Source organism: Cryptomeria japonica, chromosome 5 (genome assembly GCF_030272615.1).
Source record: "Cryptomeria japonica chromosome 5, Sugi_1.0, whole genome shotgun sequence".
In the NCBI taxonomy this organism is placed as follows: domain Eukaryota; kingdom Viridiplantae; phylum Streptophyta; class Pinopsida; order Cupressales; family Cupressaceae; genus Cryptomeria; species Cryptomeria japonica.
In genome coordinates, this window is record NC_081409.1 from 779,848,745 (window position 1) to 779,992,923 (window position 144,179).

Genomic DNA, 144,179 nt, shown 5'->3' on the forward strand with positions numbered 1-144,179 from the left:
ATGAGCAACAATGATACCTTCTACAATGGATCTTCCAGGGGAAAACTCGCTTTGTTCCTCTGATATGATGTGCATCAGGAGGGGCTTCAATCTATTAGCTATGATCTTTGTTACAATCTTATATACAGTATTGCATAGAGCAATAGGCCTGAAGTCACTCATATGTTGTGGGTTCTGCTTCTTTGGGATTAGAGTCAAGAAGGTGTGATTGATGGCCCCTAACATAGTCATCTTCTTTCTTGATTCTTCTACAACAAGGTGTAAATCTCGAGCAATGATATCCCAGTAATGATGGAAGAACGCAATAGGGAAGCCATCAGGGCTAGGAGTCTTATCTGGTTTCAACTGGAAGGTGTTTTTTCTTACTTCATCAATAGAAATGGGCATACAGAGAGCTATAATTTGATTAGCAAAAATGATGGATGGGATTGAGTTCAGAATTATGGCTCTTGCTTCATGATCGACCTGACGGTCACCATTCAGCAGAGAGTCAAAGAAACTTACAGCTTCTTGTGCAATGTCCTCGTAATTCCTGACAGTGACACCATCTGATCTCATAATCTCTGATATTTTGTTTCTATTACGATTGGCAATGGCCGACCAATGGAAGAATTTGGTGTTTTTATCTCCTTCCTTTAACCATAACTCCCTAGATTTTTGCCACCAGTGGATTTCTTCACATCTAAGGATTTCGTTTAAGTCAGATTTGAGAGGATTTTCTTTGATGAATAGCTCCTCAGTCATTTCTGAAGACATAACAGAGTTGGTTAAGTCTGCCAATTCCGCCATAGTTCTTAATTTCTCCATATGAATATTATTGAAGTGGTTATTATTCCATTCCTTGATCTTAACCTTAATATACTTGAGTTTTTTATTGAGAATGAGAAGTCTCGAATGATTCCTAAATACCGGCTCATTCCACCAAGCCGCTATTAGATCATGTAGTTCAGCCACTCTAAGCCACATTTTCTCAAACTAGAATGGAGTACCTCCCTCCGCTTGAGCCAAGGCGACCTCCAGATAGATCAGGTAGTGATCTGATCCAGTGAGTGATAAAATTGATTATTCTAAGGCTAGATTTTGGCCTAGCCAATCACCAGAAATAAAGAACTGGTCAAGCCGTTCAACAATATTAGAGAAGCCCAATCTCTGGTTCATCCATGTGAAAATTCCGTTTTTTAGAACAATGTCTGAGAGGTGATTCTTCTCAACAAAGTCTAAGAATTTTTTTGGGGGCGTACCAGTCCTCTGAATACCCCCACGTTTCTCAATGTCAGAAAGGATCATATTAAAATCCCCAACTACCACACAACTACCATCGATAATATTGTTTAGCTTAAAGGATAGGAGATCCCAGAGAGCCTGCTTATCACCAGCAGAAGAAGGTCCGTACACATTGAAGAGATTGAAGTTCTCATTTTGTCCAAGAATAGTGACCAAGCAATGTTGCCAATACTTATCTTCTCCTACAAGTGAGATCTTAACATTCAAGGGGTTCCAAATAATTCCCAAGCCACCGGAAGCTCCATCCGATTGCCTAAAAAACCCATTCCACTATTTCCAAACTCTCATTTTGGCCTCAATCTCAACCTTGCTCCATTTAGTTTCCTGTAATAGCCAAATATCTCATTTGGTGTCATCAATCTGGCACTTAATCAAGCACCATTTGTTAGGGGCATTGATGCCCCTGACGTTCCAAGAAAAGAGTCTCATGACTCCTGGGGAAGGGCAATTCCCTTCCCTAAATTCAGTTTAGTTTGACCACAGGCAGCACCAGCTACTGCTAGCATGACTTTTTTAGACTTGCTCCCCCACACACCTTTTGGTTTAAAATTTGGTTTATCAATAGTTGAATCTGATTTTCCAAAACCTTTTAAGGAACCCTCCATTATAAGCTCTAAGTCAGGTTCAAAGTCCCCCTCCCCCTCTGAGGAGGAGGTTTCAATTTCACCATCTTCAAGATCAATACCTATCTGAGAGCCAGTCTGCCCTCCTAGCACCCCTATAGTGTTATTCTCCATATCCTGAAAAGGTGCATTTCTATCTTCAATTGCCAATTGAATCCTAAGCACAAAGGGGGAGGGTGGAAGAGAGTCTGCAATCTTGGATTCAATGTCTACCTATAGGGATTTGATCTTCTCCAGCAATGTGAGAAGATCTTGTTGGGTCTTGATCTGACTAGAGGAGGGGAGGACTATGATCAAAGGGGTTGCCTCCATTAGCGTGACATTCTCCTTCTCAAGAGTATTGTTGCAAAGGGCTTCCCCGAAGTCATCGGTAATGAGAGGTTCCAATTGCAGTTTAACCTCAATAGGAGATTACATACAAGAATAATTTCGCTGTATCGAAGCCAAGACATCATAGCTAATACCAGAGTGATCCAAGGAGAAGCATTTAGGACAAATGTGAAGATGATCTTCCCTTTCAATCTTTTGAATCCAGATCTTTCTAGCCCCAATAATTTTGACTTCGTTAGGGATCTTGTTGACTTGATTTGTGCTAATACAAATTCTGAGAAAGTTTCCCCATAGTTTATCTTTCAAGATATCATCAGCTGATACAAATGTACCAAGGTTTTTGCATATGTCCTTAATGACATCAATGTGCCAATAATCTGAGGGACAATTATATAATCTTATCCATACCTTGCTATCCAGCAAGACATATGTTTGGGGATTGAAATTGGGCTGCCAATCGATGATGTGAACTTTAATGCCATCTAGGATATATGGACCTTTGTTTTTAGCTTGCCATTGCTCTTTATTATTCATAAATTCAATCATATAGAAATCATCTGGGAGAATATTAATATTAATATCATTTCCCCACTACGCTCTACACCAGGATTCAAAGCTGTCCTTAACCCGCTTTCCACCACCCCACTTGATAAAAAGGCAAGACTCAAGCAAATTTGACCGAGCAAAATTAATTTTATTCTCATCTAGGAAGATAGTGGGTCTTAGGGATTTACTTACCAGTTTATGAAAATGGGGCTGCTAAGAGAGGGAGCCTGCTCTCCAAAAATCTGGGCGTCTTTCTTGATTCGGTCGAGGGTTCCGATTAATCGGACGGTAGTTAGATCTCCAAAACCTTGCTTGTTCCACCTTAGAATTTCCTTGCCTGAAGCATCCATACCATTTTTGGAAATTACCGTGATCAGTCCGGGGAGCCAAAAAAGAGTCGGTAAAAGGGATGTTTCTCTCGAGCGGTGCATCGGAAGTGTTAGGTTTAGACGGTGGATGCCAGTTTTTGGGGCCCTCGGATATAGGATGGTTAGCCTTGCAGAACCAGCCTTTGTTGTTCCAATTGAAACCATTCGCCTTCCACTTGTGCGGGTCAATAGGGCACATATTACCACTTGAGGAGGAATTTCCATGGTTTAACTATGGATTGGAGTGTTTGGAGTCCTGAAACCAATCTGTTACCCCTGCTTTGTCCAGTTCCCAGACTGCTTGCATTCGACCAGTCTTAATGGAGAAAGCAATGTCTGCTTCATCACTCCAGGAGCCAACTTTTGTGGACTGGGAGCCAGAATACCTTGGATTGGTGACCCTGTTCTGTTCGCTAATGCCGCTCCTGCTATCGTCCAGTGCCGCCATTTTGCTCCTCCCATTTATTAAAATTATTTATCTATATTATGATTGGTTTAAAAATTTTGGTGTTATAGGTGCAAATTTTTTGGGAGTGATTGATTTTTAAGGTTTTTTTGGATTTCTCTATATTTTAAAAACAGAAATGTCTATTTTAATATTTTTTTTCCATTTTTTATTATTTATAATATTTAAATAAAATATTTTTCCTAAATAGACATATAAATTTCAATAATTCTTTTTTATCTTAAAATATAGGTCCAATAAAACCAATTATAATGACTCGGTTCATTTTAAATTAAATTAAATACAAATATTTCTATTAAAAAATAAACCTTATCATTATATGTATTCTTTAAAATTATATTTTAAATATCTTTTCAAATCATTATTTTTTAATACTTTTTGAAAATCATAAGAATTTTAATTATTTTAATATATAAAAAATAATTTAATAACTTTTAATCATAAATTTAAATATTTTTCATTAAGTTATTAAAAAAATGTTTATTTTCATTTTTATAATATTATTTGTTATTTTCTTAAAGTCAATTTTAATTAATATTACATAAATATTTTTAAAAAATATTACTTTACAAATTAATAATTAAATTTGAGATTAATTGTATTATTAGTACTTGTCGTAGGCAATACTATTGCATTCACTAAAGTGCTTTAATCAATTTGTTTGCACTAATCGAAAGTCATTATTTTTTTTGCTTTAAAAAAAAAACTTGTTACGATTATATATATATATATATATATATATATATATATATATATATATATATATATATATATATATATATATATATATATATAAACTCAAGATTATACTTTAAAAAAAACTATATATTCTAATTATAAAATTTGTATTATATTATAATCATTATGCCAAATCAATTCCCTATATGAAGTGAACCACCTACTTATTAAAATCAATGGTTCAAAATTAATGAGAAGAATTCAAGACTATAGAAATAAAAATAAGTAGGTGGTTCACTTCATATAGAAATGCCTTCGGCATAAAATATGCATTTTAATATTCTTTATTAGAAAAAGAATATGCATAAAAAAAAATTATATTTATTATTATCTACTTTTAATTAAAATATCTTTTAATATTATTTCCTTTACTAGAATATTCTATCCTTTTTAAGTTTCTTGAAAAATAAAAGAAAGAACTACCTTTATTTAATTCTAATTTTTTATTCTTCCTCTCTTTTCTTTTTTCATTAAGTTTAAAATTATTTTAATTATTTATATCTTTTAATAATAATTAAAAATTATAATTATTATAATTATTGGTCTTATTAAAATTTTTATTATGATAGAATAATTATAGTTTAAATTAAAATCTTTCTTTTATTTGTAATGACCCACTTAACTTAATCCAAAAAAAACTCAACTCTTTTTTTTTTTTGATGATTACTTATTCCCACTTATTCTTAATTGTGTTTGATTCAATTGCATACTCTAGGCATCTATCCAAATGGGATAGGCATCCATCCAGTCGGGATGGGCATCTAACCATACGGGTTAGGCATCTGTCCATATGGGATAGGGATTTTCATCCATCCAATTCGGGATAGGCATCAACCCAAATGAAGTAGGCATCTACCCAAATGAAGTAGGCATCTATTCAAAGAATAGGTAATTATCTGGCCAGAGACTTTAGACTCACCGGGACCATTCGGGCCCTGAGTCACTCTCTAAAGACTACACTCCCCTACTAGGAATGCACCGAGGTCACTATCTTTAGGATTATATAAAAAAATTTAAAATAAACAAGCTTGAGTTCCACCTCAGAATTTGGCCTAAAGCCTCGAGAAGTCAAGCGAATCCATATGGGATCCCTTCCGAGTATGCATTGAATTACTTATAATCTTCCAATTAGTGTTACTATACCCTTTCATTGAAAGACCAAGGAACTTCAATAAAAAATGATCAACTCATCCTTAACCAAATCCTAATCCCCATCCCCGAACGCCTGAGTACAAGGGACAACTCCATCCCTAGACTGCCTACATACCCGTTTTGGCATGGGATCAAGGCATAAAGTATGTAGTTCTGGTTTCTAACTATGGTTTAATGTAAATTGTTTGGTGGGTACGCAACCCTTTCTAGGGTCAATGTCCCAGATAGTTTATCTACGGTTGCTACCCACGATGGTAGCTCTATAGAAAAAAGGCTCAAGGTGGCCTTCCGCTTGTGGCCTAAGATAACTAAGTCTTATTTCCTATTAAATACATCACCCTTAATCCGCTATCATCCGCTAAAATCATTAGGATAAAATAAATTTCTAAGATCATAACACAGAACCAAACCCTAATGGGGTTTTCTAAGGTTTAACTGAGCAGATGCAAAATTCATTTAACATTTTATCTTTTTAGATTATTGATCCAAGAGGGATTACCCACCCCTTGGATTTTAACTTTCAAATGGCCCTTATTTCTCCCCGGCGATTTAGAGGGACAATGCCACATACACCGTTGTTGCAGCTTTATTAGACGTTAAGTGCAGTAGTTCAACATGACGACATTACCCGTAAGTGTGACCCAGAGGCACCATACACCGCTAATTTTTGGTTTCAAATCCTCTTGTTTAGTTATCTAAATAGGGATTTAACTTTGAATTCATGAATCTTAAATGAAGCAATATACCAATACAATTATGAAAAAGAAACTATTATATACAAGGAATTATCACTTGAATTTAAAAACTAAAGTATAAATTTCACGTAATTGAAGGGAACATAAACAAATTGTCTACTTGGGAATACTATTTTCTCCAAAGAAAAATTATGAAAATAATTAAAAATTTGAAAACTTGAACTAAATACATGAAATTACTAATTGCTTGGAAACCATGATACTTTCAAAGATAACTTATGAAAATGATTTGAATTACTTGCAAGATATAATTGTTTTGGAACAAACCATTACACAATAAGGATGAATCCTAGTACTGATTTGCTTGAAAGAAAATTAAATGATTGAATAGCAAGACTTTGGAAATAAATTTTAACACCTACTTGTTTGAAGTGAAAAATATTTAATAATTTAAGCCCAACTAATTCTTCCATATGAAGTAACATAAATTTCATCTACAATGATAATACTACTTTAAATGTGAATCCTAATACTTGAAAGGTACTAAATTGCTTGAAAGAAAATTAAATGATTAAATAGCAAGACTTTGGGAAAGAGTTTAACATTTATCAAACTTAACACACTATACCATAATTTAAATAATTTGAAGGAACATACATTTCATTTAATAATAAGAAAAATGTTTAATTAATAATAATTTATTTCATATGTTATTTGATCTCTTAACTATAATTCATCGCCAACATATTACTTTTAAAAACCCCTTATCCATTTTTATCCCAAATATAAGGATAATATAGCATTTAAATAATTTTAAAACAAGTAAAGTCTTATTTAAATAATTAGAAAGCGCATGATAAGGTCAAAAGTAAACTTTACCTAGCTATCATCCAAATATGAAAAGAAATAAAATCTTTTTTTTTAATAATAAAATTTCCAAACACTTAAATTAAGACTATTCTTTTTAATAAATATAATTTAACAAATGATTTTAAAATTTATAGAAATGCAAATAAGAAAGTTCTAAAGCTTTTTAGACAACTTACTAATTATTTAAAAAACAATCTTCAACACAATTTTATCCCTTAGCATTTTAAATTTTAATCCTCATGTAATTAAATAATAAGTTGATTAAATCATTGGTTCAAAACTATTGGTGCAATTTAAAATTAAGGGTGTTAATATCTATTTATAAAATAAGCAATTAATTTAATATAAATATGATTAATTTTTATACAAGAGAACATAACAACCAACCAATCAAATCAATGATAAATTTACTATAATTGATTTTTATTTATTTTATCTAAATTTATGTTTATCAACAAAAAGATTACTTAATATTTGTCTTAAATAAAATTATCTTCACAAAATAAATACCCTCATGAAATTAAATTTAAATATGAAGGAAAGAATTTCCTTTTTATTATAGTGAATAATGAAATTTAAACTAAACAAATTAAGTAAGCAATCTCAACCCTTAGATTAGATTTAATCTTAGCCCTTAGATGTAAAGTTCACCCACAACCCTAAAATCTTTATACTAATACTAAAATTTAGGTTTTTCTTTCATTTCATTATTGTGGATCTTGCACGGAAGAATGGAAGAAGAAGAATACATTCAGAAGAGTTATACAAAATCTGCCATGGGAAGGATGGAAGAAGAAGAATGCATTCCGAAGAGTTCTATGAAATCTACCCTGAAGAAGAATGCATTCAAAAGAGTTCTACGAAATCTACCATGCCTCTCTACGAGTTTGCTACCCTTTGCATCAATCAGATTCCTATTTTGTATAAAACCATCTTAATAGGATAATTTTTTCCAATCTTGTTTGCAGATTAATGTATCCAAATTTATGCAGATTTTGAAAACCTTTTTTGCAAGGATTGGATGACTGATTTTGTTGTAGTTTTTTTGAATTTTTTTTCCAAGTTTAGTTATTCTATTTTTATTTTTTTTAGATAAAACTTTAAATCCATTTTATTTTTAATTTATTTCATTTTATTATATTTTCATATTAAACTATTTCTATATGAATAAAATAATTTAATTTACTTACATAATAAAATATACTATTTTTGGAACAATAGATTCAAAATTACCTTCATGGCTATTAAGAGTTTTGACAAATTTAGTTGAGATTAAACTGTTCTACACAATAGTATAGATCTATAATAGTTACTCATATCAATTCTAAATTTAACTAAGCCTAATTTTCCAATTACTTAAGTTCAAACTTTCATGCGAAAATCAAGCATGCCTGGGTCATAGCCTTCATTCTAAGCAACTGGTTAAAGGTCTTTAGAAGAATCAACAACTTACTCTACAGAATCTACAAATCATACTGGATAAGCTACTTGGGTCATATCCTTCATTCTAAGCAACTTGTTAAAGGTCTTTAGAAGAATCAACAACTTACTCTGTAGAATCTACAAATTATACTAGATAAGCTACTGCATCATAATCAATATGGGTCATATCCTTCATTCTAAGCAACTTGTTAAAGGTCTTTAGAAGAATCAACAACTTACTCTGCAGAATCTACAAATTATACTAGATAAGCTACTGCATCATAATCAAATATTGAGACCAATGATGCTTATTGAGACCGATGATGTTGGTGCTGGTGAAGAACTAGATTTAAGGGGATATTTTAAGATAACATTTCTAATTATATTTCCTTTTAAAAGAAAAATTGTTAGAGTTGCATGAAAAGAGTAAAACCATAGTTAATTTGATTTTTATCCCATAGCTTTTATCTCCCAGAACTAATTAAATTATAAGTTTTAGTGAAAGTAATTGACTAAAAAGTCAGAAATAATTAAATTATAAGTTTTAGTGAAAGTAATTGACTAAAAAGTCAGTTCAATTAATACAAATTATTTTGCATGTTCAATTTTAAACAATATGTTTTTCTAACTAAAGTCAATTGCAATAATAATATTTCCTATGCCAAGCTTCAAAATAGGATAACCTAACATTATTTCATTATTCTCATTTAGTATTAAATCTAGACACTTATAATTTAGTAATATTTAATTTAATAATAATGGATTGATATCTTCTTCTTTTTTTATGTATTTGGAAAATTTAATTTATCAGTAAACTATGTTAAATTGGGTATTTCAAGATAGATATGCAATGAATCTATTTCATATATTTTATCGATAAATCTATTTAAAATTTTAATTTGTAATTAAGATAAATGTTGTTTCCAATGAATATAATCGAACTTTTATGTTTCATGTTATGAATAAATTAAAACACATTAGCTTTCTTTGAAATAAAATGAGATTGAAAACTCCAAATTTAAAATATTATTTGGAACCAATAGAAAATATTAATAATAAATAAAAACTATATTTATTTCCTTTCTAAAAGACTAAAACAGTTTTTTATTTTATTTCCTAAGATATTACAAAGAAATAAAAGAAACTTCATATATTTTTTTGAAATACAGCTAAATAAATTTTATAGATCAAACTTCCTTAATCGTTTGGAGGAAAATTCACTTATCTGATAATGCTCTCCTTTGTTGAAGATCTTCAATCCCTTTGATTTCTTCTTGACTTTTCCTCTTTCTCCCTTCGATCCTTGTCCTGCAACCTGGTGTAGATCTCCTCCAAAACCCCTAGAAAATCCTATCTCCTACAATACAATATGTCTACCAAAATCCTCCTACCATTAACACAATTTGCAAGAATTCAAAACTACTTATCAAAGAAAACAATGAACTCTCCCTTTTAAAAACTCTAGTGTGCAATATATAGAAAAGAGAGTCATTTTCCCACTACCATGTAAATTGATTGGTTTTGAGATTCTTTTCTTGAATTTGAGATTCTCTTCTAGAACCTTCTCATTTCCTCCTACAACATGTGCTAAATAACATATTGAGAAAATAAGTAATTTTTAAATTAATTTCATGCAAAATGATTGTTGTCATAGTGGCAGTTACATTTGACCATGCATTAAAAATTTGAATTTGAATTTTCCTCCATTTTATCAAATATGAATTATGTAACTCCTTTGTCATAAAAAGGCCATGAATAGAATTATTCTTGTCATGGAATAATTTTGTAACTCCCATGTCATATATTTGCTAAATATAATATTTATTCCTTAATATTTTAAAATTGAATTTTTTTTCTAGAATCTTCTTATTTCTCCTACACCATGTGCTCAATTAGAATATCGAGTAGATAAATAATTTCCAAGTAAATTATGACCTCACATGTGAGTCACCACTTATTACTTATTTTTATTTAAAATTTTGACCTTATTTAATTTATCATTTCTAACTCATAATAATAATAATAATAATAATAATAATAATAAGGATGATAAGGATAATAATAGTATTATTAACAAGTTTTATCGAAGTCTTAAAAGAGGGTTATGACATTATTACTATTTTTTTTTTATAAGAATGTCATTTATTATTATCTTCTTTTATTAGATATTCTCTTTTTATTATTTATTCTAATTCTTCCACTTTTTTTCAAGGATTAATTGTTTTATTGTTAAAATTATATTTTAATTATTTGTGTTATTTTATGGAATTACAAATAATAATTAAAAGATATTAGAATTTATACATTTCATCTTATTAAAAATTTATTATTATAGAATAATTATATTTGAATTTTATTCTAATTTATATAATAAAATAAATTTCAACTTAACACCTAAATTAAATGTTTAGAGCAAGAGAGCAAGAAAGAGCAACTAATTTTTGATTACTCATTTCATGCCAATAATTCAAGGATAAGATATATTCTTGGAGAGTTATGTTGATGTTAGCATGTCATTTGATTACTATCCACATCTCTCTCTCTCTCTCTCTCTCTCTCTCTCTCTCTCTCTCTCTCTCTCTCTCTCTCTCTCTCATGTTCCTTTTTTATATATCTCTCTACTTCTATATCATCTCTCTTCTCTCCCCCACTTTTTATCTATTTGCATATCTTTATCCCTCTTTATATCTATCTCTATATCTCTTTTACTCACACACACATTCCCTTTTTCTCCCTCCTTATCTTTATATCTATATCTCTCTCACTCACACAAACACACACTCTAGCCTATTTCTCAATCCCTATCTCTATTCCGTCTCACTATCTCTAGATCTTATACACTCCTCTTCCTTCATCTCTCTCACTCTCTATATCCCTCTCTACCTCTCCATACACCACTTCCTATATCTTTATCTATCTATCTCTCTATCTACCCCTCTCTAATTCTCACCCTCTTTCTATCTCTATTTATCTATCTCCTCCTTTTTCTCTCCTTCCATCTCTCCCTCTTTCTCACCCCCTTTATATTTTATGTTATATTTACTCTCTAGATCCTTTCTATCCCTATATCTATCTCTTTCTCTCCCTATATATCCCTTCTCTCCCTCTTTCCATCTTATCTCTCCATATCTCCCCATCACTCCCTCTTCTTTATATCTCTCTATTTCTTCTCTCTGGGTTAGTGTAGGATCATGGGAGGCCAAAAAGTGGCGATGTGAAAAAAATAGCCTTCTCCACTCACCTAAAAACATGAAAATCCATGTTGACTTTTTGCTTGGCCTGGGTGTCAATACACCTTGACATGGTAAACACCGGCTAAGCAAATCAGATATCGGATATCTGATAATATCAAATATCCAATTTTTATTTGTAATTTTAAATTAAAAAATAAATTATATAATATATAATGTAATATAATAATATATTATATATTACATATTATATAATATATAATATATTATTATATTAGATTATATATTATATAATATAATATTAGATTATAAAATATTATATTATACTATATAATATAATAATATAATATATAATATATATAATGTAATAATATATTATTATATTATATAATATTATAGAATACATATAATATAATATGTAATATTATATATGTAATATTATATATATAATATAATATTACATATTATATAATACATATTATATAATATATTATTATATTATATTATATTATATTATATTATATATAATATATTATTATATAATATAATATTATTTTAAAATAATTTAAGTATAAAAATCGAATATCCGATTTTCTGAGACAATATATTTGGACTGTGACAGCCCGTGAGTTATTTTTAACCCACAGGCTGCACGATTTTTGGGAATCCAATATCTAGTTTTTTCGCCCAAAAATTGCTAAAAAATACATTAAAAGGTAAGATTTTTATTGTTTTCAATCATTTTCATTCAATTTTTGTATTTTTTTTAATGTTTATTTGTTTTTTCATTGAAAATATGGTTTTTTTCATGAAAACTAGGTTTTTTAAAATCAAATACAAAATTGTTTAAATTTGTTAACTAAATTCAATTGTTTACATTCAATTAGGTTAAAAATGGGGGATAACAATGAGAACATTGATCAACCACAACCGCAACAACCAAACCCTCATTTGCCAAACCCCTCCTCAATTCAAGATTTAATTGCACAAAAATTTGAATGAATTGAGGGGGATTGCAGATGTATATCGTTGGATCCCTCGCCTAAACCCAATGTTTGATCCTCTCACGTCGATCATAAAGAGTATGGAAACCATGACTAAGGAGCACAATGTCACCCTTTTGTGGAAAGATTCTATGAGGGAACAATATGCAGATGGCTTGTCCTATAAGGAGATCAAGGATCTCGAGATATCCAAAGCTGCTATCGCCTCATTGTTTGTGAATCCCTACATTAGTCAACCCGTAGACCCCCAAAAAACAAAACTTTCTATTAAATGGTGCACAAATGATGGTATTGTGAAAAACTTTTGGGATTGTTGGTGGATGGTTTTCAACAAACCACCCAACAACAATCTTGATGTCCCCTTCTACTTCATAAAAAAATTGTATGCTGAATTTATTTTAGGAAAACATGTGAACTACTTTGACATCCAACCTTTTCAACGTGTGGGTTTAGGTATGCCCCAAAATAGACTTGGGGAAGTCAGAGTAGTCCAGGGGCCATATGTCTCCCTCCTCTTGTTGATCCCCCACCTTCAGTGCAGCATCCAGATATCATTTGTGAGGCGACATCACAGACCATATCGGCTATTCACTCTTTGAGTAGCCTTTTGGTTTCTTAGGCTGGGTCAGTAGCTCAGCCTACTTTTCATGGTAGCAGTGCATCTAGTGGCGCTGACATGTCATCCTCGGATCCACACATTTGCATGCCCCATAGTTGTGTCATGTGTGGGCACGTATGCTTGGGTCTAGTTGGACAACCTGTTGATTCTCCTACAGACAGTGCAAATTATGAGGTGCATGAGATGCACGATGCACTAGATGTTATGACACATATTGGAGGATACCTTGGGGAGTCCTCAGATGCTAGAGGCGAGGAGGCATCATCATCATACATTGATGATGTAGTGGTAAGATTTGTATTTTCACAGTTCATGCTATATTTTAAATGAATATTTATAATTTAGATAATATTAAGTACTAATTTTTATTTACATGGTCTATTTAATAGTTGATGACTGAGGAGGAGTTGACACAGATTAAGGAGGGCACCTTGACGGCCATTTCATTTGGCCTTGATAGCTTGATGGTACATATATTATTGCACCTAGTCGTTTGTATTTTATTGTACATACATGCTCATCATTTATATTGGTATTAATTAGATTATGTAGTAACTTGCATGTATATCTTATTTTACTCTTGTAGGGCACAAGCAACATGAGTACGATTCAGTGTGATTTAGGATCAGGTAGTGCAGTTGGAGACAAGGGAAAGTTGATTGAATGCAAATATGATTGAACGAATAGTTTAAATAACTTATAGTGATTATACACCTCTAGAGATAGATTGATAGTTTCATATACTTGTTGTGTATATGTACATAGAATTCTTGGCTTCACATCCTTGTTGACTACACCCAGTATACCTAAAGATGATGAAGAAGAAGAGATGCCTCGAGTCCATGTGTGTTTATTTTATTTTATGTTTAGTAGATGTAATTTGTTATTATCAGTGACAATTATATGCTAACTTGTATCAATGTCATGTTTGTGAACATATGTAGGTTGTGTATGAAAATATTGAAAACATACCTCCTCTATCGAAGACATACATCAAGAGTCCTACAAAGTCGAAGAGAAAACGTGGAGATGAGGTAAACAAGAATAGTTCAATTATAGTTCATTTTTATGTTAACTTTTCGAATGTGAGTTATATAATATAACTAATCTTAATCATGGTTTGTTTTTTCTTGTGCAGGATCCTTCAGAGCCGAGTAGTGTGGCAAAGAGGATCAATTTTGATGATCCATCACTAGCTTAGGATGTTATAGATAGTTGTGGGATGCTTACATGTCTAGTTGGCATGTATATTTTGTATATGGACACACATTCACGTATATAGACATACACTTGTAATCATTTGACATTTTCATATATACAGAAGTTGATATTTGATCATATAAATTGTTGCTCATTTGTGCATGGTGTTATCATGGAAATATTTAATCTTCATTCCAATAATTAACAATGGTTAATAATGGTTATTTAATGAATAATACAATTCATTTCATTTCATCGTAAGTGTTGTTTGTATAATAAACAATACAATTCATTTAATGAACAATACAATTCATTTAATGAACAATACTTCATATATTTTTCCCCCCCACTCGGTCAAATGCTCGGGGTCATACCCTATCGGCGTCGTCCCTTGAGCACCCTAAGTGCTAAAAATTGTCAAACTTTGATGGGCCCTAACTCAGAATCTGTGGCACCTGCGAATGATTCATTTGAACATACGGGTCCACGAGAGGGGTCCCTACAAAAGTATATCTCGGTTTTTCAAGTTTCCCTATGGTTTTATTAGGGCATCATTTTTTCGATTGGCAAAAACATCGTCAGTCTCATTCAATCGAATGTTGTCATTTGGCCAATTTCTCATTCTGCTCGTCGTGATAACAAACTGTCGGCTTTGACATGTCCAGTTAGGCATTATTACCCTATGCATGCTCCTATTCCCCCCCCCCCCCCACTCGGTCGAACGCTCGGGATCATACCCTACTGACATCGTCCCTTGAGCACCCTAAGTGCTAAAAATTGTCAAACTTTGACGGGCCCTAACTCGAAATCCATGGCACTTGTGAATGATCTATTTGAACCTACAGGTTGACGAGAGGGGTGTTGGAAATATGCCTCGAATTATCCTGACTAGTGTTCGGGTTGATCGGTGTAACTTACCCCGATGGAACCCTCTTCTTGTGATCAGCTATCAGGTGAGCAAGTTGAGTAGATCTGACGGTCGGGCGAAAAGATCCAATGGCTATCGCTAGGTCACGATGGGAACTACTCGTTGGAATATCCCTCATGACATGGCCACTAAGTGATGGGTCCTGGAAAGAGAGCACTCAAGCGAAGTTAACTGGTGGGCAAGTCTAGGATGATTAGACGGTGATCAAGGTTGATCCAACGATGATCGCTAGGTCGCGATGGGAAACTGCTCATTGGAATATTCCTCACGACATGGCAACAAAGTGGTGGGACCAACAAGTGAGTGGGTTAGGCAAGTTAAAGGTCGAGCAGATCGCAGATGATCAGACGATGATCGCAAAAGATCCGACGATGGTCGCTAGGTCGCGATGGGAAATTGCTCATGAGACTTTCCATCATGACCTAGCGACAAAGAAGAATTTTGGGTGGATAGTGAGGTTGTGCTAAGATATCAGAGCAAGGACCCAGAACCAATCAGGGAGTACCACGTGGCAGAGCGTAGAGAGAAAGATCGGACATTCAAGATAGTTGATTGTTTGTCTTCCTGATACCCGATGGAATCGCCTTCGACGATCGGGTTGATGTCTTCTGGACTGAAGACTAGTAGGTGGACACTTGGAATTTTTCTATCGATGTATTTGAATACGAACCGACCTGTCTTCCAGATGAATGTGGGATAATATGTTTTCCACGAATTCAATGAACAACCTGTTACTGGACGGTTATGCTCCAAGGCCGATTGGTTTGGCAGATGGCGGTTGCCAGAGATGTAACCAACGAGTAGATGGGTGCACATAAATACTGTGGTGGTAGCCGAAGAGAAAACAAGGCAAGTTGTAGAAGCTAAGTTGAGATGTCTACATGTTGTGTAAACAGAGTTATGAGAACAGGGTCCATAAAAGAGGATCTGAATACTTTATTGTAACCGTGTTGTTTACTGAATAAAGGGATCTCTTTTTGGTGGTGGGTTTTTTACCCGTAAGGGTTTTCCCACATATATCTGATGTCTTTCTCTGGTGCTATTCTGTCTAGTTAATCTTAATCTTCTGTCTGAGTTTTATCTTAATGTATTGCAAACTGAAATTAAAATACTTCCTTGCTTGCAAATCCCCTTAGAATTGACGTTAAGAGAGCGTTTTCCGTGCACTGCTTTCCTTACAAGTGGTATAAGAGCCATTTAGTTGTATTATCCTTATCGGGTAGGGTTGTTTGGTGTCAATTCTATTTTCAGTGGGAGTCTGGTAGAGTATTTTGTTTGCAGATTGAGATGGCGAACAACTCTAGACGAGTGGAGATTGAGAAGTTCAATGGTTAAAACTTTGATTTGTGGAAACTCAAGATAGAAGATTTTCTAGTTGATCGAGATCTGTGGTTTGTTGTGTCTGGACAAAAACCCTTCAGGCATGAGGCAAGAAGACTGGGATCTTGCAGATAGAAAAGCCAAAGGATGATTTGACTTTGTTTGGTAAACTCTATTCTGTTAAACATTCATGAGGAAAAGACTGCACATTTTTTGTGGAAGAAACTTGGAGATATTTATCAAGGGAAATCTCTGGTAAACAAGTTGTTCCTGAGGAAGAAGTTATATTCCTTGAAGATGGATGAGGGTACATTTGTTGCAGATCATCTGAATGTTTTCAACATGATGGCTGCTCAATTAACCTCCGTAGGAGTCAAGATTGATGACGAGGATCGATGTATGCTTTTGTTGTGTTCTCTGCCTGACACATGGGATCATTTGGTAATGGCCATTGGAAGTACAACAACCACTTTCAAGATGGAAGAAGTGGTTGCTTTGTTGCTGTCAGAAGAAACACGAAGGAAATCTTCTGAGATGGTCAAGGAGGCCCTTGTTGTTCATGGCAAGACAGAGGACAAGAAGTCTAAATCCAAGTCAGAGGAAATTTTTGCTCCTGGAAAGAAGTCCAAAGCGAAGTGCTACAATTATGGACAGGTTGGTCACATTCAGAAGGATTGCAAAGTGAAGAAGAAGAAAGAAAATAAGAGTTCTTCAGATTCTTGGTCCTCATAGAATGAGGATGGAGATGCCTTCTGAACCGCTTTGGCAAGTCAGACATCTATTGATGTCTGGTTCAATCTTCATGAAGAAGATGTTTATCATGATGCGATGTAAGACTTGGTACCATGTTTGGCAGTGATGTATATTCATCACTTGATGGTGGATGATCTTCATGTGACTGAAGATGCTAACATCTTGAGGATTCATAAATCCTTGGTAGAGATGTTGTTTATGTCATATTTTGACATGTTTTCCTTAGTTAGGATGTGTTATATTATGTCTGGGTATACTCTTGAGATGCATTTAGAGTTTTGACATAATATGGTTATGTTCATACAGAGCATGTAATCTCTTTGGAAGAGATGTTTTAGATCATGTTTGTCATGTTTATATTCTTGATTATGCAGTTGGAAGTTTGGCAATGATCTAAGTTTTTTTTCTGTATTTTGAGTACATTGATCATATTGTTCGATACTTCATGATAATGTGATTATGCATTTGGAGGTTGGCATGTGTTGATCAGTTACAGGGTGCTCATAAATACATGGAAACATAGATGGTGCTATCTTTCTCTTGTGGCTAGAGATGTATGTGTTGGAATGATTAATAGGTCCAACTGAGATGCATTCATTTGTTATAACATAGTTGACATTTTAGAGGTGGGTGTAGAAGGGCATGATATAGGGTGCTGTGAAGACTTGCTTGTAGATTCTTTGTTTCCAGTTAGTATTGAGAAAGCTCTTGGTACAAAGATTATTTCACTTCTATGAGATGTTGTAAACGGTTGACATTACCTGTGCAGTGGGAGCTCCTTGGTGTGTATTGCATGTGGAGCTTGAGATTGTGAGTAACAAGTTGTACAGGTTAATGATCTCTTAAGGGTATGTGTAGTTGGATGTGCTAGCACTTGCTGTGGGTGTTATTCTAGCTATGTTTGTAACAAATGTTTGTACATTCGGTTAGTTTTTGGATCATGAGTTTTGTGTGCTCAGGATATAGAGTTATAATTTTCTCAGTGGATAGATTCTATGTATGTCCTGTGGCAGTGTGGCATGGTAGAAGGTGGAAGTATTCATGAAAAACATGAGACTACTTTGCATAGGTGAACATGTTAATTTCTTTTTCCTGATGGTTTCTGATCAACATTGATGGGCTTAGCTTCTACAACTTCCCTTGTTTTCTCTTCGGCTACCACCATAGTATTTATGCACACCCATCTGCTCGTCAGTTACATCTTTGGCAACCACCATCTGCCAAACCAATCGGCCTTGGAACATAATCGTCCAGTAATAACCTGTTCATTCATGAATTCATGGAAAAAATATTATCCCACATTCATGATGTCTTTCTCTAGTGTTATTCAGTCTGATGTCTTTCTCTGGTGCTATTTTGTCTAATGTAACATCAAATATAGGTGCACATGTTAATTTATTTTTCCTAATGTTCAGTTTAGTATGGCCATCTATCAGATCTTGTACGTATATTTGATGTCTTTCTCTGGTGCTATAAGACAACTGCAAAAACATGTCCTGGTTGTACAAGATCTGATAGATGACCATACTCAACTGAACTTTTCATGTCATCATTTGACAAGGATATTGTTTGAGATAAAGGAGTTAGATATTGGGGAACCCACGTATCAACCCACTCACTTGACTCACACTGATCCTAATCACACGAACATAACTCTGACAAAAACAAGCCAACGCTCGTGTCCAAATGGTCCATGTACTTGCATCTGAGCTGAGAAATGAATGCATCTTTGAAGAATCTTTAATTGTTTGACAATTTAATCTATCTCCCACTGTGCCCTCCTCAACCAACCAAAAGAATCTGGTCACTGCTAAATCAAGAGTACCTCCATGTGACAATGCTAAACTAAACCAATCAACAATAGAACGTGAATCAAAGAAATTTGCACTTGAAATCCTCAACAACTCCTTAACTAGAGCTCTCTTCAAACATGCACCTATTCCATCATGCTCCCCCTTCCCATGCCCTACCTCAAAAAAACACCAAATATGAGGTATACACCTCTCTACATGCATTCTACTCAACCAATAAAACATACGGGCATACCATATGATATGTTGATCAATTGCAATATCTTTCTCATGCAAGAACTCAAAACAATTCTCGAAAGAATGTTGCACATACTTTGAGGAGTGTGATCTATCATCACTCATATAAAAATGATACTCCATGATTATCTTTATGTCCTCTTCTGTACTGTCAGGAGCATGTCTATATGTAATGTGAACAAAAATAGCAATCTAGATTGAATTGTAGTACTGAGACTGTACCTCATTATGTGGTTGCAATGTATAGTTCTCTGCAAAACCAACCACCGATACAATAGTGCCTACCAGGAAAGAGTTCTTACACATCCTGAACTGTTGATCCAACCACTGAGACCTATGGTGTGCCTTGCATACTTGTAGAAAATATTTTCCTAAAAATCCAAAATAAAATCAGCAATACTCACTTCTCTTGAGACTAATTCGCATCTAGAACCTTCACCTCCACTCTTCAAAGTATATTTCACTGTCTCATATCTTTTTTTCTCAACATAATTCTTTCCAAACTCGTGTTCGCTGCCCTCATGAAAACATGAAACAAACTTTGACAACCCACCACATTCTGAGCACTTCTCATTCAAACAATCATTTCTATAGAAATAGCATCCATCATCTCTAGGGCATAAAAATAGATCTTGCAAGTCTCTTGATGATCTCGGAAATAGCATTTCACCACACTCCTACAACATCTCATTAGTATGCATCGTAGAATGAATATGACATAAAAGTTTATGGTACATTGAAAACTCCACATGGTACTTGCAACAACAAGTATTACGAATCTTAAGAGGAACACAATAAAATGGCTTCAAAGTTTCAAAGACCCTTTGTGATATTTGCAAAATTGGATGTACTTCACAAAAAAATTGTACAACATTTTTTGGCTTGATTCCAATAAATGTTTGGGATGCAGTGTGTAGTCTCGGTTTCCGATTCTTAATTTCAAAATGTCCTTTACATTGGGTGATACTCTAGAATTAGAGTGCCAAAATTGTTGAATCTCTTCCTTCACATTGTCAGTCAACTTTCTATTAACACGTGGAAGCCTCCCACCAAAATCCCATGTATCTTGTTGAAGTGGATCATCAAGTCTTTGTCTTCGTGCAAGTGCTCTATCCAAAGTTTTATGGTTTATGTTAAAATCAACACAAGTTTGTCTCATTTGATGAGCCTTCCTCAATTGATGGCTTACTAAGGAGGTTGTAATCACTCTTCGAGCGACTCTCTTATCTCTTTCTTTGGTATTCTTTCCAATAGAATTGAAAGCGTCAAATAGCTTTTTGGCAATTATAGAATTTCTCTCCATCTTCTTGTTCATACGAATCTTCAATTTGTTTAGCAATGGTCTCATCTTTATCATCTTTAGCAATTGAACAAAGAGTTGGCATTTCTCGATCAATGTCTTATTGCTAAAATTTTGGTTGAAAAGTTGTGTAGTCCACAACCGAACGGTTCTTGTTGACCTTCTTGCCTTCAAGATTTGCAATGATGTTCTCATCAATTTCAAGTAACCATTTTGGGGTTCTTGAAGGTCTTGGATTTGGAATTTGTCTTTCATCCATGAGAGGGTCTTCATTTCTAAAGTAATTAGGTGTTACATATTGTTCACTTGGTTGAGCAATTCCACCTTCAATGTCAAATTTTTTCACATTTTCACCTCCAATGTCAAAATTTTCCACATGTTGAGCATTTTCATTATCACTTTCAACATTTTCAAAATTTTCACTTTTAAATTCTACGTTTTCATTTTCAATTTAACTTGTGCCACATTTTCAAATTCAATTTCCTCTTCACTTGAAGTAACATTAGCAATATTTAACATACCTTGTCTCCTCCTCCTATGACCTTCTCTATCTCTTTCTCTATACACTTCAATTTGGTCATTTGAAAGTTTTCTTTTGCGTTTAGACTTCCAATGACTACTACCCCCCATTTACCTCCACAAAGATGCTCCTAAATGATTGACAATGTAAGATTTGACTTTAAGAATCTCTTAAAAAAACAAATTTGTCTCAACCTGTTTGAAAACCCATGATCGTCAATAGAAAACAGAATATGCCGACTGTAGGCCGTTGGAATCCACAAAATGGCCCACAAAGCTCTTTTTTATTTACAAAAATTGGATATCCGATTTTAATGTATAAATTTGTCGTCCCAAATTTTTTTCCTATTGTCGCCTATTTTTTTTTACTGTTGCCACATTAATGGCAATGACAGAAATCAGATATCCAATAAAATCCGATATCTAATTTTATTACTCATATTTTAGAGAGAGAGAGAGAGATTAGGGGAGAGATAGAGAGAGAGAGAGAGAGAGAGAGAGAGAGAGAGATTAGGGGAGAGGGGGAGAGAGAGAGAGACACCATAGGACATCATAGGACCCATAACGACCCAATATGGTGTCATAAGAGGTCGTATGTTGTCCTTAGGGGTCATAATGTGTCCTACGACCCCTTAGGACACCATATGACCCCTAACGACATAATTTGGTGTTTTAAGGGGTCGTAGGACACAATATGACCCTTATGGACACCATAGGACCCATAAAAACCTAATATGGTGTTATAAGAGGTTGTATGTTGTCCTTAGGGGTCATATGGTGTCCCTTGACCCCTTAAGACACCATATGACCCATACCAACACAATTTGGTGTCTTAAGGGTTCATATAGTGTCCTAAGGGGTCTTCAGACACAATATGACCCCTGAGGACACCATATGACCCCTTAAGACACCAAATTGTGTCGTTAGGGGTCATATGGTGTCCTAAGGGGTCGCAGGACACAATATGACCCCTTAGGACACTATAGGACCCATAACAACTCAATATGGTGTCATAAGGGGTCGTATGTTGTCCTTAGGGGTCATATTGTGTCCTACGACCCTTTAGGACACCAAAGGACCCATAACGACCCAATATGGTGTCATAAGGGGTCGTATGTTGTTCTTAGGGGTCATATGGTGTCCCATGGGGACACCCCTTAGGACACAATATGACCCATAACGACACAATTTGGTGTCTTAAGGGGTTATATGGTGTCCTAAAGGGTGGTAGGACACTATATGACCCCTTAGGACACCATATGACCCCTAACGACACCATATAGTGTCATAAGGAGTTGTATGTTGTCCTTAGGGGTCATATGGTGTCCCATGATCCCTTAGGACACCAAATAACCTATAAAGACACAATTTGGTGTCTTAAGGGGTCATATGGTGTCCTAAGGGGTCATAGAACACAATATGACCCCTTAGGACACCATATGACCCCTTAAGACACCAAATTGTGTCGTTAGGGGTCATATGGTGTCCTAAGGGGTCGTAGGACACAATATGACCCCTTAGGACATCATATGACCCATAACAACACAATTTGGTGTCTTAAGGGGTCATACGACCCCTTAGGACACCATATGACCCCTAACGACACAATTTGGTGTCTTAAGGGGTCATATGGTGTCTTAAGGGGTCGTAGGACACAATATAACCCCTATGGACACCATAGTACCCATAATGACCCAATATGGTGTCATAAGAGGTCGTATATTGTCCTTAGGGGTCATATTGTGTCCTTTGACCCCTTAGGACACCATATGACCCCTAACGACACAATTTGGTGTCTTAAGGGGTCATATGGTGTCCTAAGGGGTCGTAGGACACAATATGACCCCTTAGGACACCATATGACCCCTAACGACACCATATGGTGTCATAAGGGGTCATACGACCCATAACGACACTGTATAGAGTTGTAAAGGGTCATATTGTGTCCTAAGGGGTCATATGTTGTCTTAAAGGAGTCATATGACACAATATGACCCCTTAAAATACAATATGACCCATAACAACATAATTTGGTGTCTTAAGGGGTTATATGGTGTCCTAAGGGGTTGTAGGACACAATATGACCCATTAGGACACCATAGGACCCATAATTTCCCTCTCCCTCTCGCCTAATCTCTCTATCTCTCTCTCCCTTCCCTCTCCCCATCTCTCTCTTCCTTCACCCTCCCCATCTCTCTCTCTCTCTCTCTATATATATATATATATCCCCCCCTCTCTCTCTCTCTCCCTTCCCTCTCCCCATCTCTCTCTCCCTTCACCCTCCCCATCTCTCTATCTTTCTCTCTCTCTATATATATATCCCCCCCTCTCTCTCTCTCTCTCCCTCTCTCTCTCTCTCTCCCCCCTAATCTCTTTATCTCTCTCTCCCTTCCCCCCTCTCTCTCCCTTCCCCTTCCCCCCTCTCCCTCGCCCCTCTCTCTCTCTCTCTCTCTCTCTCTCTCTCTCTCTCTCTCTCTCTCTCTCTCTCTCTCTCTCTCTCTCTCTCTCTCTCTCTCTCTCTCTCCCCCCCCCCACTTCCCCCTCTCCCTCTTCCTCTCCCTAATATCATATACTAATTTATTTATAAATTAATATATTAAAATATTATATATTAATATATTAATAAATGATAGATTAATTATGTGCAAATTTAGTTAGTGAATTTACTTATTGAAATCGGATATCCGATTTTTCGATTTTTGATGTACAATTTTCAAATTTCAAATTTTGGCTCAGGAATGCTTTGGGATTTGGCTTGGAAGTGACAAGTCTTGAAAGTCAATTGAAAAAACATGTTTTTCAATATTCCTTGATTTTCCAGACTTTACACTGGTGGTTGACGACTTTTTTTGTAGCCAAAATTGATATTTTTAAGGACGTTCTCAGCTTTCCAACAATATAAGGCTTGTCTTATTTTGACTTTAATAAATAATTATTGTTTATCTTCTAATTGAATTTTGACAATAGTCCTAACATAGGAAAAATTAAAAAAAATTAAATTTCATAAGGTTTTGACCAATTTAAGGTGGTCAGACTTAGGAGTTTCTAAATTTTTGAAAAGCTATAGTAAAAAATCCATAATAATTATTTACTTTATAAAAAAATATAAAAAAATATGTGTCACATCCAGACATGAGTCTAATACTTATATTATAAATATTATAAAAAAATATTATGATTTGATTGTGATCAGGGTGGTCAGACATACGTCTACTTCTTATCTTTTTCTTGAAATTTTAGTACCATTGCATTGAAATTTGAAATTTTCATCAAATAGGATTTAAAAAAAACAAAAAAAACTAGTAGCTTAGAAACTACATTCAATTTTCTATAGATTCTCTTCTTACATATTTTAAAAATAACGTTCACAAGTTATTCAAATTTTCATGTCAAGTTGCATAACTCTAATTTTCTAAAATTTCATTGCCACTTAAGGGTCTATTTTGGCACACCATGATCCTGCACATACCCCTCTCTGATGTATATACACACACTCCATGTTTCTCCCCCCTCTCTCTATATCTCTCACACACTCCATGTTTCTCCCCCCTCTCTCTATATCTCTATCTCTCTCCCCCCCTCTCTCTATATCTCTATCTCTCTATCTTTCCCCATATTTATCTCTCTCCCTCTCTCTAAAGTCTAAACCTTTCTCTCTATTACTTGTCTTTGTTAGCTCCTTTCTCTCACTCTTGTTGCCTCCTCTCTCTCTCTCATTCACTCCATATCTCTTGCACAATATATCATTTTTTATATTTCTCTCCATCTCTCTCTAGCTAGTATGTCTATATCTTTCTATACACATATCTCTATCTCTCTCCTTGTCCCTCTCTATCTATCTATATTTTCCTCTATCTATACTAATACCCCCTTGCCATCTCTTTCTAGGTCATCCCTCTCTTTATCTTACCCTCCTCTCTATTTCTCTCCATCTCTCCCTCCCCCATTCCCTCCCTATCCTCCTATCTATCTCTTTATCTCTACCTCTCTCTCCCTTTTTCTTCCTATATATCTCTATATCTCTCTCTTTCTCTTCCAATATATATCTATATCCCCTATTTCTCTCACCCTCTCACCCTCTCTCCATCTCTATTTGTCTATTTATTTATCTCTCTCCCTCTTACCCTCTCTCTATATCTCTAACTCTAGCTCTGTCTCACCATCTATATATCTCTCTCATCTCTCCCTCTTCCTATATATATATATATATATCTTCCTCTTTATCTCCCCCTCTCTATCCCCTCTTCTTCTTTCTTTATCTCTCCCTCTCCCTCACTCCATCTTTTTTTCTGTCCTATTTTTCTCTATCTTCATCTTTACCTCTATCTTCATCCCTCCCCCTAATCTCTAGACATGCCTCCTCCTATCCATCCATCTCTCACTCATTCTCCCCAATTTTAGACCTCTATATCCATATCTCTTTTCCTCCCTCTCTCTCTCTATATATCTCTTCCTATAACTTCTTTCATCTATCCCTCTATCTACATCTCTCTCTACCACTATATGTCTCCCTCTATCTATATATCACTTCCTATCTCTATCTTTATCTCTCTCCAACAATTTATTTTTCTCTTCCATATCTATATATCCCCCCCCTCTCCCTCTCTCTCATATCTCCCTCCTTCTCTCCATTTTCCTCTCCATAAATTCTCCATCTCTATCTTTGACTCCATCAATATCTTCATCTTATTCTCTATCTCTATATCTATCTCTTAACCCATGTCTCTTTCACTCTTACCCCTCTCTATATACCTCTTTCTAGCCCTATCTCAACCTCTTTCTCATGCTCACCCATTGCAAACATAACATGAGCCTGTTGCTAATAAAAATTTATTATCTTCTCAATTCAAAGGTTTCGTTTCACTTATGATTGAGTCCTTGTAAGTGGATGCATAGTTATTTTTAAACTGTCACCTCTCAATTAAGTCCTTTGTTGCACAAACAACATCATGGCCACAAATTGATCTTATTAACTACATGCCAATTGATCTTCCACACCTCTTTAGCATACCCATTGTAGACCAAAGTGCAATTGCTAGTTTATATTATTTTATTAAAATAAGAGTTGTAATTAATATTACATAAATATAATTATTCTAATATAATTTTAAAATAACAATGATTCAAAACTATCATGATTAAAAATTAAAACAAATATTTTTATTACAATTCAAAATTATAATAATTAAAATTTAAAACAAATATTTTTGTTACAATACTATGACGACAAGTACTAGCTAATATATATATATATAGCTTTAAAATAGGTTTTACAATATTACTAATCAAAATATAATATAAAATTAAAAAAAATAATTGAAAAAAATTATAATAATTTTTAAATGGAATATTTATTTAAAAATATAAAAATTAGATTTTATAATTTTAAAATGCAAATAATTTTTTTTTAAAAAAGAACAATTTGTATTATTTAAATTCAAATTTACTTTGAAATTGGTTTTACAATATTATCATATTAAAAAAAAATTACTCAACAAAATATAATATAAAATTAAAAATAATAATTGAAAAAAAAAACATAATAATTATTTTGTTAAAACTATTATTAGCTTGATAATTGAAAGAAAACTTATAATACTTATTTAATTTGATGTCCTCATTAGTGTGAATGAAATTAAATTAATAGAAATTGCCTTTAGAAAACTAATTTTGTTGAACTTCAAAACTATACTATCTAATTTAATTGGAACATGCATAGAGAAATTATCTTTAATTTTTAGATATTTTTAAAATTATATCTTTAATTCATGTTAAATTTTATGTTTCATGGCTTTCTTTATCAAGTGCCACATAGTGGCGAGTACTTGCCATCATTATATTGTAATAAAAATATTTGCTATGTTTTTTATTAATTATTATAATTTTGAATCATTGTTATTTTAAAATTATATAGGCAATAGTATTGCATTCACTTTAATCGATTATTTGACCAATCAAAAGTGATTATTATTTTTGTTTTCAAAATAAAATTCATTTTTATAAAGTTGAGATTTATATTTTTAAAATAGAAATTATTTATCTACACTATGATTGGATGAAAAAAATGGTGTTATAGGAGAAAATCTATAGGAATGATAGATTTTATAGGTTTTTAAAAAGATTTTTTTTAGATTTAAAAATAAATGTCTATTTTAAATAGCTTTTTTCAAAATTTTATTGATAATCTTGTCAATAGAGTGTTTTTTCTATGAAAAAATAAACCCAATTATTGTATATTTTATAATTATAATTTTGTATAATTTTTCTGAAAAACATTCTATTTATCATAATTTTATTTTTAATCATTTTAATATATACAATATATTTTTATAGCATTTAATAAAAAATTTAAATATTTTTCATTTAGTTAAAAAAATACCTATTTTCACTCTATCGTTTATTTATATTATATAATTTTATGATTATTAATAGTTTTTTATAAGATCAATTATAATCAATATTATATAAATATAATTAAAAATAATAATTAGAAATTAAGTTTAAGATTGATTTTGATTGGTTAAATTTGTAACATTTGTATTAATAATAATAAAGGTTACATAAATTATTACAAAATTGGCGTAGTCATTTCATATATCTCCTTACCCAAATAAGATGCTCTAAAGAGCATACATCACATACTAAGAGTTTATATTGTCCTACCAACCAAAACCTTGTCTACCTACCCCCAAAGCCATTCAAAACATATTCTAGTTACTTAAACACATTAAAAAACCATAACATTATCCCTTCCCAAACAAAAACAACCAACATAATGCCTTACTAGTTCAAATTTTCACCCTTTGGATTTCCTCTACTGACACACCGATCTTCCTTTCTAAAGAACAGTTTCTTTTTGTTGTTGTTGTTCTTCTCCTCTACCTCCTGATCCTGCAAAGATACTTCTCTATTTCTGAGGTTTTCTTTTATGAGTCTCGAGCCATCTTGTCCTTCATCTCTACATGCTTCTCTATCATCATCAGCTCCCCACACCAAAAATGGTCTCAGTGGGGGTTCAAATTCAGTAGCGTGAACCCTTTCTCCACCCTTGGTGATGAAGCCTTCCCCAGATCTAGCCATCACTAAGAAGGTATTCAAACCCTCCTTCCGTTCCTCCCTCATACATTCTCTCATGACCCATTTGGCATCTTACTTGGTGTCCAACTCCAAACACCAGGCTAGAAAGATAGAAGACACATCTACATTAGTTCAAAATCTGAAAGTACACTTCATGTAAGCTTCCCCTAAAAAAACATATCCACCATGCATAAGAATTAAGGATCCTTTATTTTAAATATGTTATGCATTCTTTCCTCTGTTACCACTCCCTTGAACACAACATGTTGTTTCACCATTCAAAGGAAAAAATTGACCTCCATCTCACTTTCACTATTCTATATTCTTCAGTCTCCCCTGCTTGATCTCAAATCGACTACAAACATTTAATCAACATCAATGCATTTACAGAGGGGTGTGTGATCAGAAATAAGTCAAAGTATTCAATAAAATGAAATATTTAATATTTAATCAATTTTTGTCTTTATATAAATGTAATAACCTTTCAATACTGGATTGTCTTTTCGACTTCTGATGAGGACATAAATGTAGTGGTTGTTTAGCTTCTTTGAAAGCTTATAAATAAGCTCAATTCAAATCTAATTGCAAGGAGTTGGAGAGTTATAGAGTTACAGAGTTATAGGCATACGCTCCTTCACAAGATTGCCTAAATTGTACAGCTGGGCATACAACTCTCTTTTACAGAGTTTGCCCAAATTGGATAGATTCCAGGCATACAACTCTCTTTTACAAAGTTTGCCCAAATTGGAGATTCCAGGCATACAACTCTCTTTTACAGAGTTTGCCCCAATGGGATGGATTCCGGGCATACAACTCTCTTTCACAGAGTTTGCCAAAAATTGTATGGTTCTTACATGTTTTCAATGAAATAATTTTTTTATATGATTTATTATTTGTTTACAATACCACAAATTTTGCTTTGGGTATTGTCCTCTGAATTGACAAAATAATTCAGATCAATGGTATTAGAGACATTTTCGATTGCTAGAGGTGCATCTACAAGAGATCTATTTTATGTTGATAAATATTATGGTTGGTGTTCCAATATTCTCAAGGAGAGAAAATTATTGCCATGCGTTGTTTCAGTGTGTGGCCTTTGTGATTGGATTATATGCATCATATATTTCTTGGTTGGTTCATAGATGACCCTAAGGAGCCGCTGCCCATACCTCTAAGTCGATTCACCTCCTCTCTTCTCTTTTTGTCCTATCATTTCATGACATTTCAGATTCTTTACAGATTTGAACCATGCAAATGGAAACCGACAAGTTAGCTTTCATAGAGGAGTCAAACGATTAGCCTTCTCTTATGTTGAGTGAAAGATTCGTGGGTGGAGAGACTAAAATGTTGGTTTGCAGCCAAGGCGTTACTTTTGCAGAGCTTTTCATGAAAATGATAGAGATCTGAAGTTCAATCTTCACACTAATGTTCTAGCTGTTAGCCAGGGATCTGGAGACCTTGATTTTCATTAAACCCAACAAAAACTTATTAGTGAAATATGAGAGGCTAGAGGTGATAGTGTGGTTATTTCTTCAAGCGACCTTTTGGTAGAATGGCTAGTGACATGGATCATAGTTGTGAGTAGAGGACTATCTCCACGTCGCATATGTCTCAAGAGGTGCCTTGATAAAAAAATTAAAAAAAAAAAATCACATTTCACAAGTTCGTGATCTTCTGTTCAACTTCCACAGAGAAGGCTTTTGTCACCCACTCTTATATTCGATTTGTACCTGATATACTCTTTTTTTTCACAAAACTGTTATCATGGCTGGGAAATATTCACTGTTGCAATTTATCAGTCTAGTCAACAATGCACTGCACATGCGCAAAGATGAATTTTAGGATATAAATTTGGGTTCAATTGCATTAGAAGACTACAACGTTTCCTATGGCCTTACAATCAGATGCAGGAATTTGCAGTCAAGAAGGTGGGAATTGAGAGTGAAGAGTTTGAGATCAACTTGGACAAGACCCACGAAGTACCAAACAACAATGCAATCAAAATTTTATTTGGAAGATGATCGAGCAATGGGGCCCATTGTCTTTCAAGATGGGACGAATGATCAGAAATAAGTCAGAGTATTCAATAAAATGAAATATTTAATATTTAATCAATTTTTGTCTGTATATAAATGTAATAACCTTTCAATACTGGATTGTCTTTTCGACTTCTGATGAGGACATAAATGTAGTGGTTGTTCAGCTTCTTTGAAAGCTTATAAATAAGCTCGATTCGAATCTAATGGCAAGGAGTTGGAGAGTTATAGAGTTACAGAGTTATAGGCATACGTTCCTTCACAAGATTGCCTAAATTGTACATCTGGGCATACAACTCTCTTTTACAGAGTTTGCCCAAATTGGATAGATTCCAGGCATACAACTCTCTTTTACAGAGTTTGCCCAAATTGGAGATTCCAGGCATACAACTCTCTTTTACAAAGTTTGCCCCAATGGGATAGATTCAAGGGCACACAACTCTCTTTCACAGAGTTTGCCAAAAATTGTATGGTTTACATATTTTCAATGAAATGAAATTTTATATGATTTGTTATGTGTTTACAATACCACAAATTTTGCTTTGGGTATTGTCCTCTGAATTGACAAAATAATTCAGATCAGTGCGACACTTGCCTTGGGAGCTTTGCATCTTAGTGGCAATGAATGTTGCCATTGCTAGCTTCAAGTTGAAAAGCTTCATCGTTATCTATGAGGGTGGTGTACTCACCCTATTGTGGTAGCAACATAGTCATATCAGTAAGCATGCTGGTACATTGACTCCTTTCCTACATTGCTTTGTCGACATCATCTACATCAATTTTAAATGGAACCAATTCCATGTCATCCCACCAAGATATTTGATCGTAGACACTCAAACCACATCCCAATTTGAGGCCTTGTTTGCCATCATATTGCCTTCTTGCTTAATGTGAGAAATTTTGAAGTCTTGAAAACCATGAAGCTGCCTCATAATAAGCTTGATGAATTTATTGATTTTCCAAGTTTGGGCCTTTCCCGAAGCAATTGCATTAACTATTATCCGAGAATCTCCTTCCAAGTGAAGTTTTGAAATTGAAAGTAGACTAGCTAACTTGATTGCTAGAAGTGTTTCTTGTGCTTCAACTTCATTATTCATGCCATCCTTAGCTTTTGCGTACCAATTGCTAAAATGACACCATACTCATTTCTTGCTACACATCCAATCCCCAAGACCCCATGATTACCTTTAATCAAAATTTATTTTGATCCATCGTTGATCCAGTTTTTGCCACTTCACTACTCCTTGAGTCTTTGAATTAGGATAAACTCTAAGAGGTCCATTAACACACCAATTTTATTATTATAATTATAATTATATAGACTTTTTACATAAATTAAGATTGTATTCATATTTTCACTAATGTTTATGTTATATTATAATTATTAATATTATTTTATTGAAGTGATACTTGTAATTAATATTGCAAATATAATTTTAAAATAACAATAATTAAAAATTACAAATAATATTTTTATTACAATACTATGAAAACAAGTACCTACTCACCACCACTTGTTTATGTGATAGCAGCCCTCTAAATTTTGATTATATTTTTTAAAAAGATCTATAATATAGAGTCATGACATGACCAACGACAAAATCAAGGTTCACGTTGAATGCAAAGTGGCACCTCTTATGTCGCCAGTGCTGATCATATCAAGATGGATCCAATCACCGGAAAAAAAAGCCCACCAATTTCCACTGACAAATCAGTTTTTGGCACTTTTTCATTCAAAAATCCGGCAAACTACGTTAGCTATGGGATGTAAATTGCCACGTATGAACATACTTCACTATATACAATCTGAAAACCAACTGCAATGCTGCGTTTTTTGGGTACTTTCTGCGAGAAATTGTAGACCTTTGTACTATGTCAGGCGAGGTGCAAGAACTAGATCTAAACGAAAAGAAATATAACTAGAGATCTTTTGCTTTATAAACTGCAAGAAAAACATTTCAGGAAATGTAAATAAAGCATTAATAGTTGGAAACTTCCGATTCGTCCTATATTCGCTGCATATTGCCAATGATCTGTCGCAGTATGTAAAAGCACACAGAGTTCAATGAAGATCTTAAGGACCCACCTGGCTCTTTCGTTGGATCTGTAAATCCTAGTTGGAAATAAGGCCTTGCTTTCGCCAGATGTACTATATTAAGCTGTAGCTACTGGATCTGTAGAATTTTTGCTTCAAGATGTAAATTATACATAACCGAGAATTTCAATTGTTGTCTTCTTACAAGATTTTTTAATTATTTTTGGAAAGAAAAAAATTGAGAGGGTTTGACTGGGGTTTGAAGGAAGAGGAGAAAATATATTTGTGGATCACTGATGGCTGTCTCTATTGATCCTGAGGCAAGTCCTGTGTTCGGGTGAGTGCAATTTATTGCTGCATTTGAACTATGCTGAAAATATGTTATTCACGGTTTGCATTTTGCTCCCACAAGTTTAAAAGTTAATTCTGAATGATTTTCACAACTCAAAATTGATTGATAAACTTTATTTCATAATTTCTTTTAGTTAATGAATTCCTCGTTTGGGGCAACCCTCAGCTTAGATGCCACGATTGAGGAAGTGTCTCTGGACTTACACCTGGTATGGCCTGTTGCATACGCCACTGATAGATTATATATCATAAGTTTTTTTAGCTCATGAATTCCTCCTATGTGAGGTAACAATGAGCTAAGATGCCACGATTGAGGTTATCTCATGCATTGAAGTGTCTGGACTTGCACATGGTATCGTAGGCTCATTTCATTCGACTCAAGCTTATCACATTTAAATAATCTTTCAATTAATTTCATAGTTTATCTGGACTTGCACCTAGTATTATTTGTTTGGTACGTTGGACCCAGAGCCAGGTGTTGTATTTTAGATTTACCCAATTTCAATACTTAAAAACGTCTCTTATTTATTAGCGCCAATGTTTACCAGTTAAACTCATCCTATTTGACTTAAGCACATCCCATTCAACTGATCTTTCATCTAATTTCATTACCCGAGTATAGTAATTTCTGCTTGTTGCATGAACTGCTTGCACCTTTGAATTTTGCAGAAATAAGTGCCTGAGTAAATGAACTCTTTTACTGTTCAGATTTTTGATATTATTTTCACAGGTTTTCATTTTAAAAAATATGTAACTGGAAACAATCGTGTCCTATGATGCATCAGCTATTTATCGTCAGCATATATATGTCTGAATTTTTTGGCAAACATAGTTTTCTTTTCCCCTTTGGCTGATATTTTACTAAAGCTCAAAAATTAGTTTCTAATAAATGTCAAATTTTCACAACAATTTATCTACCAAAATTTGGTTCTTGAAATCAGTTATTCAGGAGCTTCTCCATTTTGTAAAAATGTAATAGGACTATATTTATTAGCTTACCATATATAATGGAATTAAAAATATTTCTCATTTATTCTTTACTTGCATAAATATTTCCCTTGAACTTTTACTTGTTTGCAATATAACGATTTGATGCCCTCTGTATCATATTGTAGTAATTCAACTAGTGTAAATACTTGTCTGTTGCATAATGGTAAGTACGACAGGATTTGTCCCATTTTTTGAAGGACAGCACCTTAATGGTGTATTTCTGTTATACATGTTGTCACATGATTCCTGCATCTATATATGTTTTGCAATTATAGCTGTGCAAGACAAATACATCTGTTTAGTGTGGGAATAAAAGTTCCTAAATTACAACTGATATTGTTTCTTTCTCTTCTATTATTTACATTGCACTGTAATTTGTTGACCACAAGTGCATGTTGTCTACTGTGGTTTGTGCCATAATAAAGTAGGAGGACGTGTTATTCTCCACATATCTCCTGGGATCCAAATTATTTCTCTCACAACAAAGCAGGTTTCAGGATGCACGAGATTCCTACTTATGACCCTTATTCTACCTTCTTAAATATCTACACTGTATCAGACTGCAGCTGACTGCATTTCTGAATTTACTTGATCCTATTCATTAAATGGTGAGGTTTCATTTGAAAGGTAGAAAGAGAAACTAGCACCATGTTATATTGATTTTGCATCTAATCACTTCTTAGGCAGAAGCTTTAATCTCACGTAGACCAATATTTGGTGGACAGAACCTGCTTAATGTATAAGTTACCCTTGATATTCCCGAGTTTGAAAACAAGATTCATGGTGATATCTGAGAACCTAGATTCAACAACCCATGTCATACTTCTCCATGAACCATTCTAATAGCAAAAATAAAATGATATCTGCAATGCTAAAGCTTTTGTTGACCACAATGGGTGGAAGCTGTAATGCCAAATGAGTCAAGATTGTGAACCAGTTTGTAAAAGCTTTTTGTTTTAAGTTCCTGCTTTGTTTAATATTTTGATAATGACGAATACTAAGAAGTCATGGCCAGCCGTTCTAAGATTATATAAATGAATATGGTGCTATGATGCTAAGCATGATAAAATACTCAACATTTGTAGTGGCCCCTAGCTTTATATTTAAATAGTATTATGATTTTTGACAATTAACGCTTTCAGAGACACCTGTAGATATGGTGTCAAAATTGAGAAGTTCCATGTTAAAGATGACAAACATAACCTTGAAAAGAAACATAATAACTCATCTGACATAAAATCTGACTCTGGGAAGCAATCTTATCATAACAACTTGAACTCACATCGATATGTTTACTCTTTATCTATGATACCATACATGCATTGACCTGACATGGAGTGATAGTGCAAGCCTAGCAAGTTGAGTGACTTTCATAAGTCCTTTAAACATTTGAAAGAAGAATATCAAGCTAGATACACTCTTTTAGTGCAGGTGTAAAGCTCACATACAATGTTAAAGAAGGGTTCAGTTGCCCTTGATGTTGAACCTGAAATGCCAATAAGTTTGCAAACCCAAGCTAGACCTTCATGCCTTACCTTGAAGAGGAGGACCACTGCTTCCATATTTTTAGATAACCTTCCCATTTATGATTTGTAGTATACACCCTTGTTTTTGCTGACTTCAGTTTGTTTTTGAGAAGTAGAGAGATATGCAGAAATAGTTATGGCAATAATCTTATTTGTAGCAATTGAGTAAACAAAATAACTCTTCAAATCACAATATTTAAAAATACCCACAACCAACAATATTTTCAGAACTGGTTTACAATATATCATCAAAATAAGAACTACCCATATCATCAAAATAAGAACTACCCATATCATCAAAATATATTACAATGTCATTTCCAATATACCCATTAATTCTGGAGTTTACAATATTTGATTTGCACTTAGACTGGCAAACTGGAAGCTCCAAACTTGGATGCCACTCACACAAATCTGCTCCACAGTGCATAAAATAATTGTATTCTGATTCTAAGGCCCTAGGCACCCTCTTTCAGCAACAAACAAACACCAAAACCCAAGTGCCTAACTCCATAGAGCACCCATGTCCTCTCCCAATGTGAATGGATAGCCAGAAGTGTTATGGCCAGCTTAAGGAAGAGAAAATATATATAAAATAAACTCTCCAAATCTGTTTCAAATCTCCTCCAAGGGTTTGCCTTCTCAACTGAAGATGCAAACTGAAAATACAAACTGAAATACTCTTCAAATGTAGCCCAAATGTGATTCCTGATGAAACCGCCAGTCAATTCCCCAGATTAGATCTTTCACCAATGAAGAAGATGTTCCTTGCAAGGGTTTTCGTGCTCACAAAGCTACAGGATGAACAAGTTCAATCCAGCCAAGTTCTGTTTTTCATTATCAAATCCAAGCATAATGAAAAATGAGCTCAAACTCTCCATTTATACTTTCTTAAAAGCCTGCACCCCCCTTAAGGGTTGCACTTTTAATTTAATTGAAAATCACTCTACGACTCCCAATATTGGCACTCACTTCCCAAAGTTCATTTTATTTAATATTTTCAAACTACACCTTATAATTTCTTGGGTGTCCACTTAGTTACTTTATTGAATTTAATAACACTGAAGTTAAAACATTTGAAATGAGGAGAAATATATTTAACCAGCTTGTCATTTTCTTTTATTAGTGGTACCCCTTATTATTTATGTATATATGTATATATAACATTTGAAATGAGGAGAAATGACAAACTTGAACAATTAATGCATTAATGTTGTTTACACAAACGTTAAAATCAAAGTCATGATACGTAGGGGTTCACCTGTAGTGCAGCGGTAAGCTGCAGGCCGTGTTGATACAATGTCATGTGTTTGACTCTTGTGCAGGTTGTTTCGGAGGTGTTGAAAAAGGTGACTAGATTGAGAAGAATTAGTTATTTTATTGAATTTAATAACACTGAAGGCAAAACTTTAATTTAACCTTAATATCTGAACGATATTTAAATTAATTGCTTTGGATCACATTAACTGCCAAGATATCAAAATTAAATGGATTTAACGACATTTCCAAAATAGTAGTACTGCCAACTGACCAAATCATTGTCCAGATCATGACTTACTAAAAATAGTTAAAAAAGATAAATTGCCTGAATTCACCCCTGAAAAAGCCCATAATAGAAATCTCAACTGACTGAGTCCAAAACAACACCTGTCATCTCCAAATGATTGGATTGAACAGTCACCTTGAGTCCCCTAATCCAATTCATTAGCCTATGAGAATCCATTGAATAGGTTAACGGTCATCTAGCAGAAAGAGCTTAGGAAGGGAACATTAGATTCCTGATGGTAACTATAAAAATCTCATTTTGATATAATCTAAGTGGTTGAACCTAACCAACACATCTCATCCACAACCATTTGTCATTGGTTAGCTCCAATATGGCAGAGATATGCATGTTATTTCCTGGTGCAGACTCTAGTACAACATTAAGCCATAAAATGATGAAATCATTTTTGACATGGTACCATAGATGGCTGCAGTGCCCTTCTTTGTAACCCATCAACGTGGAAGAGACATAACATATATAATAAGGCTTTAATGAATCATATTTACTTTTGATGACCAATCACATATTTAAAGTCAATTCTGAAGATTAAGGCATCTGTGATTAGTGTGGTAAAGTGGCATGAGTTGATCAGTCATTCTCATAAATTCATACTTCCCATGATCTGACTGTAGGATGAGTTCAAGATTTCATCTTCAGTGCAGGTTTGTTTATTTAGCAGCCAATCTGACAAGAAATAATTGATGCTATTGGAAGACATGCAGACATGTTTAAGTCACTCTTTGGTCCTGCTCAGTAATTAACTGGAAACATTCAATTGATCTTCTGTCTATGGTCCTCTGTATTATCTTGAAAATAATGGGAATCAGGTCAAAAGTTCTGAGGTCATTGAGAAAGGTTATATTTAGCTTAGTACTTAACTGTTTAGAATATTTATTGCTCTCTCATGCCTAATAAGGATAGGATTTGCAGAATTTGTATTGACTATTGTGATCTGAAGATAATTACTATAAAAGTTACTACCCACTTCTGTATATAGATGATCTCCTTGAAATTTTTTGTTGTACTTGATACTTCACCAAGATCTACCTTAATTCAGTTAATTAGTAGGTATTCATTAAACTTACTGACATTTGAAAGACTGCTTTCAAGTCTAAAGATGGTCCTCTAGTGGCTAATAATGCCTTTAATCCTCATCAATACCCTGCTGTATTTAGGAATCTCATCACTCTTTTGGCATTTACCTTGATGACATGCTTATCTACAGTACAATGGTGGAAGATTATCTTGCACATATTAAAGAGGTTCTTTCAGCGTACACTGTAACTCTAAGCCAATTTGAATGTTTTCTTTATCCACAAAGAGAATATGTTGCCTATGGTGTACTGTGGACAACTTTTAAGTGTACAGGTTAATGTAGACAGGATGTTAGCCATTCTAAACTTGCCTATCTAACCCTTAAGGACATTTGTAGTTTCTTGGTGTGTGCCAACTGTTATTGCAGATATATTCTCAGATTCTTAAATATTGTTCATCTGTTTTACCAAATCTTGCATGGTGGTGCCAACACATCTTTTAGTGGATTGTTGTGCAACAAAAAACATTTGATGAATTGTATTGACCCTTAGCCAAAATATTCATATAAAACACTCAGATCTGAAATACCCAATGAAATTTATTGGTAATAGATTGCAGAAACAGTAAAAACATGAAATAGCCACAACACACGTACTAGATCTACTCATTTAATGGCGCCTGGAACTGAATATTTTATTCAAATACATATCTGGTGCAGATGATTATAAAGATTTGCTGCTACAGCAATTACAAATATGCTTTGAAAATAAACACATGCTGAAATCTTCTAAACTTGAAGTCCAGATGCAAGTTCATATGAAGCTGCCTTCAGGAACTCCTTAAGGGTTTTTGTCCTCCAAACTGTAGAAAACTAATGTGGCTTCATCTACTAATGTCCAAAACCCAATCGTTTTCGTCCTTAGATTCAATAGCTAGACACAAGTCGTTCAAGTGTTGATAAAAATGGCCAAAGATGATCTAGAATGATGAAGTTGCCTACCTTATATAGGGGTTGAAGGCCTAGCATGGGCCTCCATGTGTTGAGAGACACTTGAAATTTTCTCGCCATATGATCGTATTCAAATTTGGGTCCATTAATGGTCAGCCATGGTGACAGGTGAAACACTTTGTTTGAACATTGGGGGTCCAGGAAAAGGAATGCTCAAAGGCGAGAGTTTGGGGAAATGCATACTTGAAAGATATAATGCCAAGAGGGATTGGGGAATTTGAGTGTTGGGCTGCTGGTCACAAGTATTTCCTTTTGTTATGTTGGCATTATGTTCTCCAAAGTTTCAAAATTGGTGGTTCAAGGAATAGGATGTAAGGATGCTAGGATGTAAAGGTTTGCAGGCTTAGATAATCAGAGTGACAAGATGGTGGGAACTCGGCTTTAGAGGTACCTCATGAAGAGGGAGCAGGATTGTAGAGATTGGGATATTGATACTAGTGGGGATTAGGGGTACCAATCCCTTCAGATTGAGACCAAGGAGGGAAGGGAACATTTAGAGAGTGCAAGAGACAAGGGATAAGGAAGTGGGGGCATGAGGAATTGAGGATAGGGATGCTTAAAGGAAACATTGAGATTTGGAATGCAGGTGAAACAAAAAAATGGGGGTGATGGTAGTGCCAGACAAGTAAGGAGATCTCCAAAAGGCTAAAGAATGAAGCACAAGGAAATAGATATCAAGGGGAATGAATGAAATGGCACCAGGGTAAAGGAATGCATGAAAAGCTGCATAATGCAAAGGATTAGGAAAGTGAAAAAGTGGGGGAATGAAGGAAAGGTAATCTAGAATGAGAAATTCTCAAATCCCACGAAAGCAAAAAAGTGACCCAAACAATCTGGAACTGAAATAAATTAGAAAGGGGACATTACAAGTCTAGCCTTCCCAAAATTGTTTTCCCTCAAGCAATGACAAATTCAATTGCTCCAATTTTTTTTTGTTCTTCCCAATTGTCATTCTCTATACGCATGTTCTTCCAATGGACTAGATACTTCATGATGGCCCTGTTTCCCAACTTGTTCATCTTTGTAACTCTAATGGCATCAACGAGCACATGATGAATGGCATTGTAGTAGCAATCTTCAAGGTGCAACCATTTGATACATGCTTCCTATTAACATGTGCTATAGTTTCTCAAGTCTCTGTCCATCCACATATTCATTGATTCTGCCTCTTTTCTTGTTTGTGTGCAATGACTAGAATTGGAAGTGAGCTTGGTGTGGGTCAAACAAAACAAATCTTGCTTGAGAGAGCCATGATGTGCTTTGAATTTTTAGTCAAAGAAATATGCATACTCTTTCGACCTATCCACAACAACATAATTGCAATCTTTACCAAAGAAATTTTGAGACAAAGAAATATGCATACTCTTTCAACCTATCCACAACAACATAATTGCAATCTTTACCATGCACTTTGGGGAGTCTCATGATATAGTCCATGAATACACTCTCCCAATTTTTCTTAGGCATAAACAATGGTTGAAGCAAACTTGTAGGAAAGACGTGCTCACCTTTATTTTGTTGGCAAGTGTTGTACCCTTGTGTTTGAGATCATCCTTCTTAGAACTCTTCCATGATAGCCTCTTTCTTACTTGTCGGCAAGTTTTGCAGGATCTTGGCTGTCCCACCATGAGTACAACATGCAAAGCTTTCAGAATCCTTTGTTCCATCTTAGGGTTCAGGCACTAACTAGTTTCTATCCTTACACCAAATGCATCCACCTGCTATCACATATTTTTCATCCTTTACATCTCCATCTAAGTTGTTAGTAGCAATTTTATTCTTGGCACATTTTACCATGATAAAACCCCCCAATAGGCAGAAATAGTAGAAGTGGAGTAGAGTATGGGAACCTAGAATGTGTGTCAACAAATATTATAAAATCATAGACTTGGAGTTTACTCACCCAATTTTTTTGTTGATCATTTAAATCATGTTAGCTAGGGATAAATTCAAGCTGTTATGATGTGTTTCCACCTTGAATTCTCTGCAAACTAAGTACTATTGAAATTTGGCCTTGACATATTTGATTGCAAACATCTCCTTGTCATACAAAGAGAAACCCCTTTTTGAATTTTTCAAGTTCCTACTCTCAATTACTATTGGGTGCCTATTTAACATTATAATAACTTCAACTCTCTCTCTTGAAACTTCATATCTTGCAACAAAAGGTTGTGAGAAGTTTGCAATAGTAAATATAGGGCATGAGTTATGTAGCTCCCAAAGCTTATCATTAGCTTCTTGTATTGTATCTATCCATGCAAAAGCTCCTTCCTTCCATATGTTGGTTATGGTTTCCAGCTAGGAAAATCCCCTAAGAGACCTCTTGTAGTGGATGATAGACCAAGGAGTCCCCTCAATTGTGTTGTTGTAGGGGGTGGCCAATTTGAAGAGGCCTAGGCCATTTGTTGATGTACCTAATTCATTGTAGATTTGGAAGTGGTCAATCCATTAGTCAAACCTAATAGTGTGACCAAGAATTTGCAGTGCTCTAACTGAAAATTGATTGCTATCTTGTGTACATCCTCATCCTGCATATAGGTTTAATGATGGTTTGATCTCAAATCAACCGGTGAGTAGTGAACTACCTGTAACTAGGAAAATGAGATGCATCAAAGCAATAAATATTAGCTAACCACAAAGCTAAATTGCAATGAAATAAAATCCTATTACAATCAATAGAAGAATTGAAAACAAGACATTCAAAATAAATGAAAAATCATCACCAATGTCTCTTTCAATTGACCTCCATTGTCCTTCTTTCTCCTTCAAATTATCTTGTTTGTGGATCTCACCTACAAGTGCAAGAGCAAAGTATGAAAGCAAGCAAGATGACAAGATGAAAATTGCAGCATAAGGATACTAGAAGCGTGGTTGATTGATTGAAAATGTGATTGATTCTGAAAATGTGATTGATTCCTCTTTTCATTGAAGAAAATCATCCAATTTATAGACAAATTGGAGAGAGGACAAGATTAGCATGAAGAGATTTGAAAGGAAATTCAAATCAAGAATGGCAAAATTATGACAAATGACAATTTGCTATGCAAGGAGTATGACAAATTATGACAAGTTGCTATGAAAAATGCATGACAAATTATGGCAAGTGGAAGCATAAACATAGGAGAAAATGAGGGAATGAAATTAGGGGAAATATTAAAAAAATTAAAGAAAATAGGAGAAATAGAAATTAGGAATTAGGAGAAATTAGCAAATTAGAAAATTGAGGAAAAAGATGAAATAGAAATTAGGTGAATTAATTAATAGGTTTTCATCCATTAATTAATTCATGAAAGAGACCTAGGACTAAATAAATAGATTTATTTAACCCACAAGAAGAAGAAAATGATTAAATGAACAAATCATAAAACCCTAGAAATAAGAGGACAAGGAATTAGGTCAAGACAACAAGAAATTAATGTAGGTTCGATCATGATTCTGATTAGCAAAGGACCAATGTTGATAAATGATTGAGATTAGTTGACAAAAATCAATGACAAATTGACCAAGATTGACAAAGAGATCAAATTGATAGGCGCCAATTGACGAGGAACAATGACTAATCGATCCAAATTGACATGATTGAAAAGGACAAGGATCGATGACGAATCGATCGCAAAATGACAAGATTGACAAGAGGACAAAACCCTAATTCTATCATCGATTAGGATTGACGATGTCCAAAATGATGATAAATGAGCACGCACCATGATGCGACAGGATAAGATCGACCAAAATCATGACTGAAGATTGCTATCGACAAGACCTAATTCAAAAACGAGAAAAATGAGGAATGCAGAAGGACTCGATGCTCGCAAATGATAAAGACCAAGTGCGCAACATAGAAGAAATGTTAATGCAACGCAAGAACCCTAAAATAAGGCAATGCGCAAATGTTAAAGTATGACTCCACAAGCGTTGACCATTTTTAGATGTCTACACTACCCTCTGCAGGTCAACAATGAACTCATGGATCCTAGGAATGGGTAAATGTTATCTTGTGTGTTGCTTTGTAGTTGATGGACATCCCCATTGTGTCATCTTAATTCGGTTCAAGGATTACTAATGAAGCAAATGGGCTATAACTAATGTGGTCCATTTTAAACAACTCCCTGATAACCTTTTCCAATTGCTGCTCTTTATACATCCCTAGGTAGTGGTAAGGAATGATCACAATGGGCTTAGAGCATGATTCCAACTTCATGATGTGTTGGAATCCTCTATTGGTTGGCAATCTTGGAGGCATATTATTGAACAACATGCTATATTGATCTAGAGAAGTTTGAACATTAGAATGAAGAATGTTTTTCTTAGTGGAAAATGAAATGGCAAGTATATCCTCCATCATTAGGCAATTTGCTTCCCACTAGCTTGACCCTTGCAAGAATTCCTCTTAACCATGACTACTCTTGGTGATCCATTAGAGATACTCTAAGATCTACATCTTTTTTCCTCAAATTTACACTTTGGGTCCATGGACTTATGATTTTGTGAAAACTCACCAAGAGAATGTAGCCCTTGCACATCCATAACCTTGACAATTTTCACAATAGAGGATTCATCACATACCTCAGGTATACCATGGTTGTATTGGGCATAGTTGGACTACTTGCCGAAACTCGACGAGTAGTTAAAAACTCGCGAGTTTTTACGACTTTTACTCGCCATAAAAACTTGTCAAGTTCTTGGGAAAAACTCGCCGAGTTCTTGGTGAGTTTTTCACAAAAACTCGGCGAGTTTCTATAAAAAACTCGACTGCAGAAAAAAGAGGCCCAAACATGTCAAAAAATTATCTATTCTTTTTTTCAAGGTAGTCTCATTCTCTTCATCAGAATATATACATTAAATATAACATGTAAGTATAAGTTCCTATACTTTAAGTTATATTTCATGTATATATTGGCAGGGTGTTTGAGAGTGGTTTCAGATCTCTAGGAGTTATAATGCAAATTCTAGGTTTTAGAAGATCTTTTAAATTTTCAAACAGTCAAATTTTAGTAATCGGTATGCTCCTATCAACATTCTTTCGCTCTCTCGATCTCACTCACTTTATTTGCCCCAAATTTTAGACCTATCTATCTCCCTATCACTCGTCCTCTATCCCCCTCTCTATCACTCTCCATCTCACTCTCTCCTCTTTCCCCCAAGATCTAGACCTATCTCTCTACCCCTCTCTTTCTCACCCTCAGACCCCCGCGAGGGGTGCTACCCTCAACCTAATTTTATTTTGCAGATGCTTGGTGGCAAAGTTGGGGTGGAAATACCCCAAATCTCAAAAAATTTGCCCTCAAAATCTTATGTTAACCTTGTAGTTCATCCAGTTGTGAGCGCAATTGGAGCTTGTTTGAGGCCTTCCACACGAAGAAGAGGAGCAAGTTAGCTCAAAAACACCTCAATGACCTTGTCTTTGTGCAATATAATCTTCGGTTTTGCATAAGGTAGAGGAAGCACTAGCTAGTCCAATTGATTTGGATGATATAGATCCTTATAGTGATTGGACATCGCAGAAGCAGCTTCCATTGTTTACAGAGGATGACATCGATGATTTGGAGAGGCTGAATACGGAGGAGGAGGGGGATGGATTTGGTTTCACACTAGATGACATTGAGGAGGATGAGGAGTCATTGCCAATGCCAGGTGTAGCTAGAGGCGGAGCTACATCTAGGGTGGAGGATGAGCCATAGCTTGAGCTAGTCATACCGAGCGAGGAGGCACAATCACGCCCACAACAAACTTCTAGGACTAGACCCTCTAGTTCTACCTCCCCCCTAGTTTTTACTAGAGTTGGGAAGAGGAAGATGTAATTGTATTGATTTATTTACTTTTAGTTTTACAAAAACTATTTACTTTTTTGCTTCCAGCCATCAACATTCCTCATGAGGATGCGATTTTGTACCCACTTTGCATTTAAATATATCTAGACTTAGCTTGTTTCTTTTGTGTTCTCATTTATTGACGCATGGGATGCATCTTCTCATTGAATTTTGCAAAAAATATGCATTTCTAATTAAATTTAAGCAATTTTTTAAGTTCCCGAGTTTTTGCCAAGTATTGGCCGAGTTTTTCTTGAGTTTTTTTTTCGGGGCTTGGTGAGTAGTTCAACTATGGTATTGGGTGGTTTTCTTATTTAGGTGCATGGGATGAGGGATCTTTTAGCAAGAATTATATTGAGCTCATTAGAACTTTCAGTCTTCAGTGTCTCTCAATATCTTCTTTTCGGATTTCTTTGGTTATAGTACCAGGATCCTACACAATCTTGCATGAGCAATCTTGGACTTGAGAGAAAGGATCCCTTTTCCATTTTCTACTAGATGTACCTTGTTGGCATAAGACACTAATTCGGTGATGCTCCGGTGAAGATTGGTGATGTCTGATGCATGATATTGCTTAGGAGTTGTCATTGATGCCAACTCAGCCTATTGATCTTATTCGGTATGGAGTTTTGGTAGAAGTCTGTCGGTGATACTCTGTGTACAGTTTTGGTGAACAATTCTCATTTCCGGTGATGTGTTTTTGGTTCCTGTAATCTGAGTTAAGTTGATTGAGTATGAGAATCAAATTATCATGCAATATTATCCTCCGGTGTTGATTCTTAAGCATGTTAGAAGGTCCGGTATCCGGTAGAGCAGTAAAATAGGAATATCTTCATTATTGGTGATGTATCGTGTGGACTGGATTTCTTGAGGTGATTCCGGTGGTTGTTGGTAAGTTCGAGGTATTGAGCTGACTTATGGGAAGCGTGTGATCATATATTTTGGATCCGGAATATAGTTTTGTGAAGATCTGAGCCGACTTGAAGCTACACGTTTCATATTTTGATATTTTGTGAAGCCGACTTGTGAGAGATCATTTTTGTTAGTGCGGATATATAAGATCAACTTGGTTAATGCATTTATATATTGATATGGTGTGTGACATGATTTTGGGAGCGATTGAGTGCAGTTTCACGTGCGCACCTTGGGTTTTGTTGATTCAGTAATCATTAACAAGGCAGAATAGAGAAGTTTATCAGAACAGTGCAGCGGATCACTTTGTGCCTAACCGGAACTGTTATTTGGCATCGTCAGATGCTTTTATTCAGTTCATTACTCATTGTAATCATTTTCTATTAGCTTGTAACGTAGTGAGCCTTCCTTCGGGTTGTAGCCCTTTTGTAATTGAGCAGTGAGCTTTAGGCAGTATGCCTGAATGCATGTGCATTCCAACTCATGTAATATTGTTTTACTATTGGCCATAGTATAACAATTTTATGGGTTCAAATCCCACTGTGGTTTTTCCCTTTCCGGGTTTCCACATAAAAATATTGGTGTTATGGTTATGTGCTTGTTTACTTTGTGTTTCTGCATTTTAGTTTCTTATCTGAAGAATCAGATTAACAAATTTATAAATACCGGAACACTGATTCACCCCCACTCTCAGTGTTCATTGATTCCAATAGTACCCTTCATCTTTTCATCATTGTTAGAATGCATCACATGAAAAGAACTATGTAATGATATGGGATGAGATTGATGCAATAACTCTTTGCTACTGTTATCATCATCTCTAGAGCTGTAATAAAAAGGGCAATCAAGGTTTTTACCTTCTATTGCTGATTTAGACACCTTGAGAGATGTGCAACAATATCACCATTCTCAAAATGAAAATTCTTAATGGAACCGGTTGAAGCATTCTTTACAGGTTCATGATCATCAATATGATTATCTTGTAGATCATTCTCATATGGCAATGGTTCCATCTTTCCAATGCTTGACATCTTAATAGGTGTTTCTTGGATATTGATTGAAACCATTGGAATATCTCTGTCAGCTAAAGAATCCTCACCTTTAACCTGCATTGTTGATTCCTTTTGCTCCTTTGTAGCTTGTTGTACCTTTGGTTCAATCCTTTCTTCCATATCCTAGGGAATTTTCTCTAGTTCATGCTTAATGATCTTCTTTTCCTAGCTTGTTGTGGCTGTAATTTTGTAGGATTTGAATCATCATTATATATCACTTTAATATAGTGGACTTGGCCCTTGCTAAGGCACCTATGACTAGGTTCCCACGGTTTTTTTTAGGAAAAACAGTCCCTTCCTATTGAGTTCATTTTTATGATAGCCTCCTTTGTTGTAGGTGGTTGAGGTGTGATTTTCTTTGGACCTTGTTGTTGCTCTGTTTTAGATCTTTCTTCTTTCGCCAACGACATGGGCTTAATAGGTTTTTTCCTTGACTTTAGAATGCAAAATTCTATGAAAGAGATACCAGCTTGAAACTCTTCAATTTGTGCTTTATACCATTGGAGAGCTGTCAACTTCCCATATTCTTTTTGTTTAAACTCTCATCTGATATCATTTCCTGCACCAAGGCCATTGAAAGTTACATCAGATTTGAAAGCATTAGATTGCATTTGATACTTCTTGAAGGTTCAGTCAACCTCCTCTTCCTATGATGTTTTGGCTGAACTAGATTCTGCTTGCTACTTTGAGGTTGCCCATCTACTACTTTATTGCATTCTTTGGGAACATAGCTGAATTGAAGCTCCTGGAATTTGTCCTGCAAGCTTTGAATCTTCCCCAACTCTCTTGCTATTTCACAATTTTTTCTATGGAATCGCTTAGGATCAAATAACAAGCTGATGATTACCTTTTAGTCTGATTAAATTTTGAGTTTTTGCGTCAATTTTGAATGCTTCTTGCATCCATTTATAAACAGCTTTGATCTCTGCTAAATTATTGCTTATATGCCCCAATTTTTCAGAAAAGGAGGCTACAGGTTTATCTGAATATCGACCAATGCCTCCCATAGTAGCCTTCTTGTGACTATTGAATTATGTCACTGTTTTAGCATTTTCTTGGTTTTCCATGCTAAGAAACTTTTCTTTTTCATTGTTTATCTTTTGGAGAGTGATTTGAGGCTTGTGAAGTACAGATTTGGCATTTGACATTTATTTTCTCAAGTTCATTTAACTCAACCTTGGAGTTGAAGACTAATATCAGGTACAAAATTTTGCATAGAAAAGGGTGCTGCTGGTTTTCATTTTTTTTCAAGGTGTCTGCTATGACAAAATTGAAAATATCCATAAATTTTCCATAACAATATCCTATCCTTAAGAAATGGATCTCATTTCAGTATGAGGAGGTATTCGAGTAGGGATCTACATTAGAGCATTCTATGGCTGTGCAAAACATCAATATATGTTGCTTGTGTGTTTTTGTTATTATATAATTGCCTTCTCATCTGCAAATATCTGGCATTCTCTTTGGCTGGAAGATCATACCAGAAATGTTATATTGAAATATATCTATTGTAATGTTCATTTTTTGAATTAGAGCTTTTATTGGGAACTTTTTATACTAGTTTTTAAATATATATTCATATCATTGTTGGCAAGAAGTGTGGAATATTGTGTTTGTATTGGTTTGTTACATGTATTTTAAATGGGTGCTATATGTTTATTTTTATTCTCAAAATCAATCTTTATCTTTTGCCTAATAGATTGGAAATCCTCAAGATATCAGGGCTTGTTTTGACTAGGGGACAAATATTTAACTACAACATCACTTTGTTCAAATTTATGCATTGAATGATAAAATAAAAGTAACATGAGAAATGAACATCTGAAATCTGATTTGTGTTTCTGCAACTCGTAGTAGTTATGATAACATTTTAACATATGTATATCTAAACACAAATTCACAAGAAATTCTCCAATTTTCATAGTCAAGTAAAATAAAATAAATTTAAAAACAATAATAAAAACATAGAAGTAAAATAAAGGAAATGATTGTGCACATCCATAAAGGCAAAAAATTGGGCATTTCAAGTTTCAACTTTTCATGATTAATCATGATTTTTGTGATTTTTCCCGATTTATGCTTTTAGATTTAGGGTTAGTGTAAAGGGATGCGGGGGTCCTTGTGCCTCACCTTCCTCACCTCCCTTTTTTTGTTTTCAATTTTGTTCTTTTTTGAAAGAAAAAGTAAGTATAAAACTACTTGGGCTGTAGGGGATGGTTTGTTGTCCCCAAGATCATTGAGGGACATTTGAACATTCCTTGGTATTCATGGGGATGGCTAACCGTTCCCTACCATTTCTTGTCAAAAAATTCTGTCCTTACAATGTTTCCTTTTTTTTTTTGAAATTGGGTATGGGGTGGGGACACTTCCTACCTGTCCCCAAAATGTCCCCTATAGGTGAGAAGATCAAATTATGTTGGGGACAGGAGCATAGCCTTAGATATGCCATTCTTGGGCCATGCCAAAATACTATCTTAGTGCAGCAAGACGTTGCCAATATATTAGGTTTGTTTTGAGAAATGGAAATTCTTACAACCTACCAGAAGATTGCCTTAGTGCAGGGAACTGCAAAACATTGTTTTAAGCATGCTTGGATTCACAGTGGACATCCAACAATCACTGTGCAGATTGAAATTCTTGTCTTCTAGGAGACAATTTAGTGCTTCATGGATAGAAAGTTCATCATATCTGCGCTATCCAATTGACAGATCATTGGTTGGGATTAAGTTGTCAGTCAACATTGAAGATCTTTTGCAGATACTGAATGGGTTTCATGGTGAAGACTTGAGTATTCCATGGTGGATTCACATGTTTTATATGGAGGCGGGGTAGGGTGTGTACACCAACTTAAACAATATATAAGGCAAATGGAAAACAATCTCTTTATGCTCTTCTACAAGGCAGGGCTCATACACCAAATTGATGTCTTCCTCGAGGATGACTTTAAAGCTCCCCTTACCTTTTACCTTGTTTACTGCACTATCTGATCAAATAAATACATGAATTAATAATAGAGATGACAATACATACTAGATACCAGATTAAAATATATCTTTATTTGCACATGAGTTATTATAGAAGAGACCAGAGATGGTCAGCCAAGGATTAGAGTCGATCCGACTAGATCATACTACCCAATAGGAACACAACCATTAATTAATCGACGATTATGAGTTTAGAACTACCCAAAGTTGACAAACAATTAATACATAGCTGGATAACCAATATTATCAAAACATAATAATAGGTGTTATACACTGATTACAACCTTTAAAAATACATCAACAAACATTATAGAAGGTGGGATGAAATCCTGCCTCTCACTAAAACATGTTTCAACAAAGCCTTATATAGTTGTACTTGATCCATTCCTCTATGGGTTGTCTAGTTTCAAGTCTCTTGTGCCAATTGGTGTAGCTTATCTACAGTTCCCATTAATTCACCCTGTATGAACACAATGTAAACAGTCTCTAGGTTTGTTAATCAATTCTGGAATATCTAATGCAAATTTCTTGAAATTTTTGAGAAGACCACGAGTACATGCAACTAATATTAATTATTAAACTGTAACCCTTGTAGGAGATTCAGATAATACATTAGATAATAGTTATACAGTTTGATTCCAGAAACCTTAGATAATACAGTACACTGCAGACTAGACAATTTGCAATCAAAAACTAATATCGAACTCTAGTGCTTTTAGGAAATATCATAAAACCTTTGAATTTTATATTCTGCCCTGCCTTGGTCTATATTTAGCTTTCAATGTTGAGTAAGTTTGGCCTTAATGCATCTACGGGAGCAGTCATCTCCATAGGTTGAGTATCCACCAAAGATTTGATTTGAGCTGTATGTCAATCAAGTGTGACCAAATAATAGAATGCAGGTTTAAGCACATTTGTAACAAGGTTCTTCCTCATTTCTGTGTTGGCAAAGCTGGTAATTTTCCAGCAGAGGCCAAATGGTGCATAAGGGGGCAAATTCAAAAGATTATGCCATTTCTGGTGCTAATTTCTCCACAGGTTTGAGCATTAAAAAAAGGCTGATCCAAATTATATGTTTCCAATTGAGTGTGACCAAACAACAGAAAGTAGGTTGAAGCATACCCATCCCCTTATTTGTGTTGCCAAAGTCAATCAATTTCCAGCAGAGACCAAACGGTTCATAAGGAAGCAAATTTAAAAGATTTTGCCTTTACTGGACCAACCTTTCTCCACAGATTGGCTATCCAACCAAGGTTGAGATGATTGAAATGGCTTCAATTGAGTTTGACCAAATAATAGAATGTAGATTTAAGCATGCTTGCAACAATGCCCTTTCCCTTTTTTTGTTGCAGAGTTGGGTCAATTTCTAGTTCAGGGCAAATGGCTCATAAGAGATCAAATTCAAAAGATTTTGCCTTGCTTGCAGAATCTGATTCAAGGGAGTCCATTGCTAGTCAATGGGGCAAGTGATCTAGATTCTGAGTCTCAAGTTGTACCATCTTTCTCTTTTGTGACAAGTCTTTCCTTTGCATCAAACTCTACTAGTGGTTCCAACTTTTTCTTTACCATTCTCTTCTCTTTGAAAATCAAATTTGGTACCAATTTCAACTCTTGCACAGTTCTGATCCTGGCAGATTCTGCCTTTGCACCAATAGTAGTTGTGACAACTCCTGATTGGCACCTCTGCCAATGCAATATCTGATCGCACCAAACATCAACCCCAGGATTTGGAGTCATAAGTTTTTTGCACAAAGTGATGTTAAGACAAATCTAGTCTATGCTAAACCATTTTGTCTTTGTAAGATGTCTTTAGTCACATATCTAGTCACAATTTTAGTTTCTGGGATCAAACCCACCACAGGCAAAAATTGAGGATTTTCAGCAATAGGACATATCCATGCCATATCCTTTTGGCAAGTAGGGGAGCCTAGCTATCTAGTGTTGGATGACATGGTGACAATGGCTACTCATGTGTTTACTTGAGGCAGATCCAAACACTTGTGGTTTAATATTGCTAGAAGCTGTTGTTGCAATACAGATGCACTTGGAGGAAATACACACTATAGCAGATGCAAGTGACAAATCATGACATATTGCAACTTTTCAAAGTGTCCCTGTTGTGAGGGATTGATCAGTAGGTCAGACTCTATAGTTGCAGGACTCAAGTCATGTAGATTCATTTCTGCTCTCATAAGAGGGTGGAAGCTAGATCTCACTAGTAGCACCTGATGTACCAGATTGATGCAGTTGTGTCAGAATTTTTGATTTGAGTTTCTAGTGGTGGTGGCATTCTAGAGCATGTACAGGTTAATAACTGTTCTTTAATCCTTTCAAATAGATCAGTCAATATAACATTGTAACAATATGCTAGAGCACATGTTTCAGGGAGGTTGGAGTACAAACATGCATCCAACTTTATTGTATAATGTTTTTTTGAATTGATAATACAATACTAAAATATCTCAGAGAGTACATTAAAAGTTGCTGTTCAAGATGATACCCAGAGCCAAATCAGTAGAGACACTGTCTCAGTTCAGAAGTACATAACAGTGTAGGGAGAAGCATAATCAATTACGTCCAAGCTGAATATCAAATACTACCAAAAAGGAGAAGAAAATCATTGTTACTGGCAGACATTGCCACATACGTTCTGTAGAGACAAAAGTAATGGGGTACTGTCACTGCATGATGCAACATTGGAGAGCCACTGTCACAAATCATAGCACTGTCAAAAAGAATATATTGCTGGCACTGCATTAGTCGTTACTGAAGTACCAAAAACGGAGTAAACATTTAATAAGAACTTCAAACAAAACTTTCACTGTATTCATGTCATTCCACCCTATAGGTGGCTCAATAGTAGAGATGTCTTCATTGGATCTCACAATTTCAGGTAAGAAATCATCATCAACTGGTACACTATCCTTATACTCATCCTCAAAGCCTAGGTCCTTCAAGAGAGTGTCCTGTTACTTTTTATTGTACTGCTTTTGGAATTCAAGGTAGTTCCTTAGAAACTCTTCATTACCTTTCCTTGACTCTGGCCAATAACTGGCATATTTGATTTCTGACCTGTTGACAATGGTGTGACCAAGATCTCTCAGCTCTTGGAACCTCTTCCTGGAAATTTCAAGCATAATAGTAACCTGCATTGAAACAATATTGAATATGAGTCTTCTAGAAGACTCAGTAGCCTTTCTCTTCTGGCCTTGATACCATTCTTCATTCCTATATTTCCACAAAAGCCAAAGAATCTCAACTGATAAAAAAAGCCAAAAACGATTATATTTATTGTATTATTCAATTCTATTATTGGCTGGTTATATCCACCAATGGCTTCTGCAGCTTATTTTAGGGGATTCTGGTGTAAATATCATTGAAGATTTTTGGAACCTATCTCAGGCTCATCTTATTTATTCTTTGTTGCTATAACACTGTCATTTATTCTCTCCGTGTTAGTCTTCATGGTGCATTTTGCAGTTCCTTCAGTTTTGTGATAAGGACAATTTAAAATCTGTTTTGTTTCCTTTTATCCTTTGATCGAATATTATGCACATGGCAAATTTTTATTATCAATGTATTAACATGGATGAATTAGCAGTTTGGTAGCGGCCGTGTCTTATGGACTTGCTTCAATGGCTATGGTTTTCATTAATAAGGCAGTTCTCATGGAGTATCCTTATTCAATGACTCTTCTTACCCTGCAGGTGAAACATAGTTTTCAGAATAAATTCCCCCAAAATATTATAATTTTCACTTGGCATTTAAAAAAATAGAGCAGCCCTTTTCCTTTTGAATAGCCTACAACTTATTCAATTTTTGATATTTCTAGTGGCGGTGTTGCAGCAATTGGTAACAGGTTTACTTATAAAATTTGGTCGTGTCTTTGGCTTTACTAAAGCCCGTGAAGTGGACCTGGTTACAGCAAAGAAGCTACTCCCTCTCTCACTTTTCTACAATGCGAATGTAGCATTTGCTTTGGCAAGTTTGAAAGGGGTTAATATTCCCATGTACATTGCCTTGAAAAGGCTTACTCCCTTAGCTGTTCTGATTGCAGGATATTTCTATGGGAAAGGAAAACCGACTATGCAGGTATGTATAATAAGCTATTCATTTTTATTTTTTTTGAATGTGGATGTATTACAAAGAAGTATTTCAATTGTTGTTGTTTCTAGATTTCAACAATGGGGAAAGTTCTCTCCGTGTCTGATTTTTGAATATTTACTTTCGCATTGTAGACATTATGTTCTTGATTGGGCAACATGGGCATAAAATTTCTAATCACAAGTCATGACGATCCTTATCATAATTGTGTCATAATTGTGTGTGCTGTGATGTGTGAGCTAAAATACAAATGTTTGATATTTTATAAGTTGACTGCGGCAATGCACAGAGAGTAGTTAATCACTAGCAGAAGACATCAACTGAGAGAAAAATATTGGAATGCTAGACAGAGCCAGAACATAGAATATATAGTTTCTTTTCTGTCATAATAGGCACAATGACTGTGATGGTGCTGCAAACTAATGCATAAATTTCTTGCTTTGTGCAACTGTGATGATAAAAACTGAACAAAGTTAAATAGAATGTAAGAATTAAGACGTGAGAAGATTTTGGTAACTGAATGAATAAACTCTCTTAATTCTTGAAGTTGAATCCCTCATCAAATACAAATTGATCGATGAGTCTAGTGTCAAATTACTTAGCTCAAAGGGAAAATGTGCAATACTAGCTGATTAGGGCCTGGAAAGCTTGCCTTCCTCACTAAACTTATTGAAAAAATGGAAGTGGACCCAGAAATAGATCACAAATTACTTAATACGTGGAGGGAACATGATGGTTGGTGGACAACCATCCACATTAAATTAAATTTTGGTACCTGATTACATCATTATTTTTTGCATGCATGCTTACCTAATCCTATAAACTATAATCTAAAGCCCTCGAACTACCTGTACACATCAACATCGTCTACATTTATTATTTGTTTGAGCCAAATTTTTGCAAACAATATTTATGTGAAATTTATCTTGTAGCTAGGATTTCATTAGAGTTTGAAAATGATTCCAAAAATGTCAGAGAAATCATTTGGTTTAAATGGAAATATTTTGTATTCTCATTGTTGATGGATGCTTGACTTGTAATATTTTTTAAGCTTATATGATTGTATTTGAACAAAAAACATGTGTAATTTTAGTATTGAATTCCTTTAAAATGTTTCCCATTGATATTATGTTTAATTTTATTATTTTTAGCTCTTTTGCATAGTCGAGTGCCTTTGCTAGAACATCAAAGTTGACCATATTTAGAATTTCCAGCTTTGGCAAACCCTGTATTTCTCCGGACGCACACGAACTATCCAAATTTTAAAAATCATTCTTCAATTGTTACTCCTTGTTGATCTCTATAGCTTCAATAAAATTGTAGTTAGATGGAAATACTTCATAGTCCTACATTTTCTAGTGAAATAGATATGAAGGAAATTTGTTTCATTTTCTGAATATGATTGCAATTCCAAAATTCCTTTATTGTTCCAACTCCATTGGACCTTATTCTTGTTTAGTGTCTAAATTTGAGGACTCTGAGAAAGCTACTTCCTCACTTATTGCTTGGTTCTTCAAATCGGTTGTGTATATCCGTTTTTTTTTTCAATCGAGAGTTTGTTCTTTGATTCCTAGGTGGTGCACCCATTAGTTGAAAAGTTAGGGGCTAGATGTTTGTCTTGTGCAAACTTCTCCAACAGTCTTCTAGAAGTACATTCACTCCAAACCTGCCATTAACAATTGTATAGTGAGATTTCTTCCAAGAATCTCCATGTCCACCACTGTTGGTTTCTTTGCCATGTTAACCGTCAATAACATGGGATCAACCACTTGGTCTCCCAACAATGGAGGTTCGGTTATTGAGTGTTCATTCTCTTTAGGTTTTAAATGGGTTGTAGCAGGCATTGTCTCATTCTTCCCAAGAATAGCATTAGTCATAGCATTATAGAGTTCAAGAATACTTTGGAATATATCCACTACTTTAATTGGTACAATAATTTGAATTTCTTGCTTTGCAATACTTTTGTCAAACTGTAATTCACTTTTTATTGTACTTTCATTTGCATTTAAGTGGCAACGTTTGTTAACCATTCCATGCTCCACTTTGGCTCTTGCTTCACAAAGTCTTTCTTTTTTTGACGTGGGTCCAAATACACAACCTTCTTTACTTGAGTTTGAGTAATGACTAATACTTCCTTATGGCTCTCTACAACAATAAATTCAATGCTAGCCTATTTCTTTGGACATTCAACATCTTCATGGTCTCTACGTCCACACCATTTGTTCAATAATCATGCTATGATATTGTTTCTATGGTAGTCTCTCACAAAATGTCCTTATTTCTGACGTTGTTAGCATTGTATGATAGGATATCCTTTAATTCTTTCATCATTTGCATCATATTCCTTCTTAGTGCTTTTATTATATTAGATTCATCATTGCTACTCCCTTTCGAACTATCATTCTAATTAGTTTTTCTTTTAGTTCGAGTGGACATTTTGTCTTTGCTCTTGATATCCATTCCCTTTCTATGGGCTTGTACATATGATGAGGGCAATACGTCCTTCATTTTTTCCTTAACAAAAGAATCAAGCCTTCAATAAACCATCTTTTTTTCAACCCATTAGTAGGTTATTTTTCTAATCAGACAAGCAATTTCCTGAGCCTACGATTATAAGCTCTCACATTTTCATGTTTTCCTTGTTTTTTCTTATAAATCTCAGCTACAATTTCATTGTCATCTTGCAACAACATGAACTCTTCTTCAAAGGCTTTCTTCAACCTATCCTACGTGCTTCTGGAAGTTGGTTTCAGTTTGACATTCCAATCAATGATTATACCCTTTGAAGTTGTTGGAAATTAGCGTAGCCAATACATTCTATCATCTTGGTTGTTTGTTGTCCATATTGTTTCATAGGTCTTGCAATGCTTCATTGGATCCTTTGATTCATTACTTGTGAATTTAGGTAATTTTTGCCTCTCAATGCTAGGGCTTGATGGTGGAGTCACCATCTTTTTCTTCTAATGTAACCCCAGTTGTTGGAACTTGCTCACTAGAGAGTTTTGACTTGAATGTTTTGGTGCTTCTCTTGCACTCTTGGACATGTGAGAATCCTCAACTCATTCTACAACTTTAGTGTTCCGTACACTCATATTACCTTCAAGTTCCCTTTTATTTACCTTAGCCGTGGAGTTTTTTCCTTGGTTTTTTCAATTAACAATTCTTTGATGCGTCAAAGGTTGTTCTTGCACATTTATCTTTCCCCATCTATAAAGGAAGCTTTAGACTCTAGCTCCCAACTTCCTTTGTCCAAAGGGAGTTGTCTTACTTTTTCTACTTGGTTTGACAAATCAACCCACACTTCACTTGGTAGTGGTAGGTATCTACCTATCTCCTCCCACTTTGCCTTATATTTCTTTTGTAGTGTGAATACCATGGTTTCTATTTTCCCAACTACAACTTTGACTCTCGCCTTACCTTCTACTTCTTTCTTGGAATAGACTTCGACATAGGATTTAAATGACTGGGCTTTTTTCAATTTCTTCTCTTAATCATCTCCTCCATTGTCTCTGTTGTATGATTCACAAGGATTGTCTTATCTCTTGATCCTAACCACCATGTTGGGGTCTCTTCCTGTCTTTATTAGGTTCAAGGCATGGGCATATTAAATTAGGCTTGTCTTCTTTAAGGCAATGATGCCAAAAGTTTACTGTTCTATCTGATAAAACTACTTTTTGAATTAATGATAGGAATAGAAATACATAGCATATAGAGGAGTAAAAGTACATCTTTATTCACACATGAAGTTATTATAGAAATAGATTAGAGATGGACAGCTAAGGATGAGGCTATTTTTTTTGATTATGCTAAGGCCATTTAAATGAGTTGTCTCATATAACTACTCGAAAATCAACAAATACTTAATATATGGCCAAATACACCATATTAGCAAAACATAATAAAGGCATTGTAATGTTGACTACATAGGTGCCCCACAATTGTCTTGGGGATGACTAGCTGTCCCTATAGCCCAATTTTACACCCACTGGGAAAAACAGAAAACTTAAAAAAAATTGGAGGGGGTCCAAAAGGATAGATCCCCAACCCCTTTACATTAACCCTAAGCCTAAAACAACTTCAATGACAAGTAAAAGTAGAAAACAAACTTATTTTTGCCATTTTCCAATCAGTAAAAAAGAAGACTAAGAGAAAGAACATCGGGGATAAGAGAAGTGAACAACAAAAGGAAGAAAGCAACAGAGCATCAAATTTATGCCATTTGAGGTAAGCTTACTATCCATTATTCATTTTCTCCAATTTCTTTGAATTTATTTTTTGAAAGCTCGAGACATTTGAGGGTTTCTTGCTCAATTTTTGCACTTGCAATTTGTGTTTTGAAATTTCAGTAGAAAAACAACTAGTAATAATGAGGCTAGTGAGGGTGAAGAGGTTCAAATTTAACAAAGAAGTCGTAGAAGTATTGTTGGGGGTTCTTCCAGGAGTGGGATTGTTGTAGACATTGTGAGTTCAAGTAATTCATTTGATGCCCATTTGAACTCCTCAAAAACTATGCAGAAGACCTATTTAATCGAAATAAACCTCATTTACAATTTGCAACAACCATAGACAATTGCAATAAATGGCCCAATTTTACATTCACTAAAAAAACACAGAATTTTAAAAAAAATGGAGTGGGTCCAAAAAGATGGACCCCCAACCACTTTACACTAACCTTGAATGTAAAACAACCCCAATGACAACTAAAAGTAGAAAACAAACTCATATTGCCATTTACCAATCAGTAAAAAAGAAGACTAAGAGAAAGAATAACAGTGAGAAGAGAAGAGAACAACAATAGGAAGGAAGCAAGAGAGCATCAAATTCATGCCATTTGAGGTAAGCTTACTATCCATTTTTCATTTTCTCAAATTTCTTTGAACTTTTTTTTGAATTTTTTTTTGAAAACTTCAAAAAATTAAGGAGGGTTTCTTGTTTTATGTTTGCACTTGCAATTTGCGTTTTGAAATTTCAGTAGAAAAACAATGAGTATTAGTGAGGGTGGTGAGGGTGAAGAGGTTCAAATTTAAAAAAGGAGTCATAGAAGTATTGTTAGGGGTTCTTCTAGGAGTGGGAGTGTTGACGAGTTCAAGTAATTCATTTGATACCCTTTTGAACTCCTCAAAAACAATACAAAAGACCTATTTAATCCAAGAAAAACAATTGGAAGGCGAATACAATATGGATATGTGATTTGTGCAACAAAGACTATAGGGGCAACTATATGAGTTTATTCTCATCTTTTTTGCATAAGTAGACAAGGGATAAAAGGTTGTGAAAAACTAACTCTACTTGAGAAATCTAAGGTGACTAAGTTGCATAGGGAGGAGGAAAGAGATAAGAGAATGCCAATAGATACTATGCAGCCTGTTTTGTTGTTGTCCACCCAATTGAAAGATGTAATTATTGTTGGTCCCTCATTTGCCCCTTGGAGAAAATAAGCTATGCAGCACTCCATTTGATAGAGAATATTCTAAGGCGAGAATGTCGATAGAGGAAATGAGACAACCTTGGATAAGGGATGGCTGCCCTATCATCATGGATGGGTGGACTGATATTAAACATTCAATGCCTATCAATATCATTAACACATGTTTAGCTAACTATTATTCTCATAGAGCTATTAATTGTTCAAGGAAGAGGAAGAATGAAAATTTCCAATTTCAAATTTTGAAGGATGACATAGAAGAGCTTGGGCCCTCTATTTTTTTACAAATGGTGATGACTTAGATTGTGTATGTAAGTTAGCTAGCTTTATAATAGAGGGTTCTTACAAGCACATTTTTTGAACCTTAGGTTTTGAGCAATACATTGAAAGACAATGGGAAGATCGATAGGTTGAAGGCAGAAGCTAGAGATGTATGGACATTCATTTGCAACCATTCCATCTCGCTTTGTTTAGGAATTTTTTTGAGGAAGGAATTCTTCAGGCATGCGGATGCTAAATATGCCAACTACATTGTTTTAGATAGGATGCTTGAGGTATAAGAGCTTCTATAATTGCTAATGGTTAATTTAGAGTGGAGTAGATGGCTAGAGGCAAGCACAGCTGAAGGAAAAAGTGTGAAACAAAAGATCCTTGGCAATGATTTATGATCTATAGTGAAGTAAGAAATTGTTGATTTTATTATTACATTTAAAAAAAAGTTAATTTATTAATGTTGCTAACTTGTAAACTATTTTCATTCTCTGGAATAGCTTTCTCCCTTTGTCATCCGAGTATTGAAATTTTTAAAATTTTAATTTTCATAACTTGTTTGCAATTGTAGATATGTTTGCTTCTTCATCTTACCTATTGTGTGAGTCATAAGTTATGTTGATATAGATTCCTAGCCTTGGAGGGATTTATGAGACATTTGATACAATGCTTGGGTAGATGAAGCAAGCCATTCATAGTAGGGATCCTACTTTCAAATTTAATGACAAGCACATTCAGCCCATTGTGATGCTAGTGGAACACCCCGTTTCATATGGAAATCTATGCTCTAAATCCCAAATGGTATAATAGCTAGGCTTGGGAGAGTGCCCGCCTTTCATGATGAAGAGGTGAAATAAGGGCTCATGAAGGCCCTTTGGAAAATGTATATTGATGGAGAGTCTACTTTACTTTGCACACAATGGTTAGCCTTTGTCAATTTTCGTGGTCTAGCATTCAACAAATTCTAGGCAAGGACAGATAGTGCTACATTAGCTCAAACCGACCCTATTGGATAGTGGATGTGGCATGTTTTTGATTAAGAAGGCAGCAAGAATGAGGGTGCTGACCCTTAATACAACAGCCCGAAGGCAGTAAGAGGGACAACGAAACAAGGGAGAAAACCCCCAAAAAATATAGTTGGATAGGACAAAAGAAAAAACTTGTCAAAGCAACAACAACCCAGAACCCCACTCAAGGAGGGGGGGAGACACCCGAACCTTGACAAGGAGGGGTTTGGGGGAGGGGAGAAGACTTCCCCTTCCGCCTGCGACAAACCACAGTCCGGGCAATATTGTCATTAGGACCATCAAAAGAGAGATCAAGTGGGGAGGACCCCGCCATAACACAATCAGAGGCGCCAGTAGAGTGCTGCTGCAGAATAGCAGCAGGCTGCTGTAGAGGAACAACATCAGGAGAAGATTCAGTAGGAGTAGAATGGAGCTGCAAAACAGGAGCAACAGGAGTTGAATCCTTAGGGACGGCAATAGCAGCAGCATCAGCGGTAGTGAGAGGCACATCATCCCGGGAGGAGGTCTCATCCTCCAGAGAGGAGTCAACAGAATCAGAAGCATGGATAGTCAAGTGATCAATTTTAGCATCCTTCCACCAAGTAGCGGCACCTTTGTGACGCGGAAGAGAGCAATCCGAAGCTAAATGACCCGTAGGATGTACTAGAGTTGATGATACTTGGCACTTGTCTCTTTTCATAGGTGGTCAGTTCCTCTATTGTAGAGAGGGATTGGTCTACATATAGTTTCATTCAGCTGCTCAAGAGGAACAACCTTGCCTCTTGATGAACAAAAAAGTTGGTGGACATGCATAGTGTCTTGTGGCTTCGGGTTTCTTATTCTTTTCAATATTGTTAGACTTCAGCCACATTTTGGGATATTGAACTTGAAGATGCCATACATGTTGATGAGGAGGCATAAGAGGGATTGGTCAGGGTCCATTGGATGAGATAGCCCCTCATTGTGGTAGTGACTTAGACTTAAGAGTCTGATTTTGATGTGGTGTCAGTAGATCCTAACTAGGGACAGCTGCATATTTTGTATGTTTTTTTCATTTTGTAATTGAAACTTGTGCCTCTGGGATGCAACTGACCAAAGGTGTATTTTTTAAGTATTGGTTGATCTTGAATAATATATAAGATATCTGATCTGCGGTCCATTCTTGAATCTCTACCTTCTACGTATAGTTCCAATGCATTATCTCTTTGTAGGTTTATCTTTTTATTTTCCAAAGTAGGATTTTTTAGGATTTTCTCTGTGTGATTAATGTAGAGTTGAGACACTGTGTATCATAGAGAAGGGATGCATATAAATATTTCATTTTTTGTAGAGAAGTTGAACATTCTACCCTCATTGTGCTTAGCATGCTTGTAATCAGCAGTCCTAAGGGTCTTTTTGTCTTCATTTGTTGATAAGGGTATTGCTTCTTTCCTTAATATTTTGTGACCAATACAAAATTGCCACCAGAGGAATGCCTGCAGTGATGATGTACAAGAAACTTGCTTCTCATGCTAGTGATAGGATTTTCCAGGGGAATCAGTAAACCATGAACAAGAAGGGCAACAGAATAATAGCCAGGTCTTGGATCTGCTCGTATGCTATTATCAGACTTGAATAATGATTTGGGCATTTATTTCAAGAGTTAAAACATAGGGATTTATCTGTCAGAGTGAGTTGTAAGGAAAACAATTGTTGTCGTCAATGTTTAAGCCAGTGCTTTATAGAATAGAGAGTGTTCCTTTAGACAATGTTCTTATTCATGTTATCTTGGCCCATTGCACTCTGATTTGTACTGAGGATGTGTTGCATTTGAGCTGGATATTGGAATCTTTTACACTGTATGAAATATGTCTTTTGAATTAACAAGTGCTTATTGTTTATCTTAGAAATTACTTTAATATATATGTATATATATATATATATATATATATATATATATATATATATGTATGTATGTATGTATGTATATAGTGTTGAACCTCCTGAGCTCCATGACTCCAAAAAGTGAATTTATCAGAAAATTCTTTAAATCAAATGCAAGGAAAACAGTAGCGAATTATAAATGTAGCATAGATGTTGCTTTTGTATTCCTTATTAAGAAGAAACAAGGAAATAGATAAATTGCAAACCAAATTGCTTTGCAGTAGTTTAATATCCTAGGGATGATACATGTGACAAGAGAATGTTATAATTCATGTCATAAACAGGTTTATTGAAAATAAAGTCATTTTGTCATTGAGGGATTTTTGGACATATTGTTAATTGCAGGTCTCACTATCGGTTATCTTGACAGCTGTCGGTGTGATCATTGCAGCCTTGGGAGATTTTTCATTTGATGTTCTTGGATATTCCTTGGCACTTACTTCAGTTTTTTTTCAGGTTTTTCTCCAAACTACCATTCTAAATTCTCTGGTGGTAGAATACATTTGTGCATGTATATTTTGATAATTCTTTGTGCAACTAGGGAAAACATACATGGGTGTGCCTCACCATTAAATTTATGTAATTGTGCCTATGAACTAAAATCTTGTCAATGGAAATTTCAGTGATTTAACTGTCTTTGACAACTACTAATTACAACTATTGGATTGTAGACAGCATATTTGATATTAGTTGAAAGGTCAGCTGCAGAGGATGGGCTTTCATCAGTTGAGCTAATGTTCTATAATTCTTTTCTTTCACTTCCATTTTTGGTGTTCCTAATAATAATGACAGGAGAAATATCTCTTGCTACATCTTTACTACTTGAAAAGGTCAGTTATTACATCCATGTTTGTTCACTTCCTTTGCAGATTTAGATTAGTGGTGTCTGTAATTTGATCTTGAAATTCTTTTGCAAGCTTTGCCAATTATGTCTTTCCTTGTAAATTTTTGTATTCCATGTACATATGAAGGTTGACTTTGTTCATTTGGGGGCTATTGCATGATGTTGGGCTTATCTTATTTGTAAATGTGTTTCATTTATTCCAAATTTGTTAGATAACATTGTTGAAGTGCTCCAGTTAATGTATTTTTTTCAGAATTAAAAAAACTTTCTTTTTAAAGTTTTACAGATCTTAGATGCTGATAAGTGATAACTATATGCCACTATATAATACTGGGCTGCTTTTTCACTGTTGTGGGCATCGGCAAGAAAAAAAATCCTTATTGGCACCCAAGAGGATTTCAGATTAAAGACATGTTCAAATTTTCATTTATATTCTTTCTTTGTCCAAAGCATGCACCTACAAATTATCATATATTTATTAATAATGTCTAAAGTATGATTTCTGGCAAGAAAAAGTTTAGCTCTTCAGTGCCAGTTTATACAATAATGACATGGGATGTCAATCTCTGGTGGTTCTCCATGGTATGCAATAACATGTTTCTGGGAGGATTTGATTAACTAAAACAAGTTTGAATTTAGAGCATACTTAAGTTAGAGAAGCTGGTTTTAAGCCAAAAGAGCATACTTTATGTGACCAAGGTTGCAGTGCATGTGAGTATGTGTTAGCTTAGTGGAATGAATCTATCATTGGGCTAGGATGCTTTTTGAACTTGTATTACTTGCTCCCTTGTTCACTTTAGTTCAAGAAGGCCACTGTTTAGGAAAAGGTTTCAGTTAGATCTGAGCATGTTCCATAGATTGTTCTCTTTTGTCTTACAGGTGGATATTGTTCTCTTGTGTTTCAAGTCTCTCTTTCCATTCAGTATTGTTATTTATATATTCCTCGTTCTCATAGAAGTTATTCATATCTTCTCGATCTAAACCAGAATGCAATTTAGGTGAATGGGAGCTTAAAGGAATCACTTACTTGGGAATGTTATTTATATCTTCTCCAGTACTTTCGAAAGTAATTTATATCTTCCCTGTCTAAACAGATTTTATTTTGGGAACGATCAATTTCTAATAAAAACTGAAAGCTCTGAAATGATGCAATCTGTCATAAAGACAAAATACAGGGAGGTGCTTCGTTTCTCTGTCCTGTGGATTAAAATGATTTAAGATGCTTCGAAATGACAGCTCCTTCCAAAGGCTTGTAGCCATACAACAGATATGATATAACCTAAACATAATCTCTATCTTTTGTTGAAATACCTAAACTACTAAATGTACATACTGCGGAAATTAAGAAATTATAATCCCAAACTTGAGTATCTTGAACATCATCAAAGCAACAGACAGGCACATCTTTCTTTCCAAAGCACATGAGTTGATCATAGTGGATTGGGTTGTGATATTTGTGGTCTGTATTCATCTCATTGTTACAAGACTCGGACCCGCCTTGGACTTGGCAAGCTGATTTTTGACTCAGACTCGGTCTCAGTGCCCAGAATTGGTAAATTGTAAAACCCAAGAAAAAATTTGTTTCATGCACCCTTCAATAAATAAACCTTGAAGACACAAAAAACTCATCAAATAGAAGTTACTTTGATCACATACACAAATATATGTCAATTACGTAAGTATAAACACAAATATAGGTCTTGGATAATGATGTAGCCATGATATTTTCTTGCATGCTAGTGATTGGTGTGTATATTCAAGTGAGAAAGTTATTATTAAAGTTTTCTTGAAGCCTTTAAGATCGCATGTTTTGTTGTCAAGCTCATTAACATTGAGGAATGTGAAAGATGCCAAGTACTGATTGAAGCAACCTGATCTAATTTTCTGATTCTGTTTTCTTTGGCCAGCGGTAGGGGATTTGGTTTTATATGTTTATTTTTTGAAGTTTTATGCTTTTTTGTGTTTTTTGTAATATATGCCTTGGGGATTTGGCAATGCAAATGAATAACAAGGATAAAACATAAACAATTAACTGCAAACAAATTTTCAGATTGACCGATTTATTAACAGCAACTAACAAATGTCAATAAATAATGAAATTCAACAATGACATGCCAAAATTGGCCTACCAGGAGTCCAACACCTTGCCTGGAGGGCTTCTTTATTGACTTAATTGAATCCAGATGCTGCTATAGGAACTTCCAAGGTGTTCCAACTGCTCCTTGAAGTTTTATTCTCCTTAATAATAATTATCAAAAACAAATCTTGCACGGATAGATCAAACTGCTGTTGTTTCCCTCAGGCCCCCAGGAGACTTCACTGAAATTGGTCAATTTTCCCCACTGATTTTCTCATATCTCTCTCCAAGGTCATCATAAGCCTGAAAGAATGATTTATTTCTTTATTCCTAATGCTGACAATGAATTTTGCACAAAAGAACCAAATGTAAACCCTCCAATTTATTTTCTATGGATTCCCAGGCAAGATAGGTGGTACGGCTGGCCTAGGAATAGTACGGCTGGCATAGATGTGCTATTTCTTGCTGAAGAAACCTAACCAAGTGCTCAGATTTGATCTTCCCTGTTAGTCTTGCAATCTGATTCACAAATCTGCACAAATTGACCCTCAATTGGCTTGAAATTTGTCTTTTTTGAGTGTTGAAGTAGGAATATTGGCTGGGGTATCATCCAACCTGCCTCAACCAAGGGTTTTCATCCTCAATTTGGGCCTCCAAGCTGCTGTGTCTGCTATGGCAGATTGTTGCAGAGAGAAAATGAAGAAAATAATCACCAAAACATCCTCTATAATGATTCCCAAATCCACACTTATGCCTTCAACCCCTAATTTGAACCCCTAAAGGCATCAAAAGAAGATTCCAATGGAATCTTTTCTCTCCCCATAAGTTCGATGGGTATGAGGGTCAGCCCATCATTAAAATTTGACCACCTTTTTAAATTACTTTTTACCTAGAAAGATGTGCCAAGGGGAAATTATAAAGTTTTATTAAAACATCTTTTAAATTAACTTTTTCTATTTTTAGAAAAAGTGAGTTTTATAACTTTTTATTATAAAGTTATATTATTAAGTCCACCAAAGCAAGAAAATGACCAAGTGTGGGTTCCCTTTGGCTAACCAAACATCTCCAAACACTGAACATTCACCTGTGGAGATGGGAGACAGGTGAATTTATGCATCTAGAGAAGCGGGGACATTACAGTCCTCCCTTCCGGGGATTGCTTGTCCTCAAGCAACTGAAGAACTGGATGCTACAAAATAGCTTCTCCTTCCCAAGTGGCATCCTCTATGGGTAAATCCTTCCATCTAACCAAGTATTTCCTGATCACTCTATTTCTCAAATTCCTCTCACGCATATCCAAGATCTCAACTGGAACCATAACCAACTTCCCCTCCTCATCCAAGGGTGGTAACGCTGAAGAAGTCACTGTGCCTTGTCTAATTGCCTTGTTGAGGCAAGACACATGGAAGACGTTATGAATCTTTCTCTTTGGTAGTAGCTCAATCTCATATGCCACTTCCCCAACTCTCCTCAATACATCGTACGGTCCATAAAATTGGGGCTTGAGCTTGTCTGCCCCACTCATCTTCAAAGAACTCTACCGGCAAGGTTGGAGGCATAGGAACACCATATCTCCAACCTCAAATGACCTCTCAATCCTATGGCGATCAACATATAGCTTTTGTTGATTCTGGGCTTGCTGAATGTTCTCCTTAAGTGCTTTAAGAATGTCTTGGCTCTCTTGAAGCCAATCCTGTGCCAATGGTGCTCTACTATCTCCAAGTGCCAAATCCATAAATGTCATAGCATCATAACCATATAGAGCACATAAATGAGACATGTCAATAGACATATGATGTGTCATGTTGTAGCAAAACTCTCCTAAATACAACCAACGAACCCATGTACGTTGTTGTCCTGACACATAGTTGCTTAAATACCCCTCAATCCACTTATTCACAATGTTAGTCTGACCATTAGTTTGAGGGTGGTAACTGGTGCTGGGAGTCAACTCTGTGCCAGTGAGTCTAAACAATTCCTGCCAAAAAGAACTCATGAACCTGCTGTCACGGTCATTGACAATGGTCTTTGGAAGACCATGGAGCCGAAATACCTCTCTGAAAAATAGATCAGCAACCTGTGAAGCTGTATAATCTGCTGCTATGAGAAAGAAACAGGCATATTTTGTCAACTTGTCCACAACTACATATATGCAATCTTTCCCTTGTACCTTGGGAAGACAAGTGATGAAATCCATCGAAATTCCTGTCCATTTTTGCTCCGGAATGGGTAATGGTTGTAGTAGACCAGCAGGGGATGTATTTTCAATTTTATTTTGTTGGAATGTAATACACTCCCGTACATGCTGTAAAACATCATCTTTAAGGCCCTTCCAGGAGAACCTCTCTCTAATCTGCCTGTAAGTCTTGCCATACCCCTGGTGTCCTGCTACTGGTGTGTCATGGTAAACATGTAAAATCTGATTTTTCAGTTTAGATTCCGGAACCAATATATTCTTCCCTTATAGAAAATCACATCATCCATAACCGTGTATCTATCATCCTGAATGATCCCATCCATAATTTCACAAGCATGCTGACTTTTGGAATATTCTACCAAAAGTTGAGATTTCCAATCAGTTGAAATCTCAGTCAATGAACAAAGAGCAACAATAGATGGCTTCCTAGATAATGCACCAGCAACAACATTCTTTTTCCCCTTGACATATTCAATGTCAAAATCATACGCTTGGGTCTTACTGACCCATTTTTGTTGCCTCTCATTGAGATCCTTTTGTTCTAAAAAGTATTTAAGGCTGTTATGATCAAATTTAACAATTAATTTCCTTCCAACTAAGTACTATTTGAATCTTGTGAGTGCATGCATAATAGCCAACATTTCTTTATCATATGTAGAGTATAATTTTTCATTATCTTTCAGTTTTCTACTCTCATATATAATAGGATGATGATTTTGCATAAGTACTGCACCCACACCTTCTCCTGAAGCATCACATTCAAGCACAAAAGGTTGGGTGAAATCAAGAAGTGCCAACACAGGACAAGTGCTCATCACCTGCTTAAGCCTATCAAATACCTCCTATGCCTCCTAAGTCCATCTGAAAGCCCCCTTCCTGGTGAGATCTGTCAAAGGTGCTGCAAGCTGAGAATATCCTCTAACAAACCTCCTGTAATAAGCACATAGCCCAAGAAAACCACGCAACTCTAAGATGTTCCTGGGAGGTGGTCAGTCAAGAATGGCTTGGATCTTTTCCTGATGTACCTTGACTCCATCCACACCTATCACATGACCCAAGTATAAAATCTTTGTGAGCCCAAATTCACATTTGGACATCTTAGCATACAATGACTGAGATTCCATAATGCTCAACACCTCATCTAAGTGCCTCAGATGTTCCTCCCATGATCTGTTGTAAATCAAGATATCATCAAAAAATACCAACACAAATTTACGCAGATGCTTATTAAATATGTGGTTTGTGCATGGCTGAAATGTAGTTGGGGCATTAGTGAGAATGAAAGGCATCACTAAGAACTCATAGTGACTGTAATGTCACCTGAAAGCTGTCTTGTGAATGTCCGACTCTCGTACCTTAATCTGATGATACCCCGATCGAAGATCAATCTTCGAAAAATAAGTTGCACCATGAAGCTCATCCAATAGCTCATCAATGTGTGGAATGGGATACTGGTTCTTAATGGTTTTCTTGATGAGTGCATGGTTTTCAATACACATGCGTAGGGTCCCATCCTTCTTCTTCACCAGCACTACTGAAGAAGCAAAGGGACTAGAACTCGGTCTAATGAATCCCATGTCTAGAAGTTCTTTGATGGTCTTCTCTATCTCGTCTTTGTAGGCCTTAGGATGGTGGTAGGGAGTGGTCATGACTGGCTTCACTCCTTTTTCTAACTCTATCACATGCTCAAAGCCTCTATCAGGCGGTACACCAGGTGGTATATCACCAAACACCGCCCCATGGTCATCTAAAATCTGCCGAATATCTATGTGATAAGTTTTGCCATCCTGAGATGAAGGTGCCTTAGATGAGATAAAGCACTGTGTAGCCCAAAGGATGGCTCGGTACCTGATAATAGTCTCCATCTTGCGTGAAGAAACCTCCTTGGGGCCTCCATCTGACAATGCCCCCAATATTCTCTTCTTACCATCAGCTAGAAACTCCAATTGCATCCTGCGGTGATCAATGACATATCTGCCAATTCCCTGTAACCACTGCATACCAATAACTGCATCATAATTTTCTAATGGCAAGACATAAAAGTCATCTGTCAATGTATAGCCTCCCATCTGGACACTGAGCTGAGGAATCCTCGTGGTACATCCTAACACTGCACCATTTGCAACTTTCACTTTGAATCCTGAAAATTCCTCTGTCTACAGGCCACGTTTCTCTACCAGGTGCTGATCGATAAAATTATGGGTTGCTCCAGTGTGTACTAAACACAGTACACGCTGCCCCTAATAGTTCCCTTCAGTCTGAAAGTGTGGAACATGGGATAGCTCGAGAGTGTGTCCATAGTGACATTGGTCGTAGCCTGTGCATCCGTAGGATCAAGCTCTATCTGTGGTGGCTCAATATGCACTCCCTCATCATCAGTGTCCTATATATGCTCATCCTCCACGTCTGAGCTCACCTTAATGACATGGGCTTTGCCTTTGCCAAGGCATTTGTGACCTGGTTCCCAAGGTTTGTTGCAAGTAAAAAACAGTTTCTTTCTCCTCAATTCATTTCTAGACTCTTGATCAATCTTAGGAGAATATGTGTTCCCCTTCTGTGGATTAAAAGACCTTTGGAAGGGTTTGGAGTTCCAGGAAAGTTTTTGTTTTGCTGAAAAGTGGAGGGTGGAGGTGTGGTGTCCAAGTCCAAATTAAGCTGTATATTGGGCATCTCAGGCACCATCACTTCTATATGCTGAAATTCATTAATATAAGACTCCACATGTCTCGACTGTTTCAGGAGAGCTAAATTCCTGTAGTAAAGTTCCACATCTTTCCTTTCAAACCTGGCAAACGGTCTTTCTGTAAATTCTGTGTATGAATGAATAAGGGCATGATTCTGAGTGACCAATCCATGGTGCCACCAATCATATGCAACACCTTCCAAATGTAGGACAACAGACTGAATGGCTTCATTTTCAGCCATGGGTTTCAAAGACAAATATATGTCGAGCTTATGGACCCACGCTCGTGCACTAATGGAGCCACTGCCATCAAAAGTGGATAAAGTCATCTTATTAGTAGCTTTCTTCAAATCATTATTCCACTGCTGTTTGGGTCCTCTGTCATTCTGTCCCCTCATAGAATCACGACATTGCATACAATATTGATGCAAGGGAAATGCATCTCTGACATGTGCTGGAAGTCGAGCCCACTCATCGCTGGCAGCCATAACTATATCCTGGAAAGTTATTCCATTTTGTGGATCAGCCAATGGTGGTTCATCTCTAGGAGTGAATCGAGGGAGCATAGGCCTATTAGTTGTCCTCGTATGGGTCTTGTCTCTCCGTGGTGAGATGGATGCACTTCCCAGGGAAGATGGAGTCCTACTGCTGCCACGACTCCCTGCAGCTGAAATTGTCCTACTATGGCTTTTTCACCTTCCCCTTTGATTTCCCAAATCCATCCTATCTAGTGTGTCTTGTAACCTGTTAATAACTTGGACAATTCTTGGCTGCGATTCAGCCAAACTCCTCATGATCTCATCAGGATTGAGTGGGTTTGTCTTTCCTATTTGGGAGGGCTCGTGTCCTTTTGGAATATCACCCATAGTAGTCTCTAATGGTGGTTTAGTAACAAAGTTCAAATCCACCCGAGGTCTCCTGCGTTTGTAAAATCTGTAGGTACCAAATCTGCCCCAATGCATAGAATTCCTCCGATGACCCTCAGGCTGGTAGGATCATTGCTGTGATACCACTGAAAGATGCCAAGTACTGATTAAAGCAATCTGATCTAATTTTCTGATTCTGATTTCTTTGGCCAGCGGTAGGAGATTTGATTTTATATGTTTGTTTTTTGAAGTTTTATGTTTTTTTTGTGTTTTTTGTAATACATGCCTTAGGGATTTGGTAATGCAAATGAATAACAAGGATAAAACATAAAAAATTAACTGGAAACAAATTTTTAGATTGATCGATTTATTAACAGCAACTAACAAATGTCAATAAATAATGAAATTCAACAATGACATGCCAAAATTGGCCTACCAGGAGTCCAACGCCATGCCTAGAGGGCTTCTTTATTGACTTAATTGAATCCAGATGCTACTACAGGAACTTCCAAGGTGTTCTAACTGCTCCTTGAAGTTTTATTCTCCTAAATAATAATTATCAAAAACAAATCTTTCACGGATAGATCAAACTGCTGCTGTTTCCCTCAGCTCCCCAGGAGACTTCATTGAAATTGGTCAATTTTCCCCACTGATTTGTTCATATCTCTCTCCAAGGTTATCATAAGCTTGAAAGAATGATTTATATCCTTATTCCTTGTAATGTCCCCTTTTTGGGACATTAGGAAATCCATTTAAATAATTAAGTTTAAGTTGTCAAAACATAAAACTTTAAAGACACCTTAAATTAATTATTTATTAAAGCTAATTAAATTGACTTTAATGTCAACATCAAATTATAAAATAAAGTCACTTTACTATTAAAGGGGAATACCAAGAGACGGGAAGGGGAAATTGAAGAGTCATAGGGTTGTGCTTTAAAAGAACATTGAGAGGCTCATTCGGTTTATGCTTGGATATATGTTTGGAGTTTGTTTCTTGGAGAGTTTCTAGGAAGCTCTAGTTTGTTCAGTAGGTTTGAGGACGCAAACCCTCGAGCTTGGAGGTAGGGGATGGATACCTATTGTCAGTTGGAGTTATCATTCAGGTGGCTCACTTTGTGTTTCAGGTTTTATTTACTGATTGACCAATCCGACTATTAATGTTGTGGCTGAGATTGGTAATTTCTGCTGTTGTTCTACTAAGGATTTTAATGCATTGTTGATTTCTAATTTCAGAACTATAATTAGTCTGAAATAAATGAATTTCAGTTTAATTTGATGGTGTATTGAAAAACGATTGCATGCAAACTGTTGTTTAAATTTTCGGTGGGTCATTTGATTAAAATCTGGAAAAAATCCTAGGGGGATATTTCAGTGGTATCAGAGTTGGTTCTCCTGCTAGCCTGTGAAGAAGACAAATTTGCAGTAATAATATAAATTGCAGTTCTGAGTTCGATATTTTGGACATCACCGTATAGCTTATGGGTAGAAAGAATTAATAAAGAATGTTGCCTCAATAAATTGTGGTTCTCTTGATTCAATGGAGATACTAAGGGTTATTAAATCTAAAGTCAGGAGTGAAATAAATGAATTTTTAATATATCTGCGTGATTGAGCTTAATATTTCCTGTACATATCTTTAATATCTACGGTGAAGCATTTAGGTTTTGGTTGTGTTGTGACGTTTTCACACATCGCCCCATTGCAAATGGGGACCCCCTTCTTTTTAGGCCCTCCCAGTCTTTTGGCTTGCGTTTTTGTGGTCTTTTCGCAACAGTCTCGTCAATCTCTCTGCTTTGCAAGTGTTTGGGGGTCATATTGATTAAATCTGCTTTTTGTTTGAGCGAATTCGGCTAAGTCTAGGACTCATTTTGTGAATTTTAGGGTTTTTGCCTTTTGTCCTAGATTTTAGGGGTTTCTATTAGGGTTTTGGAAAAACTGAACATACAACTGGAATCAGGACCCTTCAAGGAACCTCCCAGTAAAATTTGAGCCAAAACGGAGCAACTTTCTATTTTTAGAAAGTTCCTATTTTTTAGGGATTTTACTGAGTTCCGGATTGGTCTAATTTTGCCAAAAATTAAACTTACTATTTTTAGTAAGTTTCTATTTTTAGTAAGTGCTTTTCTGACCTATTTTGCCCAAACCTTGACATTTTGAAACACTTACTATTTGGGAAAATCTATTTTTGGCAGGATCTTCACAGGAAAACACTGAAAGCTGAATATCTCTAAAGACGCTGAAGACTGAACGTTCCTGAAGACCATTTCTAAATCCGGAAGAGTCAGAAGGCAGATAATTTGGGTCAAAAAATGGTTAAGTTTGGAACTTCTATTCCAGAAGAGGAAAGCATGCAAAATCATCCAAGTCCAGAAATTCACATCAATCCACCAATGTCATCCTGATCCGAAAATGGCCTGAAATTTGACTAAGTCTGAAAATTTGGAAGATGTTCCAAAATCCAGAATTTGCATTATGATTCCTATGGACCTGAAACCACTCTCAAACATCCTGACAATATATATGAAATATAACTTAAAGTATAAGAAAGGACCTTTCTTATACTTAAATGTTATATTTCATATATATATCCTGATGAAGAGCCTGAAATGATGGAAAAATCCATGAATCCATGAACATGGTGAAAATGCGCCCAAGACTGGGTTGGGGCGCTGAATTGAAGATGCCATTCACAAGTGCAATAATCCACCTCTCCATGGACAGAGCCAAAATGTGCCCAAGTCAGGGTTGGGGCGCTAAAACCAAGAATGAATTCACAAGTGCAATAATCCACCTCTCCATGGACAGAGCCAAAATGCGCCCAAGTCAGGGTTGGGGCGCTAAAACCAAGAATGAATTCACAAGTGCAATAATCCACCTCTCCATGGACAGAGCCAAAATGCGCCCAAGTCTGGGCTGGGGTGCTGAATCCAAGAAGTCATTCACAGAGAGAAAATTCATGAATCCTTGGCGTGGTAAAAAAAATTTCGTCCAAGCAAAGAATTTAAAATTTTGCCTAGGGCACGGAATCCAAGGAGTCGAGGAGGAATAAAAAAAAAATTCCCCTCAGGCAAATTTTTGAATCTGCTATTTTTAGACACCGAATCTTGACAGAGTGGAGAAAATTTCATAGATTCGGAATTGTGGCAGAATTCTCCATCCAATGAGCTGACTCCTAAATTTTAGGAGGATCCCTAAAATAGGGATGTTGAAAAGGAGACATGGACAATTCACAAAGTAATGGAAATTCCTTCCTTTTGGACATAATTCTAGGAAAGATAAAAATTGACTAAGTAATGGAAATTCCTTCCTTCAGGACATAATTCTAGGAAAGATGAAAAATTGACTAAGTGTTGGAAATTCCTCCCTTCATGACAAAGTTCCTGAAAAGGTGAAAGTTTGGCTAAGTTTTGGAAATTCCTTCCTTCACGACAAAATTCTTGGAAATGTGAAAATTTGGCTAAGTGTTGGAAATTCCTTCCTTCAGGACAGAATTCCAGGAAAGATGAAAATTTGGCTAAGTATTGGAAATTCCTTCCTTCGGGACAACATTCCAAGCAAGGAAGAAATACACCCAAGGATGAATTGAACATAAAATTTCTGAGGCAAGGAAGGAATTAGGGATGAACTGAACAAGAAATTTCCCCCCAGGGAAAAATTTGAAAAATCCATTCTCGAGCATCAAATCACATCCAAATTTCAAAAGTTTTATAGATTTGGATTTGTGGGAGAATTTTCTCTCTCCTGGACCGCGGAACCCTAATTTGGAAATTTTCCTAAAAAATAGGAAATGTGCAGAATTGATGAAAAAACCTTCTTTGAGCAAGGAAAGTTGAAGAGACTTCAGGAAAACTCTTCCTGAAACGAATTTTCCCTCTCCAACAATTCCAGATGTGCAGGAGCGGATATATGATGGCGGGGTCCACTTGCATGGCGAGGATCTATTGAACACGTGGCAGTAGAGTGGCGCATTCATTATCGGAATTTTTGACCAAATGGCGACCTGGTCATTGCATGTTGAATTTATGGCAGATTCCTTTTGCATGGAGCCACCGCATGTGGAAATGATGGATCATTTATGACATAATGGGGTGATTTTTGCATGGATGAATATTCAACGCATGTTGGGCGAATTTGAAGGAGGTGGTGCATTTAATGCGCAATGGATGCTATTTTGGATACTTTTGAATTAATTGTATATGGGCATGATGGGTTATTAATTGGAGATTCCCACCTTGTTGCATCTTGAGTGGAGAATCTTTTAGGGAAAACCCTAATTAGGGTTTTGCATGTAGCCAGGGCTTGAAGCCTATATAAGGGGTGACCCCCCTCATTTGTAAAAGGGAGGGAGCTTTGTCTGAAATTGTTGCGATAAGTTTTGAGATAATAACAGTGAAACATTGTTCTCTGATGGTGTCCACTTAAATTATTTTTTCAAAGCTTGCATGGTTTCACCTTCCTCACTTAGAGTAGAAGTAGTATAGTGCTTTGATTTCAATGGAGAATGTAATGGTGTTTGATGAATTTCCATGGTTCATACTTTTTGCATCTTGCTGATTGTAAGTTGCAGCGTAAAGTTAGCCTAAGCCACTAAACTTGTGCTAAGTTCGGTTGTGGACAGTTGTTTGGATTGCGCCGTTTTGGGTATTCAAATGCACTTTCTCGATTTGAAAATCCTTCAATATCCTCAGAAGATTGCACCGGTTCTTGCAGAGTTGTAGTTGAACTTGGCGAAACAGAGGGCATTTCAAATCTGGCATTGGTTGAAATTTGTCCACCAGAGCACTATTCATTGTTACCATTGCCCTTAGGAGTAGATTTAGATCCTTCTGAACCCTTTCCCTTTTCTTTTAGTTCATTTTAGTCCATTCGAAGCAATAGCATCGCAGAATTGCCATATCCGATGATGGAGTTCCAACCACAGCAAAGAAGTGAAAGAACGATGCACACGTAAGGCCCCTTGGATTACCAACAATCACATCAGCCAACTGAGTCACGTCCACGCATTGAAGGAACCTTGGAGTCGATTGTTTGAACTTCTTGCAATCTTAGCATGCAATCGTACTTTGATCAAGAGAGAGTGAAGTGACCGTTCGACAACTTTATTTTGTGTTAGACGCTGTCCTAAAAAACACGTCAACAGGTTGCTAAGTAAATCATTTGCAAGCCAATACATTTATCACAGGTTAAGCTTGATTGATTGTTGTAGTTGGCATATGAGATATTTCATTGCCTTGAACCTCTGTTGAGCGGCTATATTTTAAGGTTTTAGTCAAATTGGAGGAAGATTGCGGATGAAAGATTTCAAGCAATTAAAAACTTTTTTTGGGTTGGATCTTTATTTGACTAAATCCAAAGTTTGGGCAAAAGAATATGGAGTGGGTAAAGATTGTGACAGTTCTTATTCCTTGAAGACGTTTAAAGACATGATTTCCTTCTAAAATTATCGGGTGTTTATTTCTTGTATCAAACTATTGTGCCCAAACATTTGTGGGTCCGAATCATATTTGGCCGTTCCATTCTATATTGCAACCATTATAAGAAGGCGATCATTTGAGGAACTATCGAGCATAGTAAATTTTTGTGCGGGCATTCTTCATTCACGAATATTGTTTTTTTCTGCTGCATAGTTACGTATGGAATCCTAGAGCCTGTTTTGGACTGAAATTTGAATCAAATCTTTGTTGAGTTCACTCAAAATTCATAGTAGCGTATCAGTTGTAATATTCTCGATTGGTGACGGCAATCATACTACAGATGCTCTGAGTTGTGCCGTGGAGCCAAATTCCTCACTGCGATTACTCATTTGGTCTGTCGCCTCATCAATGCATCTTCCATAAAGGAATCGTTAGAAGTGATTGCAGAGGGAATTGTGACTAATCTGTTGAATGCCAAGCAAGCTTGTTCATATTGGCAGAGAAAAAAAAATAGTAACGAGTTAAGAAGAGTTGCAGGTTCATTACCGCTTCAATTGGTAACAAGTTTCCTCGTTGGTTTGTGTATTGCTAAGTCAGGGCTTTGAAACACCTGAGCTGAAGGACTCCTTTTGCAATGATGGTTTGATGGTTATTTGACTGAAGTCGGGTGGTTAAAAAAATTATTATTTCATGGTGAGAGTTGTAGTAGCAATGCTGAAAGTTTATCATCACAGACAATGTATTTTGGTATTGAAGTCGGCCCTCCTTCATTCTTCATAAATATAGCCTTTAGGAACAATTTGCAAGTCATACCTGGGAATCACAAAGAATCCATTTTCACCGACCAGCAGTATAAGTCACGGCTATTAAGCAAAACACGTGAGGGGTTGTAGTGTGCTGGGCAGCTTGTCAGCAATCTGGGTCCTTCCCTATAGCAGTTCTTAGTTCTGTCATTTAAAAAAAAATTCAATCAACTGGGAATGTTCTGTCTCTGTGCAAACATCAATATATTTCCAGATTTCTTTAAGAGGGGGCTGGGAATGATCTTTGGCGATATTAAGAATAGGACATTGGAAGAGTGAAACCAATAATGGGCATTGTTGAATATTTTCCTAAGTGTTGTATCTGCAATTTCAGATGATAGATGTAATCTTCTCTTGTTCCAAAATTCTCGTTGGTTAGATAGAACTATGCAATTGGTATTATTTACTCAATGAAGGTCAGAATTCATGTACTCTGTTTTCCTTCAGCAATCATGAAAAATTCTGTTCAGTTAGTTTGGTATCTCAGAATTGTAAATGTATGTCTTAGTACTTGTTAGTGCATGGCATCGTCTAGAGAATCCATTAAGTGTGATAGTAATAATGCTTCCACAATTGAGAACAAACCAGAAAATTTACTGTGTGACAACCCATGTTCCTTAGATGAATTTGAAATTAAGCCTTTATCATTGCAAGATTTGAAGGACAGATTTTCAGTCACAGAGAAGAGAGTTATGCAAGTATTAACAAGGGCAGATGAATTTCACAAATACATTGAGGACCTTACTTGGGAAACTCAAATGATGGAGAGACACAAGGGAGTTGCAAGTGGAGTTACTAGTACTCATTTGGGCACAATCAAAGAAGCTTTTGAAAGGATGAAATCAGATTACTTGTAGCTGCTAATGGACAGGGATCTTGCTATCAAATTTGCGGAAGACAAGAAAGTGAGATTGATGATCTTTGTTACCAGCTAAGCATGACCCATTTCTCTCTACACAAAACAGAAAATCATATGCCTAATATGTCTACAACCAAAGAACAAGTAGTTGATACAAGGGAAATGGAGATAAAACAAATAGTAGTAGGGATTGATGATCTCTTAAAGGAAGAATTGGGAGGCAATGATCCTAGCAATTCACACACTAAAGACATCTAAGGAGTTGATGAAAGGATTGAAGAATTCCACAAGGAAATGTTGGCATTATGGATGAATTGATTATTGTTGCATTGATGTTTTGTCATTGATGTCAACACTAGTTGTTATGGTTGATTACCGACAGACAAGTTTTGGTTACCGGTAGAAGATCTAGTGTTACCGGTAGAAGAGACTATCTGTTGGACACTTTCGGCATGTTTGGATCAGTGAAATATGTTTGATTTCATGTGTTATATGCTCTATGAGCATGTTTTGGTCAGTTGGTATTGGTTTGGTAATTGGATACTATCATACACTCTGGTAAACCCTTATCGACACTAGTTTAAGGCTTTACCGACAGAGCTTTCATTGAGGAATCGTGATAGGATGCATAATTGGTGTTGATGCAACTTCTTCATGGATTTTAGGATACTGAAGATGTTCTTTGATCGTGCTTCAACTGCTTGAAGACATTGCTTTGGCGTGGTGGACCCAGAATTGGTCCAGTACCTATCTAGGTTATGGACTGGTATCATGCTAACGTGTACTCTACACGTTATCGAGATGTTTCAAGATGATTTATGGATTTGTTATTATTGTTTTGGTCTTAAGCCGACATGGCATATCATTGTAATATGGAATTATGTAATGATCTTATTGTAATATCTTTTAGGTGGCCGACCTAATTGGTTTAGGCCTTAGGGTTTGTATAAATAAGAGGTATAAGCTCTTTGTAGAGTATCATGGTTATTGGAAAGGTCATGGTCAAAGAATGTAATGTGCGAATATTGTAATATCATTCAAGCAGAGGTGTTGGTCGATCATTGGTGATCGAATTGGATTCAAAAGAGGATTTAGTCCTCCGACATTGAGCTTAATCGGGACTGTAATCAGGCATGGTAGATGCTATTTCTGGCAGTTCACTCTATTGGATTGTTGTCCATTTATCTTGAGATGGTTGTAGCCTCTCTGTAGTCAGTGAGACTCTTTTGTAATGACCAGTACGCTCTAGGCAGTGTGCCTTCTTGCAAGTGCAGGCCCCTCATTGTAACACATACATTCTGTAGAAGTATCATTTGACTGTGGGTAGGTTTCCCATCGTGGTTTTTCCCTTTCCGGGTTTTCCACATACAAATCATGGTGTTATGTGGTATGGTTGCTTTGCATTGATTATCTGGTTAATTGTTAAGTTGTATTGTTTACCAGTATCTGTTCCTACTAGCATCTGTATGTGCTTTACTAGTACTTGATTTTGTTTTAAGGTTGTATTGTGGATTAAAAGTTATAATCTGTTAACAATTGATTCACTCCCCCTCTCAGTTGTTCACCGGATATCCTAATAGGAAACACCTTGCAACGTTGTAACTTCATTTGAAGAAGATGCAATTTATACACTACCACCTTTGTTCACTTGGGATGGACATGTGACAAGTCAAGTTTGGGCGAATTGTGATGAGCCCAATAAAAGTATTGAGGAGTCTAAATTTCTGATTTGGGACATCAAAGGTTTATCTTCGCAATCACATGAATTTGCAGCTTTAACAAAGAGAAAAATTAATGAACAAGGGACTACAAGTGTTGGAACCCATAGTGTGGGTATTGGGCAAAAAAATTACAGTGAAGAGGTGTTTGGAAGGGATGAAGATATGTCACAAAGGTATGGTAGCAATTCTGAATTTTGTAACATTAGTCATACTTCTTTACACCATCATGAGGTAACTACTTTTTCACATGAGGATGTTGATAAGCAGAGTTTTTCTAGTTTTGAAATTTCACTTAATGGTGATCAATCCATGGGTGAAGAAGTTGATTTTCTTGATGAAACTTGTAGTCAATCAGACTTTCATGTGTTATCAGCGTTGGGCAGTGAAGGCGTTTACACCACAATCTTGAGATTGTCATCTATTTCTCTTGATGGGGCAGTGGTATATTTGTTGCTTGGTGACTTCATACTCTTTGATTTCTTTTGAACTAGTGGCTGTCCTAGTTGGAATCATATAGCACTTCCTGATTTTACATTGAATACATCAGCGATTCAGTGGTATGGGAGTATTGATGAATGCTTCTCTTGGATAGAGATGGAGTGTGGGTGGTTTTCCTTTGATTGGCATTGGTTTGGTGACATGTTTGAAATCATTTATGTTGCTGATCAGAGTTATGGCAGCGAGTCTGGGTATTCCTTCATGTTGGTTTATGGGCATGAGACGGTTCATCTTCATCTTGTCCTGTTGTTCAAAATGCGTGGATGCTTACTTCAAGGTGAACGGTTGACAGATTCTTTCATTACTTATAGCGGGTTCTACAGGTTGATATGGGATCCAAGTAGTGATATGTTTGGTGCATTGGCTCTTGCGGACCATGATATGCTGCTACACTGTGGGTTTGCATATGTTTTAGTCAATGTGGTGCAACGGATTTGTAGAAAAGTGTTCTTGAGGATGGTTTGGGTTCCAGGTACTGGTATGCAGATCCATGATTGCTTGAGGACAAGCAATCTTTAAGGAGGGAGGACTGTAATGTCCCCTTTTTGAGATATTAGGAAATCCATTTAAATAATTAAGTTTAAGTTGTCAAAACATAAAACTTTAAAGACAACTTAAATTAATTATTTATTAAAGCTGATTAAAGTGACTTTAATGTCAACATCAAATTAGAAAATAAAGTCACTTTACTATTAAAGGGGAATACCAAGAGATAGGAAGGGGAAATTGAAGAGTCACAGGGTTGTGCTTTAAAAGAACATTGAGAGGCTCATTCGGTTTATGCTTGGATATATGTTTGGAGTTTGTTTCTTGGAGAGTTTCTGGGAAGCTCCAATTTTTTCAGCAGGTTTGAGGATGCAAACCCTCGAGCTTGGAGGCAGTGGATGAAAACCCATTGTTAGTTGGAGTTATCATTCAGGTGGCTCACTTTGTGCTTCAGGTTTTATTTGCTGCTTGACCAATCCGACTGTTAATGTTGTGGTTGGGATTGGTAATTTCTGTTGTTGTTCTACTAAGGATTTTAATGCATTGTTGATTTCTAATTTCAGAACTATAATTTAGTCTGAAAATAAACGAATTTCAGTATAATTTGATGGTGTATTGAAAAATGATTGCATGCAAACTATTGTTTATATTTTCTGTGGATCATTTGATTAAAATCTGGAAAAAATCCTAGGGGGATATTTCATTCCTAATGCTGACAATGAATTTTGCACAAAAGAACCAAATGTAAACCCTCCAATTTATTTTTTATGGATTGCCAGGCAAGATAGGTGGTACGGCTGGCCTAGGAATAGTACGGCTAGCATAGATGTGCTATTTCTTGCTGAAGAAACCTAACCAAGTACTTAGATTTGATCTTACCTGTTAGTCTTGCAATCTGATTCACAAATCTATACAAATTGACCCTCAATTGGCCTGAAATTTGTCTTTTTTGAGTGTTGAAGTAGGAATATTGGCTAGGGTATCGTCCAACCTGCCTAAGCCAAGGGTTTTCGTCCTCAATTTGGGCCTCCAAGCTGCTGTGTCTGCTATGGCAGATTGTTGCAGAGAGAATATGGAGAAAATAATCACCAAAACATCCTTGATAATGATTCCCAAATCCACACTTATGCCATCAACCCCGAATTCGAACCCCTAAAGGCATCAAAAGAAGATTCCAATGGAATCTTTTCTCTCCCCATAAGTTCGATGGGCATGAGGGTCAGCCCATCATTAAAATTTGACCACCCTTTTAAATTACTTTTTACCTAGAAAGATGTGCCAAGGGGAAATTATAAAGTTTTATTAAAACATCTTTTAAGTTAACTTTTTCTATTTTTAGAAAAAGTGAGTTTTATAACTTTTTATTATAAAGTTATATTATTAAGTCCACCAAAGCAAGAAAATGACCAAGTGTGGGTTCCCTTTGGCTAACCAAACATCTCCAAACATTGAACATTCACCTGTGGAGATGGGAGATAGGTGAATTTATGCATCTAGATAGCATCTAGAGAAGCGGGGACATTACAAAATGGTTAAGTAAAAGATAAATGGTTATGTTCTAGTTTGACCTTAGCTAGGATACTAATGGATGTGATTGTTCTATAAGTTGTCTGTGCTTTGTGTAGGGCATGATTGGGATATTTTTTCTTTATGAAAATGGCATTTCTTGCCAAATATGACTTACCTTGTATTCAACAGTACAATGACTGTAGCGTGCCAACTTTGCTTATGGTAGTCATTGTATACTAAATGAGTTGTCCAATATATGAGACACTATAATACTTGATTGTGGCTTTTACTATGAAGATGCAGAGTTTTGCAATAGGGGATATGTATTTTGTAGATTTTACGATTCATCATTGGCCTATTACTTGCTTGGACTTATAGTTTGATGAGGGTTTGGGGACAACACCCCAACGGGATTGAGGGCCAGCTCCCCTTGTGGGGGTTTGGGGGCAGTACCTCTAGTGCGTTTGAGGGGTAGCACCCTTGGCATGTTCCCTCTCATGATACAGGGCAGGGTAGAGGGGCAAAGCCCTTGCCACCAAGCCCAAATGAGGACCTTCAAAATCAGTCAGACCTTCATGGTGCACATTGTTTTCATATTTTTGTGTAAATCCTAGATGGGCATGTCATAAACCAAACAAGAATTGAAAGGTTGTAATATTTTTTTTAATTAACTAAAATGGCGAGTCTACCCTGCTAGATTCACCTAGACTTAGAGAGTCTGGTAAGTGCTTGATAGCCGAGTCTCCCAGACTTGGTGAGGGACACTCGCCTTGGGACTTGCCGAGTCTAGGGGAATCTTGTGACTCCGATCCATCCACATGGTTCTTTTCCTTTCATGTGTGAGTACTTTTGCTACTCAAATTATGCACATAACCTTTCACTATGCGCTCATTGGCAAACCAATTGGGAGTAGATTGCTTGGGTGGAGCCTTGTATATTGGTATTGGACATTGATGAAAATCAGATTAGTATAGCATGTAAAAGTGTAAAACCTTTTGAGCACCTCTTTCAAATTTGACAGTTGTTTTGTTATTTGTGTGGCCAAGCCATGAGTTTGATGCCTATGTGCATGGTAAGGAATCGATCCATGGTAAGTCATGAAAATGGATGAGCATTCATGTGCTTTGAAGGTAGATGTGATTTTTCATAGGAGTGTGATTATTGAGGTGGGTATTAGGAACTGTGTTAATGTGATGATGGGGGTTGGTGTGGTTGGGGGAAGGCTAGGTGCCAATGTTGTAGTGTGTTCGGTTTAGGAGAGTGTGTAGAGTGTTAGTAGTGATTATAATTTTTTTGGTAGTTGAGGGGAAATAGAGGCCCAATGGCTTGGACATCTGTATGGAGCTTAATCCTTAGTGGCATCTAAGTCAACAAGGCTCATTCTCCCTATAGCCCTTTGGGTGAGCAAACGATTGCCCTACACTGCTCACACATATTAGTTGAGAGTTGAACTTGGTTTAGTTGGCACATTGCATACTTAGAGCAGGCCAAACCAACTAAGCTGGCCCTCAGGGGCATAGGGATTATAAATATTATCATGAATATAAGGGAAAAAATAAAATGGTTCAAGTCATTTACTTCTAAACAATCCCAATGAGATCATAGATAAGATGTTTTCTTTGTTAGTGGAGATGTGTTGATGGGAATAAAGAGGAAGAAAGGTGATCTTAGAAAATAAAGTTGTACAATGTAAATTTTTTTAGAAGGCATTTGAACATTGAAGGTTTAAGTTCAAGAGGGTTGCATAAATGAAATATGTTCAAGGGAATGCATAGAGAGATGGTTTTGGGTGAGAAAACTGGGGTGGATAAGAGATGAGGACGTGGGTGGGAACATAGCCACAGATATGAATTATTTCTCCTTGTGATACTCATCTTGATATCTAGGTTCAGCAAATGGTAAGGCTAACTCCAATATGAGTTTGGGTTTAGTTGACCATGGTTGGCATCTGCAGCAGTGGTGGGTTTCTCTAAGGCTGCCATTGTTCTTATCTGAGATGGGAGATCTATGTTGCCTTTGAAGACATGAAGCTTGCCTCTTTGGCCTTGGGTCATAACTTGCTTAGCTAGAAAATCAGCAACTGTGTTGTGGTAACATTTTTCATAATGGATTTTAACATCTCGTAGAAAGTCAAGTTGCTTACTTATTTGGTTAATGACTAGACCCATCTTGCAATTTCAAAACCCTACGTGATTGTTGCACGTTCCATTAGAATTCCTCTCAAATCAGGCATTGATGATGATATTTAGGGTAACTCTGGAGCTCCCTTCTGTGTTCAATATGTAGTACCTCATTTTTGATGGCCAGTTTGATGACCCTGGATAAGGCTAAAAGCTCTGCAAAGTTGGTAGTCTGAACACCAATACTTTGTGTTAGCTGATGAGAAGCTCTCCTCATTGGTCCCAGATTATCCTGCTTATCCCTGCTCTACTTTGGTTGTTTTTGGCAAGCCTGTTGTAGTTCAATTTAAAATATTCCTGTGGTGGTAGTGATCATGTTTGCTTTTGCACAAATATAAAAAAATTGCATCTGTAGTGGGAAAAAATATTCCATGTCTGAGTTAGTTAAGTTATACCAGCCTTGTGCAAGAGCTTTATATGTTAGATCTGTGTAATAAACCTGGGCCTTTATTCTTTTAGACAGCATTAATTGATCATTTGAGTTTTGAAGTACTCTAATATTTCTTTCTCTCCATAAATTTCAAAAGTAAAACCAAGAATTAGTTTGTGCAGGCACTATGTGATGTACATTTTTAATTTTTCTTGAACCTTTTGGTAGAACTTTAGCTAGGGGAGCATTCATCAGAATGACAGTGTCAAAGAATCTTGCCATTTCCTTCCATATTCCTCTGGCATAAGTGTAATGGTGGAATAAGTATTCTATGTTTTTTGTGTCTTGCTGGCAGTTTGACCATGTTAGATTTATCTGCCCCTTTTTTTGAAGATTGTCTGTTTTGAGAATCTTCTTGTGTAGAATCAGCTAACTGAAGGCTTTGATTTTACCCAGGACTCTGGTTTCATAACCTTTGCCACTTCTTGATACATTTCTAGTTTTAATGCTAAGTGCTATACTTGCTGTTGCAATACTGCAGTCACTATTTTGTGTGTGCTTCCAAACAAGCTAATGATTGATTGGGGAAAAGGCAATTTTCCTCATATTCAATTCTTAACTGGCTGATCAGTTGGGTTTTGATGGGATTGAGATATAGCTTTTCTGCATTTCAACGTTGTGTTGAATCATATTGCTGTTTCTGTTGCACACTTCCATAGGTTCCTGTCCTTTGTCTTTGGAATTCCTTTTATATTTTTTAAGTGTTGAGAGTTGTGGGAGTTTGTTGACTGTTCCAACTAGCTTCTAGAGCAATATCCTTTCTCTGTTTTCCATCTTCCTTGTGGTATTTAGTGAAAAGGGCTGTACCTTCTCTGAGATATCTATTTATCCTTGATAGTCAAGGCTTCCATGGTCCTACGAGGATATCTTTGTATGGTTGGATCAAATATTTTCTTCTGATTTCCTCACATCAAAGGCTTGTGGGAAATAGCTACAGTTTCTAGGTCCGGTTTGTTGAAAAGTTGTAAGGCCCCCTCTACTTGGCCATTAAATAAACTATAATTAATCTGAAATATGCTATACTTATCTTTTACTATGAGTATTATCATGTAACTAACATTTTCACTTGAACATGTAATGTAAGTGCATTATTGAAATATAAACTATACATCACATATGCTCAAAAGAATTACATTCACATGTATAAAATATATAATAAATCAACCAATATATTCATTCAACTTGATTGAAGGAGCATAACTACAGACGAGATTTGTCACAAGACATCATCCATGGATTCACACATCACAAAATATATTTTGGTGCACACATGATGAAACACAGTAGCTTAATGAGTTTTATCCCATGTCATAACTGTAAATCTATCTTTTAATCACATACATTCCTATGTAAACATGCCTAAGCATACAATTGTAAGTCTCTGGTACACTCATGCTAACAACAATGGTGCTATCTCAACCTTAACTACTAGTGGGTTAGGACCACCGATTCCCCCTAGAATCCTCCTTTACTTCTGTAGGCCAGGACCACAGAGTCCCTGTAGAATCCTCCTTGACTACTGTAGGTCAGGGACACAATAGAGACTTGCAAACTAGGCTTTACATGCCTCAGATGCTCACTTAAGAGCCATAATATATTTTAAAGCTATTGCTAAGTAAAGTGTGTGAGAAATGGATTATGCTGAGGTTGGAGCTCTTTAGGATAGTATAATTGTACATTTCTTTTGTCAGTTTTGAATTCTGTACGAAGAAAAATGTGAAAAAAATGCTCCGTAGGATTGATTGAGTACTAGGTCATGTCTTGTTTTATCAATTTTAGTCCCACAAAATTAAGAATTTCAATGTTGGCCATCACACCCAAAACCTAAACACTTTAAAAAAAATTACAAATAGATATCCAAGTCTCGTTCCAACTCACTCCAAAGTTTCAAGAACAAAGTTGAAAGTTTCAACATCAAGTTGTAAGAGAAAAAAATTTTGCAAGTGAAGGCATTAGGATTGAGGAAGAGCAAGAGGAAGGTTGATGTCAATCCATCGTTGGATCAATGATTCAAAGCATCATCCAAGCCTCAAGGTAGGCTTCCTTCATGACTTTTGTTTTTATTTTTATTTTTCAGGAGTAACTAATTAGTCATTATTAATTTTAGTTGTCAAATTTAGTGATTAACGTAGAGGTTTACAATGTGAATTTACATTCTTGCAAATTTCAATTTAAAATTCATCATTTAAATTTACAAATGAATAATGATTCAATTTTAAATTTTTTAAATTTATAAGAGCAAAATTTTATTGTTAGATATTTAAATTTTTGTCAAGTTAGGATTCTAGTTTTTTTGTATCCTCAACAATTGCTTGATTTGGATACTAACAATATTATTGGAATTTTTTTTTTTGAATGGGTGGGAGTGAAAGTAGGAGCAAGTGCGAGCATGGTCTATGAGCTGAAGAGGGCAAGCTATGTTTGTGGACAAGATCTTGAATGAGGACGATTTGGACGAGGATGATGACTTTTGGGATGTAGGCTTTGGAGGAGTTTTGGAGTGTCAACTTGGATGATGAGGAGCTTCTTCTTCACATTCTATTGGAGGCGAGACTGCTAATGCTTCTGCTATTCCTACATCGATTGTTTGTGGGGAGACTTTTTCAGGATTCGATTTGGGCTTGCGAATGTGCTTCCTTTCCCAAACTCCAGCTAAACATGGTGTCCTTGGTTCCATGTGTGCTCGAGACCTTAATCTTGCTTGACTGTTTTGTGAGGATGCTCTGCATGAGGAGTGTGAGGTGTGGGTTTTGACATCGTTGGGGTGCCTTCTTTTGATGAATTCCCCAATTCCTCCCTTGATATGTTTCTGTCTCTTAAATGGGTTATCATGCTAGCTGAGGTTCCTTCCCTTGAACTTGCAATTGTCTATGGTTGTTGTGCCTGTTCCTCCTTGGTGTGATGTTGGTCTTGGAGATTTTGGTGTTTCCCACATTGGTGTTCCTATTGTTGGTCGGAATGAGGAGACTTTTGAGTTCTCTTTTTTTCTAGTGATGGACTGGGTTTGGGGTCCCCCTTGCAAGCAGCTATCTCTGTTTCTCAGGCTAGGTTTGATTTTGGATATTTAGTTGTGTTGGAGCCTCATACTTTGTGTGCGGTCTTTCCTTTAGCTAGATATTTTGAAGTTGTTGTTCATGTCTTGACCTTTGGTGTGCTTAGGTTTCCTTATCCCAAGTCTTCTTTGCAGAACAATGATGTTGGGGATGATACCTTTGTTGAGATGTCTCATGCTTCTTATTCTTTTTCTCTTAGTATTTGTAATGTGTGGGTGGATGGAGCTACCGTAGGTTTGCAATCTGCACACATATGGGAGTTTTTTCAGATATAGACTAAACATTGACATTATTTGTAGTTGGGCATTTGGTTGTTGGATGGCTCAAGGTCTTAGAATTGTGGCTATTGTGAATGGACATCTGCTATTCTCCTTTCATTCCATGTAGGATTGCATTGTGTTTGTCAAGAAGGGCCCTAGTTTCTTGGCAAGGCATTTTTTCATTTATAAAGTTGGTTTGCTGGTGTTGATGTTGCCAAGGTTAATACACTTCCTATTTGGGTTTGCCTCCCAAAGAATTCCGGGATTAAAGTATTTTTCGGGGAATTGCTGATGCTATTGGTCAGTATATTACCATTGACAATGTTACTAATCTAGAACCAGTTTTCTTTTTGCTAGATTGTGTGTCATGGTTGAGTCTAGTTCGGAGTTGCCAAAAAGTGTGAAATTGTGCTCTAAGCCTGGGGTTCGGGAGTAGGAGCTGCATTATGAGACCTCTCGACTGTACCACCTCTATAGTGTTGGACACTTCTTTGTGCTTTGCCAAGATGGTCGTGATATTGTGCATCGCAATGTGGTCACTTTTGATATGGGGTGTCCTTAGCCTCATTTTAATAGGTTGGTGTCAGATACTAATAGTGCGTGATCACACTGGCAAAGGTTCTTGATTTACTCATTTAAGGAACACATTGTTTTTGAGAGCCCTTCTTTTGAGAACCACACTGATGATGATAAAGACTCCTGATGCAAGATTAAAAGGAAACTTGATGATGTGCTTGGAAATCCTTCAACTAAGTTTTATCCTATGAAGAATGCAAGGACTTTCCACTCCCGTCTTGCCCCTCGTTTGAGGCCTCTGTTGAAGTTTGGTTTCAAACCGCCTTGATTGTTTTGGTTTTGTTGCTGGTTTTGTGTTCTTTCCAAAACCAATTTCCAATTCGATGCTCCTGTCAAATCCATTGGCTGGCCTTTGCTTTCCCCTTGGTCATTTTTGGTTTTTGTCTCTCTTCTCATTATGTATGTTTTGTTCGCCTCTTTGGCTGGTATGTTTTTGGGTTCGGGCCCTTCCCATGTATTCAAGTTCATAGCTTCAGATAATAGTGCTTAACTTAATCAAAACTTTTGTGTATCCTTTGCTTTTGTGCTTCATGTGACTCGAAGGAAAAAAAGCAAAAGTGAAATCTTTTTTTGACAAAGGTTAAGGACAAGGATTCCTATTTGTATATCCTTTGCTTCTGTGCCTCATGTATTTTTGTATTTCCTCGGGTATTGATAAAAGTACATAAGATTTATTCTTTTTTTTCTTCTGTCCTGAGGCGTGAAGGTGTTTTGCAAAAAGAATTTTGAGCTGCTATATCTCTTTAATGATAAAAAACGAAAACTTGGAAAAGTGTTGTTTGCGTAATGAAAGTTTGTCTCTTTCAAGCCCCTAGCTGTTACTGGGAAACCATGAATTTTCCTGTTATTTTAGCTCTATCCAATTAACAAGTCATGTTTTCCTTCATGATTATAAATAAGTAGGGGCTTCAGGGATTACCCTGCCTGAGGCCTCTGAATAGAGTAGGCAATAAGTATTGTTTAGGTGGCTATTAAGTTTAGGGTAAAGCATTGTTCAACCTTCAAATGTGAATAGAAGTACGATAAAATGAAATGAGAGGAAAGCAGAGATCTCAGTTGAACAAATAAGTGCCATTTCCAAGGTTCCAGGCATTGTATTCAGATCAACTGTCTAATTGATCTTGGAATAGGCCAGAGAGTTCCAAGACCTTAATACTGATGAATATGTGTATGTTTTTTGAAAGCTAGATGCAAGAAACAAGCTATCACTTCCTCTTAACATCGACAGCCCTTGGGCATGCATCTTCGGCGATGCTTTCTTTTGCTTAATCTTATTTAAATATAAAAGAAATGTTTTGATTTCAAATGTTCAAGGCTAGAGCTTAAAAACATTTGCATCATGTTTATTCTGAATTTTATTTATCAGGAGTGACAAGTATATAATATTGTATCTACTAATCTGGACATTGTGGGCTGATTATTTCAATTCTTTCCTTGGCAGTCTAAATCAATTACATTCTTGGTGGTACTCATTCTTTCATTAGTGATGGGCATTGTCCTCAATTTTACCATGTTTTTGTGTACAGCAGTTAACTCTGCTCTAACCACAACAATTGTTGGAGTACTAAAAGGAGTCGGCTCAACAGTATGTGACTATCATAAGATTCTTTCGATTCTAGCCCTTAGATTAAAGATCATTTTTTTGTTTGTTTCATAAATTTACACATAGATTACAGTTTATACGTAATCTTATCTAGACAGCAGAATCAAGCGCACGCTTATATTCATAAATAGAGTCATTGCAATTGTATTTTTGAAAAATTTGATATTAATCAGTTGATATTAACAATTTGCAGACTCTGGGTTTTATTTTATTGGGGGGTGTTGAAGTGCATGCTTTGAATGTTACTGGACTCGTCATCAATACGATGGGTGGTATCTGGTATTCATTGGCAAAATATTGGCAAAAGAAAAACAAGTCTGGGCAGGTAACTGCAGCTCAGCCACTGTTGGCAAGGTGGAACCCTCCACCAAAAGGAATTGATGCTAAAATTTGAACTCAAATATGACTAGATAAGGCATCAACATTAAGATAAAACAGATACCCTTATTGATTCAGGGATGTCTATCATTCAAGGTTAATTAATAGAATTCTTTTCGGTGATATTTTCTTCCCCGTTCAGTTTATTTTATGAAATCTGCCTAAATATTTTTCCATATATTTCTATTTGATGTTTTTTCTCCCTCTCAAATGACCGCATCATTTTTCTTTTTGGTATATTTCTCTAGGTTATTTTTTGACTTGTCTGATCGGCAAATGGAATTCTTATTTGAAGTTTTCCGGGTCTATTTTTACTGAGAAAAGTGCAATCATTGGCGTTTTTAGTATCTAAAATTGTACAACTGGATGCATTATTAGTTAGCAGAAATAGGTCAGTCTTTAGTATAAATGCATTCACAGAATACAATATTGATTTTCCAGAAGAACTTTAAATAGAAAATAAGTGCATTTATAATTTATCTAATATGTAAAAAAGGGGCAATCTACATTTTAGTTCTTAAAGCACTTCTGATTTCCTTTTTAACAGAATTGTTTCAGCCCCGCTTAGAGAGCAACTAAAAGTAAAGTGATGCGATCAATACATCTTTTGTCCATTATCGTCTTACCCATTCCTTGTTTCTTTTCATTTTGATGAGTGTGCCTTAGGCCACCAGCTCACGAGGTTGAGTAGAGTCAAAAAAAATGAAGCAAAGATATCGTAGAATATAACTGTAAGATACTTTTAGAAAGGAAAGTAAAACAAATGTTTTGTTATTTTACTTTGGTATACGATCACGGAATCCTTTTTGAAACCGATGCTTCTTCTATAAATACAATCCTAATTTAACTAGGAGCATAAATGGTTTTTAGCTACATGATTGGTAGGTAGAAAGCTTAGTAGTTTTTGCTTTCTGATTAAAAGCTTTAAGCATACTGTTTGTATGTAGAATGCTTACAATTCTCAATCCCTATTGACCACTTCTTGGTAATTTGTGGTAAAATACTTTTAAGTTTGCTTCTTTCTTAGAAACATATCCTGCAGTACTGTGTTGAAACAAAATGTCTATTCAATTTTTAGAATCATCAAATATTTATTATAATGTGTAAAAGATAATGATGTCTTGGTGTATTATAAGAATTGGATAGTGGTTTTCTAAATTCTTAAGGTTCCAAATCTCATAGTCAATTCTTTCTTTAGCCAGTGAGAGTCTTTCTTCCTTTTTAATTGAGAGGGTCTTTCTTTTGTTGGGTCAATTTTTTAGATGGGTCAGAGCATATTTGTAGGGAATACTGGATTTAAGCATTTCTTACTGTATAATACTAGCATATTGATATTTTAAATTTTATTTATGTAAAATATGTTCAGAAATATTAAATTTCAAAATATTTAACATTCATAAATTTGAACAAATCACCAGATTTACTATTAAAAACAATGAAAAAGAGAATAAATAAAGAATATGATAAAATCAAGTCCAATATTCAAATCAAGTCCAATATTCAATCTTAGAGCTGACAATTAAAACAAATATATCTTTATCAAAATTACAATTTACAAAGAAATCTAAAGATATATTTACTTCATGATAGTAATATAACATTGAGAAAATATTATATTAAATTCCAATTAAATTTTTAACTAGGAATGGGGACCCACCTTTATTGTCGTGATAACAATTTGAAGATGCTTTTGACTTTCAAAGAAGATGCAAAGCTCTTGAACTAACATTGAGCCTTCTAATGCTCATGATTATGCTGTTATTTCATCTATCTTAAACTCCAATTGAAATTTTTCATTAGAAATGGGGACCACCTTTATTGTTGAGACAACAATTTGGAGGTGATTTTGACTTTCAAGGTCTTAAGATGTAAAGCTCTTGAACTAACATTGAGCCTTCTACCAATGCTCATGATTTTGCTGTCATTTCATCTTCTCTCCATGAACTTGAATATTGTTTTCTCTTTAAAAATAAAGAGACATAAAACTTGGCGAAGAATAATTCAAAATGTGCTAAATGACAAATGCCCCGACATTGTAAATGTATACAAATCGATGTCAATATTTAGGAGTCTTTTAATTGTAGAGCCTCTCCATTATTAATGAGCATATAGAAAACTTTAAATTATAGTAGTAGTAAACATCCTTCACCATTGAGATTTTCAGACTTTCATAGGTTTAATGGGCATTTAATTTTTTTATTACAGTAAAGTTTTTCTGGTTAGAGATAAATAATTTCTTTATAGTAAAATGTTTAATTAAATGAAAAATATATAAATATATGCAGTTTATTAAATATATATTGTTCATAGGTTATAAATTAGTGAAATAAAATTTATTGTAAAGTAATAGATAAAATCAAAAGAAAAAATTATATATTGCAATTGAAATTATATCTATTTTGAAATCTATTAGTATTAAGTTTTATCATAATAGAAAATTTAAAAATGGTATCACAGTGGATCTCAACACTAATGTACTTTAGAGGTTGTATTGGAATCAAAATACAATTCTTGATAGAATGTGGAAGTTTCCATTGTGAAGGGTAAGTGGCTCAATGTTGAGAAATTTCACTAGCCACAAGTAGGTTCTAAGTTTGAATGCTAGTCAAACCAATATTCTCACTAATGTACCTATAATTCTTTGTAGAAACAAATACAATCCTCACCACAAGTAGAAAAATATTTAAAGTTAATCTATGTAAAAATGGCTAAAATGACTTAATTAATTTTTGTACATAACATTATACATACCTCCAAGTTCTTAAGAATAAATCAACACCTTTACAACATTCAATGATCTGAGCTCCTTTAGTGAATGTAGTTCATTACATATTTAGGAAGGAAGCAAACTCCATCAATTACCACCATTTGGTAGGGATGAAAGTATAAAATCGCTAGAATATTTGACCATTAAAGAGAGAACATCTTGTGCACAAAACCTCTCTACATAGTCAATTATTTTTGTTTCATGATTGATATAGTAACATGAGATTGTTTGATAAAAGGAAAATCCCCCCCAAAATAATATTTTAATCATGTGATTATAAATTGAAAACAAAAATAAAATAATCTCAATTAATATTTGAAGTTGAGAATAAAATTAGTACAATATTAAACAACAGTAAAGATGAGAATAGAGTCCCCACTCAAGGAGTACCTAAGGTTAATCTTAGCTCGATTTTTTGATCACAAGTAACATGGTTTCCTCCAAAGGTCAATTAGATTAAATTAAATTCAACAATGCCTCTAGAGGTAACTTGGGCAACAATGGTGCTGGATATATTTTTAGAAATTGCAAAGGCAAAGTTTTGAGTAAATTAAGCACACCCCTTTCTCCATGCACAAACAATAAAAGCAAATTACAAGTGGCCCTCCTTGGTCTCCAAGAAGTAATGAGACTTAGATTAAAAAAAATTTTTATTGAAGGGAACTCTCTAATAGGGGAGAGGGACTGGTAGTGTGCGGGCTAACTTTGTCATCATGTAGCTACTACACAAAATATTGCGAGACCTCCGTTTTATTTTAGGAACATACAATGGACTCTTATCTACCTATAACTAAGTTTTTGAGGTATGACTCATCACATAACTCATTGAAAGAACACATCTTTTGCAAAGTGGCCCACAAATAATTTACTAAAGATTCGACCAAAACTTAATCTACAAATCCCCAATACTTGAACACTAAAATACCAATTGTTATAAAAATATGTCCATATTTTTCTTCTAAGCATAACTTATTGAACGACACAATGATCCTAATATTATTTAATAACACTTATTTTTTTTATATCTTATCTTTATATTTAACTAGGAAGATATAATAATTGAACACTTGTAACAAAATTTATGTTCATAAAATAATTTTTTTTAATTTATAAAAAGGACTTGTATATAACCTAATTACACCTAAACTTAATTCAATATTATTCTATATTTTTTACTTCATTTTTAAAAATTGTTTTACCTCTCCTTTAAAATATATGCACCTAACCTAATTTATTACATACTAGAACTTAATTTACTAATAATTAATCCTAAAGTAGAACTTCACTCTACAACCTAAAGTTTCGAGTGATAATCCTAAAATTCTATGTCTTATAATCTAAAATAATATGTGGTGGCCCTAATGTTGGACACATTTACATCGAACATTCCCCACTTTTAACCCTATCATGTTTCTAGATGTATCTATTATCTTCTCACACATGTAGTGCAATTCATTTGACACTGGTTAGGGTTTGCTCCATCAACTACCCACCTAGACTCTCCTCTCTAGTACATTTTAATGTTATAAGTGTAGACACTTAAAAATGTCATGTTACTAACATCGTTAATTGTTCTTCTCTATTAATTAAATAATTCTTTAATTACTTAATTAATCTAATTTTATTCCTCTAAATTAATAATCATCATTTTCACCACAAACTAACTATTCAATTTTCATGCAAATCATTTATTCAATTAAGATTTCCTCACTAAAATTAATTAAATAATTTTATTATTTAATTAATTACGATTGATTTACCTTAATTAAATGATGTTTATTATTTAATTAAGTTCAATTTCTATTTTTTACTAATTAAGTTTTTTTAAACTATTCAACTAAATAATTATGTCCCTACATTACACAATTTTTTAAATTTATTTAATCTAAAAATTCAAATTTCCTTAAATCTAAATTTCTTCTAATTTCAAATTAATTTCATTTCTAATAAATTTGCTTGTCATTTAACATTTTCAAAAAACAAATTCAAATTAAATTGAATTTTATGCCAAATTTCCTACAATACATGCCTAAATTTTAACTGCCACTGACTTTGAGTCTGACTATCAATCAACTTTTTCTAACAAATCAATCAAATCAGTTAACTAATCAGTCAATCCACTTAACTCTCAATCACCTTTCTCTAATTGATCAATCAATTCAGCTAACAAGTCAATCAAAATTCAATTATGTTCAACTGATCAATCAAGCTAGTTATCTCTCAATCAATTCAATCATGCAGCTAGTTCACATTATAATAATCTCCAATCAATTTTGTCTCAATCAATTTCAACCGTTGATCGAATAAGTCTTCAAACAAATCTTGACCGTTTGAGTCCTCCTTCCAAACACTATAAATTCAACATCAATTCCTCATTTTCAAGAACCACGATCTTGGAATTCTTGTTGTCATATTGCATGTTAACAACACGACCTTGAGATCCAACACTCCACAAGAATGAGAAGGACAATGAGAGCGACTTGCTTGAATTCAACAGTGGGATTCTAATGCTCTTTTGATTTATTTTTCTTGTTGATTTTGATAGGCATACTCTCATTGATATTATGTAGGAATAACATTAATTAGATTGAGCTTTTCGTGGTTTCTCGTTATTTCTAATTAGCACTAATTTCAATGAATTTCCCTCGTTAAACAAATGGTGAACTTGATGTGAGCAGATCAATTTAATGCTTGTTCTTGTGAAATTCCATGAACTTGATCTTGTGGCTTGAGGGCTTCTTTGAGGGTGACATTAGAGATCAATTAATTTTTTAGTACGAGCCTCCAATTGCAAAAGTAACCAGTTCTTATACTATGCAGGTGAATTCTCTATTTACTCATTTGTTAGGTATACTTGTGCTTTTGCTTTCTATTTATTTAATAAATTTTATTTTTTTGTCTTAAAAAAAATCTGGCCATTTTAGCAGGTTTCTAATTTTGGCAAGTTTCCATTTTTAGCAAGTTTTCATTTTTAGTAGGTTTCCATTTTTAGCAAGTTTCTAATTTTTGCATGTTTTTGTTTCTAGTAAGTTACCATTTTTAGCAGGTTTCTAATTTTGGAAGGTTTTCCTTTTTAACAGGTTTCTATTTTTAACAGGTTTCCATTTTTAGCAAGTTTCTAATTTTGGAAAGTTTTTATTTTTTTTAGTAAATTTCTAATTTTGTCAGGTTTCTAATTTTGGCAGCTTTGGTTTTTAGGAAGTTTCTAAAAGATAAAACTTTATGATTTTGTTTTTGACTGTATTTTTGATTTCTGTTGTTGCCCTTGTTACTATTTTTTTGTTTTTAGCATGTGGCAAGCAAAGTTTTGAGGAGGAGAGCACATGATTGGTCAAAGATTAAAAACAAATAAAACTACAAATCTAGTGCTTGTGTAGGGGTAGTGAAGGAGAGTGTATTTTTTTAAGATTAGCTCACACTTCAATTGGTGCAATAAAATTAACCATTGTTTGTTGTGTTTGGGACATTGCTCGTTCTTTTTTGTTTACCCCATTAGAGGGCCTGCCTCCCAAAGCATTTATGCAAGTGAGAGGGAACGACCTAAGCGGTACTTTAATCCGGTTTGCTATATAAAAAAGGGTGCGACAAAAGCCATAGCTCATCGATATTAGCTCCCGTCGTTCTTGTCAATCTGAAAGGGATTTCATGTCTTGAGTATAGTTCCCTTAGCACATGCAGAGTGCTGGTGACCCCAGATCTTGACTTAACACCTTTTTTGTTAGAGGCCAAAAACCCTACATCTAGTGGTTTAGGAAGTGCAGATTGTACCCCGTTGATACCCCTCATGTACCCTTCAAAGTGAGACAAGAATTCCTCGATTACAAGATGTCTGGATCTTTGGGGCAAGAGATTTGGTGTCCACAAGCCATGGAGGGGAGCCAATGTCACCAATATCTTTAGTTGTCCACTTTGTTTGCGGTATTCTATCACAGGGACTGCATTGGACAGTTTCCTTTGTATTCTGAGTAGGCCACATGCTTGTTTTTAAAGTGTGTGAAAATATTTGATGTGCCAAATTCGTAAAGTCGGTCTAAATTCGGGCCAACCTAGGCCCTTTAATGCACAACTTTGATTTTCAAAGTTTTCTAAAGTCCAAGGCTATATTGTTTGTATTGTTTTTTGAGTGTTTGATTATCATAACTTGACCAAAAATACCCTAAAACATATCAAACATTCTTAAAAAATTCCCCCACAAATAAACACAAAGTTCCATATTTGACCAGTTGCCCTTTTGTAATTGTCTAATCCCCATTTTTCGTTCATCCAGTTGCCATTTTGTAATCATCCAATTCTCATTTCATATATTTGTCCAAAACTCATTTTGTATTTGCATAGATTCACATTTCACGTTTGTCCAAAATCTGTGTAACATCCATCCAGTCTTAATGTTAAAATTAGTGCCTTATAGGGTCAATCAAAAACTGTCAACTAAGATCTGAATCACTTCAAAATTTGTGATCAATTAAGCTCTTAGAGTCTATAGGTGCATCTAGTTCCTCTTTTTAGAATCATCTTAAATCCCAAATAATCTAAAAAACATAGGTGCATTTTAGTTGCATTATTGTCCAAAATCACAACAAACAAAACAATCTGTCAAAACCAACTATTAAGGTCACATCCAACAATGTCATCCTCTTGATCTTAAACATCCCAGATCTTAGTCCAAAACCAATCGAACAAACATCATGGAATGACGTTATGCATTTCGTAGGGAAGGTGAAGAATTTATACCTTCCATCCCTATTCCATCACCACCCAGGTAGAAATCCTAGCACACCAGGTCTACAAATTACAACAACAAATGATAGACATTCAAAATAGTAGAGCCAAAACCTCCTCATTTTTATTACTTCAATCCCAACCACACGACTTACAATTCACAAATCCATTCTACCAACAACACTACATACTAAAGCTCGTCTCACAAACAAACATGACAAATCAACTTCAACCAATAACAACCAAGTCCCAAGTCAAAACCCATGCAATCAAGGCCATAACAAAAAACAAATTCATTACAACCAAAACTAAAATCAAAACCCAACCATGTCAAAGCCTTAAAACAATTCACAAGCTCCTCCAAAGAATAATTGTATACAAAACATTCTCATAGAGGCTTTCCAAGACACACTTTCCAAGCAAGATCAAAATCATATACTGGTGTCTAGCAATGGCTCATCCTTTCATAAAGAAATTGGCTGTCAAGTGGCCCTCATATCTCCCACCATTTTTCCATCCCATGATCATTCCTTACCATCTCCATCAAACAATGCATTGAATGATGAAACCTTTCAAGGGCTATCTAAAATAGAAATCCAAGCTAATTAATCCATTTCTTCATACTAATCCATTATACGATTCAAAAATCCTAGGTCCAATGCCTCAACATGTTCCTTTCCCAAGAAAACCTACTTTTGAGAATCGTATCTCGGATCTAGTGGTCTACCATGCCAAAACATTGAACCCATTGAAGAATCCCTTGTGCCAACCCAAACTCCTACACCATGTCGAGAGGATAATCTAAAGTATGAAGAAAAAAGTCCTAGAATAAATCAAGATCAAGAAGAAACCCTTGCATCCCATCCAATTTTTTACCAAGATCCCATCTCTCAAGAGTCTTATGATGATCCCCTCATCCCCTTTTATTCCATCCAAGATGAATCCCTTCCACCTCAAGAGAAAAGCGTCCTTTCAAATCCCATTCATAACACACTCCTTGAGAAAGATCATGATGTTCCTTCCATCCATTCAAAATTAGGAGAAAAATGCAAATTCCAATGATCCTATTCCAAGTCAAGATTAGAGTTTCCCTTCACATCCATGTCATAATCCTCCATATCCACTTGAAGATCCCATCATCTCTTCTTATCCCCCTCATGGTCTGAATCTTTCACAATATCCCATTGCATCTACCGAATCTGTTCATTCAATGAATCCCCTACATATCAAATGGGTTCTTCCACTTTCATTCAAGTCGGTCTACTTCATGATCCTATCATTTCTTCCATACCATAGCCTCCTCAAAATGGACTTGCATCTTTCTTTAAATGCAACAAGTATCCCATTGCTAAAAATATTTGTCAAAACATGCATTATCAAGGCAAAGGGTTAGGCCTACATGAACAAGGTATATTAGAACCCCTTCATATAAAAGCAAATCTTAGTTATTATGGACTTGGCTACACGACTCACTCTCAAAATGTTGGTGTTCCTGCTAAATCCCTCATTCATCCATCTAAATCCAAGCATACACAATCCCTATCCTCCAAATCAATTTAGGTTATTGCATCCCAAAATCAAAACCTTCCTCCCTTCCATCCATCTTAGGACCCTACATCCCTCCATCCACTATCCATATGACCCCTAGCTCACAATCCAATTACTCTGTCATAAATCAAGATTAGTGAGGGCACACATATTTGAGAACCTTCCAATCATTTACCTACATAAATCCATCCAAAAGACTTCCATATCATTCCTATTCATCCATGATTCTCATTCCCTTTGGAATCAATTTGGATGCCAAGCATAAAATCCATAATTCCAAAAATCCACATCCATCAAAAGATCAAAATTACCCATATAAAATATGTATGTAAAAAAAAAGAAAAAAATGATCCAAAAGCAAAAAGCAATATCCAAAAGGCCACAAAAGCCCTTTAAGAAAAAATAGAAAATAAAAAACTTAGTGGATTCCTAAGTCTCTTATAGAAGCAATGCATTCCAAGGAACTAGAAAAAAACAAAAACAAAAAAAAACGTTGTGGATTCCTATGTCTCTTATAGAAGCAATGTGTTCCAAGGAACTAGAAAGAAAAGAAAAATCAAAATTGGCATCCTGGCTCGTTGTTCCAAACGATTCCTTCAATCATCCATCTACACATCTCCCACCTTTCAAATCTATTCTTCCATCACCTCCTTCATCCATTTTGGGTCCCTATGTCTCAAAATCCACGTCCACTCCTCCCTCAAAATCTCAAAATCCAAAATCCACTATCTTAAATAATCCATCCCAAAATTCACATTTGCTACTCCCTCAAAATCTCAAAATCCAAGATCCACTTGTCCTCCATCACTCCACCACCTGTCAAGGTGTGTGCCAACATTGATCTTGAATACACATTTCCATCGATCCTTGCACAAATCTTCCAACATCCTATCCATTATCCAACACCTATTTTTCATTTTTCCATCCCTCAGATCCAATCCTTTGCATAAATCCTTTTCCCATTCCATCCTATCATCCATTTCATTTCCCTTTACCATCAACCTACCAATGTGTTTGAGAATTCCTTTAAGAGCCATGGTCCAACGTAGCACATCTTTTAAGGGTACCATCCAGAGAAGGAGATGCTTGAGTCCTTCCACCATATTGGGACAAATAAATACATCTTTCTTAGGTGTCTTGAATAAGAATCTCCATTTGTGAAAATAAGCATTTGTGTCGTCTTCTCACACGCTTGCACATTCTCAATGATATGTTCGGTCCATTTTCTAGATATGTATTTTTGAAATGCTTTAGAATCTAAGGTTCTTCTTCTTTAACATTATCTTTTGGTTAGGATTTATGCTCGACTCGTAAGAGAATCACTTATTGTGACTTGATACCAACATCTTTAGATTACTATATCTCACGCACTTAATCAATTTGGTTTCTTAGGTGAAGACGTAGCTAGTGAAAAATCCAAAATCCTACTTCAACACCACTATAATTCTCTAACCCACATGAGCTTCACTTCTTACGAGCCAACATGCACACAAGAATATGTGACCAAAAGAAAATCAATATCAAAAAGAAAAAAATGAGCAAGAAAAGAAAAATCAAGGAAAAGAAAAACAAAAATACAATGAAATGCAATATCAAAATGCTTGGCTTTGGGAACTTGTGAAGAACACCATTGGGGCTATAGATGCCTAGCTAGAAATGGATCAATATTCGTGAGATTACAATGATAACGCCTCATTTAGGCTATGGATGCTCGCTGGTAGCAAGGCTCTATCTTGGATGCTTTTGAAGTTAGGATAACCCACATAGCTAGTCATATCGGATTCTAAAGATTACAATGATCATATGAGTTAGAATGAATGCATTTGTACACACATGATTAATCAAAGAATAAGTACCTTGATCCATTTTGGGATTCTTCTTCCCTTTTGAGTATGCTTTCTACTCACTGGATATGTTTGGTTGAATTTTTTAGAGGTTCTAAGTATGGATTGAGTATCTATCTTTAAAATGTTTAGGAACACTTATTTGGGTGGTGCTAGATGTTGTAACGATTTCACACATCGTCCTTTTGCAAATGGAGACCTCTATACTTGGGGGCATGTTTCATCCAATCTATCCTTCCTGCCACATCTCCCCTTATCCTTCATCCACTATCTGTCACCCTATCCACCTTTGATCTTGACGAGGCTAAGGATCTTATAAAAAACACACATCCTATTTGCTTCAACTTGTCAACACCCTTCAGTCCATGTCCCTTATCTTATCCATTTCTTACTTTTGTCATCCATTATCACTCTTGATCTTGCTTATCTTATCCAATCCTATCTCCATCCTATCCAAATCCATCCCTTGATCTTTGACCAAACCTAAGGATATAAAATGCAAAACATGTTTTTCAAAATCCTCTTGACATATCCATGCCAATGGACCACATGCCATTCTTTGCACCAAGTTATCGCCTTACCTCACTATATCCAATACTTTAGCTTGGATAAGAATGTTATCTCATTATGAGACAGTCCTTGGAAACCAAATCAACTCTGACTCCGCAATAAGCCACCTCCATCTTTCACATGTCCATTTCCATCCCACTAGTTCCTCCATACATTCATAATTTTATATGCCTTGCTAGACATTGGGACAAATAAATATATCTTGATTGATAATAAATGTTGATACATGTCTTTTACCTTAATTAGTGATCCATACATCTCTCAAATCCAAAAAGTCCCAAAAAAATCCCTAAAAAGCATAAAAAGTCCTAAAAAAATCCTTAAAAATCTCCAAAAAGCATAAAAGTCCTGAAAAATCCAAAAAATAAAAATAATGTCTTGAAAAAATCCCTAAAAATCATAAAAAGTCTTGAAAAAATCCCTACAAATTATAAAACTTGAACAAAATCTTGCAATAAACTATCCTGTGGAGATCAAACACCTAAGCAGATGCCCAGCAAACACTTGACAAGAAATTCAACAACAGACAAACTATCATATCAAAGTATGCAATCAAAATGATTACATGCCTTGTTAATCAATGCATTGATCAAACTCTATCAAACATCAACATGTCTTATATAAGGAAGGGTACACTCAAAACTAGACTGATTGGTCTTATACAAGGTACTCACTCTCTAAAACTAGACATTCCGATCAATCATCAAGTAATCAAAACAATGACACTGATTAGTATGATTGTTGAATTTTTTCCTAGTTAGTCTATCAATTGGTGACAGGTCATGTTCCTATGCTCCTCGAGGATGTTCACAAGTGACTAGAGGAGCCAAGATGGTACTTGACCCTTTTTCTTTGTTTGTTGTTTTTGGTGTGAACCGACAAAGTTTTGGGGCAATGGTACTTTGGGTGTCTGTGTTGGTACATTCATTTGGCATATCCTATGCAAAAATGCAAGTCAAGAATAGCTATGCTTGTGACTATTGCACATACCTCGATCCTTAGTGCTATACCCAAAATGGAGGGGTTGACTCCTTATCTACTATGCATTTGTTACTGCAATCGAATATTATTCACACCTTGGTCTTTTATACCCTGGTGTACAAACCTCCATTGATACATAATAAGGCTCAATGATGAAGATGTTTTTCTATATAATAAAGGCACAATAATTCGTGAATTTCATTTCCTCATATCAACTATTGTATTCATCAATCGATTCTATTTCCTAACATTGTTCACTTCATAATAATTATTCTTCACTTTCATAATATTTCATCATTTATCCAACTTTCATCAATCATTTGTCTTATACAGAATGTGTCTTTCTTGAAACTAGACAATCATCTATCTTTGTCTTATACAAGATGTGTCTTTCCTAAAACCAGACTTGATCTTTATCCAATCAATCTAATCAATCATATCAATCTCATCAATCCGATCAATCCAATCAATCTAATCAATCTAATCAATCAATCAATCTACAAATCACTCCAACCATTTCTTCTACCTAATCACACCCATACATATAATCAACTAACCATTCTTTTATCTTCCATATTTCTTCTTTTTTTGAGAGATCATTCATGCCTCTAATACACAAACAATCTCTTGAGGGATCATCCTATCTCCATCCCTCAACATATCGGGGTACGCTAGGGCAAGATTTCTCACTTTTTCTTTGAAACAATGTGTACTTTGAACATTGTCTCAAAGAGGGGCAAAATGTAGACACGTAAAAATGTCTTGTTACTAACATTGCAAATTGTTCTTCTAAATTTTATTATTCAAATTTATCTAATTTTATTCTTCTAAATTAATAATCATCATTTTCACCAAAAACTAACCATTCAATTTTCATGCAAATCATTTATTCAATTAACATTTCCTCTCTAAAATTAATTAATTAATTATGATTTATTTATCTTAATTAAATGATGTTTATCATTTAATTAAGTTTAATTTCTATTTTCCACTTATTAAACAATTTCTTTAAATTATTTAATTAGCTAATTATGTCCTCTACATTAAATTTCTTGAATTTATCTAATCTAATTATTCAAATTTACCCAAATTCAAATTTCTTCTAAATTTGAATTAATTTCGTTTCTAATAAATTTGCATGTCATTTAACATGTTTGAAAATCAAATTCAAATTAAATTGAATCTCATATCAAATTTCCTACAATAGATGCTTAAATTCTAACCGCCACTTACGTTGAGTCTCACTATCAATCGACTTTTTCTAACAACTCGATCAAATCAGTTAACTAATCAGTCAATCTACTTAACTCTCATTCACCTTTATCTAACTGATCAATCAATTTTCAGTTGACAAGTCAATCAAAATGCTAACTAATCCATCAATTCTGTGCAATTGATCAATCAAGCCACTTATCTCTCAATCAATTCAATCATGAAACCACTTCACATTATAATAATCTCCAAACAATTTTGCCTCAATCAATTTCAATCTTTGATCAAATCAGTCTTCAAACGAATCTTGACTGTTTGAATTTTCCTTCCAGACTATAAATTCAACACCAATTCCTCATTTTCAAGAACCATGATCTTCAAATTCTTGTTGTCATATTGTAGGTTAACAACGTGACTTTGAGAGCCAAAGTCTGTAGGAATGACAAGGACAATGGGAGTGATTTTCTTGAATTCAACAGGGGGATTCTAATGCTCTTTTGATCTGTTTTTCTTGTTGAATTTTATAGGCATACTCTCATTGATATCACATAGGAATAATGTTAATTAGATTGGGCTTTGCGTGGTTTCCCTTTATTTTTATTAACACCGCTTTTGATGAATTTCCCTTGTAAAACAATAAGAGACAATCGCGTGCTTAAGATTCTAACTTTTTTTAACCCTAATGATATTTCCCTTTTTTTTTTCATTTTATAGAGTTTGGGAGACTATAGTTGTGCGCAATATGATGACCATGGAAAAGAGGATCTTTCCCACATAACGACTTCCCAATGAGTAGCCCTCTTTATGTTGTAGTTATACTTACCCTTATTTTCGTGCCATGTATTCTAGGCTCCAAGGTTGAGAAATTTGGGTTTCTGCTATAATATTTTAGGTTTCCATGAAAATCTTGAGATTTTTTTGTTATCTTTCAATCACTTAAATCTATGGGTTGTGCTTTCCAAATCTATGTAAATTGCTTTGGAATTATATTCTTATGTGAGCTTGCCTTGATATGAAATTTATATTTGAACTTCTTTGTAAACAGGTTAATGTGGTGGGGATTTAGAACTTGAATTGCAAGAAGGTTTATTGAAGGAATAGTTGGTTTAATTAGATGATTGAGATTCAAGTTTGGATTGGGATTTCCTTTTTTTTTTTGAAATTTTAAGACTCATGATGGATAGTTTATTGGTTTCCTAAAATCTACAATTGAATAGAAGCATCTGAGAAGAAAATTTGGAGAGGAAGCAAAAGAGAGATGAGAAAAGGAGAGTTGGGTAAATGGGGGCTTGTTCTTGTTTCTTGAAAGGAGATGATCAGATAGATTATAGCTTCGGGGTGATCTCTAATGGACGCTATTGTATTCTTGGTTGCACCACATGTTCCAATGGAGTGGTATGATTATTAAAATTGACTCTATGAAAATATTATATTGGTAGTGTGATTGATGCTTAATCTTCTAGCTAGCTATTTCACATGTGCATATATTGTAGATGAACATTGTGGTTTTGATTTTTTGTATTGTTCATTGGAGATGTGTATTGAATGTTATTTTGTCTACTTTAAGTTGCCTGCACGTTATCGTTTCCATTGACCTATTTGGTTTATCTGTGAACATTTAAATATTTCCTTTTTTTGAAATGATCACATTTTATTTCTCTGTGAGAGGTTCATAATTTGGTTAACATCATTCTGTGTATAGTCATTCTTTCTGAGATGCCCAAGTTCATCATTAGAGTTTGCATTTTTCATTACATCCGGCATTAGGAGATTTTACACAACAATTTTATTCTTTATGCAAAGAGATTCAATAGAGTAAATTATTCAGACAGTCATCAATATAACTTTAACATAATTAAATATTGATTTTTATTTTTTATTTTTTATTTTATAATAATGATAGGACAATAACATAGTTGCTATGATTTCTCCTTTAAGCTTGGAATCAACATCGAAATTTGGGTAGGAGATTGATGGTTCCCTTTTCTGTAAGGGTAAAGGGTAAATTGGTTGTCAAAATTGTATAAGAAGCCTAAATAGGGGAATTGCAAGAGATCTGAGTTTATGATGTTTACGAGTTTCCATATCCTTTGTTTAAAAGCAAGTCAGAAAAGATGACCTTTCTACTTCATTTCTATTCCTTCGCGAACTGATATTTTTTAAAAACACTTTTGATGTCAATTATCTTGTCAGAATCATGTGTAGACATTTGAACATCTAACATATTTTTCTCCTTCTATCTATTATGAGAGATATGTAAGCAAACGGGATGTATATAAGGAATTTGTCCTATAGATTATGTTACTAGAAACTTGACTTATGCCAGACCAGGGAATGCACTGTAAAATGAATTGTAAATGGAAGAGTGAAACCCAATTCTTATTCACTCAAAATGTGATACAAAGTACATATTATTAACATTAAAATGATTGTTCATTTGCCAACTTCTAATGTATCTAGGTAATATGAAATATAAAATATTATCATACTATTATTGTTTCCACCTAAGATTGATATAGAATAGCTACATCTCACTCTAATTCACAGGGTTAGCTGTGAAACTAATGCTTTCATATGTATATATTGTTCTTACATTATTGATGGATTGTATGTTGTCTATTCGGCAATTTGAGCTAGATCACTTGTGGTATAATATCTGTTCCATGACACTTGTAGCTCCACTTTGGATGACATTTTTTTGGTATCTATTAGTTGTGTTTTTAAAGGTGTGAATCCACACATCATCTTTCAAGGAATCTAGTTTTCTCTACAATGTGTTACAATGTGTTCCACCTTGACTGGTTTGTGTTCTTTTGCTTATGCATTAGTTTATTTCTCTCACTTCAAATGTGTTTTGGATTTCATTGATCATTTCATCTAATTTTGTTGTTTGGTGTTTGAGTGTTTTGATATTTGACTTTTCATGTGTCTACTCTCCTGAAATTTCAGGAGGATTTGTTTCTTGTTTTCTATTTGGAGCAACCAGTCATTGTGGGTTGGGATGTTATATTATGCATAAATATTTTTAACATCGATTCATAAGTCTGATTTTTATTAATAGAATGATAATTACTCTTATTGGAAATCGAACTAAAGAGAGTGCTTGAATTTAAATTAATATTAGTGGACAAATTTGTGTAATGAATCAGTTTTGCATGCAAGCAATCTGTTACCAAAGTTGAAATGCTAATTTGTTTTTAACTATTTTTCATGATTCTAAATTGTTGATGAAGTGTTCATCTATGTGCTATTATTAATTGAATATAATTTATTACGTCATTAAGGAAATGATTCATAATTCTTTTCTTTCTATTTTTGATATATATATATATATATATAAGTTCAATTTATCTAATTAAATATAGGTCAATTATATACTTTTGAATATATGAATAGTACATGCCATTATAAAACAAACATAATGGTCAATGTGTTTTAAAACAACACACTGAGACAAAAACATATATAACTAATTCTAGAAGCATTATTTGTAAACACATGTTTGTTTGCAATTACTTATCAGCATATGCACATCTTTGTATGCCTATATATATACATGCATGTGTGTAAATATGTTTGTGAGTATTTATATGTACATGTATGTATGTGTAAACATATGGATGCATCAATATGTGTGTAAATATGCATGTATATGTATGCACATACATAATGGATCTATGTGTGTGTGTGTGTGTGTGTGTGACAACAAGTAAAAGTATACTTATATGCATATACATGCATGCGTGTAAATATATTTGTGTGAGTTTTTATATATACACATGTATGTAAATATGCATGGATACATATGTATGTTAATATGCATGCACATGCATTTAAATGATATACATATGGATGCATGCATATATATTTATATACATGCATGTATAGGCATGCGTGTATATACTACAACAAATTATACAAGTTTATTTTAGTAAAATAAAGATACAATTTGGACCAAACATTGTATTGACAAAATATAACAACCACAAAAAAATAGTCATGTTTGAAGTTTGCCAAAATACTTTGTAATATCTAGTATATTCAAGATTGGATCAATACATAATTTGGTCTCAAGTTACATCATAATTTCAAAGATGATATGAACAAAATAAACGGTATGATGAATCATGTACCCACATTCCAAAAAATTCAAATTTCAAGGAACTTATATCAATAAGGGAATACCTAGTTTGTCTTCTACAAAATATAACAAAATAATGCTCATCATACAATCATATTAGCTTTTATATGTGAGCTTTGATTATACCATCCATGGGGGAAGCATTGAGCAATGACCATCATTAGCCATGACTGCAATGTTAGAACTGGATCCTCCATTTGATTGCTCCTTGGAAGGTGTTATGGGCATATGCAATTATCTTGTAGGAACCTAATTGTTTATTAGAAAGTTGGCAACATATGAATATGAAAGGTGTAAATGTTAATCATGTTTATGAGAATATAATTTTTTGTAATAGGATTTGAGGGGTTTCTCAAATGCTTTTGGCTTTCCATCTCCTTCCTTGCCTTTTCAAATTCCTTCATTATTTTCATCTATTCTTTTTTGTTTTTCACTTTCTCTTGCCTCTAAATTAATTGTATTTGTTCTATCTTTTACTTTTTCATTTTATTTTCTACTTTTTCTATTTCTTCAATTCTATCTCAATAGCTCTAGTACACTTTCTCTCAACCACTTGTTCCCTTTTCCTTGCCTTCAAATGTGTAATCCATTTCTCTTTGGCTTCTTGTGAGTATTTGAGACTATCGATTTAACCTACTTGTGCCACCAATTTCATGAGAATATTTATCATTCACCCAGGTTGCATTTAGAAACATAAGAAAAGATGATAATGATTGTATTTGGCTGCCTTCTAGTTGGTTGTTATATGTATTTGTAATGTTTTCATCCACCATGATAACTTTTTCTCTTGATAAAATATCTTCATCTTCTACACCAAAATTTGTAGTTGTTGCATAATAATGAATCAATGTGTTTGGAAGAGGTGGCGGAGGAGATGGCATTGGCAATCCTACATCTTCATTATCTAAGTCTAGATTAACACAATTTCTAGCACCTCCCATGAGCTAATTTGGTATACTTACCTAAGTAAGAATACTTAATTCTGATATATATTGCACAATATGGTGAGTATGAATTTGTCCCTAATCAACAGTGACAAAACCATGTTGTCCTTGATCAATAGTGATAGAATCATGTTATCCTTGATTAGTAGTAGAAGAATCATGATATCCCTAATCAACAACGGTAGAATCATGTTGTCCTTGTTCAACAGTGGCAAAATAATGCTACACCTATTCACTAGTGGAAAAATCATGTTGTCCTTATTCAATAGTGGCAGACTCATGTTGCACATTTTACCATAGGCATAATCATGTTGTAGTTATATTTCAATTACAATATTTTATCTCTAAAATTGTTCAACACTTTCATGAATATTAGTCTTACTAACTCCAGAAAATCTTTGAATACTTTCAATTGCAATTGTTTCATCTTCCTCCTCAACATCAACATAAAATTCTGTGAGATTTTGCCAAGATCAAGAGCTCAATGAAATGTATAAAATAGAGACACAATATAGGACAAGAATAAACTGTATTCTCATCAATAGAAAATGATCAATAATATTAATTACATACAATGTAGATGAGCTTGCTTATATAGGCAAGGCTAGGGATATGTGAGCACACGAACATGACATGTGGCTCAATAAGAAACAAGGGTAGGTAGGAAATAGGTGTGGTTAGGTAGGAGAAATAATATAATAGTCCACATGAGGTGGATCACCTACTGAATGTGGAGTGTAACAACAAGATCAACACATAAAAGGTGGAATTTCTCCTACACACACTATCCCAATGTGGCACAAACACCCAAGTGTCTCATACCCAAACTACTATGAAATGCATTTCCTTAGTAAACTTAAGTAAAGTGTAATAATATCCATGATGAATAATTATTTACACCAACACCCCCCCTTAAGTGCAACTTAGGTGAATGAAGACTCAAGTCAACAATGCAACTAAGCAATGCAAGATGGGTCCTGACTACGAGGCCATGTTAGGTACCCATGTACAAATGCAAATGCATGAAAACCAATGCAATGAAATCTCTCACAAAGTGGGGAAAGAGAGAAAAATGCAATGGGAAAAAACCCTCCCCCAAAAAAGAGATGAAAGCTATACAAGAGAACTCTCATAGAAGAATGTGAGGAACAAAACCCCATGTGAGGAAAAAGTTCCCCCCATATGAGAGAAGAAGAGAAGCTAGGAAGCCCCCCCTCAATGTGGAATCTGCACCAATGATAGAAGCTCGATGGATGAAGAAACTGCTCCATGAATGTCGAACAACATTCCTCCCCTTAGGAAGAAACAAAACCAAGGGTCTATCCATGAAGTCTCCCCAATCATGAAGGGAAGATGTATGAAGAAAACTCATGATGAAAGGAATCTCTGAAAACTGCTCAAGTGTCCCCATGTCGATGCGAAAAGATACCCCTTCCAAAGGTGGTAAACTGTGCCACACTGCTGAAAAAGGCACTCCAAGATCTAGTGGAGATGGATGTAGAACATGTCCCAAAGATTCACATGTCTCCTCAAAAAATAAAGAGACCTCCTCCAACTGCTGTACATAAGTATCCACAATCATGTCAACCTCGAAAGAATGATCATGTAGAGAATGAACAAGAGGGTCAGAGTGTTCCCTCACAACAATCGAAGAAGGATCATCTTCATTAAAGAGAAGATGAATGTCATCAATGATGTCTCCCAAATCTGCAATGTAGGATTCCACAAACAAACCTGCAATGTCTGTCAAGTAATCATCCCATGAATCTTAAGCTGGAAGACAATGAATATCCTACTGCACTGAATCACATGAAGGCAAAACTGTCGCACTATCCGCATCATCAGGTGCAATAGGTGATGTGATATCAATATGAGGAGATGAAATACAAGACTCAAGAACGAGGTTACATGTGAGAATCCCCATGTTCAAGTGTCCAAAGTTCTCCTCAAAAACTGAACATCACAATAAGTGTGATCATCATGTGTAGAATCATCAAATGTGAAATCATCATCATCAACAAAATTTGAAAAGGAGTATAACTGAGATGCATGATCAACCACCCCAGTCGCAATGATAGCTCTAGTCTCCAAGTCTCTAATGAAAACTGATTCAGGTGTGAACTCCACAACGCTCTTAGTTGCACCATGTGTGATTTGATAGATAGAAAGGAGATTGTTTGTCAAGTGGGGTACACACAACACATCATTGAAGGAGTTATCCCCAATGTCAATAGATCCTTTCCCAATCACATCCATGTATGTATGATTTCCCATCAATATCTATGGCATGGTGCAAGGCTCAAATGTAGAGAACATAGACTACGAAGATGCCATATGATGAGAAGCCCCTGAATCTAGAAGCCATCTCTCTGAATCATGACTGATAGTAGCACATAGAGCTTTTCCTTTTCTTGTCCCAAAAGAGTGAGTCTTCCCACTTGTAGAAGCCATGAATGCTTGCCCTTTTCCTTTTGAATGTGAGGAAGTGGAAGTTGATGAATCATCCTTCTTGTAGACTTTAGGCAAATCAATGTTATGCTTTTTGATGATATGTGTGAGCTCATCAATCTTCTTAGAATGGCAATGATGCTCCTCATGACCAATCTTTTTACAATAAGCACAAGTAGGTCTCTCCCTCTTTGGTGAATTATCTCTCTTGGAAGAGGATGAATCTCCTTGTTTTGGAGAAGATGGTGCTTTGTCCTTAGGCTTTGATTGCCATTTCTTCTTGTTTGAGTTGTCCTTTCCTTGATTTCCTTTGTTCCCTTGATTTGCCACTAATGCTTGAGACTTAGAAGCCTTAAGAATGCCCATGCTTATCAACTTAGTTTGTTCCATCATCAACATTTCATTGAAAGCATCAAATGTAGGCATTTTGTAGCTTGAACCCATTGTCATCCTATGGGTTTGGAAACTAGAAACAAATGCTGCATATTCTTGTGGAAGCTTGCCTATCAAGTTGAATATCAATTGAGTATCCTTCTTATCAATGCCACAATTTTTGAGTTGTGCCCTCAACTCATTTGCCTTAGTGACATAATCTTGTATAGTATCAAAGTTCTTGGGATCTAACATGGTGAGATCACTATCAATTTGATATCCCCTAATCTCATCAACTTGACCATACAAGTCTTGAAACTTTTGCCAAGCATCCTTGTTTAGAGTACACTTCTCAATATGAAAAATGAGATCCTTTGATACATACTTTCTTAAGGTACCAATTGCCATGATATTTTTAGTAAGCCAATCCAAGTGACCAACTGGATCAACCTTAGGATCAACGGGAGCAACAATAGTTCCATCAATGTAATGAAATGTACAAAATAGAGACACAATATAGGACAAGAATAAACTGTATTCTCATCAATAGAAAATGATCAATAATATCAATTTTCCAAGTAGCATAATTATGAGGAGTTAAGAGAGGAAACTTAGGAGAACCCATACCAGCAAAAAAAATAACACAAGTGAACAAGAGCACAAGAGACACCCTCCCAAATTCAATCAATCAAAGTACCCCCCCCCTCCCCCCCCGCCCCAAAGTGATGATTTTGGCACTTTATACTTAGTGCGATTACAATGAGCCACTTGCAAAACAAGGCAAAGTGGACTTATGATGCAAATTTTACAACTTCTCAAATGAGATACAAGAGACTTCAATCAATAGTGCAATGAATCTAACTGAGATTCAAGCAAATATACAAGTACCAAGAGAGCCAAAAATGGTCAAAATCTGAAAGTACAATTTCTACTTACAATGGCATCAATTTGATAGCATCATGTGAAAGTAGATGAAAAAAGACGCACTTTAAAAAAAAATGGCACCTGAAAAGGAGGTCGTATGACCCTAAACGAAGCCTCTAAAGTTGCAAAAACTGGGATTACTTAGGTACAGTCACCAAAAACTGCATTTTCTGAAAAATCCATGCATCAAAATAAAAAAATTTCTTCACCACTGGAGAGCACGAAATTCTAGCCCATTTAAAAAAAAATTGCTTGAAAAAAGGAGCAAAAATGAGCAAGATATCATCGTCTGAAGTTGAACTGCAAAATCAGAAATGCAAATGAGAGGGGGGTCCAAAATTTTTCAAACCCTACTGATGTGTGCTGACGTCAGCAAATCACATGATTAAATTTGATAGCTGTCTGACCGTCGCAAAAACTTCGCCTCCCTGCTGACTGGGTGTCCGTATTGTACGGACTGCTGACTGGGCAGGTGACTGTGCAGGCCGTACGGATGACATGGCAATCTGATAGTGCGTACGGAGGTCTGCACGACATAGGTGACGTGGCGTACAGATGTCCCTGTGTGAGATGCATGGCAGGGTCTTAGTAGCCGACTGGGCGTCTGCGTGGCGGCCGGGGTTGACTGGTCGGTCGCCGGAAGCGGTGGCTAGTTTGGTGCCGTCGGCGACCTGTGGAAGGCGGAGACCGATGGGGATGGAAGGTGGAGACCGACGGGAGTGAGTGGCGGCGGCGACGTGCTCGGGCGGTACACTGCAGCAGGAGGATGCGTCAGCGGTGGTGACGACGGGTACAGGTACGCGGCGCTGACAGCGGCAGGTCCAGACCTACAAAAAGGGTACGGCCTTGCAACGCAGGGTACAGCTGAGTACGGGGGGTCTGCGGACCCCTCAAAAATGTAGAAAAAAAACTTTTTTTTTTGCTTTTTTTGAAATTTTTCAGAAAATATGATTTTTTTTTTTTTTTGAAAAATTAATAAAAAATTTCGAAATTCGTACAATAATAGCAAAATTGGCAAATTTTTTTTTCTTATTAAAATAGGATGACTTTATAACCAAAATTCATGGAAACGGCCTTCTGGATGCAATGGTGGGGTCGGATCTGGTCTAGGACGCCTTCAAAAGATGCTGCTCCTCAGATCTGCCTCTTGACATTGCAATAATGCCTCTTCAAGACGAATCAATGAAGCCCCAATGGCTCTGATACCATGTGAGATTTTGCCAAGATCAAGAGCTCAATGAAATGTACAAAATAGAGACACAATATAGGACAAGAATAAACTGTATTCTCATCAATAGAAAATGATCAATAATATTAATTACATACAATGTAGATGAGCTTGCTTATATAGGCAAGGCTAGGGATATGTGAGCACACAAACATGACATGTGGCTCAATAAGAAACAAGGATAGGTAGGAAATAGGTGTGGGTAGGTAGGAGAAATAATATAATAGTCCACATGAGGTGGATCACCTACTGAATGTGGAGTGTAACAACAAGATCAACACATAAAAGGTGGAATTTCTCCTACACACACTATCCCAATGTGGCACAAACACCCAAGTGTCTCATACCCAAACTACTATGAAATGCATTTCCTTAGTAAACTTAAGTAAAGTGTAATAATATCCATGATGAATAATTATTTACACCAACAAATTCTCTATTAGGATTCATGTCATTCATAAGTGTTTTTTGGTTTAATGGCCAAACAATAGTTCTTTTAAATCCCACCTTGATATTATCTACATTGAGGGCCTTTTTGAATGCTAAATTGCATAGGCTAGCTAATTCAAATCTAGTGGTTACTAATCTATGATTCTTTTTCATCCATTATGATCTCTCACTTTTAAAATAGTCCTTAAAAGGAGAAAATACAATTATCCAAAGGTTGGAGCTTGTGGCTTGTGTGAGCTAGGAACACAATAAGTTCAATTCCAAAAACTCTCTCCTCTTGAACTGTAGGAAGTGCCACATGGCTCCCATGGCCATCAAAGATAATAAAATACCTATTATTAAGTGAAACTCCATCAAGTAAAGATCTTACAAAGTGATTCATCCAATTGAGGAACAATTCCTTGGTCATCCATGCATGAGGTTGGGCTTCCATACAAGCCTCCGATTCACAATCTATAATATGTTTTTTTGATTGCCTTTGACCTTTGAAGAGGTAGAATCTAGAAATTATCTAACCTATAGCATTAGCACAACATAATATGGAGAGCCATTTTCTTCTTTTTGATATTATATATGGTACACTCCTTGAACCTTTTTTGGATATCACCCTCATTCCACAATTTCTCCTAGCTTGAGTACCAGTTTCATCATAGTTCAAAATTTAGTGTGGGCCATATTGTTTTTTATTTTGTAAATTTTTGCCAAGTTCTCATAAAATATTGCTACTATGGATGGTCTAAGCATGATAGCTTTGTCTATGTTATTCTTTTTGTAGTTCTTAATGCCAAATCAAGATGCCTTTTTTTAGATCCCATCCACTGTGACTTGTTAGGAAAACCATTCTTAAAGGGGTTTGTCCTAGTCTCACAAATGTGAGCAACATATATTTTTTAATCTTGTTAAATTATTTCAATAGCACATCCCAACTCTACCATGTCTTGAGACCATTGCACAATCTCCATTTCTTCTTCACTACATAATAGAGTTGGTGGGCTTCTCTTTTTTGTAGTTATGAGATCTTATAACCTGTATGATAAGGTTGTAAAAGGAATACCCTATTTATCGGTAGTAGCTCAAATAGAATACTTATCAACTTCAACATCTTTTATTGTGTGGTCCATGTTTGATTTTGTCCACATTTTGCTTACTGGTGCATTATTAGATTTAGTAGAAGCTCTAACTTGCACATTTGGTATGCCAATTAGATTTGGAATCTCTTTTGGATTGGTATCTTATATTGATTTGATATCTCGGTTAGATATGTAGTTATGCTTTCATTTACAAGATTATAGTGAAGCATAACCTCTCTTTTATGTTTTGGTAAAGGCCTTGTTTTCTAAACTCAATTATTTTTAAAAAATTTCATGGTGAAATATATGTAGTCTAAATAAAATTTATTATATGTATATTAAAAAAATTAGTTGTTATATGGGAAAAATAGATAAATAAAACATGCATGTTTGCCAAACTAGTAGAAAAGAACCAAAATAACCAATACAAATGTAGTATAAAAATTTCATGGTGAAATATATGTAGTCTACATGAAATTTATTGCATGTATTTTAAAAAAACTAGTTTCTATATGAAAAAAATAGATAGGTAAATAAAACATGTATGCTAGCAAAACTAGTTGGTGTAGAAAATAACCAAAAAAAGCAATATAGATATAGTACAAAAAAGTCTGTTAACTAAATTTTTTATGACAGATGTAGTAAAAAATCTTACTATATAAAAATATTTTTTATGAAACCTTACTAATTAAAAATATGTTACTTAAAGTATTTTTTATGACACCTTACTAGATACAAGTTTACCAGAGATTTTATATTAGGTTTTCAGAGAAATGTAAAGTACTCTTTCTTACATCCACATATATATGCATTTAGTATTGTCAATCCATGTTAGTTCTCTATTGTATTTTAGGTAAAATTGTAGCCCATTTGCAAATTTTGACTATTAAAACACATACATGCATTTAATATTGTCAAGGCATGTTAGTTCTCTGTTGTCTTTCAAGTAAAATTGTAGCCCACTTGCAAATTCGAACTGTTAAATGTTGGAAAATGGTGTTTTAACCTTGCATTTACATGAGGTTACTATTTATAGTAAGTTTTTGTTTGACCATGAGATGGTGTGAAATTCTCCCCAAAGCTTCGGATTGGCTAAATAAGCACGTCGATAAATTTTCATTGCAAGATTATAGCCAGTTTTGAAGATTTTAAAGTTTTAGTTTTTGAAGCATGCAATGAAAGGTTTAAATTTAATTTTGAAGAATTTAGACCCTCAAAAATGCCTCGAAAAGTGGGTGTAATTGGTTTTGCGGTTTGTGAGGTGATAGAACAATTTGCAAGCTTTCTAGTGCTTCAAACAATTCATCAATCAGACACCCGGTTCACAAATTATGGCCTCTGAAAGTTTGGACTCTCGAAATAGGAAAATGTAAAACGCATTAGACACATAAATGAGTTGTAAAAGGGAGGAAAACATGTTGATGTGTGTTTTGACACATCATAGGGCATCTAGATTGGATATAAGGTTGACTTTACTTTATTGGGTGGTTTAAGCCCATGGTTTTGTAATACCATTTGATGGTTTCTTGCATTGTATCTCTTATTTATGAGGTGCATGAGACAAAGGTTGTGTGTAAGAGTCTTATCGCTATTGAGTTACGTTTGAATATCTGATTAGTGGTACTCCTATGAAGAGCTTCCTCTGCAAGTATATTGTAATCTGTTATTGATTACTGAATAATATATTGAGCTGCTTTTGGAGTGTGGGGTTTTTCTCCCAAAAGGGTTTTCCCCACGTAAATCACTATGCTATGGTATGCATGATATTATGTGTAATTCTGTTAAGTTTCTATAACTATTTGTAATGATCTATAAATTTTTTTGCATTACCCTCCTCTCAAGGTTAGTGTAGGAAATTGTTCTGCTACGTAACTTCCTTACATTAAATCTATGATTGCATTTTCTATTAACAAATATAAATTATTCTTAGGTCTAGGATTTCAAAATAGACTCCATTTCCTTTGAAAAAAATGCATGAACATAGAATAACGGAACATTATAATCTATTATTTTCTATTTATCTTAATGATAATTGTAGAAAATATGGTGACCATAGAATAAAAAAAATATTACAATCTATATTTTTCCATTTAGCACCTATTGTTACCTCTACAAGTCCTAATGTCTATGTTGTTCCCCTTGTGAAAGATAACTTATTTGACATAGAATAGATTTATGTATTTTTTCATTTTGCACTTATTGTTACCTCTCTAGGTCCTAATGTCTACATTGTTCCCTTTGTGAAAGACAACTCATTTGACTCAAAATGGATTTATGTAGTTTTTCATTAAAAAACTACTAGAAATTGGGTTTATGTTATTCTTTGATGAAAAAAAAAAAGAAAAGATTTATGTAATTCTTTCATAAAAAAAACTAACAAATTTGGATTTATGCAGTTCTTTTATAAAAAAGAAAAACTAAAAGAAATGGATTTATGCAATTATTTCATGTAAAAAAATAATAGTAAGATTCAAACAAACAACAGTTGTGTAGTTTTGATTCATCCAATTTTTCATTTAAAAAATAAAAAGAAGAATCAAATAAACAAAAATTGAGTAAAAAATGAATTCAAACTTATGTAGGTTTGATATTCCTAGTATGGCTAGTATTGTTGAAGATAGGAGTTACCAAGTGGAACTACTAATACATTATAGTTGATTCCATTCCTGTATAGTGATAAGATGAATTTTTGTGCAATCGGTAGTAATGTTGGACTAAATAACTTATACAAAATTGTAAGCAATATAAATTCTAAATAGATACAGTATAAAAAAAGGCCACTTCCATCTTGAATTTTATAGAATTTTGAAGAATGATATCTACACTCCATGATCCATGGGCATGATTTTATTGGTTGAATTTTGTTGCAGTAGTTTTTGATTGGATGGATTTTGTTGCCATTGATTGAGTGATTTAAATTTTGATAGGTGTGCTCTTTATTTTGTGTACTTGATTTTAATGTAACAGTTTTTATTTTTTATTTTTATTAAGAATTTGCATTGAATTTGTTTGAATTTATGAGTCTTACAAGTTATTAAGTTTCATTCGATACAAATGCTTCTATTTCTTGATGGCCCTTCCCCTACTATTCAGGCTTACCGATATTGCTTCTAATCTCACGGATGAGGCCTTCCAAATAGCCGTAACTTATCCATTTATCCGTTGATCTGAGCTTCGGAGAAGGAGGAAGCCACTACAGAGTTGCATCTCCCACCTCCATCGAATCAAAATAGGGGAGGGAGGCCCCTTCTATCAAGAACCCTTTCAAAGGTGTGGGTGGGAGGATAGAGAAAGGGGATGGGTGGGGGGTTATAGTTCATCCGCCCCAAAAGTGGCGATATGAGTAGGATGACATGACTGGTTGTATCACGTATATAGTCCAATTATTGGGTGGATATGTGTGTCTCCCATAGATATGGTAGTTCCGAAATATAGGGTTGTGCCAAAAAAGTAGGTTTTGCCTATAACAATCCATCCTTGTTCCGAAATTTACAGAATTGTTATAGGCAAAATCTAATTTTTTGAGATTCTTCTCGACAAAATTATCATTGGAAATCATTTATGAGCATCTTTGTGGAGGTGTAATGGGGAGAAACAATCATTGAAAGAAAAAACATAAAAAAAAGCTTTCAAATGAGCAAATTGAAGCATATAGACAAAGAGATAGAGCAAGTCATAGGAAGAGAAGACAAGGTATGTCAAATATTGGTGAAGCCTCTGGAAATGTTATTTCAAGTGAAGGGGAAATTGAATTTGCAAATGTTGAGCAAGATATTAAAAATGAAAATGAAAATGAAGATATTGATATTGGAAATGTTGAACATGATATTCAAATTGGGAATGAAAATGTTGAAATAGATATTCAAAATGTTCAACATGATGTTGACATGAAAGTCAAAATGTGAAAATTGACATGAAGGTGAAAATGTTGGAATTGACATTGAAGGTGCAAATTTGGGAATTGACATTGAAGGTGGAATTGTTGAACCAAGTGAACATTATGTAACACCAAATTGCATGAGAAATGAAGACCCTTTCGTGGAAGAAAGGAAAATTCCAAATTAAAGACCTTCAAGAACCCCAAAATGGTTACTTGAAATTGATGAGAACATTATAGACAATCTTGAAGGCAAGAGGTCAACACAAACCGTTCAATTGTGGGCTATGCAACTTTTCGACCAATATTTTAGCAATAAGACATTGAACAAGCAATACAAACTTTTTGTTAAATTGCTAAAGATGCAAAAGATGAGACCTCTGCTAGCCAAATTGAAGATTCGTATGAACAAGAAGATAGAGAAAAATTCTGCTATTGTCAAAAATCTTTATAATACTCTCAATTCTATTGGAAAGAATAGCAAAGAAAAAGATAAGAGAGTTGCTTGAAGAGTTATTACAAACTCCTTAGTAAGCCATCATTTGAGAAAGGCTCGCTTTATGAGACAAACCTATGTTAATTTAAACATAAAGTGTAAAACATTGGATAAAGCACTTGCAAGAAGAGAAAGAATCGATGATCCTCTTCAAAATTATACATGGGATTTTGGTGGGAGGCGTCCACATGTTGATAAGAAGTTAACTGACAATGTCAAGTAGGAAATTCAACAAATTTGGCACTCTAACTCTAGAGTATCACCCAACGTAAAGGATATTTTAAAGTTAAAAATTGGCAATCAAGACCGCACATCGCATCCTAAACATTTCTTAGAATCAAGAAAAATAATGTTGTACAATTTTTTTTTGTGAAACACATCCAACTTTGGAAAGGACCTTTGAATCTTTGAAACCATTTTATTGTGTAACTCTTAAGATTCTTAATACTTGTTGCAAATACCATGTGGAGTTTTCAATGTACCATTAACTTTTATGTTATATATTTATTCTACTTTACATACTAATAAAATGTTGCAAGAGTGTAGTTAATTGAAATTTTTGAAATCATCAAGAGACTTGCTTGATCTATTTTTATGTCCTAGAGATGATGGATTCTTTTTCTATAGAAATGATTGTTTAAATGAGAAGTGTTCGCAATGTGGTGGCTTGTCAAAGTTTGTTTCATGTTTTCATAAGGGCAACACACACGAATTTGGAAAGAATATTGTTGAGAAAAAGAGATATGAGATAGTTAAATATACTTTGAAGAGTGGAGGTGAAGGTTCTAGATGCGAGTTTGTCTCTAGAGAAGTTAGTGTTGCTAATTTTATTTCAGATTTGAAGGAAAATATTTTTTACAACTATGCAAGGCATACCCATAGGTCTCAGTGGCTGGATAGGTTGTTTGGGAAGTGTAAGAACTCTTTCCCAATTTGCACTATTATATCAGTGGTTGATTTTGTAGAAAACTATATGTTGCAACCATAAAATGAGGTATAGGATTAGTATTACAATTCAATTCAGGTTGTTTTTTTGTTCACATAACATATAGACATACCCCTGATAGTATAGAATAGGATAGGGAGATAATCAAGGAGTGTCATTTTTATATGGGTGATGATATATCTCATTCCTTTGAGTATGTGCAACATTATTTTGAGATTTTCTTTGAGTTCTTGCAAGAGAAAGGAATTGCAATAGATCGACATATCATTTGGTCAGATAACTACAACGATCAATTCAAGAATATTCATATGTTTTATTGGTTGATTAGAATGCATGCAAATAGGTGTGTACCTCATATTTGGAGTTTTTTTGAAATTGGGCATGGGAAATGGAGCATGATGGAGCAGGTGCATGCTTGAAGAGAGCTCTAGTTAAGGAGAAATTGATGATTTTAGGTGCTAAATTATCTGATGCACATTCTATTGTTGATTGTTGTAGTTCAATAATATCATGGGAAGGGGCACTTGATTCAGCACTGCGCAGATTCTTTTGGTTGGTTGAGGAGGGCATAGCAGGAGACAAATTGGATTGTGGTGTAGTCACCAGTAAGAAGAAACCTCAAAGAGATTAGTCCAAACCGGTCAGCAAGAGTAAACACAATGGAAACACAAGGATAAGATGGAGGCAATGTAGAACATCTTGAATTATATCATGAAATCTGAATACAACCAAGTGGAAACAATCTGGGTTACCGAAAACTAGCTCACGGGCTTGCTAGAACATGCTCAAAGTACAAAAAGAGTCACAATCAGGTCCTCAAATCCTTAGATCTATCTTCTATGTTCTATCTTCAACCTTAGATACATTCTAATGCTCAATTACAATGATTTATATGATCCAAGGAGATCTAGTCGGCCCAAAAAGGGATAAAAACTCGATGAACAAGACCTAACATGTAAAACCAACAAGGTCAACCTTTGCCAAGAGATTCCTCCAGAAAATATAAAGGATGAAGTGTAGATCGCAGGAAAAGGTCGGCCACACACTAAGGAAATTCAGAATCAACACCCAAGGCTTCACAAGATTCAGAAAGGGTTCCGGTAGATCACCAAAATAGGTCCAAGCAACCGGTAACAAAGAACTATCAACTGGTGATAGGAAACTGTCATGGAAACTGGTAGAGATATCTTGTCGAAAAAATGATCCCAATGCGATGCAGTCTAGAAAAAAGAAAGATGATCAAGTCTTCAAGTAGAATCCAAATCCATAGGATCTGGTGAGCCAAAAGCGGTACACACAAAAAGAAATGCTGAAACTGCAAATAGAAAGCAAAACAAAAAGAATTTTTTTTTGGTTGATGCAAGAGTTCCATGAACTGGGGATGCTCCTGCATCAGACATTTGGGGTTGTTGAAAAAGTGATTCTCTCACTTTGCTAGGGTTAGAGGAAAACCAAGGCGGTCTACCTCTACCTGAGAAATCCAAGATGAATCTTCAACTGGTCTATCCTTCCACTTCATAAGGTACTCCTTATACTGACTACTCTGGGTACTATGCCCAATCCTATTGTCCAAAATGTCTTCAATCTGATTTGGTTCCTTCAGGGGCAACTGTTTCTGCAAGTCTGCAATAATGTCTTCACTAGATTCTAGTTCATGGTACTCATGAAGGTCTGCAATATTGAATATAGGTGATATGTTCAAGTCATCCGGTAGCTCCATTTCATATGCATTTCCAAAACCGAATTTCCTCAAAATCTTACACGGTCCAAACTTCTTCATCTAAAATGTTTCATAGGTTCCAACCAGGAATCTCTCTTTTCTCAGATACACCGTCACTTCATCACCAACTTCAAATTCCTTATGTCTCCTCTTCTCATCTGCCTTATCCTTATATTTGTTGTTCATATCTTCCAAATGTTGTTTAACCTGAATATGCAAGGTTGCCATGTGATCTACAAAATCTTTTGCTTTTGAATTTCTCAAGTCTTCACTACTAATATCTCTTAATTCTTCTATACCTCTAGGATGCACTCCGGTAACAATCTCAAAAGGTGTTATTCTGGTACTCCTATTTACAGAATTATTATAGGCAAACTCTGCATGTCTCCCATAGATATGGCAGTTCCAGAATCTAGGGTTCTACCAAATAGGCTATATAGGTTGGAGTATATTTGATATTTAAACATATTTTTTATGTAGGCACCAATATTTTTGTTGGAACCCAAGATATGAAGGTTGGCGCCCAAATGGAAAGGGATTAGATATCGGATAAATATTTGATATCCCATATCTTTCTATATAGGAAGAGTGAGAGAGAGAAAGGGGAAGATAGGGAGATCAAGAGAAATGGATAGGGAGAGGAAGAGGAAGAGGGAGAGTGAGAGAGAGAAGGGGAAAGGGAGAAGGAGAGGGAAACTAAGAGTGAGAGGGAGAGAGAAGGGGAAAGGGCGAGCGGGAGGGGGAGGAAGAAAGAGAGAGGGAAGGGAGGAGATAGGTAGAGGAAGAGGGAGAGGGAGATGGTGAGGGGGAGGAGAGTGAGAGAGAGAGAGAAGGGAAAAGAAAGAGGGAGAGGGAGAGGGAGAGTGAGAGAAAAGGGGTAGATATGGAGAGAGAAGGGAAAAGGGAGAGGGAGAGAAAGACCCCTTTACCTCTCTCCCTCTCCCTCTCCTATTCTCTCTCTACATCCATCACCCTAATTACTCTCTCTCCCTCTCCCTCTCCTATTCTCTCTCTACATCCCTCCCCCTAATTACTCTCTCTCCCTAGAGCCCTATCCCCCCCTCTCTCTCTCTCTCTTTGTCCTAAACAAGGTATTGGATATCCCTCTCACTCTCACTCTCCCCAACTCTCTCTCTCTCTCTTTCTCTCTCTCTCTCTCTCTCTCTCGATACTTCAATCTCCTCCCCTCTTCCCCTCCCCCTAATTACTCCCTAGATCCCTTCCCCCCTATCTCTCACTCTCACTCTCACTCTCCCTCTCCCCTTCTCTCTCTCTAGATCCCTTTACCCTTCTATCCCTGTCTCTCCCTCTTCCTTTACCCTTTTCTCCCTATCTCGCCCTCTCTCTTTTGCATTCTCTCCCTATCTAGATCACTTTTCCCTTATCCTTTTCCAGCTCCCCCCATCTCCCCCCCTCCTCTCTCTCTCACTTGATAGTTTAATCTCCTCCCCTCTCCCCCTCCCCCCAATTACTCCCTAGATCCCTTCCCCCCTCTCTCTCTATGCCCTTCTCTCCCTCCCCCACTCTCTCTCTTCCTATGCTAAACAAGGTATCAGATTTCTCTCTCTCTCTCTCTCTCTCTCTCTCTCTCTCTCTCTCTAATTTAATCTCCTCCCCTCTCCCCCTCCCCCTAATTACTCCCTAGATCCCTTTCCCCTCCTCCTCTCTCTAGATCCTTTTAAATACTCATCTCCCTATCTCTCCCTCTCTCTTTCCTCTTCTCTCCCCATCTACATCACTTTTCCTTTATCCCTTGCCACCCCTCCTCTCTCTAGATCTCTCTTGATACTTCAATCTCCTCCACTCTTTACGTCCCTTTCCCCTCTCTCTCTCTCTCTCTCTATCTATATATATATATATATATATCCCTTTACCCTTCTCTCCCTATCTCTCCCCCTGTCTCCTTGTCCCCCTATCTAGATCACTTTCCTCTCTCTCTCTCTCTCTCTCTCTCTCTCTCTCTCTCTCTCTCTCTCTCTCTCTCTCTCTCTCTCTCTCTCTCTCTCTCTCTCTCCGCGTCCCCTCCCTCCCCCCATCTATCTATCTCTAGATCCCTTTACCCTTCTCTCCCTATCTCTCCCTCCCCTGTCCCCTTGTCTCCCTATCTAGTTCACTTTCCTCTCTCTCTCTCTCTCTAAACAAAATATCAGATATATATTATAATATATTAATACTATATAATATATAATAATTTATTATATATTATTAATTATATTTATAAAAAAATAATAAAAATCGGAATTCATATTCGATATTCAATGTATCAAATATCTGATTTGTATTGGATATATGATATTTCTAACAAAAATCACAAGCCTTTGTATTTTCCTTGGGATTACATTGGGATTCACACTAGGACATGGTTAGAAAGTCAAGAAAAAAAATGTGTTTTTGAGTCTTCCTTGCTTTTGTAGACTTTGCCCAGGTGGTTGACAACTTTATTTTAAGCCAAAATTGATGAAATGATAAGGGTTTTTTAAGCACATTCTCAGCTTTCCAACAATATAAGTTTTGCATTATTTTGACTTTAATAAATAATTATTATCCTTTTTTTATTGAATTTTGACAAAATTTCTTATTGATAGGTTGATTGAAAAATGTTTATTACTTTTTAATGGTATCACATTTTTTGAATCCAAAACATGCGTCACCTTAAAAAAATTGAATTTCATAAAGTTTTGACCAAGTTAAGGTGGTTAGACACACGAGTTTTTATATTTTTGAAAAGTTGTAATAAAAAAATCATAGTTAATTATGTACTTCAAAAAAATTACAAAAAAATATGTGTCACATTTAGACACGAGTCTTCTACTTATATCTAAAATATTATTAAAAAAAAAAATGATTTGATTATGGTTAGGGTAGTCAGACAAACACCTTATCTTTTTCCTGAAATTTTAGTACTACATTGAAATTTCAAAATTTCATCAAATAAATTTTTATTTCAAAAAACAACTAGTAGCTTATAAAATACATTCAATTTGTTACAGATTCTATTCTTACATATTTTTAAAATAATGTTAATAACTTATTCAAATTTTTACGTCAACTTGCTTAACTTTGTTTTTTTGAATTTTCACTGCCACTTAAGGGTTTGTTTGGCCCACCATGATCCTGCACATATCTAGCTAGGGAGATGTAGGGTTTGGATCACTCGACTTACCCTATACATGAACAGGGTTGGGAGTGATGTTAGGAACATCCCAACCCTTATCTTTATATTTCTATTAATTGTTATCTTCATTGTGAGCTAGAGAAATCACCAAACCTAGGAAAGGAAACCATTGAAGAGTTTGTAGTTGGCTACCTAGGAGAACCACCACTAGTTCATAGCCTAGCATGCCCGTAAATACCACCTAGAAGTGGCACCTCAATGGGGAGGAGAAGTAGAACATCAATAGCTAGGCTGCAACATGCTTTTATGACTACCAAAGTAGTGATGAGGACCTTGGCACTAAGGGAACTAAGAGTTGTAAGTAGAGTGACTCCTCCCGTGCATCAAACACAAGATAAAGAATGATTGAGAGGAGGATGGAGTCAAATAAACTCTGATAATAATACATGGTGAATTAACCCAGTGATCAAGCAATTCCTAAAGGTGAGTCACTTCTAGAGCAACCTTTTTGGCTTGCATGTAAATCTATAAGAAGATATTTGAACAAATGACAACTTTATAATAAAATGAAACATGTCAATCAATAGTGGAATGAGTAAAAATAACATAATTTTGATTTTTCCATGTGCTAAAGAGAATATCCACCCTAAAAGAATTCCAAATCCAATTATATTTATGGGGAATACGAGGTCAATCCCTTAAAAAATCCATGTGCCAAGAGAAAGGATTCAAATAAAAATGTCAAAAGAAGTCTTGAATCCAATTTTAGAGCTATTGATCTCTTTGGAAAAAGCAAAAATGATGTTTGAAAGATTTCACCTATTCACATAATGAGAACAAGTGTCCTAGATACCCATATGGTGGAGTCATGACCCCAAATGAAATCCTAAGAAAATAATACACTATGCAACAAGGGCAAGATTGGCTTCAACCATAATTGAAAAAATCTTTGTTATTGCTCACTGCTTAGTGGATTTATTCTCTATTTACCTACCCTTTTTTGGGATTGGCTTTCTTTAACTCTCAAGGTATGAATCTATATCCACCCACCTTTTTTTTTTCAAATATGTGTACTATTTTTTCTTAACCAATATAATGCTAATGCACTTATTCATCAAAAAATGTGTACATGACTATGAATGTAAGCTCACAAATAATGTGTAAATGGTGAATATATCAAAGTTTGCATAAACAAAAAAAGAATAAGATCAAATGCATGAAATGAATGTAATAAAAATGAAAAAAAAAGAATCTATTTATATATGAAGGTAAATAAAAAAGATAAATTATTAATATATAATCATATTTAAATATTTCATATAAATAAACTTTAAACTAAAAAAAATCCTAACATCAGATAATTTAATACATATAATTTGTTAAAAATTATATTTATAATAAATACAAATTCTAAGAGATACGGGTAAAACTATTTTTTCAATGAAATATATAAGATGCAAAAGCTTCTAGTTTATACTGTATATGCTTTTTTGCTCAACATTTTGTATCACACCCAGTGGTCCATTATTAGGAAGTGTGTAATAAGATTGCAAAGGTAGCTATAAAGGAGAGAAGAGAGTTGGGATGAGGGAAATGATTAGAAAACAAATATAGAACTTAACTTTGGAAAACTAATGACAATTAATGAAATACATATGTAATTGATTCAATTATTTTTACAAACTTAGAAAATAAATTAGGAATACAGATCTACCATTTCCATTTCTTCTTAAATGTTCTTATAGAAATCATAAAAAACTTGTGTCTTAATAATATAAAACTAAATTGCAAAAAATTGATACCGACTAATAAAATACATATATATAATCAATTCAATTATTTTTACGAACTTAAAAAACAAATTAGAAATACAGATATATACCATTACTTGACACTCACTCTATTTCTTCTTAAAATGTTCATATAAAAATCATAAACAACCTGCGTCTAAATAAATATAAAACTGAACTCTGGAATTACATATGTGGAACTTCATACGATGTGCATATGTCTCCAAATAAAGAGACTGAATCGTTATTTTTAAAATACAGTCGTCTCCTATAATTGCTCATATAAGAGTAGCGTAAATAATAAAGATCGTGACTATACACAATTGAACGGAGATGCTGATTATAACTTTCGCCCTGCTGAAACTGTTGAATTTCCTGCTCATAATAATTTGAGCCATCGTAGCCAAAAACATTGACAAAACATAAAGTGGTGGAATGGATGCAAGAAAGACATCGTATTGCAAAAGCGAATTATATTTCAAGAAAGCTTTCTTGTTCTTGATTTTTAGAATCTCAATATTACGAGGTATTATGATGATAATTGTGGCGCTCGTGAATGCTACTATAGTCCACACGATTGAGACTGGCAAACTCACCTCGGACAGATGGGACACCACGAAAGGGAACCAGTCTGGCAATTGTTGTCGGAGTAACCAGGCGACCACCACTATTAGCGAAGTAGTCAAGGCCGCAGTGTCAGATAATATGAACAATTTGAAAAGTTTATGATGTGCCATCCTCGCACCTCCATACTGAATGCTACCTCTGTTATCCTCAATTCCCCCCGGAACTTGAAAAATGGCTGCAAATGTGACGGTAGCAATCAGTGATGCCACTACCATGTGTAGATCAACGCTATCTCTCTCTTTCCTCCGGATCGAACCATAACATGGAGCACAAGTAGTAGTAGGTTTTGGTATGACACTCGACTGAATAGCTCCTGCATGTACCAGTTTCCCTACGATGATGGCACAATTGGTGTCGTGTTGAGCTGTTGCTGAAGCTATGTCAACGGCACTCATGCCTTCATCGTTCAGGGCATTCACGTCCACCCCTGGAAATGGGAGGAGAAGTTCCAATAGCTGCACTTACAACAAAAACATATTGCATTACACCTCTAACAATATAGTCCTCCTCACAAAGTGAAGAACTCAAATATAATTTGTTGGTGACTCCATTTATAACTCTCAAGGCGTGCAAGATTAACAATCGTCATACACAACCAATGAATGAAGAAGCAGTACTCAGAAATTTTACTCGAACTTTCAATGTGTGTCCACCTTCAAATCGTCTAAGTCTACCCATTAACATTAATAACCATCATACACAGCCAATGAATCAAGCAGTACTCATCATCAAGAAATTTTACTCGAGCTTTCAATTTGTGTCCACCTTCAAAACGTCAAGTCTATTCATTAACATTAACATTAACATTCATCATATCAAGCAGTACTCATCATCAAGAAATTTTACTCGAACTTTCAATTTGTATCCACCTTCAAATCGTCTAGTCTATCCATGAACATTGCACATCCAATGAATCAAGTAGTAATCATCATGAATAATATTTACTCGAACTTTTAATTTGTGTCCACCTTCACATCGTCTAATCTACTCAAGAACATTTACATTCATCAATTTACATTCATCATACACAACTAATGAATCAAACAATACTCATCATCCAGAAATTTTACTCAAACTTTCAATTTGTGTCCACCTCCAGATCGTCTAATCTACCCCTTAATATTAACAACCATCATACAGTCAATGAATCAAGCAATATACATTATCAAGAAATTTTACTCAATTTTCAATTCGTGTCCACTTTCAAATCGTCTAGTCTACCCATTAACATTAATAATCAATAATTGTACACTATAAAAGAATTAAGGAATATACTTTTTTTTTCATTTTTTGGAAAGAAAAATAACCTCTTTCTAATTTACTTAATATACTTAATTTAGATTAATTTAATAACAATTTAAATTAAATTTAGATTAATTTAATTAAAAATTAAATTAAATTAATTAGTTATGGAAGTGATAATTGAATAATTAATCATTATATGTAAAATTCGGACAAAAGTAGCTAATATTTGGTAATAATAAATAGTATTTCTATCTTTACCTTGTCTTGACATGAAAATAGTTTATAAATTTTATAAAAGGTCAAGTCTATGGCATTATGTCATTTCAACATATTATGAAATTTTGATAGTTTGCTTATTGATTTAATTTGATATAGTTGAAGTTCCTCTTTTTTATTCACAAATGGCTAAGGATTAGGGGTGTTTAGAAACACTAAGGGGAGATCACCAGATCGCAAGGGTCATATTTTTCTAGGTTGAGATCCTTATTAAGAATAACTTTTCAATCATGAAAATAATCAAGGATAACAATTTTCAAGCTTCTAGATTCTCTAAAATGTTGTGATGTAAAAATAGGCCACTTTTAGATACTCTAATCAAAGTATTCATGGGATGCTTATTCTTTAACTGTGCGTGATATTTTATGCATGCATTCTATAATTGGGAGGATCATAAAAAGAATACAATTAAATACCTTTAAATACATGGCCTTTAAATACATGGACATAACAATAAATTATTCTTTTAGTCAATTCATATTGGCTAGTGAAATAGGTAGAGGAGTCTTTTTAAATTGTAGATGTCAAATCTATACATGTGAGATTGATCTAACATCCATATGTGTGATCCAAGACACAAAAATGGTACTAGAATCAAGGTGGATATGGAATATTTAGGAATAAATGCATGGATAGGCATAATAGATACTTGAGATGAATGTATCAAAGTTTGTGTATATGGATAAGGTGGAGATAAATGTACCATAATACACGTGAATGAGAATGAGTAATAGTATGGGTTAATGAGACCAAATACACAACAGTATGTTACATTTTTATATGTAATTACATTGATCCATTATCTCAAAATCAACAGAAAAGTAAATAAAAATTGGCATGGAAATGTAATTTTCAAATTACATTTTACCCCCAACTTTGAGGCCATGTGAGTCCTAGAATGATCATGAATCTCGAAGTATGTAGCAATCATAAACATGCTTTCAAAATAATAGTAAGGTAATATAACCCTCTAGATTACATCATATAAGACTATCCTTTAGCATGTGTGCTTCATAGGAACCTTTAAAATGAAGAAAAATGTGCAACACGAAGTTCATGTCATGCAAGTAACAATAATCACAAATCTAAAAAATAAATTGTCAACAATCATGAGATGAGAGAGAGGAAAAACTGACAATTTTTTTGATGTGGGAAGTGTCAACACTCCACATGGCTTTATGATTGTGGGATGACATCATATATTTGGTTTTTCCATGTCATAATATGTGAAAATGATCTATGGGTTTATGATCCAAAGTCTCTATATGCACATGGATTTATCTATAGTATCAACACAAAAAATTTAGTGATAGGATATGCCCCCTTCAATTGGTTTCATATGTCTAACGTAGGGAACTGGAAGAGTGAGAAAAATTATAAATACAATGTAAACATAGACATACAAATCATGTAAAGTATTAACTATAATGAATACATGATGTAACAAGTAAATAATCATCTCAAGTAATTTAAAAGTTGTTAGGACATGCGTTATGGATGATCATCAATGTGGTATTTGAATTTATCCCCATCACAGGTAGATAAAGAATGGTTAGGTGGCTCTCAATTGCTCGAAAAACCTATGTATACACATACAACACTAGAAAATTCATATGACCCAATGTGGCTCAAATATCATGAGAACATAATGGTTGAGGTAAGAGATAGGTCCCTTGTGGTAATAAATATATATTAATATAGTACATAACATGCAATGGAGAGAGTAGGGAATGTTGTGTGCCCAAAGTGAGTCTTAGAACATGATTGGGTCATACAACCACAATGATGTGAAATGTGATCATGAGAGGGCATGTCAAAATGATTTTCCCTAGATGGGCAAGCTAATGTGATGAGGTGCAAAGGGTGTAATAGGTATAGACTCCCAAATAATGAGGTAAAGTGGCCTTGATGGCTAGATACTCACTATGTGGTTTGATTAGTAATATATAATCATGTCAATAGATAAACATGTATGCAAAAATATTTATATGGTGTAATCATGAAGGTGCATGAAAATACACTTGACCCCAAATGGGAAGAACATCACAATGATTCTCATAATGTCAAAGGATCCTAATATATTAATAGATGTTCCATCCCCCTCAGCAACTACATGTATTATAGTGGTCAATGTACTTGTGTTAAATTTAAATACATGATGTTAACCAAATCATTCACAAGTTTTTTTATATATTTATGTTATTTTAATGGTTATTTTATTTTAAAGATATGTTGCAACTCATGATCATTTGATCTTATATGGACGTCTTAAATGTGTTTGGATCAAAAGCTATTAAACAAGTAATTTTCTACACCTATGTTGCCATAAAAAAGTGTATTACAATTATATACATGTAATATGACATTTTCTTGTATTTTATCATGTTAGGTATTTGTAGGAGTATATAATAGAATCATCCTAAAACTAAAACTCCTTTGTAAGTGTAAGATGGTGATTAAATTACTATAACCATATAGAATTTAATCATTCAATCATTACACAAACATCAAAGTTGAACATAGACCATGAAATAGTATCCACAAATACCAAAACCATCAAACTTATAGACATGCAAAAAGATAAGTAAGAAATAAAAGAATAAAATATACCATAGCCTAACCAAAATCCACACATAATAAGTTCACTAGTTATGTCAATAATTGGTTTACTTTGTCTAATTATAAACCAGGTAGTGATAGGGAATTGAGAAAATTGGATTGATTTTATTTATCTCATAACATCTAGCTAGACAAGTCTCCCCTTGGTTATTGTGTGCAAGTGGATTAATAAACAAATTTATCAAATCATTTTCCAATCCTTTGTTCCTTCTCATTTTCTCAAAATGTAGATATTTCTTGTCTATTGTGTTTATAAATTTCTCTGCAATTTTTTATGAATATGTGCATTGGTTTCTATTAATTTATAAATACATACACATGTCCACACAAAAATATAGGACACATTGTCACTCCTCAAAGTCAAACAGGCAATGCTAAGAAAGAAAGATAACCAAAACAATAATAAACTTGTTTGAGTGGCGAAACCAACACCAGTAGGTGGTAGAGGGGGGGGGTCTAAATTATGTGATTTACCCCATACATCAGTGGGGTCTGAGGTGAAGTCAAGAATGGACCACCCCTCGTCAACATTAGCTTCACTCTCCTCCTTAATCAATCTCCTGGATCTTAGGCTCTTCGTTGCAACTTTGGTGGATTGGCTCGACATCGCTCTACCTAACCTCTATGTGGAGGCTTTGCATACAAGTGGCCCTCATGCGAGATGGAGCAAGGCCATCTTCTCTACAATTTTTAATCATGACTTGAATTGGAAAGAAGCTATTCTTGGTTTTGGTATACAAAATGATATGATTGTTGATTCTATTTAACAAGTGGTTTTCAAAACTAGATATACTTTTATGTTTTCTAATAACTATAATTAGGTATATATAATTGGTACTCTAAGGTGTTACTCTGATATATTTCTTTAGTTGAATTTTCATTTTTTCACGTATCTAAATCTTATGCAAGAAGAATGTGAAGGTCAAACACCAACAATAGGAGATTAAAGAACAAGTTATGAAGTTTTAGTTCAATAGTAAACTTAGCCATTGTAAAAATGTTATACAACTTATGTAACTTTTGTCTCTTTCTTATGACCTTTGTGGTTGGTTTCTAATTGTACATCTATTTCCTTCAACTACTTTTGATTTCTTCATTCTTGTAATTTTTTTTTTTTTTTTCACTTTATTCAACATAAAAAAATCTACACATATTAAAAAGAAAACACAAACACAACATAAGTATAATATATTTCTAACTCAAAATAGAAGGATCAGATAAAGTAGTTTAAAATAAAAGATAAGTTGAAAGTTCCGCTAAAATAGAAGTAAAAAGGTTGGTGCCATACATAGTGAAATCACTACAAATCTCATTAACAACCCTTATTTCACTATTTATTGTGGATTTGTCAAAGCATTTTTTTTTACCGAAAAAAATAGTAATTTGATTACAAAGAGCGCCACATCTACCTACTACCCATTTGAAAATAAACCCACTTAATATCCCTTTGAACATTATTATAATCTGGGCTTATTCGACAAATCATAATTCTCATTGCAAAAGCTTCAACTCTTTGCTTCCCCACCCAATTTTAGAGCCTTGAAAAACTTGTTACTACCAAAATTAATAACAGAATGTTAGTTTATAGTGAGCAGAGAAAACATATAATAATGAACACAAAACAATAGAAAGAATAATAGACTCAGCAAGGACACAAGACACAAGATTAACATGGTTCACCATAAAGGCTACATCCACTTAGAGAGAAGGGAACATTTTTATTAATAAATATCACCAATACACCTCATACATGGGCTACACACCCATTTATAATCATATTTAGCTATGAAACGAATAGCTGGGAGAAGGTGAAAGGTCATCTGATCGTTGGGGTTCACATTCCCAACAATCTTCCCCTTGAAGGCCAATCGGTACAGCCATGTAGAAAGACATCCCTACTTCCATTTCAAAATTCATATTACAACCAGGATGCAAAATTTTAACTTCACAAACTCTTGTTCATGCATGCTTTAGACAAGCCTTCTCCAAGTCAAATTAGAGTCCAAAATTTCAGTGCCTACTACTCTTTTAGACACAAACTTGCATATTAATCCATAATTAATAACACCAATTTTTGTAGACTCAAGAAACACTCCTGCATCCACAGACCCCGTATACTCATGCTCAATGCATTCACCTTTTACCGTGCTCCCCATTAACAAAAAATAGAAAGGATTGTCATCTTTCTCAGACACCATGAGAGCTACCTCATCTTGTAGAAGACCAACAACACAAAAAACCTTATTTGGCATGAGAATTGCACAACCAAGCTCAAGTTGGTCCTTGTCAACAAAAGACAAAATCCCCACAAAATAACCAGGCTTCATATTTGATCCTTGAGGCAGTTCTTCTACAATGATTATATCTATGTCAGTGTTAGCACGAATTATATACCCATCGATACTCGAACAAAAAATTCCCTTAATACCCATCAAACAATGCTCCTTTGAGTGTTGAAATAATGTGTGGGAATCATGGTGTAAGCTAGAAGATAGATTGGCTTCTACACCATGCCTTTTCTCAGTGTCTAAAGACAGATGTGTACCAACAAGTTGACTAGGCCCACCGCCTCTTTAATCGATACTTTTCTTCTCTTCCCCATAAGCTGCTAGAGCATTTGTCTCTATTGGTTGTTTGAAAAAATCAGCGATAATAGAGTGCCTTGTATCTTGTCGTTCCCTTCCAAAATAGTCTCCATGATCACCATCACCATACAATTGGGCCTCCGTTGCTAGTTTTGTCACTTCTGCCAGACTCAAGGTCTCTTCTTTTGCAAAAAGAATATTGCCCTACATGCACTACTGTGAGCCCTAGGTGGGGGAAGATGGTGTTGTCATGGTAGCACCCATGGCATAATCAGAGTTTCTTAAAATATAATCTCGTTCCCTTCGTAGAGAAGCTATCATATCAACACTCTTGTTGATATCTATTTGTGAGCAATTGACAACTCCAACTATGCTTGAAGGAGCATTACCACCAGAACTATAGGATACACGTAACAACTCTTCCACCACATCTTCCTAGGTGGATATATTCACTTCCAGCTCCAAACCCATGCTATTATCTTCAATGAAATGCCTAATTGGAACACATGACATGATAGGAAGGTAGGGAGACTTCTTGATCCTATAGACTAGACTTGGATCCTTGCCCATGGCCGCTGCAACATACCTCTTCACCGCGTTGCATGACACATTCCTCGCATCTCAAGAAGAAACACCAATAGGTTCTTTTCTAGAGCTATCATCTTGTATGGCCTCCTCGTCTCCAAGCTGGTAATAGATTGGACTCCTTGACCTCTTTATGATCCTGTTTGTCATCCTCAATGTAATGGGAATGCCTCTTCATCTTCACCAAAGCCATGCCATCAACAGAGCTCTTTGAAGCCACAATTACTCCTAGGCTTCCTTGCTCTTCTACCTCACTCCAATTTGCACCCTCCTCATCTTGGGAGTCAAAATTAACAACAAATTCAATTTGGGTTTCCAATGACATACACTCTTTCTCCCAAAATCTGTTGGCTCTTCTTCTTCAACAATGACTTCTTTTCCAACATCTTTCTGCCAAGAAATCCCAACCAAGGCATCATGGGGTTCAACCTTCACCACACGAATGCCAACAAATTCCCGACCATTAACAGTTTGGCCAATATGTGCCAAATTTAGCTCAAGAGAGGAGTCAATAAGAATCCCAACATCCTTCTCTTTAGCTGAATTCCCCTCTTTCGTCCAACCATCCTGCCAATGTACATGACACTTGAAGCACAGAGAAACATAGAACGTAAAATTACCATACAAATTTTGAATTTTACCTTCTCGTTCTTCTTTCATCTTTGATCAAGCCAACCTAGGCTCTGATACCAATTGTTAGTTTAAAATGAGCAGAGAAAATACATAATAATGAACACAAAACAATAGAAAGAATAATAGACACAAGAAAGGACATGAGACACAAGATTAACGTGGTTCACCATAAAGGCTACATCCACTTAGAAAGTAGGAAACACTTCTATTAATCAATATCACCAATACACCTCATACATGGGCTGCACACAACCATTTATAATCGTATTCAACTATGAAACAAATAGCTGAGAGAAGGCGAAAGGTCATGTGACCGTTGGGCTTCACATTCCCAACACAAAACCCATGACACTATAAATAAGAGAGAGAGATCTATAGTGCATGGGTTCTATGGATAAAATGAGTCTTATAGTGTATTAAAGTTTCATGTTAGTATTAATTTTTAAAAGAAATCTTTTAAATTTTTAAAAGTAATAAATTATGTGATGGTATTAAATGTTTTAATGCATAAGTATTGGTATTACATTTTTTTGGATCATTTTGAACGCTTCAACAAAAAATATTTCGTCATCATATTTGACCATGTATATTTAAAAAAAAACAAAAATGCAAAAACTTGACAATTACATTTTGAGTGATTTGAATATCCACATAGAATTTTGAGAAGTGCACTACTATAAATCCCTCTTCCCAACCAATAAGTGTAAGATAATTCCTTGTCTTGTAGAGATTTCCAAAATTTTAAACAGTAACAATTAATCGTTACCGTTCATGTTCCAATAACCATTCACTTCTTGCACACCCAACTCTCCAATTACTAACTTTAAAAAATAAAAAAATAAATAACTAAAAGCTTTTTAATAAATTTCACATGTACTAATAGCCATAGCATCTGAGGCATTTGTACATAAGTATTGACAATTTTAAGTGCATGATTATGTATTGGACAACGCTTTGAAATGTGCACTTTTTTACCATTGCATGCATAACTGATCCCACTTCCTGTCTTGTTACTCTATTGAGAGGCCAACACATGCAGAGACAAATACAAAAAAATCATCAAAATCTGATATACCGTTTAGAATCTATGGATATATGAAATTAGCTATAACAGCTACTGGTACATTCTCATATATTATCTTATAATGATTTGAAAGAATCATTTAAGATTTGGAGAGACACGAAATTGGAATGTTAATATATAAATTAAAGAGAGATCACATGTTTAAATTATAAAAGAAGTATGTACATGTTGTATTTTAAGAACAGTTAAGTAAATCATGCGTACACTTTAAGACTTAATTAAGTAAACGTGACCATGTGACACAGGAATGTCTGCGAATGTGCAGTACATTATCACGAGGCGGGAGTCCTTGAGCTCGTGTTTCTTATTTTGAAGTTAATGATGGGTCATTTTTACGGTCGCCCAATTCCTACCTTGCATTTGAAACCATCGATTTACACTTGTACATGTACGGGAAGTTGGAGCTCGCTGGCTCGCAGGGAGGACCGCTTGTCGAGAAGAAAATGTGAGGAAAAGGAGCTAAAATTACAGTCTTATCAAAATTTCGTTAGGAAAGTGTCTGCTAGTTTTATGGTTCAGAATACTAAGTAGGCGACCTGTTAGAAACCCCTCTAACTAGCATTTTGCTAAATTATACTTAGGTTTTGAATATCCTAGTGTTAAGTAAATACTAAATTACAAATAGCATGTCTTTACAAATACAGAGTAAACAGAGAAAAAGGAATGACCAGGACATAAACACAGAATGACGGAGAAAGCTAATGATGTCAAACCTGGAGATCGACTCCATTTTTTGCAGCCAAATGTAAAGCTGTGTTGTGAAAAACGTCGTGGTCGCGGATCACCAATTCCTTCACTCTTTCTTCCCCTTTGTTTGCTAATATGATCCTTACTATCTCAGTTTGATTATATTCCACGGCAATGTGTAGAACAGATTTCTGATCCCAAGCGCGGATTTCGAGACAGTCAGGCATTCTAAACATAAATTCAGCGATTATGTCCGAAAGACCTTTCATGGCTGCTACATGAACTGCGCACCTTCCATACTTATCCTTTTTTGTCATTAAGTCACTATGCCAGGCACTATCATCAAGTATTGCTTTTACAATTTCAGGATTTCGTCCATTCACGGCTGCATGCAGATGGGAGGTTGCACCTGTTCAACCATAAACATTAAGCAACATATTAAGTCTAGATAATGTTAGTCAACTTTGAGTGTTCAACACTTTTAAGTCTAGAAGTGTATTCTTAATGTGACCACGTATATTAAGCAATATATTAAACCTAGAAAATGTCAGTAAAGTTTGAATGTTTAACACTTTTAGACCTATGATATTGCTATCAGGTTCAACTGTATAGTTTTTGAGTCAAACTCATTGACCCATGTTTCATGAGTAGTGGTTCACAAGAACCCATCTCTCATGAGAATGAATGGTCCACTTAGCACTCATTGCATTTAGGTGATGCTCACAGGGGTGAAGCACTGAGACTTCCCGGAAGTATTACTCCAATTCAAGCGTGCTTAACCACGGAGTTCCCTCCAAAGTTAAACCCACTTAGCTTGCAACCCCATTTGTAAAACCTTCAACAAGTGCTGTGCCTTATGAACCATTCATTATACCCCTTTAACTTATCAATTGATAAGTAGGATGTATTTTCCATGATAAGTCAAACTATGATATTGCTATCAAGATTCAACTGAACTTTTAGACCTAAAAATGTAAACTTATTATATCCACTCTATATACTTGAACTTGAACGAATAATGTGCAAAATTACCTGTATATTCCCTGTAAGCTGCCTCTCTAATAGATCGATACCATCCGATTGCATTTTTATTTGAGTTGGCTTGCAACAAAAGCTCGACTGTTTCCTTGTGGCCATACTTGCAAGCTATTACCAGAGGTGTCTCTCCAAACTTATTATAATGGAAGGCACAACTCTTTTTCTGTTGGAGGAGAATTTTGACTAGGTCTGCATTACCGCATTTAGCAGCTTCGTGAAGTGGCCTACAGTTATCATTGTTTCGAGCTCCAGCGAAAGAGGGTTTCTCTTTAAGAATCCACCCAGCAATATCTTGATGCCCTTGCCGCGCCGCAATATGCAGAGGAGTATCTCCTTGGAAAGTGACGTCAAGCAGAACACGAAAATCCTGGGCAAATAAACTTTTAACGGTATCAAAATCATCTCTTTCCAAAGCATTGAAGAGCTCCCTCTTCATCGTGTTCTCTTTCGTCCTGCTTGCCTATAAATTACTCACCACAAGTAAACACACAAGTTCTCTACAATATTATGAAGCATCACACGACAATAAAAGAATGAATTTTTAATGGTGTCTACGAGACCAAACAGTCTAGAAACAAAGACTTAGTAGTTGGAATAGTTTACCACCATGTGACGGTGGGTCTTATCTAGCACAACCGCAAAGTTGGATCACTTGTTATTATTTTATATTATGCTGAAAGTATTCGTCTCGTTTATTTTGGCATTTAACAGGCTGCTGGTACAAAAGAACTCGAACTTGTTTGTCTTGTAGTGAGATATTTATTCTGACCTGACCATAATCCTTTAGGCTGTTTGTTTGTCTTGTAGTGAGATATTTATTCTGACCAGGCCATAATCCTTTAGGCTGTTCTTTAGACACGCTAGGTAAGGACCTTTTTGAAAAGCTGTATGGAAGGTATTTTTTTTAAATATATGTGTTATTAGGAAATTTTAAGATTAAAAATAAGTAGATGGATATTTAGTGGATAGGTTATATTATGTGGGGAAGTTTCACCAGTTTTCCCTTGTCTTATTAAAAATAAGTAGATGGATATTTAACAGACTATATTTGTGGTTTTTCCTCGTCTAATGCCGAAAATAAATTTAAAGCATTGTCTGAAAAGGGAGTTAGCCATCACATTCACCTTTGTCTATATAGCACCCATATTGTACCATTGACCATGTTTTTTAATTAATTAATAATTAAAATAGAACATATGTTTATTTTTCAATTAATTATTAAATATGGTCAATGGTACAATATGGGTGCTGGATAGACGTTGCCATCACATTTTGCCCTTTTTTTTGGGTACAAAATAGTAGCGTTTTTGGTCTGATTATCTATTCTCGTTGCTTGACCAATTGGAGGGCTTGGTAAATAACATGAAGAACAGTGAAATATATTAAAGAAAACAAGACTTATATTAAAGAAAATTTTCACATGGAAGGAAATTAATCCCACTAACATACGACAGGGAAATTGGAGAGAGATTAGATTTTATTTTATGTATTACTGTTTATCAAAATAATTTAAAAGAAGAAATAATTTTAGAATAGTTTTGTTTTTTTATTTTATAAATAGAATCAATTTGTATTTTTATGATAAGTTATAATATATATTTTTTTTGATAAAAGTCGATGAGACCACTAAAATTATATTGATTATATATATTTTTACATTTGTTTGGTTCAAAGAGCACTGAAGGGAAAGAACCAGTAAGAAAGCCCTTTAGTATTGCTCAAGAAAACATAAGCCTATCTACCCATTATAAAAAGCCCACAGGCATACCAAAACCCCCCAGATACATTGCAATACATTGCCATCCGCATTAGATATAAAGGAAGTTGTAAGAAGCAGTCTAACAGGGAGCATCTGAAGATGGAGTCAAGAATGTCCACCAAAAATCAGAGCCATCACCCCAAAATCCAGCCTGTCTAAACACCACAAGAATCCAAAGCTCTGAAGAAAACAAAACTCAGAGCCATGAGAGAACCAAGAATAAGAGATCCACATTAACTGCTCTTTCCAATTCTTCAGAAAAAGCCACCATCCATCGAATTTGGCAAGAATTCTCCATAGAAAACAGAACATGATGTTAGAGTGAAAAGCAAGACAAAGATCGAATGATAGCCATAAGTGCCCACCAACAATCAATATAACTGAGAACAGGATCACCATGTCATAATTATTGCATCATGAAAGAAACCTGCTAATATGAAGATGATCACACAATGATAAAGCCAACGAATAACATAATATCCCCAATCATTAGAACAACTACCTAAATCACCGATAGATCATGGTGCCAAATGAAGCGAAGAGGAAAAAACAAGTGATTAAGGTACGAAAGCCTGATGGGAAAGCAACCAGCAACCAGTCGCAACAAAAAAAGATTACCAAAATTTGATTTTGACCACTCTACAAAATTGGCGGTTCTTCGAGATTTTTTCGTGCATTGCCATCCACCAAGTCAGACTGTATGACCCCCTCCATGCAGGTACACTCTCTCCCTGGCTCTATGTTTTATCCAACTCTTGCCTATTTTTTTGTGTGGTGGTGGTGACCTATCGTACAATTTTGCAGGAGGTGAGGTTAATGCTCATACATGGGAAATGCTCCAGCTGTCAAGGCCATTAATGAGGAGGACCCACCCATTAAGTTAGGTTCTGCCATTGGTTAAGGATGCAAAATCCTTCAAAGTAGCCCTTGTCGATTCACAAATAAGTCTCTAAGTCTACCAAATTTGAGGTGAACATCTCTGCGATTGTTGAAGGTAATGGCGAGTGTGGAGGAGGCATTAAGCAGTCTGTCCTTATTCTACCCAGTTTATATATTACCCCTAACTCTTAAATGATTCATGCCCTAAGTATTGAAATGAATAGATTAAAGAATATTGCTATATTTCTAGCGGTCATGCACATGGCTAAGTGCCCGACCAGTTTATGGATGAATGATTAAAAAACATATGGATTAAGAAATTAGGGTTTCATTTTTCTTTCGGTATGATGATTCAAAGAGGCTTATTTTGATCTCTTACTCTATAAAAGAGAAATGTCTTACTCTGAGACTTGGAAGTAATTTTTCTCTGCTAGGGTTTGAGATTGTGTGTTCCATCTTGTGTGTTTCAAACCGCATTTACCACAGGATTTTTTGTGTTTATTATGGCTCCGACCAACTTTAGCCCAGCAGTTGATGTTGGTGATGGAATTGCTGCAGCGAAATCTCATGGCGCCATCGAGAAAACGCCCTCGCAAGTTTGTCCTGAAAGTGTTTCATGAGGTATGTCCTTGCCTGATGTTGTACTTCCTGTTCAGGACTTTGACAATGCCAGTGACTGGCTTGAAAAATGTACTTTGATAGGATATTTTGTGGGTAGGATCCCTCCTGAAAGCATGCTTCGTGACTGGGTCCCCAAAGCCTGGTCTCCTCATGGAGTTAGGCTTGATGGTGTCCAAAGTCTCACGAAAGGTATTTTTTTGTTTCGCTTTTCAAACCCTTCCCATGTCGAGGCTATTCTCTCTCATGGTTTGTGGACTGTTAGGTTGTCCCTTTCGATTTTCCAGTGCTGGTCTCTCAATTTTTTTGTTTCAGATGACAAAAAATTGCGAGTTCCAGTCTGGGTTGAGTTCCCTGGTCTTCCTTTGCCTTGTTGGCCCTTCATGCAAACCATTTCTTAGTCTGTTGGCAAAGTTGTCTGCCTCGAGCCAGACTATTTTTTTAATGCTTGCCCTCAAAAGAGGGTATGTGTTGAGGTCGACCTTTCTCGCGACCTGAAAGAAACTATTGATATTCAAGTGGGCGGTACCACCTTCACCTAGAAGGTGCTTTATCTCAACCTACCCAACACTTGTTATAGATGCCAATCGATGGATCACAAGATTAAGGATTTTCCCTTGGCAACTCCCACCAGTACATTTGGGCTTAATTTCTGACAGACAATTGTCGGTAGTTTGACAACAAAACATCAGACTTCCGACAAATTTAACTGTCGAAAACTCATCGTCGATCTTTTCGACGATGCCATTGATGTTGGAATTCTGACAACTTTATGAACTCTTTCGACGACGACTATATTTGGTCCCCCAATCAAAAAATTACACAGATTACCATCGAAATGCCGATGGATACCCCATTTTCTCCTCGACATTTGTCAAACAAGGAAGTGATGTCGAATATACAACATCCTTGTCAAATGTTATTCAGTTGTCGTCAGAATTCTGAGGGTATCAGATACTGTGGGTCCGACGGCTTTTCCATTGGTGCATGAAAGCATTAAACGAGTTCTACTTTTAAAAATTGCATAAAACATTTTTTATTTATTTGATTCAGTGCTATTGGCAAAAAAAGATTATCAATAATGTTTCCTTTCTCCAAGAATTGTCTAGGATCTTTCCATCAGATAATATGTAACATCCAATGACTAAATCTTTTCTTTACAAAAGCTTATTTTATTTTATTATCATCTGAGTGTGAATTAAAATTTATATCTGTGCGGTAGCAGAAGATACAAGCTGAAGACTCGTGCACATGTAAATTTCGTAAAAGAAAGCAAGCAAGCATTATCTTGAATGACATGGAAACAAGCTTATCAGCTGCCTAGAAGAGAGCAATTGGAGAAAAGCAGAGGACAATGTTAAATGGTGATAAATACATAGAGAGTATGCAATACAAACAAACAATGTCTGGAGTGTATGATGTGACGTCTCTAATTTATGTCCAGAGAGACTAACTGGTTTTGGAGTTCCTGGGAA

At 35.2% G+C, this 144,179-nt stretch overlaps 2 protein-coding genes across 2 annotated transcripts; one reads left to right on the forward strand and one right to left on the reverse strand.

The window, feature by feature from the left end:
• The first annotated feature begins 32,192 nt into the window (after nucleotides 1–32,192).
• Nucleotides 32,193–91,032, forward strand: LOC131062471 (UDP-galactose/UDP-glucose transporter 7). The gene is made up of 7 exons (XM_057996132.2): nucleotides 32,193–32,861; nucleotides 53,341–53,446; nucleotides 53,586–53,831; nucleotides 62,814–62,924; nucleotides 63,140–63,298; nucleotides 90,368–90,511; nucleotides 90,723–91,032. The coding sequence occupies exons 1-7, from the start codon at nucleotides 32,821–32,823 to the stop codon at nucleotides 90,921–90,923; spliced, it is 1,008 nt and encodes a 335-aa protein (XP_057852115.1). The 5' UTR covers nucleotides 32,193–32,820; the 3' UTR covers nucleotides 90,924–91,032.
• A 37,177-nt stretch (nucleotides 91,033–128,209) lies between these two features.
• LOC131062472 (ankyrin repeat-containing protein At5g02620) lies at nucleotides 128,210–140,023 on the reverse strand. Its single transcript, XM_057996133.2, has 3 exons — nucleotides 139,443–140,023; nucleotides 138,437–138,819; nucleotides 128,210–129,151 (listed from the first exon to the last, which is right to left on the reverse strand). Exons 1-3 carry the CDS (start codon nucleotides 139,882–139,884, stop codon nucleotides 128,348–128,350), a joined length of 1,629 nt encoding a protein of 542 aa, XP_057852116.1. The 5' UTR covers nucleotides 139,885–140,023; the 3' UTR covers nucleotides 128,210–128,347.
• Between the last annotated feature and the right edge of the window lie 4,156 nt (nucleotides 140,024–144,179).

Bases quoted from the DNA above. Each gene is read 5' to 3' on its own strand.
- LOC131062471 (XM_057996132.2), top strand. From the start codon at position 32,821: ATGGCTGTCTCTATTGATCCTGAGGCAAGTCCTGTGTTCGG. The intron at 53,447-53,585 runs GTGAAACATAGT...GCGGTGTTGCAG, and splicing joins TGACTCTTCTTACCCTGCAG to CAATTGGTAACAGGTTTACT. The intron at 62,925-63,139 runs GTTTTTCTCCAA...ATTGGATTGTAG, and splicing joins TTACTTCAGTTTTTTTTCAG to ACAGCATATTTGATATTAGT.
- LOC131062472 (XM_057996133.2), bottom strand. From the start codon at position 139,884: ATGAAGAGGGAGCTCTTCAATGCTTTGGAAAGAGATGATTTTGATACC. The intron at 138,820-139,442 runs GTAATTTTGCAC...ATGGTTGAACAG, and splicing joins AGCTTACAGGGAATATACAG to GTGCAACCTCCCATCTGCAT. The intron at 129,152-138,436 runs GTTTGACATCAT...TTGTAAGTGCAG, and splicing joins AAAATGGAGTCGATCTCCAG to CTATTGGAACTTCTCCTCCC.